The following is a 141532-nucleotide window of genomic DNA, read 5'->3' on the forward strand; positions in this document are numbered from 1 at the left end:
TTTCTTCTGCATGTCTCATCGGTGTGGGTTGTGCTTCTGTGATAGCTGCACCATTTTGGCCCTTATTTTTGGTGACAAGCTTTTGCCATATGGCCACGGTTTCCACATCCATAGCAGATCACCGTTGACATGTCCACTTTCATTACATTGTCTGATTTGGTTTTGCTGTCAAACTTTTCAGTCTCTTCATAACTTCTTAGTTTACTCTTGAACTGAATAAACGTCATTTCTTCACTGCTCTGAGTTACGTGAATGACGAAGGGCTTGTACGGTTCTGGAAGCCCTTTCATAACCATAGCGATCATCAGCTCATCACTTATCACCTGTTTTGTGTTTCTCAGAGCGGTGACTGCCTTTTCTGCTCTGATAATGTAATCTGTTATTGTTTCGTCAGGTTCCTTCTTGAGTGAGCATAGTTCGCTGTACAGGGAAATAATTCTGGGTTTACCCTGGCTGGCGTAATGATCCCGTAATATTTTCAAAGCTTTTCGACCGTCATCTGCGGCTTCCCTCATTACCAATGATAGACTTTTATCATCGAGGAACTGGATAAGCTCAGCGTAGCATTCTGCATTTTTATCTGGGTCGGGCTCAACAGTTGAAAGTATTGTCTCTTTCAAACCTTTGAGTCAAATGTGTCCCAGAAACTTTACTTCCCAAAGCTCGTAGTTGTTTTCGTCTCCATCGAAAACCAAACGTTGCCATCTTCCTCCTTTTATTCGTAGCCTGGGCCATAACCTGTTGCGTTTAAGTTTGCAGCTTCTTCGTTTTCCATGTTTCGGAAGGAATTCACAAGTTTGCCTTGTTTGAATCGTCTTTTATTTCCTTCTTCACAGCTCCGGGAATCAACATCGGTTAGCCATGGGACATGTACAGTACAGAGTGAGGGAAAAATTCCCGCCAGCACCGCTATACCAAAAAAAAAAACCCACTGACGTAAAAGTTAACGTCAAATTAGCTGAACAGTCGCGAAAAACTAAAACAAGTCCAAAACCTTGTCATAAAGTGCCATACATTTCCTGAGAGTAGATACAAATACAACATATGTATACTAGAATGTAAACTCAAATAAAACTAATGAGATCACCTATCTCAACACCTGACCTGAACCCCATCGAGAATCTGTGGGAGAATGTGAAGAGGATATTGAGAGACACCAGACCCAACACTGTGGATGAGCTTAAGGCCGCTATCGAAGCATTCTGGCCTCCACAACACCTCAGCAGTGCCATCGGCTGATTGCCTCCATGCCACGCCGCATTGAAGCAGTCATTTCTGCAAAAGGATTCCCGACCAAGTGAGTGCATAACTGGACATAATTATTTGAAGGCTGACTTTTTTTGTATTAAAAACATTTTTTTTTTATTGGTTGGATGACATATGCAAATTTTTTTTAGATAGGGATTTTTGGTTTTTCTTTACTTTTTTGCCAAAATCATCAATATTAAAACAATAAAAGGCTTGAACAACTTCAGTTGACATCACATGTCATGAAGTCGCTGGAGACGCTCATCCTGAGGCAACTTCGTAATGTTGTCGGACCTTTGCTGGACCCCCTGCAGTTTGCGTACCAGCCCCGGATAGGAGTGGAAGACGCCATCATCTTCCTGCTGCACAGAGTATACACCCACCTTGAGGAGGCAGGAAGCATTGTGAGAGTCATGTTCTTTGACTTCTCCAGTGCTTTCAACACCATTCGACCTGCCCTGCTGAACAGGAAGCTTCTGGACATGCAGGTGGATGCTCCACTCGCGGCCTGGATCAACAACTACCTCACAGGTCGGCCGCAGTACGTGAGGCTGGGGAACATCACATCGGACACCATTGTGAGCAGCACGTGGGCGCCACAGGGGACGGTCATGTCTCCCTTCCTGTTTACGCTCTACACCTCAGACCTCAGGTGCTCCTCGCAGTCCTGCCACCTGGAGAAATTCTCAGATGACTCTGCCATCGTGGGCTGCATCAACGGAGGCCAGGAGAAGGAGTACAGGAGCGTGGTGGACAGGTTTGTGGAGTGGTGTGGACTGAACCACCTGCAGCTCAATGTGTCTAAGACAAAGGAGCTATTGGTGGATTTCAGGGAACAATGGACCCACCTGAATCCGGTCACCATCAGGGGTACAGAAGTGGACATTGTGGACACCTACAAATACCTGGGTGTCCACTTGGACAATAAACTGGACTGGACCTTGAACACCAATGCCATCTTCAAGAGGGGTCAGAGCTGTCTGTTCTTCCTCGGGAGGCTCAGCTCTTTCAACATCAGCAGGACCATGCTGCAGATGTTTTACCACTCGGTGGTGTCCAGTGTCATCTTCTACGCTGTTGTATGCTGGGGCAGCAGGCTCAAGACAGCTGACAACAACAGACTCAACAAGGAGAGCTGGATCTGTCCTGGGAGTGGAGCTGGAGTCTGTTGCGCAGGTGTCAGAGAGAAGGATGGTGAGGAGCTTCCTCAGCATCATGGACAACGTCCATCACCCCCTGCATGCCACACTGACATCCTGTCAGAGCTCTTTCAGTCGTGGATTGATACCACCAAGGAGCTCCACTGAATGCCACAGGAGGTCTTTCCTACCTGAGGCTATCAGACTTTTTAATTCCTCTTCCCTCAGCCGCAGGGAATCTTCAAATCTTTGTACTTAAGACCTTAAAACACTTGATAGCCTTAACCTTGACAATTTATATTTTATTGTATTTCTTATTCTCCCTCCTTCCTACTATTATCTATTACTGTTATGTTTTTGCTTGAAACTCTGGCACAACAATTTCCTTCAGGACAAATAAAATTGTTCTCATTTCATCTCATCTCATTTCTTTCTGTGTCTTACCCTCTTGCTTGAGGGTGTCAATGATGGCCTTCTGGACAGCAGTCAGGTCGGCAGTCTTACCCATGCTCGCGTGTTGAGTAATGAAGCAGGCTGGGAGTTTTTAAGAGCCTCAGGAATATTTTGCAGGTTTTAAGAGTTAATTCATTGATTCAGATGATTAGGTTAATAGCTCGTTTAGAGTAACTTTTCATGATATGCTAATTTTTTGAGATAGGAATTTTGGGTTTTCATGAGCTGTATGCCAAAATCATCAGTATTAAAACAATAAAAGACCTGAAATATTTCAGTTGGTGTGCAATGAATCTAAAATATATGAAAGTTTAATTTTTATCATTACATTATGGAAAATAATGAACTTCATCACAATATGCTAATTTTTGGAGAAGGACCTATATGTTGAACGGTGGGTTAAAACATTTAAAACACATAAGAAACTTGAGTCTCCGTATCAGGAGATGAAGAAGAAAGACGTTTTTCTTTTCTTAATGCATATGTTTTGGCGCTTCCTTTTTAAAAGTCTTAGATCTAGAAATATCTTAATAATAACTAAAAAAAGCTGGTCACCGGTACCATTGAAGTCCTCCAGTGTGCTGTTCTCCACTAGCAGTAGCGGACGGTGGCTCTTCTCCTCGAGCAGCCTACGAGCTGCGCTCAGCGATGTGAATATCTCTTTCTCCTGCAGGGTGAAAGTCCTGTATAGTTTCTCAAAGGATACCAGCAGCTGTCTCTCTGATGTGAGAATCATGCTAACTCTGATAGAACTTTCATGAGTAAATCAAACTTCTTTTTTTAATGCTTTTTTAAAAATACATTCATAAAAAAGCAACAATGGAAGTAGAATATTGACATAACCAACATATTTCCTCTAAATTCAAGAAAGATAAAAAATATTTGAGAATTTTTTTTATAACCACTGTTTGACTTCAAACTAATTTGACTTAAAAGTGGTCAGAGTTAAGGAATGAATATATATATTTTATCCCACAAATAATACCATGAGGAGAAAATATGCAATATGCTAATTTTTTGAGAAGGACATGTAAGGAGACAGCAGCAGCAACAACAACAACAACAACAGCAACAACATCAGGAATAACAATGGACAACATAAAGGAACAGTAAGGGTAAAAAATACACAACCAGAAGTAAATGGCAATAGAGTGACAATAGTATTGAATAAAATAAATAAACAATTATAGGCAGGATGTGTGAGGGCTGGGACAAACAAGGATAAGAAAGGCAGCAGAGTTAGGGCATGACGTGAATGGGTGAGGTAGTGAATGGGGTAAATAGTAGTGACACTATGAAAGTGCAAAGGTGCACTCAAGCCAGTCAGAGTTGTGTGCTGTCCGAACTGCTGTTGAACAGTCTGATCGCTGTTTGCACAAAGGAGCGTCTGAAGCGTTCGGTTGTGCACCGGGGTGGGATGAACTATTGGCAGAAGGAGCTGCTCATCAGCCACAGCTCGTCGTGCAGGGGGTGGGAAGGATTGTCCAGGATAGCTCCCAGTTTGTCCTTCACCCTCCCCACTATCACCAATTGAAGATGGTCCAGGTTCAGTCCCACCACTGAGCAGGCATTCCTCACTATCATGTTATAAGCACATCAGTACATTTAAACATGATAAAATTATAAAAATAAATGCTTTGTGTATTTCATCGTTAAGCATAAACGCCCGAAAATGGGATTAAATGTCGAACAAATATTTTAAGCCTGTAACCTGGACTAGTTGGCAATGCAGCCTCAGGGCGGCACTGGCCTATGTCTCTCCAAGCCTGCCTTGGAGGGGAACGGAGCAGTGTCTCCCTGTGCCAGTCCCAAGCCCGGATAAATGCAGAGGGTTGCGCCAGGAGGGGCATCTGGCGTAAAACTTTTGCCAAAACCAAACATGCGAGTCAACCATAACTATATCATACCGGATCGGTCGTTGACCGGGTTAACAACGACCGCCATTGGTACTGATGACCTACAGGGTACTAATGGAAATTGGGCTACTGTGGGTCGAAGAACAAGAACAAGAAGAAGAGGAGGAGTGCTTGTTCAGAAGCAGAGAGAGAGAAGGAAAGGAAAGAGCCTGGGACTGAGAGTAGGGACTTTGAATATCGGGACTATGACAGGAAAAGGTAGAGAGTTGGTCGACATGATGCAGAGAAAGAAGGTGGATATACTGTGTGTCCAGGAGACCAGGTGGAAAGGTAGTAAGGCTAGAAGCTTAGTAACAGGCTTTAAGTTGTATTATTATGGTACTGACAAGAAGAGAAATGGAGTAGGAGTTATCTTGAAGGAGGAGTTATTAGGAACGTCCTAGAGGTGAAAAGAATGTCAGATAGACTTAGGAGTCTGAAACTGGAAATTGAAGGTATGATGCTCAATGTTGTTAGTGGCTATGCCCCGTAGGTGGGATGTGAATCTGAAGAGAAGGAGAAGTTCTGGAATGAGTTAGATGAAGTGATGCAGAATATTCCCAGCAATGGGAGAGTGGTAATTGGTGCAAACTTCAATGGACATCTTGGTGAAGGCAGTAGAGGGGATGAAGAAGTGATGGGCAGATTTGGTATCCAGAATAGGAATGCAGAGGGACAGATGGTGGTAGATTTTGCAAAAAGGATGGAAATGGCTGTGGTGAACGCCTTTTTCCAGAAAAAACAGGAACAAAGGGTAACTTATAAGAGCGGAGGTAGGAGCACACAGGTAGACTACATCTTGTATAGACGAGGTAACCTGAAAGAGATCAGTGACTGCAAAGTAGTTGTAGGTGAGAGTGTAGCCAGACAGCATAGGATGGTGGTTTGTAGGATGACTCTGGTGACAAGGAAGATCAAGAGGACAAAGGCAAAGCAGAGGACGAAGTGGTGGAAACTGAAAAGTGAGGAGTGTTGCATGGTTTTCAGGGAGGAGTTGAGAAAGGGTCTGGGTGGTCAGGGTGAGCTTCCAGATGATTGGACAACTACAGCTAGTGTTATCAGGGAGACAGGTAGGAGAGTACTTGGTGTGTCATCTGGAAGGAAAGTAGATAAGGAGACTTGGTGGTGAGTGAGGAAGTGCAGGAGTATATACAGAGAAAGCGGTTAGCAATGAAGAAGTGGGATACTGAGAGGACTGAAGAGAACAGACAGGAGTTCAGGGAGATGCAGCGAAAGGTAAAGATAGAGGTAGCAAAGGCAATACAAAGGGCGTACGATGACTTTTATGCTCGGTTGGATAGTAAGGATGGTAAGAATGATCTATACAGGTTGGCGAAACAGAGAGATAAAGATGGAAAGGATGTACAACAGGTCCGGATGATTAAGGACAGAGAGGGAAATGTATTGACAGATGCTAGAAGAGTGATGGGAAGATGGAAAGAGTACTTTGAAGAGCTGATGAATGTTGAAAATGAAAGAGAAGCAAGGGTAGAAGAGGGGAATATTGTAGACCACAAAGTAGCACAAATTACTAAAAGTGAAGTGAGGAAGGCATTGAAGATGATGAAGAGTGGAAAAGCAGTTGGTCCTGATGATATACCCGTGGAGGTGTGGAAGTGCCTAGGAGAGGCAGCGGTAGATTTTCTGACTAGATTATTCAACAGGATCTTAGAGAGTGAGAAGATGCCTGAAGAGTGGAGACAAAGTGTGATGGTGCCTATTTTAAGAATAAAGGGGATGTGCAGAATTATGGCAACTATAGAGGGATAAAGTTGATGAGCCATACAATGAAGTTATGGGAAAGAGTAGTGGACACTTGACTGAGAGCAGAAGTCAGCATTTGTGAACAGCAGTATGGCTTCATGCCTAGAAAGAATACTACAGATGCAGTATTTGCGTTGAGAATGCTAATAGAAAAGTACAGAGAAGGCCAGAGGGAGCTGCATTGTGTTTTTGTAGACCTAGAAAAAGCATATGACAGGGTGCCAAGAGAGGAGCTCTGGTATTGTATGAGGAAGTCTGTAGTGGAAGAGAAGTATGTTAGACTGGTGCAGGACATGTATGCTAGCTGTGAGACACTGGTACGGTGTGCTGTAGGGGTAACAGAGAAGTTCAAGGTGGAGGTGGGACTCCATCAGGGATCAGCTCTGAGCCCCTTCTTGTTCGCAATGGTGATGGATAGGCTGACAGATGAGGTTAGACAGGAATCCCCATGGACCATGATGTTTGCGGATGACATTGTGATCTGTAGAGAGAGCAGACAACAGGTATGCTCTGGAAAGGAGAGGAATGAAAGTTAGTCGCAGCAAGACAGAATATATGTGTGTGAATGAGAGGAACTCGGGTGGAATGGTGAGGCTACAGGGAGTGGAGATCAAGAAGCTGGAGGATTTCAGTTATTTAGGGTCAACAGTCCAGAGCAGCGGAGTGTGTGGAAAAGAGTTGAAGAGACGGGTCCAGGCAGGTTGGAATGGGTGGAGAAAAGTGTCAGGGGTACTATGTGATAGAAGACTTTCAGCCAGAATAAAAGGAAAGGTGTACAAGACAGTGGTGGGACCAGCGATGATGTATGGACTAGAAACTGTTAACAATGACCAAAAGACAGCAGGCAGAACTAGAGGTTGCAGAGATGAAGATGTTGAGGTTCTCTTTGGGAGTGACCAGGATGGATAGGATCAGAAATGAGTCTATCAGAGGAACAGCACATGTTTGATGTTTTGGAGAGAAGGTCAGAGAAGCCAGACTGAGATGGTTTGGTCATGTACAGAGGAGAGATAGAGAATATATTGGTAGACGGATGCTGGAATTGGAGCTGCCAGGCAAGAGGTCTCGAGGAAGACCAAAGAGAAGATTTATGGACGTGGTGAGAGAGGATATGAAGGTAGTTGGTGTGAGAGAGGAGGATACAGAGAATAGGGTTAGATGGAGAAAGTTGACTCGCTGTGGCGACACCTGACGGGAAAAGCCGAAAGAAGAAGAACCTGGACTAGTTGGCCGCAGGAACACAATTGCACCAGCAGGGGCCAGTATTGGGCACCTCTTCGAAATTTACCTACTCCTTATCAACGAAGAAGACAAAACCGGAAATGAAGTGAGGAAGTGTCTGATGCTCAAGGTTGGCAAGCCCAGGGGTCGGGAACCCTTAACACCCAAAGAGCCACCCGGACCCGGTTTCCTCGGAAAAGAAAACACTGGGAGCCGCAATTACTTTTTGACGTCTAAAATAAAGGTACCACTGTATATATTGCTTTTCATTACCTTTACACTTTGTATAAACAAGTGTAAAGTGTGTTGCTTCTGAAATTCACAAAGTATTACGGAAAAAAATACATTTTATTTATGTAATGAACTCATTTTGAGCTTTGGGCTTTCAGAGCGTGTAGCGGAGCCTTGACCTGAATTTCAAAAATAAATCGGGAAAAAAATCACAGTGTCAGTAAACAATAGAAAATAAATATTTGCAAAATATCTTCATAAATATTTATTTTACCTGGTTTATGGGACATCTGCTCCTGAACTTCTGCGCACAGCATCTGCAAATCGGGACTTTGACGGCTGGCGGGTATACCGGCTTCCGCGAGTATGACGTTATTTTGAGCGGCGAAAAATAATAAATATAATTTTATGTAATATTTCAATATCACAATAATCTTCCAACTTAGAAATAAAAGTAAAAAAAAAGGAATTAACTCAAATGAAATACACTTCAATTAAATATTTATAATTTATTTTCCCAAGCCACCCGGGGCCGCAGTGTAAAGATGAGAGAGCCGCGGGTTGCCGACCCCTGGGCTAGCCGAATGATTTCCCCTCCCTCATCGAGTCCTTGTTTGTTTGTGTATCTATTGATTTATTCAATTATAAATAAAAAGCTTAATGAAGTGCTAATATTCGTGAACAACGTCGTAGAAATGTCTAAAAAGTTGCTACGAGACGGTTTTTACGGCAATATTTGTTAAATTCTAATTGCAGTTGAAGAAAAGATACTATAGAATGAAGAAATCACTTGTTTTTAACAAGGTAAGGAAATCAAATGGGGAAAATTGTGGAATTAAAATGCATTATTGAAGTTTCATTTATTATCTTTAGATATCCAGATTTCTTGTATATATCTTTGATTAAGGGGCTCTGAACGACAAGCCCTATTTTTTCGCTGTAAACATTTAGAGTTTCAGATTGGAAAACTAGTACTTGCAACTTATTTCTTGAAATAAAATATTTAGTCAATTTGACTTTAATAACCTAACATAGGAGAAATGTTAAATTAAAACACCCCCTGAAAATGGAAAGTAGTCATTTGTTATGAGAAATTTGCAATTTATTGACATTAGATTCCCAAGCAGGTATCCCTGTTGGGAATCTGTCTTCTGCATACTGTCACATGGCGCGGGGGCAGACTCGGGCAGGGAACCACACCTCAGAGCAGGAATCTGGATTGAAGCGCTTTATTGAGTAGAACGGCAGGTAGGGTGTCGCTGGTAAGCCCCTGGCCCCGAGACAGAGTTGCACAGGGCTGGGTCTCACCAAGACGGCCCCCAGGCAGGGTGAAGGTAGGACGGGCCCCCCAGGCAGGGTGAAGGCAAGGCAGAGTCTCAGACAAGGTAGGGGTCCAGTTGTGACACGGTTCCGCAGTGGTCTGGGACATCCACAATCCCCCAGGCAGAGTGTGCCGCTGCCCTTTATAGGGCTCTTGATTAGCGGCAGCTGCTGCAGCTGGCGCCGATTGCGAATTAATCCCAGCTGTGTCTCCTCTCGGATGCCGAGACGAGATCTTGACAGTACCCAATCAAAAAAAGACCCTGAAAAGCCAAAAATTGTAAAAAAAAAAAAAAAAAAAAAAAAAAAAAAAGAAATATCTTTCGGATGGATACAGCACACTGGAAATTGCAAGATACTGGGTTGTGATCAACCATCAAACAGACGCTAGTTCCAAAAAAGTCAAAGGGGTGGAAAGAAATGTGCTGTTCTGTCTCTGCAGGCATCCAGGATGGCAAGGAGGCTGGCTCTGAAGGCTGTGCTCATTGACCTGAGCGGAACGCTGCATGTGGAAGACGCGGCTGTTCCTGGAGCACAGGACGCCCTCAACAGGTAGGACAAAGTGAGGTGGAGGAAAGAATTTCAGCTGGAAGGGATGGCAAAACTCACAAACTGTATCTTGACAAACTTTGTTTGGTTACTGCCAGGTTGCGTCAGGCGTCCGTCGCTGTCAAGTTTGTGACCAACACGACAAAGGAGAGTAAGAGGAACCTACTAGAACGACTCCAGAGTCTCAACTTTGACCTCCAGGTAACAAAGACCAAACATTTAAATGAAAACTGTATTGTGTGCATCCAAATGAGACAGAGCATTGAGTACTTTAATTGGCTTTATTTGCAGAAAAAAACAAGAGTTTATAAACATTAAATGATGGACAGGATGACAAATGAGGTTTAGACGGGAATCTCCATGTTTGCAGATGACATTGTAATCTGTAGTGACACCAGGATGCAGGTGGAGGAAAAACTTGAGAGGTTTGCACACCCTAGAAAATAAGGAGTCACAAAACTGACCTATAGCACCTTGAGTGATATCTATTTTCTCATGCTTTGTTTTGATTCAGACATTTGAGAAAATCCTCAGCAATATCCTAGAAATCTTAACTTAAAAAATAACAACACATTTGCTTTTCTCTTCATGGTATTATTTGTGGGATAAAATATATATATTCATTCCTTAACTCTGACCACTTTTAAGTCAAATTAGTTTGAAGTCAAACAGTGGTTATAAAAAACATTCTCAAATATTTTTTATCTTTCTTGAATTTAGAGGAAATATGTTGGTTATGTCAATATTCTACTTCCATTGTTGCTTTTTTATGAATGTATTTTTAAAAAAGCATTAAAAAAAGAAGTTTGATTTACTCATGAAAGTTCTATCAGAGTTAGCATGATTCTCACATCAGAGAGACAGCTGCTGGTATCCTTTGAGAAATTATACAGGACTTTCACCCTGCAGGAGAAAGAGATATTCACATCGCTGAGCGCAGCTCGTAGGCTGCTCGAGGAGAAGAGCCACCGTCCGCTACTGCTAGTGGAGAACAGCACACTGGAGGACTTCAATGGTACCGGTGACCAGCTTTTTTAGTTATTATTAAGATATTTCTAGATCTAAGACTTTTAAAAAGGAAGCGCCAAAACATATGCATTAAGAAAAGAAAAACGTCTTTCTTCTTCATCTCCTGATACGGAGACTCAAGTTTCTTATGTGTTTTAAATGTTTTAACCCACCGTTCAACATATAGGTCCTTCTCCAAAAATTAGCATATTGTGATGAAGTTCATTATTTTCCATAATGTAATGATAAAAATTAAACTTTCATATATTTTAGATTCATTGCACACCAACTGAAATATTTCAGGTCTTTTATTGTTTTAATACTGATGATTTTGGCATACAGCTCATGAAAACCCAAAATTCCTATCTCAAAAAATTAGCATATCATGAAAAGTTACTCTAAACGAGCTATTAACCTAATCATCTGAATCAACGAATTAAAAACCTGCAAAATATTCCTGAGGCTTTTAAAAATTCCCAGCCTGGTTTATCACTCAACACGCAAACATGGGTAAGACTGCCGGCCTGACTGCTGTCCAGAAGGCCATCATTGACACCCTCAAGCAAGAGGGTAAGACACAGAAAGAAATCTCTGATCGAATAGTCTGTTCCCAGGGTGCTGTATCAAGGCGCCTCAGTGGATTGTCTGTGGGAAGGGAGAAAACGCCGCACAACCAGAAGGGGTGACTAGACCCTGTAGAATATTGTGGAGAAGGACCAATTCCAGACCCTTGGGGGAGCTGTGGAAGCAGTGGACTAAAACATCCAGAGCCACCATGCACAGGCGTGTGCAGAAAATGGGCTACAGGTGCCACATTCCCAAGGTCAAGCAACTTGAAGCCCCTGTCTGGGCTACAGAGAAGCAGCACTGGACTGTTGCTCAGTGGTCCAAAGTACTTTTTTGGATGAAAGCAAATTTTGCATGTCATTCGGAAACCAAGGTGCCAGAGTCTGGAGGAAGATTGGTGAGAAGGAAATGCCAAAATGCCTGTAGTCAAGTGCCAAGTACCCATAGTCAGTGATGCTCTGGGGTGCCGTGTCAGCTGCTGGTGTTGGTCCACTGTGTTTTATCAAGGGCAGGGTCAATGCAGCTAGTTATCAGGAGATTCTGGAGCACTTCATGCTCCCGTCTGCTGAAAAGCTTTATGGAGATGAAGATTTCATTTTCAGCATGACCTGGCACCCGCTCACAGTGCCAAAACCAATGGTAAATGGTTTACTGACCATGGTATAACTGCTCAACTGGCCTGCCATCTCTCCTGCCCTGAGCCCCATCGAGAATCTGTGGGATATTGTGAAGAGGAAGTTGAGAGACACCAGACCCAACACTGTGGATGAGCTTAAGGCCGCTATCGAAGCATTCTGGGCCTCCATAACAGCTCAGCAGTGCCACCGGCTGATTGCCTCCATGCCACGCCGCATTTAAGCAGTCATTTCTGCAAAAGGATTCCCAACCAAGTGAGTGCATAACTGGACATAATTATTTGAAGGTTGACTTTTTTGTATTAAAGACACTTTTTTTTTAATTTGGTCGGATGACATGTGCAATTTTTTTAGATGGGGATTTTCGGTTATCTTAACTTTTTTGCCAAAATCATCAATATTAAAACAATACAAGGCTTGAACTACTTCAGTTGCATGTAATGAATCTAAAATATATGAAGGTTTAATTTTTATCATTACATTATGGAAAATAATTAACTTTATCATGCTTTATATGCTAATTTTTTTAGAAGGAACTGTATGTATTCAATTGAATACTTCCTTAACTGTGTGTGTGTGCAGACTCAGGGTTGCACAAGCCAGTGTCTCTCTGAGCTGGTCCCAAGCCTGGATAATTGCAGAGGGTTGCGTCTGAAAGGGCATCTGACTTAAAACTTGTGCCAAAACCAAATATGCAAATCAAATCAAATCTAAGAATCTTGTACCAGATCGGTGGAGACCCGACGGTGTCGAGAATCTACAGGGTAGACAAAGTGGTGGAAGCTGAACCAATGGAAACTGGGCTACTGTAGGTCAAAGAAGGAGAGGAGGACTGCATGTTAAAAAACAGAGAGAGAAGAAGAAAGGCAAGAGTCTGGGACTGAGAGTAGGGACTTTGAATATTGGGACTATGACAGGAAAAGGTAGAGAGCTGGTTTACATGATGCAGAGAAGAAAGGTGGACATACGGTTGACCAGAAGACCAGGTGGGAAGGTAGTAAGGCAAGAAGATTAGGAGCAGGTTAAAATTTGTACTATCATGTTACCGACAGGAAGAGAAATGGAGTAGGAGTTATCTTGAAGGAGGAGTTCTTTTTTAGGAATGTTCTGGAGGCTAAAAGAATGTCATATAGACATATGAGTCTGAAAGGAGAAATCGAAAGTGTGACGCTCAATGTTGTTATTGGCTGTGCCCTGCAAGTAGGATGAGTTAGAAAAGGAGAAGCTCTTGAATTAGTTAGATCAGGGGTCCCCATACTTTTTCCTACAAGGGCCAAATAACTTTTCCCTTCTCTGACGGGGGCCGGGCCAGTTTGTAACAAAAAGTGTGACGATCGCAGAGGTGTCTAAACGTAAACATTTATTGTTTTCCAGAAAGCCACACATGACCAAAAATTAACCCTTTCTGAGATCTTGACAGGAAAAAAAATCCGACAATATATAATATTATTAATGAAATAAATAACACTATTTATGAACTAAATGATAACCAAATAACCATTTTCAAGTTTTTCACAGAAAAAAAGACCAAGGAACATTAACTCTCTTGTAGACACAACTGTTTGCAGCGCTCTCATATCAAGTTCACAGTGAAAACCAGAAAGCAAGCAGGCTATGAAACTGAGCTGATACCAACGCAACACATTTCCTCACCAGTATGGTTGTAGAACGGATCTTATCACAGTAGATGTCATTATGATTACATTTGTTTGTACTCAGAATGGCCTGTTCAAGTCAGAAAAGTAAGCTTACCAATATACGTTCATCCCGATTAGACTGCGAGACGCGCCCACCATACTAGGAGCTCTGTCAGTCGTGATGCTAACAAGCTTTGACCAGTCCAGGTTCAACTCTTCCATGGTTTTTGCATACTTTGCCAAAAACATTCTCCCCCGTTTTAGTCCCTTTGAGACTTTGGAGGGCTGCCAGATTCTCGCACATTTCAAAGTTTGCGCTAACTCTACGAATAAAAATAAGCTGCGCTGTGTCCTGCACAGCCGTAATCTCATCCGGTGCTGATGAAACAAAATCAAATACTTTCGTCTTCTGCTGTAGGTGGGCATATACATTACCCTCAATTTCTTCAATGCGTCTTGTGATTGTAGTCGCTGACAGACTCACAACATTAAAAAGACATCTTTCTTCTCGGGGCACACCTCCTCAGCTACAGCATTCAAACATTTCTTGACATATTCTCCAGCAGTGAAAGATGTACCTCTGCTTGCTATCAGTTGCGCAACCCAAAAGCTCACTCGAATAGAGGACTGGTTAGTCCACTTTTTGGCTTTGAGTTTGTCTGCTCACATTTGGCCATGGAAGCTATCAAACTTGTCTTTGTGACGGGATTCATAGTGTCAGCGCAGATTGTATTCTATGAACACAGCCACCGTCTCTTGACAGATTTGAACAAAAAAATAATCGTTTGTCTACTGCCGGTTAAATACCCTGCATTCTGAACACCTTTCCCTCTAAGCCGCGCGTTTGCGCAGTCGCGCACTGCTCCGGAATTGTCCGCGCACAACAAATTTATGCTGCGCACAAAATAAAATCCAAGCTGAACTGTAAATCAAATAAATGTGTTCAGCCTTGATGTGTGCGGAGAATGCTGGAGCAGTGTGCGATTGCGCCGCGCGGCTTAGAGAGAACAGTAATTTAATACATTTTTCTCATACCTAATCTTTTCGCCATTATTCCTTTTTATTTCATGGGGGTGTGGCCAGGATTTTTTTTTTTTTTTTTGAGGGAGGGGTTTCAGATAAGGGACAGCCTGCAGAAGGGTGAAATAGAATGTCACGTTCTATGCATGTGCAAATCACGATTACGTGGCCAGAATGAAAGAAAAAAAATTACATCTCTGGTATTGTCCAGGGGCCTGGCAAAATGTGGAGGCGGGCCAGGCCAAATGGGCCGCAGTTTGGGGAACACTGATTTCGAGACATGCAACCACTCACTCATTCACTCAAACTTAGTCTGGGCAATGTAAGGTCTTCAATGATGAACCTCTTATTATATGTTTTTGGACAACTAAAACATGGACCTTCTTGCTGTGGCGCGGAAGCGCAAATCACTGCTACACCATGTGTTGCCCAATTGTTTATTTGAAAAATAATTTTTTTAAAATTTAGAAAACCCTTGCTTTTGTGAATCTGTAGTGGTGTGTCATGATGTCACATCCCCCATCATTCCAAGGCTCAAACCCTAAATCTCCCTCTTGACTTTAAGGCCTCGATATGTCTGATCCCAATGCCGTCGTCATCGGCCTCGCCCCCGATCACTTCAACTATTGCACGATGAACAAGGCATTTAGGTAACAATACCATTTCTCTCGCTCATTCCACAATAAGAAGTAGATTTTACCAGATTCGTTGATTTTTTTTATGCCCAGGATGATTCTGGAAGGCTCTCCACTCATTGCCATCCACAAAGCTCGCTACTACAAAAGGAAGGACGGTCTGGCCCTTGGCCCCGGGCCCTTCGTGATGGGACTGGAGTACGCCACCGACCGCAAAGCCACCGTGGTGGGAAAGCCTGAGAAGGCCTTCTTCATGCAGGTCTGACGTTGATGTTTTTTTCCACAGGTTTCTCGAGTAAGATCCAGAAGTCTACATCTTGCATACATGGTTTATTCACCTCACTTACTTTCCTGTCTCCTTTGCAACAGGCTCTTGCCGATTTAGGGTGCAGCCCCTGTGAAGCTGTCATGATTGGAGATGTATGTGCAAGGCGCTTTACCAATGTTTACTGTTTCACTCAGACTGAGCAGCTTATTGCTAAACCTGCAAAGAGTATTATGTTATTGTATTTAATAGTAGGGAGATTAATGTTTTGTTTTTTTTTACCACAGGATGCGAGGGATGATGTAGGTGGTGCTCAAAATGCAGGAATGTTGGGAATTCTGGTTCGAACTGGTACTCTCTCTCTCTCTCTCTCATATACATATTTATGTATTTATATATTTTTGTTTATTTATATATATAAATATATATTTCAGGTAAATACAGAAAAGGAGATGAAGATAAAATCAGCCCTCCTCCCCACCTCACATGTGACAGCTTCCCGGACGCTGTTGAACACATTCTTAGGAATATCCTATGAGGGAATGTGAGGATCCACTCCTGCTAATATCTCTCAAAGGAAAATGCTACTTAAACCAGCTTCTTCTTAAGATTCTTAATAAAAAAAATAAACACACAACAAAGCGAATCCCCGGGAATCTGTTTGAGTGTTAAACTACTTTTTTTTTATTTTTTTTATAAGGTTCAGTAGATGAATATGATTATTGCATAATGTACAGTTTTATGTGTGAATAAAAAAAAAACTGAAAATAAAACTATGTGGCTTTTAATACTCAAAACAACAGAGATTGTGGAACAAATTTCCAAGTAAATTTTAAGAGGCAAAATTGGATTGTGAGATATGCCCAGGGACATAATAAAAAATATTGAAACAAAACATGTTCTAAGAACGCTTACTTATAAGTGATCCAATCAGACGGATTTGTACTCCTTCTCCCAGGCGGCGTAGCGGTTCATGAGGTTGTGTACGGATGGTTTGGTGTGTGCTATCACTTCCAGGAAGTCCAGTGTGGTCACAGTCTCCAGCTGGATGGCAGGGACGTCGAGATTTCCGACTGGTGAGGCGGAAAAGGGGATCATAGTGAGGCCTTAAGAGGAACGTGTCTGTATTTCTGTAATTTTCTGTTTAACTAAATCTGTAAATAATCTTTTGGCACAAAATTCTACATCAGAGGTGAGCAAACTACTGCCCATGGGGGTTCATATAGACTTCATCCCTTCTCCTGCATTTACATTTGTAAAATTCATTGCACTGTTTCCCTGCTATGGTTAATCAGTGCCACCAGAGGACACACAACAACTAAAGCCCCTCTTTCTCTACCTGATCTCACATGAATGTTGCCCTCCAACATTTAGTGTGCTAACTATGCTAGCAACTTGTCTTCTGAAGAAAGAGCTGCTACTGCTAAGAGGATACAGCTAACTGTTAAATCTTTATATTCGGCAATCTCCTGTTCAAGACATAAGCACATTGTTTACTAAACAATCAACAAATGGCAAATAGGTTGTTTCCCCTACGCCAGCGACGCTGGGGAGTACGCTAAACCTGCTGGACTACCTACATGGGGGATTCAACAAATACTAACGATGTGAGACCCCAACAGGTGTTGTGACCCTCCTCAGTTGAAGAAGCTCTGCAGGAATCACAACTGATCTATATCCAGTCTGAAACACAAAGGGCCCTGCAGCCAATACATCTGCCCTCCCCTGCTCTACATGTTGTGGTAGGAATATGAAAATATTTTATTGGTTGCTGTGAAATTAAATAATCTCATTCATTTTAGCATGGCATCCAAAGCTAATACTTCACACTCCTATGTGTGCTTCTGGATGTGACATATTTTTATCTTGATGGTGGGGGAGGTTGGTCTGATTTTGTCCTACCCTTCTGCTGAGACTCCAGGGCATTAAAGATTTTGCGGACGGGCCTCATGGCAGCCTCCTTACACACCAGCCTGATATCGGAGCCAGAGTAACCCCCCGTCTCCTGAAAATGGGAGTAAACACAGTGGATGAATAGATTCACACCCTGTTCGGTACATCACAACAGTGAAAGGTAGTATATTTCTCCAGGAAAGTTTAAAAAAAATAAAATAAAATAAAAATTGGATACCATCCATCCATCCATCCATCCATCCATCTATCTTCTCCCGCTTATCCTAAGTTAGGTTGCGGAGGCAGCAGCCGGAGCAGTGAGGCCCAGACCTCCCTCTCCCCTGCCACATAGTCCAGCTCCTCTGGGGGGACTGGAGGCCTTCCCAGGCCAGCCTGGAGACATAGTCTCTCCAGCGTGTCCTGGGTCTTCCCCGCGGTCTTCTCCCAGATGGACATACCTGAAATACCTCCCCCGGGTGGCGTCCAGGAGGCATCCTGACCAGATGACCAAGCCCCCTCATATGACTCCTCTCTATGCGGAGGAAACTAATTTGGCCACTTGTAGCCGCAATCTCGTTCTTTCGGTCACTACCCACAGCTCGTACATAGGTGAGGGTGGGAACGTAAATCAACAGGTAAATTGAGAGCTTCGCCTTTTGGATCAGCTCCCTCTTGACCACAACAGACCGGTACAGAGCCTGCATCACTGCAGACGCCGCACCGATCCGCCTGTCGATACTTCTTTTTAAAATATTAGCCACGGAATGGAAAAGAAATAAAACTGAATTTTAACTGAGATGCAAAAACTAGGTAAACTGTTGGAGTCTCATGTCTATCAAAGAGTATTTTATAAAAGGCTGTAAAATGTAGAAATCAATGCCCAGAGAAGGAACGCACTTTTGCCAGGGTGTCATAGTCCAGCTCAGTTTGCAGCTCCACCCCTCCTCCCGTGGAGCTGAGAGGAGGCAGCCAGTGGGATATCATGGCTCGGCGGGCGGGGGAGGAGGGAAGGCCGACCAGAATCCTCTTCTCTAACCTCCTCAGCATGGCACTGTCCAGCTCCCTAAGACCCAGGGCAGGAGCAGGTTCAGGCGAGGAGGAACAAATTTTGTGTGATAATGTTTGGGTGCTAGTGATAATTCATCTGCGAAATAGTTGCCATGGCTCTTGGAACTTCATGTCTCATACTTCTTATCTTTCTTTCGTCTTTCTTTTTCTTTGGGCTTTTCTCTTCAGGGGTCACCACAGAGTCAACCTGCTCCATCCTAACCTTTATCTTTGTATCTCCCTCGCTTACACCAACTAACTTAGTATCCTCTCTCACTACATCCATAATGGTCGGGTTAATTTCCTGAAATATCAAAAATATCTCGTACTTTTGATATTTCAGAAAATTTACCATCCTGTACCATATGAACCCATGAACACAAACATGGACATTGAGTGTGATTATGAAATTCAAAAAGCAAACTGATTGTGTGCATGTGTGTGTTTTACCCACCAGGGCAGATTGGACGCCGCCAATACAAACACCAGGTCATCAGATCTCGCCAGTCCGTCCATTTGAACCAGCAGCTCAGTCTTCATCCGGCGGCTGCCCTCATGTTCTCCACTGAATACACATTAGGCCAGATTACACAAAGGAGTTTACATTGGATTAATGTATTCAAAGTACTTTCCAGTCACTTAAGTACATGGTACCTACAGACATCCAGTTGAAAACATGCAAGGGTTCTAACAGGTTCTACCTGTTGAGTGATTTTTTTTTTGTAAATGATACAATTCAGGTTAAACACTTAAAGATCTTGTCACACATGCTCAGTAGGTTTAACATAGGTTTGTGATGAATAGCTTGAATTCTATTGAATACTCCAAAAAATTCTGAATCTAACTAACTGGAAGTTGCAGGCAAACCTGAGTCCTTGAACGAGGACACTGCTTTTATAGTTCCCTTCACCATATACTTCTTTCTACTTGGCTCTGGCTTTTGTCCTCATTTGTAGACTTAGTGTGCCTGCTAGCAAAAGCAGATGAGAGCATTAACTGACATTGAAAAAAAATCAACAGGAGCTCAGGTCTATCCCAGTCTTAACCTTCCATCTGACCTTATCCTCTGCATCCTCTTCTCTCACACCAAAATAACTTTATGTCTTCCTTCACACCATTCATAAAGGTCCTCTTTGGTCTTCCTCTAGGCCTCCCGCCTGGCATTTCCAGCCTAATCATCCATCTACAAATGTATATTCTACCATTCTTCTGTACATGTCCACACCATCTCTGTCTGACTTTATCTCCAGAACATATCATGAACTCCTTGTCACTCCCAAAGAAAAACTCAACAGCTTCATCTCTGCTGACTGTTTTTTCCTCAGTGCCACTGTCTATAAACAAGATAACGTAGCTGATATCATCACTGTTTTCTACACCTTCCCTTTCTTTCTGGCTGAGCCTTTCCTCACACCTGAAATCCACCCATTCCTACCTGTTTAAATGTGTCTCTTCATCTCTTCTCCGCACTCCATTGTTCTGAACTGTGGACCCGAGGTACCGTATTTTCGGCACTATAAGACGCACGTAAAAGCCTTTAATCTTCTCAAAACCCGACAGTGCGCCTTATAACCCGGTGCGCCTTATATATGGATCAATACTAAGCCGCAAGAGGTGGTCTCGCAACTACGGGTAGCAGCCGCCGACTCTACTTTCTCCCGTAGAAGTAGCGCGCGGTGCATGCTGGGATATATGACTGCGCGAAGCGTGCATTTTCATTTCCATTTGTGTGTGTGTATAAAGACCCCAAAATGCCTCCTTTCAAGAGACAAGCTTACGACGCAGAGTTTAAACTCAAGGCTATCAGTCACGCAGTAGAACACTGGAATAGAGTACTAGCCAGAGAATTCAACATTAACGAATCAATGGTGCGGAAGTGGAGGAAGCAAAAGGATGACCTGTGCCAAGTAAAGAAGACCAAACAGAGTTTCCGAGGGAACAAAGTGAGATGGCTACAGTTACAGGACAAACTTGAACAGTGGGTTGTTGAACAGAGAGCAGCAAGCAGAAGTGTCACCACTGTCACTATTCGAATGAAGGCAACAGTGCTAGCAGGCGAACTTAACATCAATGAATTTAGAGGCAGTCCTTCTTGGTGCTTTTGTTTTATGAAATGCTTTGAACTGTGACAAATTGCGTTGGAAATACATTGTTTTCAACAAGGGCAGCGCAAATACTGGTAAGTGCTACCGCTACGTACGGTACCGTATTGTGAATGCACTAACTTGTTTTAGGAGTGAACGGAGTTGTCAGAACGTTGGCTTGTATTCTCTTAATAAAGTTTGACTGACTTATCTGACTGTTTTGTTGACATTCCTTTTAGCGCAGCTCCATTTAGTGGATGCAAAACGCAACCCCAGCCGATACTGTAGCTTCTATTCCATGTGCCTTATAATCCGGTGTGCCTTATATATGAGAAAAGTTTCAAAATAGGCCATTCATTGAAGGTGCGCCTTATAATCCGGTGTGCCTAATAGTGCAGAAAATAAGGTACGTAAAATCCTCCAACTTTTTTATTTCCACTCCCTGCAGACTCACAATTCCACCTGGGTTCCTCTCTCACACACCAATTCTGTCTAGCTGCAGCTAGCCTTCATTCCTCTCCTTCCCAGAGAATACCTCTACCTCTAGAGATTTTCCCTCCAACATCTCCCTGCTCTCACAATGTCATCTGCAAACATCATGGTCCATGGAGATTCCTGTCTAACATCACCTGTCAAGCTGACTGTCACCAGACCAAACAAAGAAAATGCCAGGCTATACTGCACATGCCATCTCTTTGTTTTCAGAAGCTTAAAATAGCATTTCCCAAGGACAGTGTATTTTAATCCAAAATTTCTACATGGCTCTTCATAGAAAAGAGCTGATATGACTTTCACTCAGAGGATTAGGAGCTTCAGACTATCAGCTCACCCCAGGCTGTTTCCTCTCTGGCTCATCACCGACTCCAGTTCATCCAGGAAGATGGTGGATGGAGCGTGGTACCTGGCCAGCTCGAACAGGACCTGCCCGTACACATGCCGCATCAGACATTAAGTTATCATTTATTGATTATTTACTGGTATAATAAATGAAAGTAAAATGAATTACTTTACCCACAAATGTCAGTATAATAAGGTACACTTCATAACTTCGTTCAGTCTGTTTTTTTCTTACCCTGTGGCAGTTCTTTTAAACTTTTTTTTTTCACAGCAGATATGAGGGCATACGTGATGGCTGAGAATTAAAAAAAGGCACAGATAATAGGTGTCAAAGGTATAACGTACCCTGACCAGTTTCTCAGAGTCTCCTCTCCATTTGCTCACTATGCTGGAGGCCGAGATGTTGAAAAACGTTGTTTTACACTCAGTTGCCATGGCCTTAGCCAGTAGCGTCTTTCCTGTCCCTGTGCACGAAACCCGAGTAGTCAACAAGCTTCGTGGGAAAAATTTCAGGACTGCCAAAAAAAGAAGAAAAAAAAACACCTGACCAAAGTTTCCAGCAAAGGCAGTTTTACCTGGTGGTCCATAGAGCAAAAGGCCTTTCCATGGAGACAGAATCCCTGTAAACAGCTGAGGATACTGTGTAGACAAAAAAGGAAAAAAGATGAGTAAAAGGAAAAGACAAAGAATTAAAATGAGTGATATCGAAAACAAGCGTTCAGTGTGACATTTCAAACAAACCTTGAAGCCTGATGGTTGGCTGCTCACTACTACCACCTACCATGATCTGATGAGCAGTCTTCGCTCAGTCAAATCCAAAAAGTGATTTATTATCAATGTAGAGGATAGATGTCACTTCATAAGAGCAGCCTGAACAACAGACTCACTGAAGCCCAATATCTAAGGGAGCTGTAGTGGAAGTGCTTCCTGCCCAGTGCCACTGTACATCTGTAACTGCACTGAGGTGGCTCCAACATCCCCTGCACTGGATGACAGTAATGTGCAATTACAATTACTGTCATGCATACGCATCATAACAGCTTCTTCTTCTTCTTAACTTCTGTATTTGCATTCTCAACTCAAATACTGCATCTGTAGCACTTTCTAGCCATAAAGCCATACTACTCCTCACCACTGCCTTTCCACTCTTCATCCCTTCCTCTTTCCATCTTCCCATCACTCTTCTAGCATCTGTCAATACATTTCCCTCTCTATCCTTAATCTCCTGGCCTGGTTGTACATCCCTTCCATTTTTATCTCTCTGTTTCGCCAACCTGTATAGATCATTTTCTCCCTCCTTACTGTCCAACCGGGCATACAAGTCATCTTACGCCCTTTGTTTTGCCTTTGCTACCTCTATCTTTACCTTACCATGTATTTCCCTGTACCCCTGTCAGTTCTCTTCAGTCTTCTCAGTGTCCCACTTCTTTTTTGCTAACCGCTTTCTCTGTATATACTCCTGCACTTCCCACCACCAAGTCTCCTTATCTACTTTCTTTCCGGATGACACACCAAGTACTCTCCTACCTGTCTCCCTGATAACACTAGCTGTAGTTGTCCAATCATCTGGAAGCCAGGCCTGACCACCCGGACCCTTTCTCAACTCCTCCCTGAAAACCATGCAACACTCCTCCCTTTTCAGCTTCCACCACTTTGTCCTCTGCTCTGCCTTTGTCCTCTTGATCTTCCTTGTCACCAGAGTCATCCTACAAACCACCATCCTATGCTGTTGTGCTACACTCTCACCTACAACTACTTTGCAGTCACTGATCTCTTTCAGGTTACCTCGTATATACAAGATGTAGTCTACCTGCGTGCTCCTACCTCCGCTCTTATAAGTTACCCTATGTTCCTTTTTTTTCCAAGTAATAGGTGTTCACTACAGCCATTTCCATCCTTTTTGCAAAATCTACCACCATCTGTCTCTCTGCATTCCTATCCTGGATACCAAATCTGCCCATCACTTCTTCAACCCTCTCTATTGCCTTCACCAACATGTCCATTGAAGTCTGCACCAATTACCCCTCTCTCATTTCTGGGAATATTCTGCATCACTTCATCTAACTCATTCCAGAACTTCTCCTTCTCTTCAGATTCACATCCCACCTGCGGGGCATAGCCACTAACAACATTGAGCATCACACCATCAATTTCCAATTTCAGACTCATAAGTCTATCTGACATTCATCAAACCTCTAGGACGTTCCTAACAAACTCCTCCTTCAAGATAACTCCTACTCCATTTCTCTTCTTGTCAGCACCATAATAGTACAACTTAAAGCCTGCTCCTAAGCTTCCAGCCTTACTACCTTTCCACCTGATCTCCTGGACACAGAGTATATCCACCTTCCTTCTCTGCATCATGTCGACCAAATCTCTACCTTTTCCTGTCATAGTCCCAATATTCAAAGTCCCTACTCTCAGTCCCAGGGGCTTTCCTTTCCTTCTCTCTCTCTGCTTCCGAACACGTGCTCCTCATCTTCTTCTTGATCTTGTTCTTCGACCCACAGTAGCCCAATTTCCATTAGTACCCTGTATGTCATCAGTACTAATGGCTGTCGTTGTTAACCCGGTCAACGACCGATCCGGTATGGTATAGTTATGGTTGACTTGGAGAGACACGGGCCGGTGCCGCCCTTAGGCTGCATTATATATATACCTACATACATACACACACACACACACACATATATATATATATATATATTTATATATATATATATATATATATATATATATATATATATATACACACATATAGTTCATTCTTATGCTGGTACAACTCCAACTTCTTTAGGTTATGATACTTCATATATTATCTGAATGTACTTGGCTGCTATGATAATAATAATTTATCCTTTACTAATCCCCATGGGGAAATTCGTTCTCTGCAATTAACCCAACATGGATGAACCATGAACAGTAGGCTGCCGCTGCGCCTGGGGTGCAGTTATGGATTCAGTGTCTTGCTCAGCAACACTTCGACACACTAGGAGGAGCCAGGAATCGAACTAGGAATGTTCAGTTCCAAAGACAATTGCTCTACCTCCTACGCTGCACCGCCCCCAAACTTATGAGTAAGTGAGTTAGTGAGTTAGCGAGAGAGTCATTATCTATTGTATCTACTTGTGTACTCATGTGCACCAACCTTTTATTTGTGTCTATCTTGCATTTGCATCTTGCTATTGAATATTAAATGACTAAAAATGGCTGCTACTGAAACATGGGCATACTCTAACCTTTATGGGGTAGACAACGGCCTCTTTAACGAGTCGCTTTGCATCCTCCAAACCAATGATGTCCTCCCAGCGCACATTAGGGCTGTGCAGATAAATGTCCTTGAGAGGGGAAAAACAAAAAACACACATATACAGAGAGAGATGAGTCTTCACAGTGGATGATCAGCAGGTGAGCCTTAACAATGCAAAAATGTGTTTTGCCACCCCCTGGGGGGAGGTACTTTATGGTATGGCAAATCTCAGGTGAAATTTAGAACAGAGGGAGCCTCCTGAATGTATGGCAAAATAACTTAGAGAAATAAAGCCTGTCCTGTAGCCAAATCAGATTAATCAGTGAATAAACTGACCGAGAATCTTTACAGACACAAGTTAATTAGTCACACATATTTTTGTAACCACATTGTATTTGTGCTGCTGTCTGTGCGTTGTGTGTTTGTGTTGTTTGCCTCGCACCATGCTGATGATTTTTGCCAGTTCTTGCATCTCCTCACTCAATCCAGAAAATCCACTGAGGGGCTTCAGCAGCCGTTCCTGACACACATCCCATGCACTCATTATGACAGGTAGTAAAATGCAATTAATATAGAGTCCAACAGAATTGAGGCCACACTGAAAAATGTTTTGACTTAATACTAGGAGGTTGAAGTCATAGTAATGACTGTTTAATGAACTTCTCTCACTGAAAGTCTTGACCTATCTCTGAGGCTCGGCTTAAATTTACCATGCAGTCGGAGTGATTCAGCCCCCTGCTATCAGCCATCTGGAGCTAAAACAGACCGTAAAAGATTTTTCAGCAAACATAGAGGCTGATGACAGCATAACGGGGCTTTGATAGGTATATGAGATGATGTAAAACCTGAAACAACCATAACTAATTATCAGGACAATTAATGACATATGAGATGTAAGCAAATTTAAAGTCTGGCCAAAAAAATACCTTTTTGTTGGTGGATGTCTCCCCAACTGGTCTGTTTCTGAGGGACAAAACATTAAGGCCAAATTCGAAAGAGTCCTGAGGAGCTGAGGGGCTTTCCTCCTTGGAAATGGCAGACATTGAGCAAAGAAATGAACATTCCAACAACAGGACAACCAACTTTAGTACTTTGCACATCTTTCTTGCACTTAATTTTTTATTTTTTTTGTTGTAAAGTGGTGAGATGTTTTTTACATGAAGCAGTTGTCTGTTTTTGTCTGTCTATGGCCAAAATAGACAACAAAGCATAAGCATGCCTCTAAATAATACAAATAACACTGTATTCTTTTTAACCCGAATTAATGAATTTGCACCGTTTAGTATTAAATACTGTACATTTGCGTGTGCGACAACCGCAGTTCTTTTGGCTCCGGAGTTCATCCTCTGATGAGGGCTGATTTTGGGGAGAGTCTTCACAGCTGAACACGGGCTCCTGGGAAATAACGGGACACACACGAGAATGTTTCTTCACTCCCTAGCATATCGTTGTTTTAGTTCCCTAAAACCCCACCCAACCCACCCTACCTCCCTAAAACTTATCATTTAAGTGTAACCTAAAAGTTAAAAAGAAAACAACCCAAAAAGTACGGCAGTCAAACAACAGGTAGGGAAAGAAAATTAGCCATGAACCACAAAAACTCAGTGACATCACAAAAATTTGTTTGAAAATGAGCCAGAAATTAACAGAATATGGGCAATCAGGAAATTAACAGGAAAACATATTGTTCTTAATAGTAGTTGATTTTCATGTACTTTATAAGTGTTTTTTTTAACTTTTCTCTTTTAGTTGAGGAACAATTGGATTTTTACATTTTTATTTTTTGCAAAACCAAATCCGTAAAAACTCCTGTGTTTGGGGGCAGTTTATTTATCACATAGTATCATATAATAACTCGATGATAGTCACAACATTAATGAAAGGAAAGAACGATGCCCACCTCTTAACTCCGGCACTTTTTGCACATCTCCCTTCACCTTGAAACGGAAAAGACAAAACACAGCATAGAGCACTGGCTTAAATCAAGGTTTGTATGAACAGGTGCAGAAAACAAAGTATCTGACAGCTTTAGAAGCTCACACCTGGCTCTGGTGTCCTCTTGGTGAGCTTAGGGTACTTCTGAAACTTTACAAAGTGATAGCTCTCAAACTCCATCAGAATCATCTCTAGATCGATGTTGTCACAGACGTCGAATTTCTTCACGCCTCCGTTAGTCTCCTGCTCCAAGGCCACTGCTGCTGCCATGTAACTGTAGAACACAGACACACACAACAGATTTGAAACAGGCACTCTGGCACACACTGGAAAGAGTTGTATGATCTCATAACCGAGGTCAACTGTTGGTCATCTGTGCAGAGACCTGAGGGACTCAACATAACTTACTTTTAATGTATTTAAATCTTATTAGCTAAGAGCATCAATCCTGATGCAGACTGACCAAATTACCACCGCTATATTCATTTTACTGTAACTCAGGTACACCTATAATAGTTATGCATGTATACAAATATGAGCTGCCACCTTATCGTGGTGGAGGGGTTTGTTCATCTCAGTGATCCTAGGAGCTATGTTGTTGTTGGGGGCTTTATGCCCCTGGAAGGATCACCCAAGGCAAATACGCCCCAGGTGAGGGATGAGACAAAAATACGGCACAGAAGGCCACCCATGATGAGTAAAGACTTTGGACCCAGTTTCCCTTGCCTGGACGCAGGTCACCGGGTGTCCGGAGCCAGGCTCGGGAGTGGGGCTCAATGGTGAGTGCCTGGTGGCCAGGCCGGCACCCATGGGGCTTAGCTGGGCATTGTCCGAAGGGACAACATGGCTCCCTCTTCCCCTGGGCACACCACCCATAGCAAGGGCCAAGGGGAATCAGATGCAGCGTGAGCCGAGCAGTGGCAGGGGCAGGGAACCTTGGTGGTTTGACCCTCGGCTGCAGAAGCTGGCTCTTAGTACATGGAATATCACCTCTTTGGTGGGGAAGGAGCCAGAATTGGTGTATGTGGCTGAGAGATTCTGACTAGATATAGTTGAACTCACATCGACATGCAGCATGGGGTCTGGAACTAGGCCTCTCGAGAGGGGCTGGACTCTATTTTACTGTGGAGCCCCCCAACTCAGCACCTGTAGTTGGGGTTCAACCCGGTGGACAAGAGGGTAACATCCCTCCGCCTTCAGGTGGGGGGACAGGGTCTGACTGTTATTTACTGCTATGCACCCAACAGCAGTTCAGTTTACCCACCCTTCTTGGGGTTGCTAGAGGGGCAGCTAGAGAGCGCATCTACTAGGGACTTCCTCGTTCTACTGGGAGACTTCAACTCTCACATGGGTAATGACAGTGTGACCCAAAAGGGTGTGATTGGGAGGAACAGTCCCCCAGACCTGAACCTGGGTGGTATTTTGATACAGGATTTCTGTGCTTGTTACGGATTGTTTATAAAAAAACACCACATTCAGGCATAAAGGTCTACATATGTGCATTTGGCACCAAAGCACCTGAGGCCGCAGTTCTTTGATCAACCTTGTGGTCCTGTTGCCAGACTTGCGGCTGCATGTCCTGGACACTCAGGTGAAGAGAGGGGCGGAGGATGCCAGTCAAACCTGGCGGACCCAAATGTAACATGAGTGGCTGCTGGGAAGAGTCCCTTGTCAGAAGGAGTTTTAACCCTCATCTCTGGCAGAACTACAACCACGTCCCAAGGGAGGACTGCAGGGAGGCTGAGGCTGCAGAATGGAACTGCGGCTGTAAGGCACTCGGCGCCTGTCGGGCCAGCTACCCCCAAACCCGCTGGTGGAGGTCAGCAGTGACAACTAACTGTTGGTAGTGACTGAAAGAACGAGATCGTGGATACAAGCGGCCGAAATTAGCTTTTTCTGTAGGGTGACCGGACTCTCCCTTAAAGATAGGGCGAGAAGCTCAGAGCTCAGAGTATAGCCACTGCTCCTCCACATAGAGAGATTTCTACAATATTTTGCAGTATACAGTATGCATGAGAACAGTCTGCTTCGTACTGACCCCTGGCCCAGTAGATGGTGGTATATTAGGATGAGTAGGTTCTTCCTCCTCGTTTCTGTCCTCAGCTCGTCCTGTTTAACGACATATCATCAGCATTTATTGTGTTTTGATAGTCTGGAAAAAACAAATCGGTAAAGCGATTGGAGGCATTAATGGTTTTCTTTGTTTTGTTTTAAAAAGGAAAACACATCTGCAGTGGATTTCGATTGTATTCGTTCATCCTTGGCCAGTGGGAGGGGACAAGCGACGTAAATGACAATCACATGACCTGTATCTAAGCAACAAGCAGACGCCGATATCCACGCACATCTTAGCACAATTAGCTGAAGTGCACATATATTAATTTAACTTATTTGTTGGCGAATGCATATTGTTTCTGAAAAAATGGTTCATACTTCTGTCTGTGTGTGTGTGTGTGTAGATCATAAAAGTCAGTCGTTATGGCGTCGGGTCGTTTTTCGGTAATGCTGCACTTGACTACGACAAGCTAAAAAAAAACTCACCGCCTCCCGAGCTTGATGCGCGACTTTCATGGACTGATAAGAAAGTTCCATCATGACTGAAGCGGTAATGAGAGAGTTAAAAGCACCGAATGTGTTGTCATGCTAAGTTATACTTGTCTACTCCTCCTTACGAAACCAGAGAGCCTCACGCTTTTTTATATTGTTAATTTGTGACGCATCACCAGTTGTTCCCCGACCCGCGGCAGGAAGTCCAAGCTCGGGACGTTAGGGACCGTTTCATAGGTGCTTTGGAGTGACGTCACAGTGACGTAAAGGAGTCACGTACCACGCCACCCGCAACGATAATTTAAATTGTCTCTTTTCTTTTGGGCTTTTCTCCACAGCGAACCAACCTTCTCCATCCAACCATATTCTCTGTATCCTCCTCTCTCACACCAACTAACTTCATATACTCTCTCACTCCATAAATCTTCTCTTTGGTCTTCCTCTAGAACTCCTGCCTGGCAGCTCCGATTACAGCATCCGACTGCAAATTTATTCACTATCCCTCCTCTGTACATGACCTAATCATCTCAGTCTGGCTTCTCTGACCTTCTCTCCAAAACATCTAATATGTGCTGTCCCTTTGATGGACTCATTCCTGATCCTATCCATCATCGTCACTCCCAAAGAGAACCTCAACATCTTCATCTCTTAGATTTCTAGCTCTGCCTCCTGTCTTTTCATCATTGGAACAGTTGCTTGGCCATACAGCATCGCTGGTCTCACCACTGTCTTGTACACCTTTCCTTTCATTCTGACTGATAGTCTTCTATCACATAGTGCCCCTGACACTTTTGTCCACCCATTCCAACCTGCTCAAACGCGTCTCTTCACCTCTTTTCCACACTCTCCGTTGCTCTGGACTGTTGACCCCAGGTACCTGAAATCCCCTAACTTCTTGATCTCCACTACCTGTAGCCTCACCGTTCCACCCGGGTTCCCCTTATTCACTCACATATACTCTGCCTTGCTGCAACTAACCTTCATTCCTCTCCCTTCCAGCGCATACCTCCACCTCTCAAGAATTTTCCTCTACCTGTTTCCTGCTCTCACTACAGATCACGACGTCATCTGCAAACATCATGGTCCATGTCTATTCCTGTATAACCTCATCTATCAGCCTGTCCATCATCATTGCAAACAAGAAGGGGCTCAGAGCTGATCCCTGATGGAGTCCCACCTCCACCTTAAACTTTTCTGTTACCCTACAGCACACTGCACCACCGTCTCACAGCTAGCATACATGTCCTACAACCGTCTAACATACTTCTCTGCCACTCCAGATTTCCTCATAAAATGCCAGAGTTCGTCTCTTGGCACCCTGTCATATGCTTATTCTAGGTCTACAAAAACACAATGCAGCTCCCTCTTGCCTTCTCTGTACTTCTCTATTAGCAGTCTCGAAGCAAATACTGCATCTGTAGTACTCTTTGTAGCCATGAAGCCATACTGCTGTTCAAAAATGCTGACTTCTGCCCTCAGTCTAGTTTCCACTGCTCTTTTCCATAACTTCATTGTCTCGGTCATCAATGTTGTCCCTCTATATATTTGCCGCAATTCTGCACATCCCCTTTATTCTTAAAAAATGGGACCATTATACTCTGTCTCCATTCTTCAGGCATTTTCTCACTCTCTAAGATCCTGTTGAAACTTCCACACCTCCACGGGTATATCATCAGGACCACCTGCCTTTCCATTCTCCATCCTTTTCAACGCCTTCCTCACATCACTTTTACTAATCACTGCTACTTTGTGGTCTACAACAGTCACCTCCTCTACCCTTCCCTCTTTCATTTTCCACATTCATCAACACTTCAAAGTACTATTTCCATTTTCCCGTCACTCTTCTAGCATCATCAATGTATCATCAATACATTTCTCTCTATCCTGTGCTTCTTGCCCAGTGCAACTGTACATCTGTAACTCCACAGAGGTGGCTCAAGCATCCCCTGCACTGGATGACAGTAATGTCTGAATACAATTACTGTCATGTATACACATCATAACAGCTTTTTCTTCTTCCTCACTTCTGTATTAACATTCTCAATACAAATACTACATCTGTAGTGCTCTGTCCAGCGATGAAGCCATACTACTCCTCACAAGTGCCTTTCCACTCTTCATCCCTTTCTCTTTCCATCTTCCCATCACTCTTCTAACATCTGTCAATGCATTTCCCTTTCTATCCTTAATCTCCGGGCTTTGTTGTGCATCCTTTTCCATTTTTATCTCTCTGTTTCGCCAACCTGTATAGGTCATATTCTCCCTTATTGTCCAACCGGGCATACAAGTCATCGTACGCCCTTTGTTTTGCCTTTGCTACCTCTATCTTTACCTTACCATGTATTTCCTTGTACTCCTGTCAGTTCTCTTCAGTCCTCTCAGTGTCCCACTTCTTTTTTGCTAACCGCTTTCTCTGTATATACTCCTGCACTTCCTCATTCCCCCACCAGGGCTCCTTATCTACTCTCTTTCCAGATGACACACAAAGTACTCTCCTACCTGTCTCCCTGATAACAGTGGCTGTAGTTGTCCAATCATCTGGAAGCTCGGCCTGACCACTTAGACCCTTTCTCAACTCCTCCCTGAAAACCACACACCACTCCTTTTTCAGCATCCACCACTTCGTCCTCTGCTCTGCCTCTGTCCTCTTGATCTTCCATGTCACCAGTCATCCTACAAACCACCATCCTGTGCTGTTGGGCTACGCTCTCACCTACAACCTCTTTGCAGTCACTGATCTCTTTCAGGTTACCTCATCAACATAAGATGTAGTGTACCTGCGTGCTCCTACCTCTGCCCTTATAAGTTGCCCTATGTTTCTGTCCTTTCTGGAAAAAAATGTTCACTACAGCCATTTCCACCCTTTTTGCAAAATCTACCACCATCTGTCCCTCTGCGTTCCTATCCCGTATAGCGAATCTGCCCATCACTTCTTCATCCCCTCCATTGCCTGCACCATCATACCCATTGAAGTCTGCACCAATTACCTCTCTCATCACTTGGGATATTCTGCATCACTCAATTTAGCTAATTCCAGAATGTCTCCTTCTCCTCAAACTCACATCCCACCTGCAGGGCATACACACTAACAACATTGAGCATCACACCTTCAATTTCCAGTTCAGACTCATAAGTCTATCTGACATTCTTTTAACCTCTAGGACGTTCCTAACAAACTCCTCCTTCAAGATAACTCCTACTCCATTTCTCTTCTTGTCAGCACCATAATAGTACAACTTAAAGCCTGCTCCTAAGCTTCTAGCCTTACTACCTTTCCACCTGGTTCCCTGGATGCACAGTATATCCACCTTCCTTCTCTACATCATGTAAACCAGCTCTCTACCTTTTTCCTGTCATAGTCCCAATATTCAAAGTCCCTACTCTTAGTCCCAGACTCTTGTCTTTCTTCTTCTCTCTCTGCTTCTGAACATGCCGTCCTCCTCTCCTTCTTTGGTCTACAGTAGCCCAGTTTCCATTGGTTCAGCTTCCACCACTTTGTCTTCTTGATCATCCTTGTAAACAGAGTCATCTTACAAACCACCATCCTATACTGTCTGGCTCCAGTCTCACTTACCACCACTTTGCAGTCACTGATCTTTTGCAGAACTTTATACAAGATGTAGTCTACCTCTGTGTCCTACCTCTGCTCTCACAAATTAGATACAAGATTGAATCATCTCATTTAGTAATATTCAGTTTGGAATATCAATAAGAAAGAGTATGAATAACTACTTTCAAACAATATAAAATAGAACATTTTTCAATTGTTTCCATTTTTGACTGAAGATGTAATTAATGTGAACATGGGTCAGTTTTGAAAAACTGTACAAATTACCCTGATGTATGAATAAGAGTGAATTGTTGTTTGTCTCTAAATGTGGCTGTGACCAGTCCAGGGTGTACCTTGCCTCTCGCCAGATGACAGCTCAAGGATGGGTCAAGCATCTCCGACAACCCTAAATGTAAGATAAGCGGGAGATAATAGATATGCGGCCAATTCCAGTCATTCATTTCTTGTACACAGGGTTAGAAGGGAGTGGGTTTGGGGCTTTTACCCAGAAAGGTCACAGAGGCTCAACCTTTCACACCTACAGGCAATTAAGAATATATGTATGCAGCACTTCAACCAATTATCTATTTTGAAAAAACTGGAAGAAAAGTGTTTTTCTTCTGTCTCTTTCTGTGGCTTACATGAATCCACTGCAACCCCAACCCTTATCAATCCTTTCATCTTGGCTTTTTTCTTCGTCATTCTTTATTTCAAATGTTATATTTTATCCATTTATTTTCTTTTATCTTTGAGGTTTGAATATAAAATATGCGTTTAAAACGAGATATATTTTTCTCAATCATGAGAAAAACATTTACCAGTACGCAGGTACTTTATTTACATAATCGTGCATTTCGCACGAGATGCGATTGTGAAATAATATAGTGGTTATTTTGCGATTTTGTAACAGAAAAAGGAATTTACCAGTTAGAAACGTCGGTTTGTGTATGAAAACATAACATTAAAAAGAAAATGCACAAAAAGAGAATTCAGTGGGTCTTTACTTGTGGAACCCGAGTGGGCGTCACTGCCGAGCTGTATTTTACGGCTTGTTTATGTACGTGCTGGGGCCGGAAGTAACGTCACGCTTTTTAGTGTACACCAGCTGATCGTAACGATATCGGACCGTTTTTCGCGGGTGCGCCGATGTTTTAAAATACCGGGGAACCCATGAGCGCGACCCGGGTCGGTCCCCCCTTGAACATCATGAGGACGACGGGGGCGCGCAGTTGACGCGCGATCTCGCCGCGGTCAGTGTCAGTCGGTTCGGGACGCGACGTCAGCCGAGGCCTAACGTTACCTGCCATGCTAAGCTAATCGGCTAGCTGTCATAGCGGGCAAGATTCCTGCGGTTTCCCCCCAAACCCCGAAGTCGAACAAGAAATGACAGTGTGACGGTAGTGTCGTTGGGTTACAAAAAACAAATCAAAAACGAAACAACCGAAAGCTTATGTCCGTACGTCCAGCCCACAGCTGACGGGGAAACGCTAGCCATCCGCACTCTCGTCCGGCCGGAAGATGTGGTTGAGGTTGTTTTTCCTGCTGCTGTATTTCATCGTGCTCTTCACGCTAGCGCGAATCTTCGAAGCCGTGGTTTGGTACGAGACCGGCGTGTTCGCAACGCAGCTCGTGGATCCGGTCACGCTCAGCTACACGAAGCTGAAGACCATACTGGAGTGCCGTGGGCTCGGATACTCCAGGCTGCCGGAGAAGAAGGACGTCAGCAAGCTCGTTGAGAAGTCAGGTGCGATTCGATCCTGGTCGTGACGACGTGATCTATGGGATCGGCTGTTTAATTTGAAAATTAATTCAAATTCATTTTAGCTCTATCAAGAGAGATGACAGGTTATTTTCTCATTTTACAGTTCCCTTCAGGAGTAGTTACAGCCAATCTCCCTCCTTTGAACCCGCTCTGCAGCATCATCTCTAACACCAACTAACTTCATGTCCTCTTTCACTCCATCCATCCTTTTATTTGATTTAATTTTATTTTTCTCCAACTCTCAACTCAAAGTGCATTGGTTTAAAGTGGCCTGTTCCATCTGACACTAACTACTCTGTTTTTATCTTTATTGTTTCTTTAAATCTGGATTTTGTGTATGTTTATGTCTCTGATGTCCAAGTGTCAAGTAAGGTGCCTTAGATTTAATGTGTTATTGTCATTGAAAACACCTGAAATGTTGCCAAAACAACTAAGAATGTATCTAATAATTTGTAAAAATTTCCATGAAAGATGGCAAATAAGTATCTGGCCATTTGGGGGGCTGAAAAAAGTCAAATTACTCAAATCTACCTCTTTGTTCGCTAGAAAGCAATGAAAACACCCCAAGTTTTCCAGAAAGAACTGTAACATAATTAAGAATCAGACTGGTGATAAGCAAGAAAGTGTCTTGCCATTTGGGCGCTAAAAAAAGCTCAAATTGCCTCAAATTTACCTTTACATTAACTACAAAGTATTAGAAAAATTACCAAGAAAATACCCAATGAATGACAATAAGACTACTTAAATTAAGTAATAAAATATATTAATTTGCTGCTATTGGAAGAAAATTTGTAAGAAGTTATTTGGAAACAGTGTGAAAATCAGATTGAAGAAAGGCAAAAGAGTAGAAAAGACTTGCAAAGAAGGGGACCCAAAAAATTTGTTTTAGTTCAGAGACCAAACATTTAAAACCCAGTTGAATTTTTCCAAGTTTTTCAATTCAGCAAGTTCACTTGATTTCTGAAGAGACAGCAAAAAGGCAATGACTAAATTATCAAGAGTGTAATGACCATAATGTAATCAATTGAACAATGGAAAGCTTATTTGTTAGCGAGCATAATAGTTTAACATGTCTTGGAAATTAGCAAGACCTTCCAAGTAGTTGGGAGGGAGCAGTGAGTCCATTACCTGCCATTTTCTATCAGACACAAAGAAAAGGAATATCTTTGGGTGAATTTGTGTATGCTTGAATTATCTGCATCCAAAGGGGAACTTTGGCTAAGAAAGTTGCTGCTGCTCTCCACACACAGGAGACCTGACGCAGGGGGAGTTGTACTCGGCCATCAAGAAGGAGAAGGAGAAGACTGAGGCGGGGGATGCTAGCACCACACACTTCAGTGGCGAGATGCACTTCTATGAGCTTGTGGAGGACACTAAAGATGGCATATGGCTGGTTCAGGTAAAACCTCTTGCACGGTCGCCGGAAAGTCCGCATGTGGCTATTAAAGTTGTGGGGGGAGGGGAGGGTTCCTGTGCCGTGACAGACTGGCGTTGTTCTCTACAGGTCATCGCTCAGGACCGGGAGGCTCTGCTCAGTCAGTCCAACTGGGGCAAGATGGTCCAGAAAGTCTCTCAGTTTGGAATAAGAACCGGGACCTTTAACTGCTCCAATGACTACAGGTAGGCCTCGCTGTCGGGATGTTTCATATCACAATGTCACACACACAGATTTTTGCTTCCTGTTAGTTCAGCCCATATGGAAGGGAGCCACAACACAATGTTCCAAGAACTTAGGGTTTTGTAGGAGGCCATCAAGACTTGACGGATAGAGACAAGCTTCCAAAAACTCAGGTTGGGGGAGGTAGTTTGACAGTCAGGTGTGTGTCAAGGTGTGTCATTAAGCTGTCCAGGAACATTCAGTCTCCCTTGATGTGTGATCATCACAGAGCCAACCCCTACACAATGTGGCACCCTTGGTGAGATTTTTAATGGTGTTCCACTTCATCTGCGATTCACCTATGTTTACAAAAGAAATCAAATCTTTTATTTTATAAGCTAACATAATAACAATTGACATGCTTACCAAATTAGAAATGAATACCCAAAAATCTGAAATATAATATTAATAACCTTACCACAAAATAAACATTTTGTAAATGAGGAAATAAATAATAATAGTTATAAATTAGAAATACAGCAAGGGGGCACAGCAATCAATATTTGCCCCCCTCCTCACACATACACACACACACACACACACACACACACACTAAGAACTTGCATGTTACCAATCAGCTGAGGGGCAGGGGGGTGTTATTTGATATTATCCTTGGAGTAAAATTTGTTGTATTTTTTTAAATTTGGGTCAATTTGAGCTTTTTCATTAGAAAAGTTAATTGTAATAACTAGCTTTAATAAAGTTTTATTGAAGGTGATTTTTTTTTTTTTTTTGCACCCCCTGGAGACCCCGGCACCCGCAGCTTTTGACTAAATATCCCAACGGGCCAGCTGGTTCTGGTGATCTTTCATTTCCACTCTTGAGAAAAGAACAGAAGCCTAAACAAGTTAGGGTAAACAAGACTTTGTTTACATGAAGCCAAATCGCAACACAGTTGTCTCATGACACTTTCCACTTAGACCAGGTCTGGACCTTGCGATTGACAAAGCACATGGGGATGGTGGCGCGGGCAGACAACTCCCTTTGACTGTGCCAGTTACACGTTTCTGGGGATGTGATTCAATAATTATACATGCAGGCAACCAGTGTTCCGAATATCAAACTGTAAAAGTTCATCCAGATTGATTTTTTTTGTTTTTGGTCTTCAACCAATTGACCGAAACCTTTTGCAAGCTTTTAAATGTCTCCTTTTTTCATACAATAATAAGACTGGAATACCCAGTAATTAGGAGTCGGCTGCTAAGAAAAGGGTGAGGTTGATTCAGTTTGATTAAAAACTAAAAATTAACTTTGATGCTGCACTGAGATAGATCGGTAGACTGCATTGACTTCTGTCTGAGGTTGAACTTGTTTTGCTGCCAGTTGTACTATGTTTAGCACAATGAGCTTCAACAAATGTTGTAGTAGTTCAACAGTTATCATGTGACTTGTAGCTCTAATTGTGTAACCAGTAGCACTTTTTTGTCACAAAAGGTCACGATTTAAATACATATTTCTAAATAAATACACCACGAAGTGATAATAGTTTGCCTCGATACAACAGAGGAGTAATTATGACCTATTTTGCAAAGCTAATCCTTCTTAATGTAGTTTTAGACACATCTGTTCCTATCATATTCGATTAAGAGAACCATGTCAGAATACTTAAATTATGACTATATTAAATTACCCTTAATAACCGGTCCTCAGTTTACAGAATTGATTGATTCTTAATCTGCAAAAAAGACCATGACTTCATAGTATATTGACTATTTCCTCTTTATGTGGCTTTTTCTTACTAATTTTTCCAATCTGAAAGACAGGTGATAAATGTTTTTTTTTTTTGATTCGTGAGTAATTTCTCACTAGTTTTTATTAAATATATTGGGCATTTCTGGCAGATATTTAGATAATTTCTTTCTTATATTTGGATGTTTTTTGTGTTAATTTTGATATGCTTTTCAGATTATTTGAGCTATTATATGTCTGGTGTTATTTAGAGGCAACTTAGTGAGATGCTTTTTAAACTGTATTTTCCATGATTCACAAATCACGCGTTAATATTTTCTTTTTATTGAAACATTTAAGCTTCACTGAAGATTCAAGATGCTTTATTGTCATGTACACAGTTTAATACAACAGTCCAATGACACTGTTTATCCTTTTTGCACACTCCCCTACCTCAAGTCAAGAAACTGTATAAACACACTTTACATCTACACACCATCTACACTTTAAAATACATACTGTATGCAAACAAAAAAATAAGGAATACAAAAAAAAGAGATAATGTGGTGATTGATGTTAGGACAGTTTCCGCATGCATTGTAACCTTTCTTTAAAGTAAGTGAAAATCAGATTTGAAAGCAATATAAGTAAAAGTAGGATAATGACACCATTAGTATTTTGATTCAAAATCAATGCCATGTCAGGTGAGCTGTCATGTCTGTTATTGGTATGTGTCAGTGAACCCGAGCCGGCATCCGCCAGTCACAGCCTAGCTCAGACAGGTCATCTGAGGCACCAGAGGGTCCTCAGGATAAGACCCCTCATGCTTCAGCTTGTCGGTGACGTTTGTGCTTATTCTACCTCCTGGCAGGTCGTGCATCAAGCGTGGCTGGCAACGCTCCACCCTCATCATGTCTGTGCCGCAGACATCCGCGTCAAAGGGCAAAGTCATGCTGAAGGAATACAACGGCCGCCACATCCAGACTGAGCACATCTTCCGCTGGATGACGTCCCATGTCGCCCATCGCGTCAAAACCCTGTACCAGTCCGAGCAACTTCGGGCTGAGTGGCGCCTAGATCCCTCCCATCCTTTGAAGATGTTCCTTTTTGCGCGCCTGTCACAGCCGCCAGCCTTCTTCTCCTCGCTGTCAGTTAAGTTCACCGGGAGGATCGAGTTTGTCTTCGTGGACATTCGCAACTGGGACAACCACAGTAGCCTGGCGGAGATCGGTGTGACACAGTGCCCTGCCTACATCCTCAAGATGCCCGAAGGGATCTATCGCTATGGCAACAGGTAATAGGATGGCAAAAAAAAATGTATTTCCACCTTCTGTCCGTGGGAATTATTTATTTAATTACTTATTTTATTTTGGATCAACTCTTGTCTCGTGTAGCCAGGGGGAGTTCCTGTCCCTGGCTGCCATGGACACCTTCCTGCGCTCGGTTCAGCCAGAGGTCAACGACCTCTTCGTCCTCAGTTTGGTCCTAATCAACTTGCTTGCATGGATGGATCTCTTCATCACACAGGTCACTCTCCTTGTCACTCTTAATAGTTCTCTCGCCCTTTTTTATGTCTTTTTAACGCAGTTTTACATGCAGTATCACGTGCAGTATCACGTGCAGTATCACGTACAGTATCACATGCAGCATCATAAGATTTTTACTCCCGTTTTACAAATATTTTAAGATGACTTGTTTACCATAAAGCTTTTTTCAGTGATAATGAATGTACTAACTTTACAGAGTTGTATGGTGGGTATACGTATTTGAAAACTTGAACACAAGAGGGATAGTAATATTGACAAGTCAATGCTGGTCCAGTGTTCAAAACCACACAAAAGATTTGGAAAGATAAACATGCAGCATGGATTTTCTGGCGACATAGGAGAAACCTCGTGTCCAACTGCTAACTTAATGAACCTTTTGCGGTTAATCTCTGAATAATATCCCGTGTTTTTCTTTTTTTTGGCATCCTTGACGTCCTGTGTACAGGAGAGCTGCTTTCCCTCTTAGCATTGTTTTTTTTTACCCTGAATAGGGAGCAACAGTGAAGCGGTTCGTCGTGCTTATTCGAACGCTTGGAACGTACAATTCCATCCTGCTAGTATCGTGGCTCCCTGTTCTGGTGAGATATATTCACACCTACACTTGCCATTTTCCACACTACTGCTAGTGCAAGAAATAGTTAACTGATTAACAATCCTCCCTCCTGTCCCCATAGGCTCTCCTCCAGCTGCCATATCTAGACAGTCTGTACGGCTACAGTCTGAAGCTGCTCCGCTATGCCGACACAACCACTCTGGCCAGCTTGGTGAGGGCAGACTGGACCTTCTACTCATCACACCCCGCCCTTTTCCTGTCCACCTACCTGGCCCATGGCCTGCTGGTGGACTACTTTGAGAAAAAGCGACGCTGCAGCAACAGAAGCCAGGAAGATAGCTCCACCAACCTGGAGTGGCTGGCCAGTCTGTGGGACTGGTACACCTCTTACCTGCTGCACCCGATTGCATCCCTGCAGCATGTGCCATCCGATAATTCCGACTGGGAGGATGATCCAAGTTTCTTTTTTGAGCGTCTGGCCTTCCCTGACCTCTGGCTCCGCCCCCTGGTGAGCATGGACTACATCAAAGCACTGCCCACCTGGCGGTTCAGAGGGACAGAGCCACGTGGGCTGGAGGAAGAGTCCCATAGCTCACGCTCAGACATAGAGAGCAGAGAGCCCGGCACGCCACGGCAGGGGAGATGCAGCCAGGACGCCCAGCAGCTTTCTGCCTGCAGCTTCGGGGATGGCGACGGGGCACCGCCGGAGGGCCGCCATCAGCCTTGCGACTGGTCGGCATGGCCCGACGACATGTTGCGCTGCTCCGAGTGTGTGGTGTGCCTGGAGAACTTCGCAAGCGACGAGCTGATGATGGGCCTGCCCTGCAGCCACACGTTCCACCAGCAGTGCATCGTGATGTGGCTGGCAGCGGGTCGACACTGCTGCCCCGTATGCCGCTGGCCGAGCTACAAGCAGAAGCAGAAGCAGCAGCAGCAGCAGCAGCAGCAGAGTCGTACACTGCACCTCGAATGAGGACACACTACAGGACTGACAGAACCCTCACTCTCCCCACAAATCCACAGGGACCTTCCCATAAATCGTTAACCTTCACAGGGCGACAACGAGGTCAACATGACCCGTCGATCGTTAACCATTCCTGTTGAAGGCTACTTATTGGACATCGCTGTAAAAAAAAACAAAAAAAAAGAAAGAAAAGAAAAAGCAAATTAAGGGTCCAGTGCGTAGAATGTACGAGAGACATTAAATACTCTTTACTGTTTCAGCTTCATAGAAGCAGCTGAGGCTGATAATCATTTTGCTTTTTAACCTTAGAACTAGCACTTTATAACGATGTCTGGAGTCTCTACAGTACCACCTACTGGCTGTTTTTAGAAATGCATGCTAAGGCTGAACAAATGGTTTTTTGAAATCACTTTGATTTATGTCAATTAAACAAAATAATCTCAATTAATCTGAACATTAGGCTAGCAAGATGTCTGAAAATCAAATTAAAAAAATACCTGAAAAAGGATTCAAGAAAAGACAAAGAATTGAGTAATACAAATGAAAAACGATAAAATTGCAAAATTCAAGGGTCATAACTTTATTGAAATAAATATTAAGGAAGCAAAATCATATCAAAGATACCTGAAAATTGCCTGGACATTGGACAATAAATAAAGAAGAAAAACGCTTTAATTTATATATTTAAAGGTCACATTTCTGGTATTTAAATGTGTGAAAAGGGTAGTTTTTTTACATATATATCAAAACAAAAAAAAGCTGTCTGTCATTTTGAAGTGGGGAAAAAGATGAAATTTGTATTTTTTTCCCTCAACTTTTTTCCTTTTTTTTGTGAAACCTTAATTTAAATGTTCAAACTGCTTTGTTGCAGAAACCCAGAATGGACAGCTTTGATTTTTTTTTTTTTAACTGTTTATTTTTTCATTGTTTTTTTTTTTTTTTGCTCCAATATTTTTCTGTCAAAATAAAAAGCTTAAATGTTACGGAAATAAAAAGAATTCCAACACCAAATCTTTAAGTTGATGGTATATATCTCTCCGTTGCTCTAACTATTTTGAAAAGTATTTAATATTTATAAGAGACAACTCACAATTGGAATTAACTTAAATGAGCCTTCAACACTGATATTATTTTCTGTTTTCTGTTAACATGCTTTTCATTTCATTAAGATTTTAAATTAAACATTTTTATATCCCTATCTGATGACAAATATAAAACTTGTCAAATTAATGAGGAAGAAAGCTTTGTGTTTGTTTAACAAAGGGGAGGGGGCATTATTTAAACTAAACTAATTTAAGATATTCTGTTGATCTGATCAATATAATATTCTGTTAACCACCAGATTAACTTTTAATTTATTAGTTAAAAAGGCAAAAATTGCTGTTTGTGATTCAGCCTGAGGGATCCCTAAGATAGTTGCTACCTCGCCTCTAGATGGCACAAAATCCCACACACTGGTTCTCTAATTTGTCAACTCGTCATGTCTTTTTTTTTTGAGATACAGCTTTTTGGGTCAAAAAATAACCTGACATCTGCTCTCTTGAGGACTAAGTGAAAAAAAATTCTTTCATCCCCAAAAAAGATGTGAAAAATTTGTTCCACTGTGACAATATTATGGCTAGGGCTAATGTTAACCGCTACTGTTTATGTGTCAGAGTCTGACACCCTCTCCAGCTGGTTAAAACCAATCAAATAAGTTGCAAGTTTGATTATTGATCATTATTGATCATGTAATCAATGCAGCCTCAGGGCAGCACAGTCCAATGTCTCCCTGAGCCAGCCTCAGGGGGTTACAGGCCAGAGTCTTCCTGAGCCGGTCCCAAGCTTGGATAAACGCAGAGGGCTGCGTCAGGAAGGGCATCCAGCATAAAACTTTTGCCAAAACTAAACTTGCAAACCTAATAATTTCATACTTATTTCATACAATGCCCACCATTGGTACCAATGACCTACAGAGTACCAATGGAAACTGGGCTACTGCAGGTCACAGAAGGAGGGGAGGAAGGTGTGTTTGGAAGCAGAGAGAGTAGAGGAAAAACAGGAGTCTGGGACTGAGAGTAGGGACTTTGAATAGGGCTATGACAGGAAAAGGTAGTTGACATGATCCAGAGACGGAAGAAGGATATACTGTGTGTCCAGAAGCCCAGGTGGAAATGTTGTAAGGCTAGAAGCTTAGGAGCAGGTTACAAGTTGTACTATCATGTTACTGACAGGAAGAGAAATGGAATAGGAGTTGCCTTGAAGGAGGAGTATTTTAGGAATGTTCTGGAGGTGAAAAGAATGTCAGATAGATTTGTTTGTCTGAAACTGGAAATTGAAGGTCCCCCTTCTCATGTCCCTTCACTGGCTCCTGGTAGCCGCCCGCATTAAGTTCAAGACCCTGGTGCTTGCCTACTGGGCGATCATATCTTTAGGATATGGTCAAGCCACATGTCCCTACCCGTCCCCTCCAATCTGCCACCTCTCTGCGACTGTCCACCCCATCACTCAGAGCCCCTGGCTGCCAATCGGCTCTTCTCTGTCTTGGCTCCTCAGTGGTGGAATGAACTCCCAGTAAAGGTCAGAACAGCAGGGTCGCTGCTCATCTTCCGCCGTGAGCTGAAAACGTATCTCTCCAAGCACTACCCCACTAATCCCTTAGCCCCCCCCCCAAAAAAAAACAAAACGAAGAAATGAATGTATGTATTTACATGGTTTTGATATGGCTATTTGGTAGCGTGGTGACTTCTGAATAACGACTACTGGTACTTTGGATCTTCGGTTATTGAATTGCAATTTTTGTAAGTCGCTTTGGATAAAAGCGTCTGCTAAATGACTGTAATGTAATGTAAAAGGTGTGAAGCTCAAAGTTGTTAGTGGTAATGCCCCACAGGTGGGATGTGAGTTAGAGGAGAAGGAGAAATTCTGGAATGAGTTAGATGAAGCAATGCAGAATATCCCCAGTGATCAGACATCTGTAATTGGTGCAGACTTCAATGGGCATGTTAGTGGTGGATTTCTACAAAAAGGATGGAAATGGCTGTAGCGAACACTTTTTTCCAGGAAAAACGGGAACATAAGGCAACTTATAAGAGCAGAGGTAGGAGCACGCAGGTACACTACATCTTGTGTTGATGACGTAACCCGAAAGAGATCAGTGACTGCAAAATAGTTGTAGGTGAGAGCGTAGCCCGACAGCAGCGTAGCCCGACAGGAAGATCAAGAGAACAAAGGCAGAGCAGAGGACAAAGTGGTGGAAGCTGAAAAAGGAGGAGTGGTGTATGGTTTACAGGGAGGAGTTGAGAAAGAGTCTGGGTGGTCAGGGTGAGATTCCAGATGATTGGACAACTACAGCTAGTGTTATCAGGGAGACAGGTAGAAGAGTACTTGGTGTGTCATCTGGAAGGAAAGTAGATAAGGAGACTTGGTGGTGGAATGAGGAAGTGCAGGAGTATATACAGAGAAAGCGGTTAGCAAAAAAAAAGAAGTGGGACACTGAGAGTACTGACAAGAACTGACAGGAGTACAGGGAAATACATGGTAAGGTAAAGATAGAGGTAGCAAAGTCAAAACAAAGGGCGTATGATGACTTGTATGCCTGGTTGGACAACAAGGAGGGAGAAATTGATCTATACAGGTTGGGGAAACAGAGAGATAAAAATGGAAAGGATGTACAACAAGTCCAGGAGATTAGGATAGAGAAGGAAATGTATTGACAGATGCTAGAAGAGTGATGGGAAGATGGAAAGAGAAGGAGGGGGATGTGCAGAATTGCAGCAACTTCTTCTCCCTCTCCTTTGGGCTTTTCCCTTCATGGGTCACCACAGCAAATAAACCTTTTCCATCTAATCTTTTCCATCTAGGTTAGGGTTAGGGTCTTGCTGCGTCTAACCTTCATTCTCTTTTCCAGCGCATACCCTACCCTCTCTAGATTTTCCTCAACCTGTTCCCTGCTCTCACGTCAGATCACAATGTTATCTGATAAACATCATGGTCCATGGCGATTCCTGTCTAACCTCATCTGTCAGCCTGTCCATCACTACTGCAAACAAGAAGGGGCTCAAGGCTGATCCCTGATGGAGTCCCACTTCCACTTTGGACTTCTATGTTACCCCTGCAGCACCACTGCCACTCCATATTTCCTCATACAATACCAGAGCTCCTCTCTTGGCTCCCTTTCATATGCTTTTTCTAGGTCTACAAAAACACAATGCAGCTCCCTCTGGCCTTCTCTTCACTTCTTTATTAGCATTCTGAAAGCAAATACTGAATCTGCAATACTCTTTTTAGGCATGAAGCTATACTGCTGTTCAAATGCTGACTTTTACTCTCAGTCTAGTTTCCACTGGTCACTTCTGCTCTCAGTCTAGTCTCCAGTGCTCAGATGCAGTATTTGAGTAGAGCTATCGGGTGAGGTCAATATATGTTGACCTCACCAAACACCAGGTTGTATCTTTTTTGATACAGAAAATCACGAGTTTTTTCTTCCTCTTCTTTTTTCGCCTTTCCTCATCAGGGGTCGCCACAGCAAATCAACTTTCTCCATCTAACCCTATTCTCTGTATCCTCCGCTCTCACACTAACTAACATCACTTCCTCTCTCACTACGTCCATAAATCTTCTCTTTGGTCTTCCTCCAGACCTCTTGCCTGGCAGCTCCAATTCCAGCATCCGTCTACAAATATATTCTCTATCCCTCCTCTGTACATGACCAAACCATCTCAGTCTGGCCTCTCGACTTTCTCTCCAAAACATGTGCAATGTGCTCTGATAGACACATTCCTGATCCTATCCATCCTGGTCACTCCCAAAGAGAACCTCAACATCTTCATCTCTGCGACCTCGAGCTTTGCCTCCTGTCTTCTCATTATTCGAACTGTTCCTAGTCCATTGATGCATCGCTGGTTTCACCGCTGTCTTGTACACCTTTGCTTTTATTCTGGCCGATACTCTTCTGTCACATAGTACTCCTGACACTTTTCCCACCCATTCCAACAAGCTTGATCTAGTCTCTTCACCTCTTTTCCACACTCTCAGTTGCTCTGGACTGTTGACCCCAAGTACCTGAAATCCTCCAACTTCTCGATCTCCACTCCCTGTAGCCTCACCGTTTCACCTTAGTTCCTCTCATATATTCTGTCTTGCTGTGACTAACTTTCATTCCTCTCCTTTCCAGAGCATACCTCCACCTTTCCAGATTTTCCTCTACCTGTTGTCTGCTCTCACTCCAGGTCACGACGTAATCTACAAACATCATGGTCCAAACATCATGGTTATTCCTGTCTAACCTTATCTGTCAGCCTGTCCATCACCACTGCGAACAAGAAGGGCCTCAGAGCTGATCCCTGATGGAATCCCACCTCCACCTTGAACCTCTCTGTTACCCTGACAGCACACCGCACTACTGTCTCACAGCTTGGATACATGTCCTGCACCAGTCTAACATACTTCTCTGCCACTCCAGATGTCCCCATACAATACCAGAGCTCCTCTCTTGGCACCCTGTCATATGCTTTTTCTAGGTCTACAAAAACACTGTGCAGTTCCCTCTTGTCTTCTCTGTATTATTCTATTAAAATTCTCAAAGCAAATACTGCATCTGTAGTACTCTTTCTAGGCATGAAGCCATACTGTTGTTCACAAATACTGACTTCTGCTATCAGTCTAGTTTTCTTGCCTTTCCACTCTTCATCCTCTTCAATGCCTTCCTCACTTCACTTTTACTAATTTGTGCTACTTTGTGGTCTACAATCGTCACCTCTTCTACTCTTGCCTCTCTTTCATTTTCCACATTCATCAGCTCTTCAAAGTACTCTTTCCATCTTCCCGTCACTCTTCCAGCATCTGTTAATACATTTCCCTCTCTATCCTTAATCACCCGGACCTGCTGAACATCCGTCCCCTCTATATCTCTCTGTTACTGCCCTCCTTACTGTCCAACCAAGCATACAAGTCATTGTACGCCCTTTGTTTAGCATTTGCTACCTCTATATTTACCTTAAGTTGTATCTCCCTGTTCTCCTCAGTCCTCTCAGTGTCCAATTTCTTTGCTATCCGCTTTCTCTGTATATACACTCCTACACTTCCTCATTCCACCACCACAAGCTGTAGTTGTCCACTCATCTGAAAGGTCTCCCTGACCGCCCAGACCCTTTCTCAACTCCTCCCTGAAAACCATACACCACTCCTCCCTTTTCAGCTTCCATCACATTGTCCTCTGTTCTGCCTTTGTTCTCTTGATCTTTTGTCACCAGTCATCCTACAAACCACCATCCTATGCTGTTGGGCTACACTCTCACCTACAACTCCTTTGCAGTCACTGATCTCTTTCAGGTTACCTCGTCTACACAAGATGTAGTCTACCTGCGTGCTCCTACCTCTGCCCTTATAAGTTACCCTATGTTCCTGTCTTTTCTGGAAAAGTGTTCACTACAGCCATTTCCATCCTTTTTGCAAAATCCACCACCATCTGTCCCTCTGCATTCCTATCCCGTATAGCAAATCTGCCCATCACTTCTACATCCCCTCCATTGCCTGCACCAACATGCCCATTGAAGTCTGCACCAATTACCACTCTCTAAATCACTGGGGATATTCTGCATCACTTCATCTAGCTCATTCCAGAATGTCCCCTTCTCCTCAAACTCACATCCCACCTGCGGGGCATAGCCACTAACAACATTGATCATCACACTGTCCGTTTTTGTGGCTCCTGCCACGGGACTGGACTTTGTTGTCCCGGTGTGTTCAGATTATCATTCAGGGAAAAACGTCACAACGGCCAGGAACTAATCTAGCAAGAATGGTTTATTCAAAGTCAGGAAAATACACTTACGAGATATCCCGGGCCAGAATGAATGTCACCCCGCGAGGATCGTTCGGCTCCTCTAGACACCCACTGAGACGCGTCCAGTCGAATGTGTAGATGAAGTTCTGGCCCCGATCCAAAGTATCAGGCTCATTTTATACCTTTTGGCCAAAAGGGTCGGAGGAAGTCCTGACAATGACTTTCCCAACCCCCCCCCGGTTTTACGCTCTCTAGGAGTGCGGGCATCTGGGGTGCGGGGCCTCGTAAAACTGCACTTCGATCAAAGCTGTTGGTCGGAGGAAGTCCTGACAAACTTCTCCTGACCCCTGGTTTACGCCCTCTTGGAATGTGAGCACCTGGGTTGTGTAAAACCGTGCTTTGATCGAAGTCGCGGTTCGAAAGACGTCCTGATAAACTTCTCCCGACCCCCTGGCTCTGGTCGATTATCCACAGGGGTTGTCACTGGAAAAGCAGGGTACTGCATTCCTTCCCATTATATGATGGGGTCTCGCAGTTACATTTTAACAGTCTTTGCAATTGATAGTGAAATAATGATGTGAGGTTGGAGATTCTATAATTTGACGTAGGAGATTTTGCAAGTCCCTCTCTTGATGTGAGCGTCCCCACGTCACACAAGGACTACAATCAAAATAAGTAAATACAATGAATGTATGTAAACACAATGTATCATAATCATAACAGAATATTCTGACAACACCTTCAATTGCTAGTTTCAGACTCATAAGTCTAGTTGAACTTCTTTTCATCTCCAGAACGTTCCTAACAAACTCCTCCTTCAAGATTACTCCTACTCCATTTCTCTTTTTGTCAGTACAATAGTAGTAGTTCAATAGTACAACTTGTGACCTGCTCCTAAGCTTCTAGCCTTACTACCTTTCCACCTGATCTCCTGGACACACAGTAAATCCACTTTCCTTCTCGGTATCATATCAACCAACGCTCTACCTTTGTCACGGGGGCGGACTCGGGCAGGGAACCACACCTTCAAGGCTGAAGTCAGGGTTGAAGCGCTTTATTTAGGTAGCCAGGGTGTCTCAGGCAGGCAGGTAGGCTGTCGCTGGCAATTCCCTGGCCCCGAGACAGTCACACAAGGCTGGGTCTCACCAGGACTGGCCCCAGAAAGGGTGGCAGGAAGGGCCCCAGGCAGGATCAAGGCCCAGTGGTCCACCAGGGGGTCTCACGGGGTCAGGGTCCGAAGGTCTAGAGGGGGCTCTCCCAGGGTCGGGGTCCGGAGGTCCACCAGGGGGTCCCACGAGGTCAGGGTCCGAAGGTCCAGAGGGGGCTCACGCAGGGTCAGGGTCCGGTGGTCCACCAGGGGGTCAGGGTCCGAAGGTCTAGAGGGGGCTCTTGTAGGGTCGGGGTCCGGTGGTCCACCAGGGGTTCCCGGTCTACACTCGGCGTCCGGTGGTCCACCAGGGGTTCTCACAGGGTCAGGGTCCGAAGGTCCAGATGGGGTTCTCGTAGGGTCGGGGTCCAGTGGTCCACCAGGGGGTCCCGGTCTACACTCAGGGTCCGGTGGTCCACCAGGGGGTCTCACGGGGTCAGGGTCCGAAGGTCCAGAGGGGGTTCTCGTAGGGTCGGGGTCCAGTGGTCCACCAGGGGGTCCCGGTCCACACTCAGGGTCCGGTGGTCCACCAGGGGGTCTCACGGGGTCAGGGTCCGAAGGTCTAGAGGGGGCTCTCGCAGGGTCGGGGTCTGGTGGTCCACCAGGGGGTCCCGGTCTACACCCGGGGTCCGGTGGTCCACCAGGGGCTCTCACGGGGTCAGGGTCCGAAGGTCCAGGGGAGGCCTGGGCCACAAGGGGTCATGGGGATAAACATGGCAAAGGGGAAGTCCAGGAACCACAGCTGGGTCCGGCCGTAACAGGGATCATGGTGCTCCACAGTGGTCAGGGTTGTTGGGCAACCACGATCCCCCGGCACCAGGCAGAGCGTGCCGCTACCCTTTATAGGGATCTTGATTAGCGGCCGCTGCTGCAGCTGGCGCCGATTACGAATTGAACCCAGCTGTGAGACCCTGACAACCTTTTCCTGTAATAGTCCCAAAATTCCAAGTCCCTACTCTCAGTCCCAGGCTCTTTCCCTTGCTCTTCTCTCTCAGCTTTCGAACACGCCTTCCTCCTCGCCTTCTTTGACCTACAGTTGCCCAGTTTCCATTGGTTCCCTGTAGGTCATCAGACCCAATGGCAGTTGTTGTTAACCCAGTCCTCGACTGATCTGGAATGATCTGGTAATAACGCTCGATTCGCATGAGAAAACTGGAAAGCTATGCAGACAAACATACAAACGCCACACAGAAAAGCCTGCAGTCAGAATGGAACCAGGTACCTTCTTGCCCTGTCGTGAAAGTGCTAGCTAATGTGCAATTATGCAACCCTGCTAGAAATGTTGATGTTTAAATACAAACGCCATGTTTGGGTGAAAGTGGAAAGGAAGACATCGGACCGCGCAAAATGCAAAATATAATATCATTATCTTCTTCTTCTTCTTTCGACTTTTCCCGTCAGGGGTCGCCACAGCGAGTCAACTTTCTCCATCTAACCCTATTCTCTGTATCCTCCTCTCTCACACCAACTACCTTCATATCCTTTCTCACTACGTCCATAAATCTTCTCTTTGGTCTTCCTCGAGACCTCTTGCCCGGCAGCTTCAATTCCACCATCCATCTACCAATATATTCTCTATCCCTCCTCTGTACATGACCAAACCATCTCAGTCTGGCTTCTCTGATCCTATCCATCCTGGTCACTCCCAAAGAGAACCTCAACATCTTCATCTCTGCGACCTCTAGCTTTGTCTCCTGTCTTCTCATTATTGGAACTGTTCCTAGTTCATTGATGCATTGCTGGTTTCACCACTGTCTTGTACACCTTTGCTTTTATTCTGGCCGATACTCTTCTGTCACATAGTACTCCTGACACTTTTCCCACCCATTCCAACAAGCTTGATCCAGTCTCTTCACCTCTTTTCCACACTCTCAGTTGCTCTGGACTGTTGACCCCAAGTACCTGAAATCCTCCAGCTTCTTGATCTCCACTTCCTGTAGCCTCACCGTTCCACCGGAGTTCCTCTCATTCACACACATATTCTGTCTTGCTGCAACTAACTTTGATTCCTCTCCTTTCCAGAGCATACCTCCACCTCTCTAGATTTTCCTCTACCTGTTGTCTGCTCTCACTACAGATCACGATGTCATCCGCAAACATCATGGTCCATGGGGATTCCTGTCTAACCTTATCTGTCAGCCTATCCATCACCATTGCGAAGAAGAAGGGGCTCAGAGCTGATCCCTGATGGAGTCCCACCTCCACCTTGAACTTCTCTGTTACCCCTACAGCACACCGTACCAGTGTCTCACAGCAAGCATACATGTCCTGCATCATGTCGACCAACTCTCTACCTTTTCCTGTCATAGTCCCGATATTCAAAGTCCCTACTCTCAGTCCCAGGCTCTTTCCTTTTCTCCTCTCTCTCTGCTTCCGAACACGCACTCCACCTCTTCTTCTTTTTCTTGTTCTTTGACCCACAGTATCCCAATTTCCATTAGTACCCCGTAGGTCATTGGTACCAATGGCGGTCGTTGTTAACCCGGTCCGCGACCGATCCGATTTGGTATAGTTTTGGTTCACTCGCATGTTTGGTTTTGGCAAAAGTTTTACCCTGGATGCCCTTCCTGACGCAACCCCCTGCATTTATCCGGGCTTGCGACCCGCACAGGGAGACACTGCTCCGTGCCCCCCCAAGCAGGCTTGGAGAGACACGGGCCAGTGCCGCCCTGAGGCTGCATTGAAATATAATATTATTATAATAATGTAAAATATTATTACAATAATATCTGCTATTATGATTTCAACAATACATTATTATTGTTGGAAGACCAAAGAGAAGATTTATGGACGTAATGAGAGAGGATATGAGGGTAGTTGGTGTGAGAGAGGAGGATACCGAGAACAGGGTTGGAGAAAGTTGATTCGCTGTGGCGATCCCTGAAGGGAAAAGCTGAAAGAAGACATGAACGAATTAATGAATAATACTAATAACAGAGAAAGAACCAAATACTAAATGGTAAATTAAGATGTAATAAACAGAAAGACAGGCGGACAGAGGAGGTGGGAGAGACACAGAGGTAGATTGAGAGGGAGTGATAGCGAGTGAGAGTGAGAAAGCGAGAGTAGTGTGTGTGTGTGTGTGTGTGTGTGTGTGTGTGTGATAGAGAGAGTGAGAGAGAGAGAGCGCGAGAGAGAGGGGGGGTGAGAGAGAGCGAGAGAGGGGGGGTGAGAAAGAGCGTGTGTGTGTGCGTGTGTGTGTGTGTGTGTGTGTGTGTGTGTGTGTGTGTGTGTGAGAGAGAGAGAGAGAGAGAGAGAGAGAGAGAGAGAGAGAGAGAGAGAGAGAGAGAGAGAGAGAGAGAGAGAGAGAGAGAGAGAGAGAGAGAGAGAGAGAGAGAGAGAGAGAGACGCTCTAGCCAGTCAGACGCCAGCAGTCAAATCAGCGCGAGGCTCCGGTGCTGCATGCAGACGTGCGCTGGCGAGGGCGGGCGTGCTTTATCGTGTCCGTAGTGGTGTCTGAGTGTGCGTGCGTGCGCGTATGTGTGTGCGCTGTGTTTCCATGTGCGCTGTGTTCCAAGACAGGACGATCCGGAAAGTTCGACAGTCTCACACGACCGCGCGTACGTAAGTGCGCTCCAACGCGCGTGTTCATGCTCAGCCTGTTATACCCCCTTTCCGCCGCGTATCTAGCGTGGACGCAGAGGACCCGCGTCACCCGTGCGCGTGCGCAAGCGCCCGTCACAATGTGATGCTTGTGACATCACGTGCGTGCGCGATCCGGCCGGCTGAGGAATCGCGCGCTTGTCCCCTCCTCTTCTCCCCGCTGCGGGCGCACGTACGCGTGCGCGCGCGTGTGTATCAGTGCGGGTTATTCACAGTGCTGCTATGCAGACTGAGTGGAGCCACGTTCAGACAGCTTCACTGTAGCCGCTCACATACACACACACACACACACACACACACACACACACACAGAGGACCTTTACAGAGGAGGGGAAAGCGCGGTGCGATCCAGAGTGGGGGTGGGAGGGGTGGGGGCGACTTGTGCGGAATAGCAGATGTTCCCCGGCTCGCGCGGATTATTCAGGATGCTGCTATGCAGACAGAGCGGAGCCGCAGAAAACCTGCCGGCGGAGTAAAAAACACGGGCTTCTGTCGGCGGCGGCGCTCGGACGGCTTGTGTCTCTACAGTTGGCAGCTGAGCGTCTTTGCAGTAGGAGGAGGATAGAGAGGGAGAGAGAAGGGGAAAAGTGTTGGGGGGACAAACTGGTGAAGCATGTGCACGTTCAAGAAAAAAAACGAGGGGTCGGCTGCTTTTGTGAGACCCCTGGATCGCCATGAGAGAAAAAAGATGACTCGGGGACTTCTTTTTTATTTTTTTGTAAGTGACATGTCATTTTAGGAAGGCATCTTTCTGTCTTTCGGGACTTTTTGGGGGGCGAAAGGAGGGGGTGAAAATGAAGGATCCTCATCCGCTGAGCGACACTTGGATGACATCCAGCGGTAAGGACCCAGTATTGATGTCGGTGCCAAGCGTCCACAAGAAGTTCAAGAGGAAGTCCCGGGAGCCCAAGCGGCTCTTCAGCGGCCCGGAGCCCGACGGGCTGGAGAGCCACCCTGCGGACGCGTCGGACGGGGGCTCGCCGGACCTCGGCAGGTTGCCTCCTCTGCAGCAGAGGCAGCTCATGCTGGGTCAGGAGGTCGCCGCTGCCGGGATTCCGTCGGGAACCAAGGGGGGGCCCGCTCAGAATGGCGCTATAGACATGCGGATAGGGGGCAATTTGCCCGCCGTCTCGTCCAAACTGTCCCAGTTCTCAAACCCGGAGATCGTCCACTGGCCCGCAGCCATCTCCCAACCCCTGTCCAACAGGTTCAAACTGGGCCCTCGCTTCCCCTTGTCTTCCTCTGGCGGCTCGCCGCGCCACCAGGCCTTCTCCCTGGACCCACCTCTCTCCAGCCAGACGCTGCCTGTCCCAAGAGCCCAGCAGAGCCTGGATCACGTGGATTTCCAGGTTCACTCCCCCAAGGTGAAGCTCTCTGACAAGAGAAAAGTGTGAAGTCAGGTTTCTCTTTTTAAGACGGAGCGCTCAGCCAATTGGCGAATGTTTTGGTTTTGGGGATCTTCGGAAGTGTAGCGTGTGGTTGTTAAGAAAAGTGAAACCTTAATCCTTATGAGGGCAAGATGCATCATTATGTTCATTGGTGTGTCAAGTCTTTTGCCATCTGCCACCTGTTCCAGTTCTGGTACTAGTATGCGCTCAGTAATCACTTCATCTAACTTAAAGAAAGAAAGTTGCATGTTGTTTGACTGCTTGTCTACACCTGAGACTGGAGTAACTGGAGTAAATAATACTCCTTTACAACACCAACATTTTAAGTGGTATGCAAGTCACGGCCAAAATACATGGGCTGGGATTTGGGATCCCAAAAATCCCATTGAAATTGGTCATACGCAATGTGGTGCCCAAGGTGAGATTTCATCCAAACAGACGGATTGAAAGAAATCTCATTAATTGTTTGTTGCAATATAAAAAGTGGTCAAGTTGTCTTTTTTTATTTGGTATGCAAAGACATCGAAAGGCTTCCAAGAAAAAGCGAAAAGCTCCTGTGGCAGCAGCTCTGGAAGAGGTTAGCAAAGAACAACACCTGTGCTATTTCTACAGGGACAAGTAGAAAGTACTTTGCCCCTTTCCTGACTGGTTAACATACGTCCAATCATATGCGACATATGTTAGTAAAGTATCCCGCTCCTTTTCCGTACAGCACTGTTCTTTTCTGATCCTGTGTACAAAGCAATCACCAGAACACCAGATGGGTCATTACCCAGAACCATGTGGTTTAGTAGATTGAGCCATGAGTTTAAGATGTTTTCTTTTTAAATTAGGATCTGGTTGACAGTGTGAGGAAAATACAAGATGATCTTAAGAAAGCAAAGGCTAGTGGTTCAGTGCAGGGACTGATATTTTATAGGCTGTTGAATAACGCACCAGAAATGATTGTGTGCTGCATTTTAATTGGCACCTTCTGTGTTAGAGAATAATTGATTCCTGGTTTAGAGTATCATTCATAATGATATATTAAGGAATAGATTTTTCTTGTGTGCTTTTGTTTGTTTTTTTGGATGTGAAATGTCCAGAATATACATTAAATTCTCTCTGGAGAATCAAGTCGGCTCCTCTTTTACGTAGAAACTGATTTCATGAAGGGCCCAGTGGAAGCAAACATGGGAGGGGGGAGTCCCTGAAGTTTTGGAAATTAATTCAAAGCAGACAGCTGCAACGCATTGGTTGAACAAATCCAATTTTTTTCCGAAAATGTCACACCATGTGTCGCGTGCTATGGTTTCAGATTTAATCTGGAAACGCAAATAAGCCAAAAACATGGAAGTAACATCACAATCTTAACTTCTGCATGAGTTATCGGCATGCTGTTTTTGGCATATAGAGATTTAACTCATCTGTTGGATATTAAAAATAGGAAAACTTTGACCTGGAAAAAACACATCTTCAGTCAACTAATTAACTTTTTGAATGGTTAATCATGCAAAACAAGAGTGTGTTAAATGTTGCTTGTGTGGAGTCAATGATGGACAGAAAAAAAAGAAGCGCTGCATTTGATTGGAAAATAATCCTGTGTAAAAACGTGTTTCTCGTCACCGCAAGTTACTGTTTGGTTCCAGTGTCCGTACAGCGACCACATTTGTCTTTGTCATCTGAGCCTCCCCCTTTCCTTCTGCCGTCAGGAATCTTCCAGGAAGCGGGTCGGGGCGAATACCGATGGACCCGGGCGCCTTCCGGAGGTCAAAGCCATCCAGCAGACTAGGAGGCTTTTGGCCAACGCTCGGGAGAGAACTCGCGTCCACACCATCAGTGCTGCATTCGAGGCCCTACGGAAGCAGGTTAGACTGATTGAAGACACTGAAAACACACAAATAAGTAGTCAAGTTGCAAGTCAATTGACCTTTGACTAACTCCTCTCCATCTGGAGATGGGCGAAAAATAGTTGTTTGTCAGGAAAGCCTGATGGGGGGTCTATTTTCTGAGACTCTGGTTCAAGATGTGAATTTCCAATCATCTTCTCCAGAGATGCCGTAGAAAATACCTCTGAAAAGGCATTTTAGCATGCTTATTTTACATGTGAAGGACATGCCACCATAGAATATCCATGCAAATAGCGTAATTGATGCGAGTACTGGAAAGTACTGGTTACTCGGTGGAGGTAGAGGTAACAGGAAACAATGCAGAGGAATATTGATACTTTACGTACTGTAGAAAACTATGCTATGATTTACTGCTGTACCGATTGTATTGCACATGCCTGCTATTCCCAGGTTGCAGTACTTTTCCAATTCCACAGTTAAAATGTGGTCTTACTTAAAAAGGGGTTGATATTTTCCAGGTTCATAGCTTCTACAATCCCACAATCTATCAGAGTAAAGTCTTAGAATAGATTAATTCAGATTAATTTAAAATTACTTTAACTTTGACTTTGAATTGTTTCAACAAATCCAAAGGAAACTATAATAGCCATAATGGCTTAGAAAATATGTGTATTTTGTAGTCACTATACATTTCTTAAGTACTACGGAGTAAATTCAGAATAGTTGGTTAAAGTTGGGACATTTTCAAATTTGAGTTATTGAGGTGAAAATTGAGGGTGTGGGGCCATTTTAACAAACAATGTACTGAAATGTTTGCCTCCATATGCTTTTGATCCATCATGGCATTCACTCAGTTTAGGGTATTTTCTTTTTGTTGTTGCTGTGACTGTAGCACTGTTTACTTTCTATTTACTTTGGTAATCTTCAGGTCCCCCATCTTGCCTTTAGACACTGCAGTATTCCAGCGAGAAATGGGAATAACATCCTTACGTGAACGCCCTCCCTCAGGTGCCGTGCTACTCGTACGGACAGAAGCTGTCCAAACTGGCTATACTGCGCATTGCCTGCAACTACATCCTGTCCCTGGCTCAGCTTGCCGAGCTGGACTATAGCTCGGACCATGGCAGCCTGAACTTCTCACAGTGTGTGGAACAGTGTACCAGGACGCTGCAGGCAGAGGGCAGGAGCAAAAAGAGAAAGGTCTGTCGGCATTCTTATGCACTGCCAGGGTTCCATCTTATTCAGTACAAATGAATGCATGATTTTAAATGGAACAAAAATAAATGCAAATAGACTCCTAGGTACATTTCCACCATCTCCTTTGAAGGAAGCAGACCCAGTACTCAACGTTCTTTTTCCCCATCGTAAAAACCTAGTTTTAACTCGAGGTGTAGGTACGATAAGTAGTCATCAATTTAATATATTAAGTAGATAAAGCTAAAATGTGAACTCCGTCCACGAGATGAAACATTACTTAATGCTTTAGTACATCTGTACATGGGATGGCAAGAAAATAGCCTGAAAAAGGATTGCTTTAATGTAAATGTTGGTCACCTTTTTGTTTGGTGAGATTAATGTTTGCTGTGTTGTCAGCGGCACTTCCGTCATCCATTTTTTTTTTTTCTGTTTTTCCCTCACTTTATTGTTGTGAAACAGTTGAAAAAAGAAGAGAAAGCATAAAATACCTTAATTGGTAAAACAGCTATTTTCAGCATACTTCTGGAGTTTTAGATGAAACGAGAAAACAAAACGAACCAAGCATGAATATCTAATTTCATTATCTTCGTAATTAAGGTTGGTTGTAAATCAGGAGGAAATCTCTGTTTTCTGATCATGTTGTTCTTATGACCTCAACACAGTCTTTGTGTTGTCCAAATCAATGGATAATGTTTAAAACAGTACATTTCACACCGGCGAGGGGACAGAGCCTTGTCCTTCTGCATTTGCCCAATAATTACTACCGATAGCTTTCATCTGCTGTCTCCCTTTATCTGCTGGTAAGCTGTTGTCAGTGAAGGAGAGTGTTCCCAGTTCAAATGTTTGTAGGTAAGAAGGCCTCAACAGATGACGTTGGATACTCTTGCTTCTGGGCTTGTGAGGTGACAGATTTGCTGAATGTGTTGAATGTTGATGACAATGCTTGAACTTACTGCAAATCTCATATACCTGATTGTAGCCCATGGAAAGATGTGACAAATACCTGAAGCTTAAGACAGCAGATATTTAGCTTGCAGAGCGAACAACAAACACACTGAACTTTACTAAAAACACATCAAGGACTATTCCAGCATCACTCTAATGTATTGCACTAATGTACTATATCTCATATCGAGTAACTGTCATAAACAAAACAGGGTCAGCTACTCAGAAAAGTATTGTGCAGTTTTAGTTAGCCTAATTAAAATTCCCATATACTAGTTTTCATTGTGTGGGGAATTTTTTGTGAAAAACAATGGTGTTCCGGCAGTAGAAAGCACTTGCTAGCTCAGGGGTGGGCAAGCTGCGGCCTGTGGGCCATATCTGGCCCGCTGGTCTTTTTAATCTGGCCCGCCAAAGATCTGTACAGAATTCATACTTGATGTGAATGATTGAATGATTGGATCAATGAATGTGGGAGCTCAGTCAGGATATTATTTCATTTTTGGAGCTACTTGAGAATTTTTCCTGAGCTGAATGACACAGATCGGGTTTGTGATTTAGTCCGGTGATTTTCAACCAGTGTGCTGCGGCACACTAGAGTGCCGTGAGAGATTATTGAGTGTCACGTCTGTGACACGATAACGTAGAGGTCAATGTTAGAGTTAGTCCTGCGCGACAGTGGCACTTTGGGATCACAGCAAGACGAGTGAGTGACAGTGATGGAGATGGACAAAAGAAAAGAAAATAGACGGTGAGCTTGAGGCAATACTACGAAAGCTATCTTTCATTTGGACTCACTTTCACTGAGAATGCAATGGCACTGACTCCACTGTGCTTGGTCTGTGGTGAGAAGCTATCCAATAGCGCCATGGTGCCAAGCAAGCTTATGTATTATATGTACTGTGTTAGTGTCATTTTGTGTCATTTTGGCTGGTGGTGTGCCTCAGGATTTTGTAAACGTGAAAAATGTTCTGCGGCTCAAAAAAGGTTGAAAATCACACATGAATGAGCTAGACATGAGGCTACAAGGGAAAAACTGGTTTGTCCATGAAAAGAGAGCAAACGCCAGAGTCTTCAAAACCAAGCTGGTTTTATTTTCAAAGCAAATGTCAGATGAGTCTGATATGCACTGTTTACAAATGCGTTTTTTTTTTATATGTATCATATCTTGTGGTGACCTGGCCTGTCTGTCAAATTTTAAAAGTCAGTGTGACCCCTGAGCCAAAAAGATTTGCAAAACCCTGTGCTAGCTAGTGAACTGAACACATGTTTATTGCTTTTCTCAACATTAATTATATGGTGAAATTAGCATTAGGTCAGGGAACATTTGCACTGAATTAGAACTGTCATTTTTTAACTGATTGACTATACAGTCTCTGCAACCGTCCACAAGCATAAAAAACAAAACAAAATAATCAAACACACACTATTTAGACATTAGGGACCATTCCAACACTGTAGATAATGTTAATGTACTCTACTTGACATCCAGTCTTGATATAAACAGAACAGGGCTAACTGGTAATGTGTCAGGTAAACATATTGGATAGATATAGATATAGCCATAGATATAGATATTCACTTATTTTTGTTGTGTCGGGGCAATATTCTTTAATGGAACAATGGTTTCCCTGCCATAGATTTCCACTTGCTAGTTGTTGAACTAAGCTAACATTAGCAGCTATCATCATCAGTTATATGATGATGTTGGCATCAGCTCACTTCACTGAGGATGAGCAGTGAACTAGCTTTGTAATTTTTTTAAATTACTGAACATATTTGCTGGACAGTCTCTGGAATCCTCCACAATTGAAAAAAAACAAACAAAAAACATCAGGTACCATTACAGTACCCAAGTAATGGAAAGTGCAAATGTATTACATCTGATATCCAGTTACTAACATAAACAGAGCTGATCTAATTGGTATAGTATAACCATTAGCATTAGCTATCAGAAGAGTATCATGTTGGCAAAGTTAGTCTCATAGAAAGTCCCTAGGTTTTTTTGTGATGGGGAAATATTTTTTGACAAAACAATGGTGTTCCTGCAGCAGACATCCACTTGCTGGCCCTCAGTAAACTGAACTAATGGTAGCGACTATTTTCAACATCAATTATGATGAGATAAGCTAGAGTTAGCTTTTTTATTTATTTACTTATTTATTTTAGGTGGCAGTCGATGTTTTATTCTATATAGCATTGTATTCAGTAGCCCTTCTGTTACATGAGTAACTATATAAGAGAGGAAAATAAATCGACAGTGAAATTGACTGGCGGTTTTTCATTGAAAACAAAGTCACAGAAAATTTAATACGCAAAGGTAATGAAGTTGTGCACATACTTTAGGACAAGAGGTACCTAAAAGAACCATTTACAATGGCCGCTTTGAACAAACATCCTAATGTTTCATCTGTATACCTTTGTGTCCGATGAAGGCCACCAGGCTGCCGCTGCCAAAGTCTCCTCAACAAATTTTTCAGTTTGCAGTGAACTGTTTGCTGCTGGTATGCAACTGCACGATCATAGCTGGAGCATCGCGGTTTTGTTGCCATTTGCTACTTCTAATGAGCTGCCTAGCACATAAGGCAATCACAAGTATTTAAATTTGTATTAGGGATATGTGTTGTGCAGTGAAGATTGTTTTCGTTGATGACAAACATGACCAGAACTGCTGCGGAAAAACGCAGAGGGTCTGTTAATATCCAGGAATTCACGATATAGACTCACTGTCTCTCTCTGTGACATATTGGACACATTTTTGAATGTGGACCATATGATATGTGGTCCGGCCAAGATAGGCTTGTTTTTGAGTTTCTTTCAGGAGGAAGTGGTGAGTGACACAGGCAGAGGCTGCTCTGCTACATGGGGGGAGGGGGGCATTGTGTGCGTGTGTGTGTATGTGTGTGTGCGCATATGTGCGCACACACGAGCTTCCTTGTGTGTGTGTAGGCCCATACTGTCAAAAAAGCAAGAGAGATCAGGAAGGTAATCCTGACATGGATGCTAATTCTTTTGAAGAAATAGACCCGTTGTACCATTTCTATCTTAATATGGTCTATAAATATGCAATATATGTAAGTGCTTTGATACGAACAGTGAAATTGAAACAGGGCTGCGAGCCAATGGGACACATGAACACGTTCCCGAGCAGCTGAGATATCTAAATGTTTCTCTGTGATTGCAGATGAAAATGTTATCATTCATGTGAATATCTCACACAAATACATGCTGCTCATTTAGATGAATTCTAGCTGAAGGCTTTTTCTCACTGAGACTTGCAAGCAAGTCTCTGTGTGAATGCCAGCATGTGTGTGTGTGTGTGTGTGTGTGTGTGTGTGTGTGTGTGTGTGTGTGTGTGTGTGTGTGTGTGTGTGTGTGTGTGTGAGTTCTCAGAGTCCCAGACACCAGATGTTTAGAGTGGAGGGGAAGTGGAGCTGGCGCCATGAAGGGCAGAGGGCAGTGAGAAGGCACGCGAACTGAAACCACACACACACACACACACACACACACACACACACACACACACACACACACACACACACACACACACGCACACACACACTCTTGGCACATTCCCCAGCAGCCTCTCCAACACATTCCCCCACTCTGGCTCTCCAGGCCATCTGCTCCAACATACTTTGAAACAAGGAGGGGAAAAAACACAGTCATCATCGGTCTGTCAGACAGCAGCAGCTGGTGGAAATACAGAGGGGGGGCGGTCACTGGTTGGAAGGGTTTTCTGGCAAGAATTAAATACCTTTTTTATTTTCTCAGAGCCACTAAGTCTGTGTGCATAGTTGAAAGGGGGGATTTGTGATTCTGCTGGAGGGAGGTCATATAGGCTGCAGAACAAACACCAGGTTGTATCCTTTTTTGATACAGAAAATCACGACTTTTTTCTTCTTCTTCTTTCGGCTTTTCCCGTCAGGGGTCGCCACAAGTCATCTTTCTCCATCTAACCCTATTCTGTGTATCTTCTTCTCTCACACCAACTACCTTCATATCTTCTCTCACTACGTCCATAAATCTTCTCTTTGGTCTTCCTCGAGACCTCTTGCCGGGCAGCTCCAATTCCAGCATCCGTCTACCAATATATTCACTATCCCTTCTCTGTACATGACCGAACCATCTCAGTCTGGCTTCTCTGACCTTCTCTCCAAAATATCGAACATATGCCGTCCCTCTGATAGACTCATTCCTTATCCTATCCATCCTGGTCACTCCCAAAAAGAACCTCAACATCTTCATCTCTGCAACCTCTAGTTCTGCCTCCTGTCTTTTGGTCATTGTAACAGTTTCTAGTCCATACATTATCGCTGGTCTCACCACTGTCTTGTACACCTTTCCTTTTATTCTGGCTGAAAGTCCTCTATCACATAGTACCCCTGACACTTTTCTCCACCCATTCCAACCTGCTTGGACCCGTCTCTTCACCTCTTTTCCGCACTCTCCGCTGCTCTGGACTGTTGACCCCAAGTACCTGAAATCCTCCAGCTTCTTGATCTCCACTCCCTGTAGCCTCACCGTAGCTCCCCTCATTCACACACATATATTCTGTCTTGCTGCGACTAACTTTCATTCCTCTCCTTTCCAGAGCATACCTACACCTCTCTAGATTTTCCTCTTCCTGTTGTCTGCTCTCACTACAGATCACAATGTCATCCGCAAACATCATAGTCCATGGGGATTCCTGTCTAACCTCATCTGTCAGCCTATCCATCACCATTGCGAGGAATGAAGGGGCTCAGAGCTGATCCCTGATGGAGTCCCACCTCCACCTTGAACCTCTCTGTTACCCCTACAGCACACCGTTCCAGTGTCTCACAGCTAGCATACATGTCCTGCACCAGTCTAACATACTTCTCTTCCACTCCAGACTTCCTCATACAATACCAGAGCTCCTCTCTTGGCACCCTGTCATATGCTTTTTCTAGGTCTACAAAAACACAATGCAGCTCTCTTTGGCCTTCTCTGTAATTTTCTATTAGCATTCTCAACGCAAATACTGCATCTGTAGTACTCTTTCTAGGCATGAAGCCATACTGCTGTTCACAAATGCTAACTTCTGCTCTCAGTCTAGTTTCCACTACTCTTTCCCATAACTTCATTGTATGGCTTATCAACTTTATCCCTGTATAGTTGCCACAATTCTGCACATCCCCTTTATTCTTAAAAAAGGCACCATCACACTTTGTCTCCATTCTTCAGACATCTTCTCATTCTCTAAGATCCTGTTGAATAATCGAGTCAGAAAATCTACCGCTGCCTCTCCTAGACACTTTCACACCTCCACAGGTGTATCATCTGGACCAACTGCTTTTCCACTCTTCATCCTCTTCAATGCCTTCCTCACTTCACTTTTACTAATTTGTGCTACTTTGTGGTCTACAGTAGTCCCCTCTTCTACCCTTGCTTCTCTTTCATTTTCCACATTCATCAGCTCTTCAAAGTACTCTTTCCATCTTCCCATCACTCTTCTAGTATCTGTCAATACATTTCCTTCTCTGTCCTTAATCACCCAGACTTGTTGTGCATCCTTTCCATCTTTATCTCTCTGTTTCGCCAACCTGTATAGATCATTCTCACCCTCCTTACTATCCAACCGAGCATACAAGTCATTGTACGCCCTTTTGTTTTGCCTTTGCTACCTCTATCTTTACCTTTCGCCGCATCTCCCTGAACTCCTGTCTGTTCTCTTCAGTCCTCTCAGTATCCCACTTCTTTTTTGCTAACCTTCTTCTTTCTTCTTCTTCTTCTTTCGGCTTTTCCCGTCAGGGGTCGCCACAAGTCATCTTTCTCCATCTAACCCTATTCTGTGTATCTTCTTCTCTCACACCAACTACCTTCATATCTTCTCTCACTATGTCCATAAATCTTCTCTTTGGTCTTCCTCGAGACCTCTTGCCGGGCAGCTCCAATTCCAGCATCCGTCTACCAATATATTCACTATCCCTTCTCTGTACATGACCGAACCATCTCAGTCTGGCTTCTCTGACCTTCTCTCCAAAATATCGAACATATGCCGTCCCTCTGATAGACTCATTCCTGATCCTATCCATCCTGGTCACTCCCAAAAAGAACCTCAACATCTTCATCTCTGCAACCTCTAGTTCTGCCTCCTGTCTTTTGGTCATTGTAACAGTTTCTAGTCCATACAGCATCACTGGTCTCACCACTGTGTTGTACACCTTTCCTTTTATTCTGGCTGATAGTCTTCTATCACATAGTACCCCTGACACTTTTCTTCATCCATTCCAACCTGCTTGGACCCGTCTCTTCACCTCTTCTCCACACTCTCCGTTGCTCTGGACTGTTGACCCCAAGTACCTGAAATCCTCCAGCTTCTTGATCTCCACTCCCTGTAGCCTCACCGTTCCACCAGAGTTCCTGTCATTCACACACATACAATCTGTCTTGCTGCGACTAACTTTCCTTCCACTCCTTTCCAGAGCATACCTACACCTCTCTAGATTTTCCTCTTCCTGTTGTCTGCTCTCACCACAGATCACAATGTCATCTGCAAACATCATGTTCCATGGGGATTCCTGTCTAACCTCATCTGTCAACCTGTCCATCACCATTGCAAAGAAGAAGGGGCTCAGAGCTGATCCCTGATGGAGTCCCACCTCCACCTTGAACTTCTCTGTTACCCCTACAGCACACCGTACCACTGTCTCACAGCTAGCATACATGTCCTGCACCGGTCTAACATACTTCTCTGCCACTCGAGACTTCCTCATACAACACCGAGCTCCTCTCTTGGCACCCTGTCATATGCTTTTTCTAGGTCTACAAAAACACAATGTAGCTCCCTTTGGCCTTCTCTGTACTTTTCTATTAGCATTTTCAACGCAAATACTGCATCTGTAGTACTCTTTCTAGGCATAAAGCCATACTGTTGTTCACAGATGCTGACTTCTGCTCTCAGTCTAGTTTCCACTACTCTTACCCATAACTTCATTGTATGGCTCATCAACTTTATCCTTCTATAGTTGCCACAATTCTGCACATCCCCTTTATTCTTAAAAATAGGCACCATCACACTTTGTCTCCATTCTTCAGACATCTTCTCACTCTCTAAGATCCTGTTGAATAATCTAGTCAGAAAACCTACCTCTGCCTCTCCTAGACACTTTCACACCTCCACGGGTATATAATACTCCTGCACTTCCTCATTCCTTCACCAAGTCTCCTTATCTACTTTCCTTCCAGATGACACACCAAGTACTCTTCTACCTGTCTCCCTGATAATACTAGCTGTAGTTCCACCACTCTGTCCTCTGCTCTGCCTTTGTCCTCTTGATCTTCCATGTCCCCAGAGTCATCCTACAAACCACCATCCTATGCTGTCTGGCTACTCTCTCACCTACAACTACTTTGCAGTCACTGATCTCTTTCAGGTTACCTCGTCTATACAAGATGTAGTCTACCTGCGTGCTCCTACCTCCGCTCTTATAAGTTACCCTATGTTCCTGTTTTTTCTGGAAAAAGGTAGTCACTACAGCCATTTCCATCCTTTTTGCAAAATCCACCGCCATCTGTCCCTCTGCATTCCTATCCTGGATACCAAATCTGCCCATCACTTCTTCATCCCCTCTATTGCCTTCACCAACATGTCCATTGAAGTCTGCACCAATTACCACTCTCTCATTTCTGGATATATTCTGCATTACTTCACCTAACTCATTCCAGAACTTCTCCTTCTCTTCAGAGTCACATCCCACCAGCGGGGCATAGCCACTAACAACAATGAGCATCACACCTTCAGTTTCCAATTTCAGACTCATAAGTCTATCTGACATTCTTTTCACCTCGAGGACGTTCATAACAAACTCCTCCTTCAAGATAACTCCTACTCCATTTCTCTTCTTGCCTGTACCATAATAGTACAACTTAAAGCCTGCTCCTAAGCTTCTAGTCTTACTACCTTTCCACCTGGTCTCCTGGACACACAGTATATCCATCTTCCTTCTTTGCATCATGTTGACCAACTCTCTACCTTTTCCTGTCATAGTCCCAATATTCAGAGTCCCTACTCTCAGTCCCAGGCTCTTTCCTTCCCTCCTCTCTCTCTGCTTTCGAACACGCACGCCTCCTCTTCTTCTTGTTCTTGTTCTTCGACCCACAGTATCCCAATTTCCATTAGTACCCTGTAGGTCATCAGTGCCAATGGCGGTCGTACTAAACCCGGTCCGCGACCAATCCGGTATGATATAGTTATGGTTGACTCGCATGTTTGGTTTTGGCAAAAGTTTTATGCTGGATGCCCTTCCTGACGCAACCCTCTGCATTTATCCAGGCTTGGGACTGGCACAGGGAGACACTGCTCCGTGCCCCCCCAAGGCAGGCTTGGAGAGATAGGGCCAGTGCCGCCCTGAGGCTGCATTACAGAAAATCACAAGTTTGATAGTGGAATATTTGGTTCAGTCACTCAGGACCATATGATAGAATTGATATGCAGCTTCCAATTTCTCTTCATTATAACATCTGCTATTGCAATTGAACTGGAGACAGCCAGCCTTCTTACTGTTTACTTTTTCTAGTCTGTGTTAAATATTTCAGTAAAATGTTTTCGCGATAAGACGAAGTAAAAATAATTGTCACACATTCATTCATTCATTCATTATCGATATAGCTTATCCAGAGGTGCTGGAACCTATCCCAGCCATCACTGGGTAAGAGTTGGGGTTCAGTCGATCACAGGACCACATATAGAGACAAATAACCACTTACTCACTCATTCACACGTCCTATAGAGTAGAATTCACATATACACAACCATTCACATATAGAGACATACAACCATTCACTTGCTCATACACTCAACATTTATAGACATACAACTCCTCACTGTTTTTTGCTTGTCGTATAGGGACCTACAACCATTAACGCTCTCATTCCCACGTCTGGGCATTTAGTGTCTCCAATGAACATGCTGCATGTTTTTGGACTGTAGGAGTAAATCTTACTGGGGACCTTAATGGTGTGATGCGGAGGCGCTAACCAGTGCGCCACCGCAAAAGCCTTTGAACACAAAATAAGCAAAAACCAAAGTTAATTAACAAATGGAGTTTGTAAAAGTAGTAAAAGTGGTTTGATCTACTGCACAAAAAGTAATGGGAATCGCAAGAGAATCAGTCCGATTTCTTTCTGCTCATTTGGAGCAACTAGAGTCAGTAGCATAAATTGTTGTCAAAAGTTTAACCAGATGTTACAAACATTACATAGAAATCAATTAGTAAGTTAAGATCCTTTGTGTTTAAGGTCACAGCACCAATATGTTCTGCTGATTCTCAGAGAAGGTTTTGCAGATATTCGTGCAGATTTTTCAATACATTTTTTGGTGACTCAAGAACGTTTGTCACAAATTTTTGCAGATTGTTTCCCCACAAATATTTTGTAGTTAATTTTCACTTATTTTGTAGTATTTTATTGTAAAGTCACTCATTCTTCAGGTGTTTTTCCCTGTTTCGGTTTTAAAGATTCGCATTTCATTCTACAGCATCACTGACATTTGAAGTGGGTACTATGTCGATCTGAGTATATAAGCTGATTTCCGACCTGAGGTCTTGGAACCAGCCTGAACCACGATTCCATTTAGCGCAAAAAAGCCGAAACATGATGGTCTTTCTCCTCCATGTTTCCTGCTTCGTGTAAGGCAATTCTTTGGCACGTTCTCTTTTGACGCTTCCGTTGTTGTTTCCACTTAAAAATTGTTTTTCGCGGAAAAAGAGAAAGACGTTGGTCTCCTCATCATGCCAACCATGTCCATTGTTTATGTTTTTAACACTGGAAATCAATCAGGAAACAACCGTCATCATGTTATCCAAGTCAGAATGTGCTTAGCTAAGTGCTTCTGTCTATAAACCCTCAACTATTTTTCTCCTATTTAAAGAAAGTTAATTGTTTCCAAGGTTCTGTAACTTCATGACAACATGGTGATAAAATGAGATGTGCGTGTCCTAAATTTTGGGTTTTTCTCAAGAGTTTGCGAACCACATGGCTAAAATACAAGGCGAGTAAAATTGCCCAAAATAACTGATGTGTGCTCTGGATCTGTACAGTACAGTAGTCACTGCTGTGAAAAGTACTTTATGAGGTAATGATACCTTGTTAATGTCTTTCTCCCGCTGAAAGGGAGTTTTTCTTCCCTACTGTCTGCCAAAAACTGGACTCAGGGGCAGAACTTTGCAGGACTCCATCTTTACAAGCATCTTGACCAAATGTCTACTAAACGGACAACTAAATCACACTTTTGTGTTTCGATATGCTCAGAGAATGGCAGAAAATTCTTTTCATCCCTCTTTAGCTCCTTTAAGTATTGCATTCTCTTGCGGAATACAATACTCCCCTGTGCAGATTGGCCAAATGGGTATTTCAGGTAGAATTCACACTTTGGCGTGCAATGAACAGAATTTTTTCTAACATAGGTGCAACACAACAGACTCGTTTGACATCCATCCATCCATCCATCCATCCATCCATCCATCCTTTGCCACTTATCCGGCTGTGTCGCAGGGCTGCAGCTGGAGCAACGAGGCCCAGACTTCCATCTCAGCAGCCACATGGTCCAGCTCTTCTGGGGGGGCTCCCAAGGTGTTCCCAGGCCAGCTTAGAGACTTAGTCTCTCCAGCATGTCCAAAGTCTTCCTAGTGGCCTCTTCCCAGATCGACATGCCCAGAATACCTCCCACGGGAGCCATCCTGACCAGATGCCCGAACCAACTGATCTAACTCCTCTCTGTGCGGAGGAGCAGTGACTCTACTCTCAGTTCCTCCCGGATGGCCGAACTTCTCACCCTAGGGAGAGTCTAAGAGAAAGTCCGGCCACCCTGTGGAGAAAACTAATTTTGGCTGATCGTATCTGCGATCTTGTTCTTTCGGTCATTATGCACAGCTTGTGACCATAGGTCGTGACATATTTTATATAATTTTATTCAATTCTAAATTAATCATTGATCAATTTTATTTAATTCTAAAGTTAAAATTTAATTCTAAAATAACCATCAACCATGTACAACCATTTGCTGTCCTACCATTCTGTCAGAAGGTGTTGTACATCTGCTGTGTACCGGATCCTATGTCAGTGCTGCATAACCCCTTCCCCACTTCAGAAACACCCACATGCTTCACGGAGGATTCATAGGGATTCACCATCCCTAATCTCAAGTTGTTAACCTACAGCCTATGAAAAGGCCTGAAGTTATCAACTCCACGTCTCGACAATTTACATACAGTGTTCTCGTAGCCGGGCATAATGCATTATTATATTGCTCTAACATATGGCCCACTAGCAAGTACAAAGTAACCGAGACGGAGTACTGTGCTTCGTCGGCTAATAAAGCCATGAGTAATGGTCTACTCTGAACTGGCTGGGCTTGGCGCAGCGGCACCAACTCTGAAGAAGCTCTCCATGGTGTCTGCATTCGCAAGTACCCGCAAGTGCCCTTTTGGAGTGACTAAGGATATTATATTTACTAGCTAACACTTTGTAGGGATTCTTATTTGAAAACATCAATTTTGTCATGGATGTTCACATCCATAGGGCATGTTTTACTTCATTAAGTTTACGTGGGTTTCTCGCAGCTGGTCAGGAAACAGGGGAGCCCAACTTGACGTGGAAGCTCTTTGTGGTGGTAATTAACATGATTTAATATTGCTTTTCTCTCATCATATATCAACAAAACAAATCATGACGATACATTGAAACACATCGTTGCATTGGTGGTGGTATCCAAAAGCACCATTAAGATATGCAATCACAAGTAGTAACATTTGAATGAGTAAAAATAACATTAAGTCCATTGAATTGGAAGGAGTAGGGTAGTTTAAACTGTTTTTTTAGAGCAGTGTTAAATTCAGCTGCGTAAACAATAGGCTGAAGCCATTTGTGTTCAGAGTTAACATGACTGAACATACAGAGCCAGTTGTATGTTAAGAGATTAGCCGTGTTGCTCTAAAGGCTACTAAATGCTGCTACTAGTTTAGTTTATGATGGGGGTCAAAGGGCATCAAGAAGTGAATTTCTGAAGTCTGTGAGCTAGCCGGGAGACGGAATTTACTGTGCATTTAATAGAAGTAATGTTTTTAGTTGATTTGTACTACCCTTGGAGACTTCTGAGTTGAATAATCAGAAGTCTGATAATTTCCACTAGTCTTTGTTAGATAAAATGAACTGAAATAGAGATAAAGAAAGTGAAGGGTTTTAGGTACTTCAGGTCAACAGTTCAGAGCAAATGGAGAATGTGAAAAAGAGGTGAAGTAACAAACCTTCAAACAAGCTGGAATAGATGGAGAGAAGTGTCAGGGGTTAATGTGTGATAGGAGAATATCAGCCAGAATGAAAGGAAAGGTGTACAAGACAGTGGTGAGATGAGTGATGCTGTATGGTTTAGAGACGAAAATGTTGAGGTTCAGGATGGATAGGATCAGGAATTAGTCCATCAGAGGGACAGCGCATGTCAGACGTTTTTTGTGATAAAGTCAGAGAGGCCAACCTGAGATGGTTTGGACATGTACAGAGGAGTGATCTTGAATACTGGTTGATGGATGCTAAGGTTGGAACTGCCAGGCAGCAGGCCTAGAGGAAGACCAAAGAGAAGATTTATGGATGTAGTGAATGGCTTTTGTGAGAGAAGAGGATACAGAGAATAGGGTTAGATGCAGGAAGATGATTTGTTTGGGGGCAGCCAAATGGAAAAGAAGAATAAAACAACTCTGTCATTAACATAACAAGCCAACTCAGTGTGGACCAACCCCCAAGTCTCCCAGTTAAATACCTAAAACTCCTGAGCCTCTCGGATAACAGGTGAAACGTCTACAAGGGTAGAAATCAAGTCCAAATGCCAAAATAAGATTTTAAAAGGATTAATCATGACCTGGATGACAGAGAACCTCCATAGAAAAGAATAAGTCTGGGAACTTAAAACAGGTCATTGTGTTGAGGACCACTGTATGCAAATTATTCTCAATTGTCTTTCAGCTTCCCTTCAGGGGAAGGGTTGCCACCGTGAATCAACCTCCTCCATCTATATCTTGCTATATCCTCCTCTCACGCCAACTAACTTCATGTCCTCTTTCAGTGCATCGATAACTCTTCTCTTTGGTCTTCCAGAGATGCAAAATTGAATGCAAATTCAAAATGGCAACTCAGAAAGGAATGACTACAGGAAAGGATTGCTGTCCAGAATGACTCGAAACATATGGACACATGTGAGCAAATCAGTTCAACCCAGCACTGAGCTAGTGGAGGAGCAGTTGACTTTGACTACCTATGAGTTGAAGGTAGTTGTTAATCATCTACATAGACTACATAGTGAATTCAGTCAGTGTGGATCCTGGAGAGCATAGTACACTTGAACAGTGTGGAAAAAAATGATTGACATAGTTTTGGAATAGGTTACCAAGGGGAAGGGAATACATAATTGATATGAGAGGGCCCCAGTATTGAACTTTGTGCGATGCCAGTACGAAGCTTTCTGTCCAATGATTGTGGATCATGCCTGCTAGTTTGGAGACTCGTGCTGTTAAGTTTACATATGATTTTTCAGCTGCAAGTCTGATGTCAGAGAGGATAATGGATCCAGTGCTAAAAAAACAGCTTACATCAACAGCTTTGGTCAACAGTATCACTGCACTAAATGAAATTGCTTTCAAAAGGAATAACTGAGTCTTTTGTGTCTGAACAAGCCATCCACAATATATAACCAGGAATGGAACCAAACCCTGTAATATTTGACAGCTTGGGAATCGGGGGCCCACAGAACTGAGACACGCTAATCACAGAAAAAATTCAAACTCTGCGATTTTAAAGTTGGAAAGTGGAATCTAAATATATTGGACTCCAAGCCCCCGGGGACACACAGATCACATCTGGATGGATTTCACATCTGATTGTTCTTGTTTTCACGCTTATGTAACCTGAAGTTTGTTATATCACCGTCACTGTCGCCTTCAGTTGGAGTTGCATTACATCAATTATGATGGGCAATATAATGCAACTCCAGCTGTAATTAAGTTCCAGCTTAGGCCACCCGGAAGGACAGCAGGGGATAAAAAAAATCATTCAGCAGTTGTCAGCAGTCTTTCATGGACATGGTGTTTTGCATGACCAGTAAAAATATTCTCATGCAGAGTTGTATTATATTTATTTTTTCTGAAGAAGAGAAAATAAGTGGTGAGCAGTGACAAGTCATTCAGACAGAACAATGTTGCCAGAAATTTCTGTATTATTGAAAGCACTGGGGGGTAAGACCTGCTCTGCGGCTGCTCCGGAAGTCAAAAGCAGTTGGTTTTTTGGATTATTTGAAGAGAAACTTTCAGTCTAAATTTGTTTGAATGTCTGATATCCAGAAATCTAGCCCTGTCGTAGAAGGACGTTTAAACACAAAAGCACCAAACACCAGCTACATGACAGTGTGTCAACCTTACATTTGTTCTATGAATTGTGTTTTTTCTATTATTTTAAAGTGCTGTTATTTTGTTGCCAGGCTGGACGAATGCCCGAAGATGTGTGATGACATCACATGGTGGCCTGATGCTGGGCGATGTGGGCTAAACCGTTACGCGACCTTGATGACGCTGGCGCTTGATATCCGTTTCCGTAGGGATGTCAGATTGTCACTTCAGTAACACATGATTTGGAGAGAGCCACCTTATGTGAATAACCAAAAGCAGAGGCGCTGAAGAGAAAAGTACATTTATTTTTAATATATCACTCTCGCACTATTTGCTTGATGGGCATACAGTATAGCTAGAGAGGATGACGACTAAACATATTGAACTTTTAAAGAATGCAAAAAATTCACTTTTAACATCCATCTTCTGCTGCTTATCCTGCACTCAGGGTTAAGAGGGATGCTGGAGCCTATCCCAGCTGTCATTGGGCGAGAGGCAGGGTACACCCTGGACTGGTCACCAGTCAGTCGCAGGGGTACATATACAGACAAACAACTATTCACTCACTCGGGGCAGTATTCCCAATTTTTTCAAACCCAACTGCTGCATGTTTTTGGATTGTGGGAGGAAACTGGGAAACTCAAGAGGAAACCCACACAGAGTACATGCAAACTCCCCTTGTCAGAATCAAACCAGGGTTCCTTGTGGTGTGAGGCCAAAGTGCTAACCACTGTGTTCCACCACTTTAACACATCCTGGGTTCTAGTGCTCAACTCAGTCTAGGTTTGTATATTATTTCCCAAGAAATAACAAAGTTAGCGTTGACAAATGTTTACAAGATCTCCTCTATGAATTTCTTGTGAATGTAAGAATCGCTAGTTAGCGTTGCAGTTCCTGATGCTAATTCAAAATGAACTGTGAATATTTCTTAACATAGCTTCGTGGCAACTGGCAGAATTATATGAAAATGAAGGATGAATAGCAATGTGTACACCGATTTTATCTCCATGTATCGAAAGTATAAATAAAACTTATTTCATAAGTTGTTTTTTCCTGAATGTTTTTCCATATTAAAAAGTGGGACCCTTGTTTCGTTTTGTTTAATGCTGCCATTTATGTCTCTGTCCACTGTATCAAAATGACATACTGACATTTACCAATATTTATATTGTCGTGCGAAAATATGAAAAAAAGAGTGTTTGTGTGTTACTTATTTCTCCTGTTTTGTTTTGTTTTAATTTTATTTAACATGCCGGTACTGTAGGACCCTTGTTCATTTCTAACACTAGGCCTTGCTCCTAAACTGCCCATCTATGTGAGTGAGACTGAATGGTTGTACATCTCTGTAAGACGTGTGAATGATGACCCTGAGTGCAGGAGAAACTGTATAGATTATGTATAGATAATGGATGTATAAATGAATGAATGATGGTCAAAGTCAGCTTTATTGTCAGTTTCTCCTCAAGTACTAGATATACACAGGAACCGAATAGATGTTTGGCACTTTCTCACAGTGACATGAAATTAACAAAATGATAATAATAATAAAGTGCACATTAACAGTAAAGTGCACAATAAACAAACTATAAACTGCATGCAGATATAATCTACTGGTACTGAGGTTTCATGATGCATCCAGGATTTGTTTTGTGTGTGCTTGTGTGTCAGTTAAATTCACAACTCCATTTGGACTTATCTATTAGCAATTCCTTTCACACTAAAAATTCTGAATAAAATAAGCGGTATAGTGATGAATGAATGAACTCGCTAAATCAAAATTTTGGAAAAATAAAAAGATGAAAAAAATCTTTATCCGTTGGGTTGTGATGCTGTCAATAGGAAATGGAGAAAGGGGTTATATTAGATACGCTGGACTGGGTTTGTGTTTTTAAAATGTGATTCCGCTCTTTGTGAGTGTGTACCTTTAGACTTTTAAAAAAAAAATCACTCGTACTACCTGGACCTAGAATTATAACATGTAAAGATTGGATTGTAATATATCTGAAAATCAGCGTCCTAATAGCAGTAGCCAGGATGTCAGAGTATCTGAAAATGAACGGCTACCATGTAACATAAGAAATATGAATACATTATACAATCAAAGTTGTAGATTGAAAAACTTTTTTTACTTTATGAGTTGGCATGATAAAGGACAGGAACACAGAGGGATTAATGTTGTGGTAGAAATAGTCTTAAATGCGGGTGTTTACGGGGTGTCCCACTTACTGTGGAGACGCACTAGCATCCTCTCTGTCCTTCCTCTGACTTTCTCCACAGGACACCTCGCTTTTCCTTTCTGCTAATTTCTTCCTCACTCAGCATCTTTGCTGGATGCCTTGGAGGCTACTCGAAAGTGTGTGTCTGCAGTGTTGGGGGTACCCAAAGACAAATTTAGATTTTTTTTTATCATTTGCAAAAAAAATTGAAAAAAAAAAAAAATCAAGGGGCTGATTTATCATTTATTTAATAGTTGCATTTTCTTAATTTTAGGTTATTAAATTTGATGGTGACTCAAGTAACTAGATTAAGAATTTTTCCAAAGAAACAAAATTAAAGGGATTTTTTTCTGATTTATCACCGATTCAAAGTAATTTCTTGAGTTGCAATGTTTAAAAGAATTACAGGTTTCACAAACACTATTTTTAGTTGTTTCTTAATGCTTTTATGGGCCAGGGTCATTTTGAGAGTGCTTCTGAATTAGGACATGATAAAAACATAAACACTACCGGGAGTATTATCATATATCTTGAATTAATATAGATCAGAAAATGCACAATGGTGCAGTGGTTAGCACTTCCACCTCAGAAGAAGATCCATGGTTCGAATACAACAGGGTGCCTTCCTGTGTGGAGATTGCATGTTCTCCCTGTGTCTGCGCTGGTTTCCTTCCGGTTTTTCCTCCCACAATCCAAAAATATGCAGCAGGTTCTTGGAAGAACCTAAATTGCCCGGAAGTTTCCACCTTATGTGGAGGGACATTTCTGTAAAGTGTGTGTCATGTGACTTGGAGATCACATGACACACACCAGTAGTCTCTGTATGATGAGTGAATGGCTGTTTCTTAATGACTTTGATTAATGGTTGCATATCTATATTACATTTGAATGACAAGAGTGAATGTTTGTATGTCTCTATGTTGTGTGAATGAATGAGTGAATGTTGCATGTCTCTATATGACATTTGAATGGACTGAATGGTATGTCTATTCTTGTAAGTCAATATGAGGCCCTGTGATAGACCCAGGGTGGTAGTTCAAAGTCATTTTTTTTATTTTGCTGTTACAATATTCATATTATATTTATAAAGTATTTTAAAGTTCTCCTTTGACCATAATAGCTAAGACAGACAGTATCTAAGTGGCTATATTGATAAGTCTGAGGTCCTCTTGATCCTCTGAAGTGTGTCATGTGACCTCCAACATTGGATGCATTTCTATCTCATCTAAATGTAAGATATTTGATACTCTTATCATGCAAAGTTGACTGGTAAACTGCACTTTTTTTTGTAAATGCTCTTGAAACATAACATGATACAATAAACAATCAGGTCACAAATATATGATCGAGAAAACACTCACTGGGCCATTTTTGCATCATAAGCACATCATTATTTATTCTCACATTACATGTGTTTTTCAAACTGCAAAAAAAAAGTTCCAGCAACTGTTTCCCAAATGTATTCACCAGTTTTCTTTTTAAACTACTATTTACACTTTGGACACTGGCCAACATGATCTACTAATAAAAACACCTGTGGAAAGAGATGAACACTTTGGGGTATTTAAGGACGCTTTCCTTTCAGAAAAAGGAGATAACATTTCCTTTTTTGTTCGAGGCTGAGTGAAATTATATCAAATTCAAGAGTAAGTACTTTATTTACTGTCACCAGGTCACCTTCAGATGGACTCATGTGTCAACTAGATGGATCATTTATGATATTTGTACCTTTTTGGCTTTTGTGCCATTTTTTGATAAAATATTATTAAGCAACTCTTTCACCACCTGCAGGTGAGATTCAGTCATTACAGTACATTACATGACAGCCTTGGCAGCGACATCCGTGGAGATGTTGAAAGCAGATGGCATTTTTTTTTTCATTTCACTTCTCGCCTGATTTCGGTCTTTATGTAATGACAGTCTGGGCAGCCGTTGACTTGCGGGGTCATCACTAGGAATGGCGCACCGAGCGAGACGGTTAAAGTATGTGATTGTGTGTGTCAGTGCACCACACACACGTCTAGGATGCAGAACTTGGCCCTGCAGGTGGGGCAGGGCACTTTGCTTGACAGCCAGGTCTCAGGTCTCTGCTGGTCCTGGCGGCTGGCAAACCATCGGCCCAGGCAGGACAAACACCACATGGGCCTGCAGAAACACTGCTGGCACTCGGACTCGTAAGTGCCTGCAACAAACAGTTTCCCAAAAACAAATATTTTATGACAAATTCAACAAGTGGACAAGCATTCTGCCTAGTTGAAACAGTAGTAAATTCATCTTTTTTTTTTATTTCACCCTTGTGTTAAAGCATCCTACCACTGTGATTTTGGTTCTGCGCATCTGTTTTCAACTACTGTCACAACAATGCAGGTTTCACTCACCATATCTTAATAGAAAAAAACATGTCCAAGAGCTACTCACAAATGCAAAACCAAAAAAATGATAAATGTTCAAATTTTTCTATTTGAGTTTTATTTATTTCCTTTTCCCACAGCATCTTGTGCGTCTGTCTAAAACCAGCCCGATTGGAAGATCATTAGAAAGGAAATTAAACTAAGTAACCTGTAGCGCACTCTTGCTGAGTGAGGGCTTGTGGTGATTATTTTGCCATCACTGCTGCTTTGTTGGATATGAGTAACACAGTTAATTCATCCTGTGTGTGACAAAGCTTGTGTCAACAACACCTACACAGACATAAACAAACACACACACACACACACACACACACACACACACACACACACACACACACACACACACACACACACACACACATTCTTACCATCTGGCTGACAGAGGCGTAGCAGCTTGGTATTTGCAGGAACCTGCATACAGCCAATACATGGCTCCATCTCCTGCGTGACATTTGACACACGCTGGTTATCGCATGGGGATAGACAATTTCAAGTGTATTGCCTCACCCACCTGCCCGCTGGGGAGGGTGTAGGGCTGATTGAGTTCCACCTGGGCTCTGAAGGTCTCCAGGAAAAGCTCAGTGATGGTCTGGTGGATCACGACGTTGGCGGCGTTTCGGATGGGAGCATGGAGCTTCTCCCGGAGTTCTGCATACTCGGTGGAGTTCAACCTGAGAGCAGTGGAGGATTCGGGAGTTAGGGGGCTTTGGAACTGTGGACATTTTGTTTCATAAAAAAACAATCCTGTACCTGATGTCAAACGATCTCACAGCTGGGTTGATGCTCTCCACCCTCAAGGTGAGCAGCTGCACGGGAGAGGCGGAGTCTAGATTCAGCAAGTGCTGCCGGGACTCTGTGAGTGTCACGTGGCAGTCACTCTGAGATGCCATGTGCACGTGATACGTGGTCACCTGCGTACAGCAGTGGCATGCCAGCAGAGGCGATTGATAATATTAGCTCGGTAGACATAGACTGTTGTCTCTATGCAAACATACACCCTCGTATAGTCAAGCTAACCCTTTGCTAAAATTAGGTTTTTCTGTTTAACTGCCAAATTTCAATAAAATACTGTTAAGGTTGAACTGAGCAGATGACCTGCAACCCTGCAGTTCAACTACACGAGGCCTTCATTGTGTAATCCATCAGGAAGACTGCAGCAGCTTACAACTCAGCTTAAACAACACAATGCCATGTTATTCATATTATCTATATGTATATTTAAAAAAAAAAAAAGTCTGCACTTCCATTGACCTTTCATTTTCATTGTACTACTAAGAAAGTCTGCACTTTCTTTGTACTAGATGATCATTAAAGACGAGTGGGGAAGTTGGCCCACTCACTCAAGGGAAGTGGACAGAGAATGTGCAGAGATCGGGGTGGAACACAGGAGTGCTCAGACACTGCATATATGCTGCATTGTACTTGTGCATGCACATGTATGGATGCCGTATGAATGCTGTGTACACAATGTGGGAAAGGTTCAATCCCAATACCCGAGTTCACCTTTAACACCCAGCTGTCGGTGATAATGACCCGCGCACCGGGCGCTCCCGTGGCAAACTTGTCAATGCGTCTGAACTCCGTGTTGATGCTGGTGGCCACGGAGCCCCAGCTGGAGTGGGAAGGCCGAGCATGGGCCTGCAGGGCCTTGCTGATGGGGTGGTTGTGCCAACGCCAGCCGGACCAGTAGATGACAAGTGACCAGCTGACCAGCTGGAGGCAAACGGAGAGGGTGAGAAATGCTCGCCAGCTGTCGCTCACCTGGAAGATTGAAGGGAGAAACATCTAAAGTAGGGGTGGACGGGTGTCCTGCATGTCGCTCACAAGTTACTGGTAGCTCCCAGCTCTTTTCCAAATGAAAGGATTAATAATTTGTGCATAGATTTAAAAGCTTGGGAGCAAATCTTCAGCTTATAGCCAATGAAATTCACCAATTTCACCAATCAAATTACTTTCCTACTCAGTTATTATTTGCCAATTAGTTGTCAATCAAATAGCTGCACTGCTGTCAAGCTTAATGAGTCAAGAGATGTGAGATGGGCAGCGGACACAGCCGAACATGCGTTATTTTCACGGACAGCAGGAAACAGAGTTTTGTTTCACGATGGTGGCATTGTTAAAAAAAGAAAAGGATACAATCGCAACGGCTAATACGTTATTCAGTGATCATAGCAGCAGGACTAAAATACTGTCTGCTATTACTGATTTCCAGCTATACAACTTGGAGTCAAGACCACATTAATAGGCCCAAATGGTTTTCAATTCTGTGATACAAAAATTTGCTTGTGGTGTTTTAATAAAAAATGCGACACATGGACACCGAAATTTTGTACAAGTTCAGGCAAAACACAAAACAAAAAGCAAGATCAACGAGTAACAAATGTTACAAAAATGAATGGATAGCTCTTGGCCATCTTCATTTTGTAGGATAAGATAAGATAAACTTTACTGATCCCCATAGGGGAAATTCCTTTGTCACAGCAGTGTAACAGTTTTAATGTCACACCAATGTGAAAATACTAGCAGAAAACAACAACAACAACAACATCATGGATAACAAGAAACAGTGAGGGTGAAAAGTAGCTCTCAAGAGAAAAGAAGCTTGTGGATCCTTTGATCTAGAGTCTAGATCAAAGGATCTAGAAAGGATATCAGATTAGCTTTAGATTCTAGAGCGTGCAATGTGTATGTGCTTTGTGTGTGCATTTTGTGTCTCTGTGTGGTAGATTGTGGTATTTGCTTGATTGCTTGAAGAATGCTGGTAGAGAATAACAAAGATGGTCAAAGGGAGTTGCATTGTGCCTTCGCAGACCTAGAAAAAGCATACGACAGGGTGCCGAGGGAGGTACAATGGTATTGTATGAGGAAGTCTTGAGTGACAGAAGCATGGTAGGCTGGTGCAGGACATGTATATGCCAGCTGTGAGACAGTGGTATGGTGTCCTGTAAGTGTGACAGAGAAATTCAAGGTGGAGGTGGGACTACATCAGGGATCAACTTTGAACAGGCTGGCAAAGGATGTGAGACAAGAACCTCCATGGACCATGATGTTTGCAGATGACGTTGTGATCTCCAGTGAACAGGTGGAGAAAAATCTAGAGAGGTGGAGGTATGCTCTGGAAAGGAGAGGAATGAAAGTTCATCGCAGCAAGACAGAACATGTGTGTGAATGAGAAGAACCTGAGGGAGTGGAGATAAAGAAGGTGGATGATCGTAAATACTTCAGCAGTCTAGGGCAATGGAGAGTGTGGAAAAGAATTAGCCTGAATGAAAGGAAAGGTGTGACAGCTGTGAGACCAGTGATGCTGTTTTTTTGGAGTCAGTGCCATTGAAGAGAAGACCGGAAGCAGACCTGGAGGTAACAGAGATACAGATATTGAGGTTCTCTTCGGGAGTGACGAGGATGGATAGGATAAGGAATAAGTCCGATTGAGGGACAGCACATGTAGGATGTTTTGGAGAGAAGGTCAGATAGGTCAGGCTGAGATGGTTTGGCCATGTACAGAGGACAGATAGTGAACATATTTGTAAAAGGATGCTGGGGTTGGAAATACAAGGCAGGAGATCTAGAGGAAGACCAACGAGAAGATTTATCAATGTAGTGAAAGAGGACATGTAGTTAGTTAGTGTGAGAGAAGAGGATACAGAGAATAGGGTCAGATGGAGGAGGTTGATTCGCTGAGGTGACCCCTGAAGGGAAAAGCCAAAATGAAAAGAAGTGTGTGGTAGAAGGAGCAGTGCTTATTTCTTGCCATCAAATACATTGTAACTTGACTTGGGCTAGCTTCTACACATGACTGACTTATAATGGATAGCATATTTCTGATTAAATTTGTTGTAAAATGAATGGGGCTTATATCCTGATACAACTTCTATTTCATTATCTTCACTTATTCATTTCTGTCCACCTCAATCTTAATTACGGGACCACAGCATCACAAAAATTAGATCACGGCATTTCCTCTGGGATCAAAATACAATTTCTGATGGTGATTCTGAAGATAACAGGCCTGAGTGACATAAATGAAAGCAAGACGGACGGACTCCCCACACCCACACACAAACCTGGTGAATATATGCCAATTGCTTCTCCGGAGCAGCGAGACACATCCCCATGTAGTAACCTGTATTGGTCCACAAAAAAAACAGCACCTTTAGGATACTAAGTATGCATATGTGTTTGTGTGGGTGTGTGTGACAGAGAGGAGGGGGGGGCAAACTCCATCATACATTATGTGAGCATGATAGCTTTTGTGTATTTCTCTGTGTGTCAGTCAGTGTGACTATATCTTGTGTATATGCGTATATCAGTGTGTGGTTGTAGCTTGTGCATGTCTGTCTGTCCTTTTCCTTTTGACTGCTCCCTTCAGGGGTCACCAGAACCAATCATCTTCCCTTCCTAACCATATTCTCTGTATCCCATTTTCCAACAACAACTAACTTCGAGTCCTCTTCAACTCTGTCCATAAATCTCATCTTCCTGCCTCCTACCTGGCAGTTCCAACGTCAGAATCTTTCCACATTTATACACAGGATCCCCCCTCTGTATGTGACCGAACCATCTCAGTCGGCATCTCTTAATTCATCTCTAATCCCTCTGACGGACTCCTTCCTGATCCTATCTATCCTTCTCACTCCCAGAGAGAACCTCAACATCGTCCTCATCTCTGCTACCTCCAGCTTTGCTTCCTATCTCACCCTCAACGCCACTGTCTCTACATCACCGCCTTCTACAACTTTCCTGCCATCATTGCCTGTCGGTATCAGTGTGAGAAATGTAGATTGTGTGCGATTATAATCATTGAAGCCAGGGAATGTTTCACCGTGTGTGCAAATACGACTGAATAAAGCGTGTATGCATGTCTTCATGTGTGTCAATCAACGTGTTGGTGTCTGTCTGATTTGTAGCATCAGTCACTGTAACAAAAGCTGCTGTGCGCATCAGTTACAATAGCTTGTGCTTGTTGGAGTCTGAAAGTGTGTGTGGAGAGAGAGAGAGAGAGAGAGAGAGAGAGAGAGAGAGAGAGAGAGAGAGAGAGAGAGAGAGAGAGAGAGAGAGAGAGAATGCGTACACGTACCTAGTGGCAAAGCTGAGTGCACGAGCAGAGTGACACTGGTCCTCCTGACGTGGTACTGGATAAATCCAAGGTCTTCGCTGCCGAGCCAGGACGAAAACAGATTCTGGACAGTCAATCCCGCCGACCGGAACTCGTTGGGTGTGAAGACGAAGCAGAGAGAGAAGACGGTGTACACCAGAGTGAACGTTACCTCTGGACTCTCCATACTTTCGTGTCTTTTGAGGGTACGGCTGTACCTCTCGTCGGTGTTTACGCAGGTATACTTCCTGATGACTTTCTTCTTCTACACGCCAAATACGGTAACACACCCATAATGGCCCACGTCTCCTGCCATCGAGCGGTAGGTTTATTGCAGTGCAGGAACTATATTCCCTGCTTGTATCGGGGCGTCACGATATAATAAAACGATTTGAGCTTTTTCTAGAAGCTGAATTATAGGCTGATTAACTCAAAACAAATCATTTAGGATACAATAAAACCTGTGTTTTTTCATCACTCTGAAATGATAATCTAATCAGTTCTAGGTGGTCTGGATTTTAAATAGAAAATCTACCTGTGAAAGTAATTCTAAGGCAATGTCTTGCTAATAAAAAAAAAAGTCATCCTGGTAGATGTTCGGTTGTTTATCAGCCCCGGTGGTCTCTTATGTCACTTGAGGTACTTAGGAAAATCTCCTGTGGCACCAGGGGTGGGTGACACCTACCAGGAGATGCTGAAGAGTCCGTTTTTGTGATAACCTTATTTAACACACTGTCCTGTTAAATGGTCATCATAATATTCAGTATAAGCCAGGCCTCAAAGGATCCACCCAAATCTACTAAGTCAGATACCATCACACTTATTGCTGTTTTTCACTGGAGTCTAGTTTTCCCAGACAAACTGATAAAAAGCAATTGAAAAAAATAGACCTCTAGAACCTTCTGGACTGCCCTCACACCCCTGACACTGATTGGCAGTTTGCTGTTATTATAGACAGATCAAGTACACAACATAGCGATGAAAGCATACATGCACGCAAGTTCACTAAATAGGAATAGAAATGTATTTTATCAATGAATATAAAAAAAAACTCTTTAGTTTATACATGATCAGTAGAATGACTTATAAATAAATGCATGTTGTGTATCATTTGGAAATTACCTATAGAGGCTTTATATTATGACTTCTTTGGGAAGAATAAAAAAATGTTTAAAAAAATCTCAAGACATTTGTGCTGTATCACATTGACTAAATACTGTATTGTAAACTTGACGACATTGGTTCAATGCCAAACTCCAACTCTTGGATTTGGAATCAGACAAATATTAATGTCCAAAGACATAGAGCCGCAGTATTACATTTGGAAGACCGGAAGCTTATTGGTCCCTCAAGCCACTGCTCCATATTCTGTTTGCGTCTCCTGGGGGTCTCCAGAAGTCCGTGTTCAGGGCTCAGTGTTGGAGAGACACTGTAAGCCCGGCAGCCTCCAGCGACGGGAACCACCATGGATCCTCAGGTCCAGCCAGTCCTGCTGAGATGCTCCCAGAGCCAGACTGAGGACAGAAAACGTGGACTTCTTACAGTGGAGCACAGCGGCTTATTTTGAAGTGAATGGGAGAAGTTCCCCTTTAAATCCACAAAACCTATTCTGAATTTTGGAAAGGATGGTCTGCAATCAATAAAAAAAATAATTTCGAAGAAAGTATACAGAAATTCACATAAATCATGGCATAAGACCAAAAGTAAATTACATTAAACAAAAGGAAACGGTGATATGCGTTTTTGGATTGGTCTTTGTCGGTGTGTGTGTTCGTGTGTGTGTGCATAAAACACATGTACCTGGGTGCGAGGTAGGGCTCCCTGGGGGAGAATAAAGACATGTCAGAGGTCAATGAGGAGGGAGACGCATCGTCCCCTTCCACACAACCCAGGTTGGTTATGCTGCTTCCCCCCGCTGTGCTGAAGCCGTCCCTGCTGCTCTTTGTGGGGCCTACAGTGTTCCACACATGCACACACACACACACAATGAGATTTTTCATTGGCCACAGTACCAAAACAACAGTTCAGAGTGAGGATTAAGTAGAAATTGTTTAATTTCACCCCCCATTTTTATTCTTTATAAATGTACATATCTGCTGTGTAAAATTGATGTTTTTAAAAGTCAAAACATTGTCACAGAAAAAAGATATCAAAAGGAAATACACAAATAAACTACAAAAAACAAAACAAAATCCTTTTGAGGGACAATAAAGCACTTTAAGCTTTCACAAATAATTACTTTGAAAAAACATTATGTTCTCATGTGAAGCAGATTCTCTGAAAAATGGCCAGGGAATTGTGTCAAGATCACGTGGACGCACTATTTTCCTGAACCACGACCCTATTACAGCATTTACATCTGTGTGGGGTAAAACAGCGGTTGTAGGTCATCTGGCTGTTGCTGTCAGCAGTACTCACAGCAGCGAGTGAGGGGCTCCCAGGCTCTGGGTCTCAGGTAGGGTTTGACCTGAGGCTGCTGCAGGAGACACAACACGGCCGAGTCCACCTGCTGGAAGACCCTGCAGGGACGAAATTACTGGCACTGTGAACCACGGTCTTGAAAAATCTGTCTGGGTTGATAGTGATAGCAAAAAATGATGCATGCAATTCTGCTAATATTCATTCATTATCTATGCTGTTTATCCAATACGCAGGGTCCCAATGGGTGCTGAAGCCTATCCCAGATGTTATTGGGCAAGGAGCTGGGCGCGCCATGGATCAATCACAGGGCCAAATGAAGGGTCAAAAAACCTGTTAGAGTTTTCTCTATATTCATATCTATATTATTTGGTGTACTCACATGAAGACAGCAGGACGTGTGAGCACAAATGGCCTTCGTCCATAAAAAGGAACCTACCCCCGTGATCGTAAATTCAAATAAGCATGAATGTGTTGAAGCTCAGTGGTAGAGCGCATGCACGAGGTCCTGGGTTCAATCCCCAGCACCTCCACTGTAAGTCGCTTTGGATGAAAGAGTGTGCCAAATGACTGCAAAGCAAATGGGAACCTACCCCCTGATAAGGAACCTACCCCCCTGAATGTAAACAGGAATCATCCTCCCGTATATGATCTTGTCAACAACACCAATGCACACAATAAAAAGCCGAGCAAGGAGAAACTTGGCGGAGATTCTCTGGATCTTGCCCCAAAGAGCATGCTTAGTCTCCCCCTCTGCAGAGCTCAAAAGAATAGTCGCTTGTCTATGTTATTTCTTATGATAACTTCAGTCTCCTCTTCTCTGGCTTCAACTTAGACCAGCCTGAATTAGGACTCACTCTCCAACAAAAACATTCAGTCTCTTTCACGCGTCTGGGCAGTTGAGGGGTCTCCAATTAACCTACTACCGTAAATTTCGGACAAGAAGCCACTACTTTTTTCATACGCTTTGAACTTCTTCTTCTTCTCCTTTCGGCTTTTCCCTTCAGGGGTCGCCACAGCAAATCAACTTTCTTCTCTGTATCCTTCTCTCTCACAGCAACAACCAACTTCATATCTTCTCTCACTACGTCCATAAATCTTCTCTTTGGTCTTCCTCGAGACCTCCTGCCTGGCAGCTCCAATTCCAGCATCCGTCTACCAATATATTCACTATACCTCCTCTGTACATGACCGAACCATCTCAGTCTGGCTTCTCTGACCTTCTCACCAGAACATCTAACATGTGCTGTTCCTCTGATAGACTCATTGCTGATCCTATCCATCCTGGTCACTCCTGGACCATGCAGCATCAATGGTCTCACCACTATCTTGTACACCTTTCCTTTAATTCTGGCTGATAGTCTTCTATCATAGTATCCCTGACACTTTTCTCCACCCATTCCAACCTGCTTGAACCCATCTCGTCACCTCGTGTCCGCACTCTCTGCTGCTCTGGACTGTTGACCCCGAGTACCTGAAATCCTCCAACTGAGTTCCTCTCATTCACACACATATACTCTGTCTTGCAGCGCATACCTCCACCTCTCTAGATTTTCCTCAACCTGTTCTCTGCTCTCGCTACAGATTACAAAGACATCTGCAAACACCATGGTCCAAGGAGAATCCTGTCTAACCTCATCTGTCAGCCTGTCCATCACCACTGCAAACAAGAAGGGGCTCAGAGGTTATCCCTGATGGAGTCCCGTCTCCACCTTGAACTTCCCTGTTACCCCTACAGCACACCGCCCCACTGTCCATAGCTAGCATACATGTCCTGCACCAGTCTAACATACTTCTCTGCCACTTCAGATTTCCTCAGTCTATTTTCCACTACTCTTTCCCATAACTTCATTGTATGGCTCATCAAATGTATCCCTCTATAGTTGCTGCAATTCTGCACAGCCCCCTTATTCTTAAAAATAGGCACCATCACACTTCGTCTCCATTGTTCATGCATCTTCTCACTCTCTAAAATTCTGGTGAATAATCGAGTCTGAAACTCTACCGCTGCCTGTCCTCGACACTTCCACAGGTATATAATCAGGACCAATAGACTTCACTTTTACTAACCTCTGCTACTTTGTGGTCTACAATCGTCACATCTTCTACCCTTGCCTCTTTCATTTTCCACATTCATCAGGTCTTCAAAGTACTCTTTCCATCTTCCCGTCACTCAACTAGCATCATCAATGTATCACCAATACATTTCCAAGTCTCCTTATCTGCTTGGCCTTATCTGCTTGGTGGGGATTCTCTGGATCTTGCCTCCAAAGAGCGCGCTTTAGTCTCCCCCTCTGCAGAGCTCAAAAGAATAGTCGATGACACTCCCCCCCCCGAAAACCATACAACACTCCTCCTTTTTCAGCTTCCACCACTTTGTCCTCTGCTCTGACTTTGTCCTCTTGATCTTCCTTGTCACCAGTAATCCTACAAACCACCATCCTATGCTCACCTACAACACCTACAGCTTGTAGTCTACCAGCGTGCTCCTACCTCCGCTCTTATAACTCACCCTATGTTCCTGTTTTTTCCAAGTAACAGGTGTTCACTACAGCCATTTCCATCCTTTTTACAAAATCTACCACAATCTGTCCCTCTGCATTCCTATCCTGTATACCAAATCTGCCCATCACTTCTTCATACCCTCTATTGCCTTCACCAACATGTCCATTGCAGTTTGCACCAATTGCCACTCTCTCATTTCTGGGAATATTCTTCATCACTTCATCTCATTCTCATTCACCTTCATTCTTCAACTCACTCCAGAACTTCTCCTTCTCTTAAAATTCATATCCCACCTGCGGGGCATAGCCACTAACAACATTGAGCATCACACCTTCAATTTCCAATTTCAGACTCACAAGTCTATCTGACATTCTTTTCACCTCTAGGACGTTCCTAACAAACTTCTCCTTCAAGATAACTCCTACTCCATTTCTCTTCCTGCCAGTACCATGATAGTACAACTTAAAGCCTGCTCCTAGGCTTCTAGCCTTACTACCTTTCCACCTGGTCTCCTGGACACAGTATATCCACCTTCCTTCTCTGCATCATGTTGACCAACTCTACCTTTTCCTGTCATAATCCCAATATTCAAAGTCCCTACTCTCAGTCCCAGGCTCTTTCCTTTCCTCCTCTCTCTCTGCTTCCGAACACGCACTCCTCCTCTTCTTCTTGTTCTTGTTCTGCGCTGATGAGATTCATGATTCTAAAATCAGATACTGTAGTTGTATGACATCATCTGAAGCTTGAACTCCACATTCATCAAAATCAGTGTTTTTAGAATGCTGGTGTTGTGGATACAACAAATTGGAGGATGAGATACTAGTGTGTGGGGTGTGAAGTGTCCGAAACCTGCTTCAATATTATCTGCATAGCACAGCGGTACAGTGGTTAGCACTTTAGCAAGGGAAGCGCCTGGTTCCATTCAGACAGGGAATTTTTCAAGTTCTCACAACTCCAGGGACCCCCCACAGTCCAAAAACAAGAACATGCATGTCTTGGGGACCCTAAATTGGGCAGATGACAAACGGTTGTACAGTGAAACCTTGACTTATGAGTTGTCCGAGACACGAGGTGTCTCGATCGTTATACTTGGTGTCTCAAGGTATACGATATTTATACTTAATTGATATTAAGTATAAATATTAAATATAAACATCTGTGAGAGAGGCATTTACAGGGATTTGCTGTAGCAGGTGGTGGGAGTGTCAAAAGGTGAGGCATCGGAAGAGTCATTCAAAGACACTCGCAATGGTTTGATGGACCCGCATTCACTCCTTTGCTGATTAAGTGTGCAATTGCATTGTGTGCAAGTTAAATATAGCAACACATTGTAGCATTAAATGTGTAGTAACTAAGTTAAGTAGAGGGCAAAATGAACCACGCCCAACCTCAAGATGCACTGGCATCTTTGTCCAGTGTTCAAGGTAAAAACACTTAAACCCAGTTTATTTCTTTACATTCTTTTTTATTGTGTAAAATTTCTTTTACATTATTTATTGTTTATTAAGGTTTTTTTTTAATTAAAAAACACACAACAAAACCATTGAGCTGGAACAGACTAGTAGCGTTTCCATTCTCTTTAATGTAATGGAAATTTAATTGATATATGAGCAAATTCAGTAACGAGCTCAGTCAAAGAACAACATTAAACTCACAAGTCAAGGTATTACTGTATTTCTCTATATGTGGCCCTGTGATTGACTAGGGACCAGTCCAGGGTGAACCACGCCTCTCGCCATATGACAGCTGCGATAGCCCCCCCACCACCACCACATGGGAGCGCAGGATAAACGGTATGCTTAAAGAATGAATGAATGAATGAATATTATCCCGTGAGAGGTGAGATGAGAGCAGTACCTCAGGCTGAGCAGCTGCTGGTTGAGCTCCTCTGACAGTCCTGCTCTATCGGACCGGATCAGGTCTCGAATGGAGTCAAAGTCCTGCTTCAGTTGGAGAGCTCCCTGAATGCTGAGGAACAAAAAAAAATACACAAAAAAAAAAAGTGCAATATCACAACACTTGATCGATGGCATACCATTGCAAAGCCAAACTTCTCATCAACATGTTTGCAAAAACTGCTTCTCTAGATTTTAGTTGCTGGGATACATGTTTATTCAGCATTCAGGAGGATACAGTTAGGCCCAAAAGTATTTGGACAGTGACACAATCTTCATTTTGAGCCATACAATGAAGTTATGGGAAAGAGTAGTGGAAAATAGACTGAGGAAATCTGAAGTGGCAGAGAAGTATGTTAGACTGGTGCAGGACATGATTTGGGCTCTGCATGCCAGCACATTGGATTTGAAATGAAACAACTACAATGAAATTGAAGAGCAGACTTTAAGGTTTAATTCAAGGGATTGAACAAAAATATATGATTAAACATGTAGGGATTGTAGCTATTTTCATACAAATGCTCCTCATTTCAGGGGCTCAAAAGTAACTGGCCAAATAAACATAACCCGAAGTAAAATGTTATTTCTCAATATTATGTTGAGGATCCTCTCAGGCAATGACTGTCTGAAGTCTGGAACCCATGGACATCCCCAAACGCTGGGTTTCCTCCTTTGTGATGCTTTGGCGTGCCTTTACTGCGGCTGTCTTAAGTTGCTGCTTGTTTGTGGGTCATTCTGCCTTAAGTTTTGTCTTGAGCAAGTCAAATGCATGCTCGAATGGGGTGGGATCTGGGGATTGACTTGGCCATTGCAGAATATTCTACTTTGCTTGAAAAACTCCTGGGTTGCTTTTACAGTTAGTTTTGGATCACTGTCCATCACTACTGTGAATCGCCGTCCGATCAACATTGATGCATTTAGCTGAATCTGAACAGAAAGTATATCCCTATACACTTCAGAATTCATCTGGCTGCTTTGGTCTTTTGTCACATCATCAATAAACACAAATTCCCCAGTGCCACTGGAAGCCATGCATGCCCATGCTACACTGCTTCTACCATGTTTTATAGAAGATGTGGTGTGCTTTGGACAGGTTGATCTTAGTCTCATCTGTCCAAAGAATGCTGTTCCAGAACTGGGCTGACTTCTTCAGGTGTTTTTGGCAAAGTCAATTCTGACATTTCTCTTTTGCAGGCTGATTAATGGTTTGCACCTTGTGGTGAATTCTTTGTGTTTACTCTCATGAAGCCTTCTGTTTATTGCAGTATTAGATAGTGATACACCGTAATGCAGCCTCAGGGCAGCACTGGCCCTATCTCTCCAAGCCTGCCTTGGGTGGGCACAGAGCAGTGTCTCCCTGTGCCGGTCCCAAGCCCGGGTAAATGCAGAGGGTTGCGTCAGGAAGGGCATCCGGCGTAAAACTTTTGCCAAAACCAAACATGCGAGTCAACCATAACTATATCAAACTGGATCGGTCGTGGACCGGGTTAACAACGACCACCATTGGTACTGATGGCCTACAGGGTACTAATGGAAATTGGGCTACTGTAGGTCAAAGAACAAGAACAAGAACAAGAAGAAGAGGAGGAGTGCGTGTTCGGAAGCAGAGAGAGGAGGAAAGGAAAGAGCCTGGGACTGAGAGTAGGGACTCTGAATATCAGGACTATGACAGGAAAAGGTAGAGAGTTGGTCAACATGATGCAGAGAAGGAAGGTGGATATACTGTGTCCAGGAGACCAGGTGGAAAGGTAGTAAGGCTAGAAGATTAGGAGCAGGCTTTAAGTTGTACTATCATGGTACTGACAAGAAGAGAAATGGAGTAGGAGTTATCTTGAAGGAGGAGTTTGTTATGAACATCCTAGAGGTGAAAAAAATGTCAGATAGACTTATGTGTCTGAAACTAGAAATTGAAGGTGAGATGCTCAATGTTGTTAGTGGCTATGCCCCGCAGGTGGGATGTGAATCTGAAGAGGAAGAGAAGTTCTGGAATGAGTTAGATGAAGTGATGAAGAATATTCCCAGAAATGAGAGAGTGGTAATTGGAGCAGACTTCCTTGGACATGTTGGTGAAGGCAATAGAGGTGATGAAGAAATGATGGGCAGATTTGGTATCCAGGATAGGAATGCAGAGGGACAGATGGTGATTTTGCAAAAAGGATGGAAATGGCTGTAGTGAATACCTTTTTCCAGAAAAAACAGGAACATAGGGTAACTTATAAGAGCGGAGGTAGGAGCACGCAGGTAGACTACATCTTGTATAGACGAGGTAACCTGAAAGAGATCAGTGACTGCAAAGTAGTTGTAGGTGAGCGTGTAGCCAGACAGCATAGGATGGTGGTTTGCAGGATGACAAAACTGAAAAGGGAGGAGTGTTGCATGGTTTTCAGGGAGGAGTTGAGAAAGGGTCTGGGTGGTCAGGGTGAGCTTCCGGATGATTGGACAACTACAGCTAGTGTTATCAGGGAGACAGGTAGAGGAGTACTTGGTGTGTCATCTGGAAGGAAAGTAGATGAGGAGTTTGGTGGTGGAATGAGGAAGTGCAGGAGTATATACAGAGAAGCGGTTAGCAAAGAGGAAGTGGGATACTGAGAGGACTGAAGAGAACAGACAGGAGTTCAGGGAGATGCGGCGAAAGATAAAGATAGAGGTAGCAAAGGTAAAGCGAAGAGCGTACGATGACTTGTATGCTCGATTGGATAGTAAGGAGGGTGAGAATGATCTATACAGGTTGGCGAAACAGAGAAATAAAGATGGAAAGGATGTACAACAGGTCCAGGTGATTAAGGACAGAGAGGGAAATGTATTGACAGATGCTAGAAGAGTGATGGGAGGATGGAAAGCGTACTTTGAAGAGCTGATGAATGTGGAAAATGAAAGAGAGGCAAGTGTAGAAGAGGGGACTATTGTAGACCACAAAGTAGCACAAAGTAGTAAAAGTGAAGTGAGGAAGGCATTGAAGAGGATGAAGAGTGCAGTTAGTCCTGATGATATACCTGTGGAGGTGTGGAAGTGTCTAGGAGAGGCAGCGGTAGATTTTCTGACGAGATTATTCAACAGGACTATTCAACAGGAGTGGAAGAGAAGTATGTTAGACCGGTGCAGGACATGTATGCTAGCTGTGAGACAGTGGTACGGTGGGCTGTAGGGGTAACAGAGAAGTTCAAGGTGGAGCTGGGACTCCATCAGGGATCAGCTCTGAGCCCCTTCTTCTTCGCAATGGTGATGGACAGGTTGACAGATGAGGTTAGACAGGAATCCCCATGGACCATGATGTTTGCAGATGACATTGTGATCTGTGGTGAGAGCAGACAACAGGAAGAGGAAAATCTAGAGAGGTGTAGGTATGCTCTGGAAAGGAGTTGAAGGAAAGTTAGTCGCAGCAAGACAGATTGTATGTGTGTGAATGACAGGAACTCTGGTGGAACGGTGAGGCTGCAGGGAGTGGAGATCAAGAAGCTGGAGGATTTCAGGTACTTAGGGTCAACAGTCCAGAGCAACAGAGAGTGTGGAGAAGAGGTGAAGAGACGGGTCCAAGCAGGTTGGAATGGATGAAGAAAAGTGTCAGGGGTACTATGTGATAGAAGACCATCAGCCAGAATAAAAGGAAAGGTGTACAACACAGTGGTGAGACCAGCGATGCTGTATGGACTAGACTCTGTTACAATGACCAAAAGACAGGAGGCAGAACTAGAGGTTGCAGAGATGAAGATGTTGAGGTTCTTTTTGGGAGTGACCAGGATGGATAGGATCAGAAATGAGTCTATCAGAGGAACAGCACATGTTAGATGTTTTGGAGAGAAGGTCAGAGAAGCCAGACTGAGATGGTTCGGTCATGTTCAGAGGAGGGATAGAGAATATATTGGTAGATGGATGCTGGAATTGGAGCTGCCAGGCAAGAGGTCTCGAGGAAGACCAAAGAGAAGATTTATGGACATAGTGAGAGAGGATATGAAGGTAGTTGGTGTGAGAGAGGAAGATACAGAGAATAGGGTTAGATGGAGAAAGTTGATTTGCTATGGTGACCCCTGAAGGGAAAAGCAGAAAGAAGAAGAAAATAGTGATACACCGACTTCCTAGAAAGTGTTCTTTACTTGTGTGGATGTTGTGAAGGGGTTTTTCTTCACAATGGAAAGGATTCTGCGATCATCCACCACTGTTGTCTTCTGTGGATGTCCAGGCCTTTTTGAGTTCTTTTTCCTCAAAATGTACCAAACTGTTGATTGTTCCACTCCATTTCTGCTATCTCTCTGATGGATTTTGTTAGTTTTCTCGCTATATTCATCGCTATGTTATTTCGACTACTCAGATGAAGACAGCAGGACGTGTGAGCACAAATGGCCTTCGTCCATAAAAAGGAACCTACCCCCGTGATCGTAAATTCAAATAAGCATAAATGTGTTGCAGAGCAGTGGCAGAGCGCATGCACGAGGTCCTGGGTTCAATCCCTGGCACCTCCACTGTAAGTCGCTTTGGATGAAAGAGTGTGCCAAATGACTGCAAAGCAAATGGGAACCTACCCCCCTGAATGTAAACAGGAATTACCCTCTCCCTGTATATGATCTTGTCAACAACACCAATACACTTTCACATTATAAGGCAGAGCAAGGAGGAACTCGGTGGGTTTCTCTGGATCTTGCCTCCAAAGAGTCTCCCGCTCTGCAGAGCTCAAAAGAATAGTCACTTGTCTGTGTTATGTCTTGTGATGATCTCGGTCTCCTCTTTACAGGCTTCAACTTAGACCAGCCTGAATTAGAAAGACTCTCTCACAGGTTTCTTTTTTTTTTTCAACCCTCAGGATCTGGTCTGTTTCATCTCCATTGAGAGCTCCTTTGACCACATGTTGTGTGTTCACAGCAACAGCTTCCAAATGCAAACAAATCAAGTTGAGACCTGTTAACCCTCTCAGGCTCAAATTAAGTTGTAGTTGCAGGAAAAATCTGATATTTGGCCGTCGCAAATCTGCAACATCTGCCTGGAGAAGGTTAACTACTTAATTGATGACAGGCTACCGAGGGAAGATCCAATGCAGCCTTGTTATTTTTTTGCAGCCTTCTGAGTCAATTGTCCAATTACTTTTGGTCCCTTGAAGAAGAGGCAGCTACGTATTTAAGAGCTGTAATTCCTAAACCCTTGCTCCAATTTGGATGTGAATACTCTCAAATTACAGCTGAGAATCTGCACTTTAAGCCCATATTGTATATAATTGTATCCTGAATATGTTTTCGCAAACAGGTAAAATAACACTCGTCTCACTGTCAAAATATTTCTGGACCTATCTGTATATTCCAGGATTGAGAGGATTTTGAGAATACCGCAATTCAGGCAAAAAGCAATTTGTAATTGTGAAGAATCAAATGACAACGTTTGTATTTTTTTCATATGGGGGGAGCACAATCTGGAACCTTTTATTTCAGGGTTAAGACCCAAGAAGCTTGAGAATCCCTGGATTAACCAAGAATTATAGCTAAATTATTCAGCTATTTATTTTACTAAGTAGCAGCATTATTAGCACTGTTAGAACCATCTACATAGATGACTAAAGGCTGTGAAACAGTTCACACCAAAATCACTTTACCCTCTTCCACCTAAAAACATTGTTTTTCATCTATCTAAGTTGCTCTTCAGAACATCTAACCCAGTTAGTCAAGAAGATGGAGATGTTCTGTTGTGTTAATAACAGAGGCAGGAAGCAATTTATCTTATAGGGGAAAACAAACAGGCACCTGAACTTGATCCTTTGCTTCAGGATGTGCTCCATCCACGCCTCCATGAACGCTGTAAGTGTGATACCCAGTGCCTGCGTTCGGGCGCTATCCGTCAGGTGTCCTGCGCCCTCCAAGACCTGGCCCATCACGGCCTGAGCTGCCAACGATGCATACTCGCTGTGACTGCTGGGAAAACCTGTGATTCAGTTGAGACGGATGGAGAACATCACATTCATTCAGGGTGCAGTGATGAGGAGGAGGGGACGGAGTAAAAACCTGAAGAAACTTCCCTGAAACACACACACCCTTGCACACTTGTAATACATAAATGTTACTTTCTTGCCCGATTTCTGCTCGCTAAAGTTCCTCAGGATCATCCTACCGTACCTGTCTTCAGCCTCCAGTGGGAGGCGGACGGCATGCGCTGTTCGAAGATCTCTCCCGACATCCTTTTGCAGTCTGCGGAAAAGTCCTTCAGCATCAGACACGTGAATGTCTGGTGAGTGGAGGAGACCGTGGGAATCAGAAATCTCTGTGGGCTCCCTCTCTTTGTTATTTTGCAGGTAAAGCTAGTTGTTTCTCGAATGATGTTTCATTCACCATGATGGTAAATGAAGTAAGCCAGAGCAGTTTCGATTCCGGCCACTCTGAGACCCTGTTGTGGTATTATTTGATGCCGATTTGCCTGATGTGGAACAAACCATTAATACAAAACCCGCAAGAGTCACCTGCAGCTCAGACGCAGCGTTGCTCAGAGCTTGTGCTTGTTGTCTCAGCAGTGCCTGGTTGTGGTTCTGGGTGCTGGGATGGCGGTCCGGATTCATCACCAGAGGCTTGATCTGTTGCACCACGGCATCTAAGGACTCTCTCAGTGCCTGCAACAACACAGGAACAAGCAAAAGTATACCTTATTCCCAGCTTTGTTGTGCATTGCCACATATGTATGTCTATGTATGTCTTTTAAGGAACCCACTTTCAGATCTCCTTGAGTGATGAGCAGGAATTTGTCGAGGCTCCACGAGGAGAGAAACTGGTGGGCCTTGGATGTGACCCAGACTGTGGACATCTGGGCGGCAGCCAACAGCATGGCGGCAGTCTTTCTCTGGACAGAGAGCCTCGGGGAGCAAATGGCAGAACCTGAGGAGAGACAGAGGAAGCCCAACCCCTGAAGAAAGAGCCTGAGATACCCCGTCGGTTGGTTGGACTGAACCATAATAACTTGAAGCTAACCATCTACCCCCCGGATTGCTGTTTCAACCCTGTCTAAGAGAAGGTTGGTTTGACTTGAACTTGTATGCATGCAGTACATTCCCAGTCACCAACGATTTGGATACTGAAGTAATTTTATTTTGGTTCTCCAGTTTCCTCCCACAGTCCAAAAACATGCAGCACGTTAATTGGAATAAATTTGAAAAATTGCCCAGATGTGTGAATGGGTGTTTGTATGTGGCCCTGCGATCAACTGGCGACCTTTCAAGGGTAAACCCCGCCTTTCATGCGAAGACAACTTGGATAGACACCAGCATCCCTACGACCCTTAGTGCGGGATGAGCGGTAAAAATGTATGGATGGATAGATGGTGTTCATTTTGTAATGTAATTCTTATTTGAAAACCAAAAGTAAAGATATTTGACAGGGTAGGCAGGGGTGCCAACACTTTTGATTTGCAAATAGTAGAAATGGCACACAGGCGCACACATGCCATCACCTCACTTAGTTCCAAATTGTCATCAGTAATGGTGGAACTGGCTGTACTTCAGTGTATTCTATGGCCTGCAATTTACCTGTTTTTACATTGCGCAGTGGCTTCTGGCTAGTTGTCGCAGTGGCTAGCATTTTGGCCTCACGGCAAGACTGAATGAATTGATAAATATCCTCCCATTTCACTCTTTTTGAAAAGATCAAGGGTTTCCTGGATTCTGGCCAAATCATGACTCAGTCATATCTCATGTCCTTATGTCTTCCCAGTTCAAGAAGGCAGCAGGGACAGGCTGATATCTCATGGTTTGTGGGAGGTGCTAAGTCATTTTTGTGTGCACGTCTACCTGTGTCCCTGCCGTCAACCAGAGAGGACATCAATGGGGGAAAAAGTTGCAGCAGGAGCTCTGCAGTCGCTGTTGTCATGACGACTCCATCCCAATTGGACGGGTCCGGGAGACACTTGTCTCTCATAGCTGAGCCCAGACTTCTGCAGGCAACTGGGGACATGGTACATAAGAAAAAAACTTGTTGAAGCTGATCTATGGCTCTACCTATTGTTAGTCTAAGTGGTTTGAGTTTGTGTGTGTGTGTGTGTGTGTGTGTGTGTGTGTGTGTGTGTGTGTGTGTGTGTGTGTGTGTGTGTGTGTGTGTGTGCGTGCGCGTGTGTACTAACTACAGTCCCAGTGGGCATGTGCTGAACTCCCTAATAACTCCAGGCTGAAGTCTTCTAGCATGACTCGGCACTCGCTTGGAAGGAGATCTGAGACAAACAAAACATGGTAGCCACATATGGAGTTTACTGGACTGGTGATGCTCTGGTACATCATCTTTATCTTTACATTTCTTTAGATTCTAAAGACTCTCTAAAGTTTAGAAAGACTACTTTCTGCAGTATCATCCTGACAACTGAAGTGATTGTTGTGAGAACTTTTTGAAGAAAAAGCGAACCGGGTGCAAAAGCAACAACTGCGCATGAATTTCTGTTTATTTGTTAGTCTTGTTCTTCTCCACACCTGTCTTAGAAGCTTGAGCAATGGTGTGCAGGATCTGGAACCTCCTTTGGTCATCATGGAGGTTGATGCTTCCTGTGGCGTCTCTGGCTGGTGGTGTATGCAGCCACAGCCACAGGGCTCTGCTGCAGCGAGTCCACAGCAAGCTGCAGTACCAGGCATGCAGATCGTCCATCACCAGTGATTGTCCCAAGTCCAACCACTGCACAGAGCGAGGCCGCCGGATGTAGTCTTCCTTTGATGAGGACCCCTCTGCTGCTGCCACCTCTTCTTTCACCAGATCTTTGTCCCAACCACACCCCAAGCTAAAGATAGCAAACAGTTGATAGTAATCATAGTATTTGAAAACAACATTGGCACAATGCAGCAGAGGCGTGTCAGCCAAGACAACCCTACAGCATCCAGAGCCTTGAGGAATCCAGGGCAGACCTCATCCATCCCCAAGGCCCCATTACTGAAAAGCTTTTTGACTGCCTCAGCAACTTCAGCCCCAGAAATAGGTCTGATCGCTCCAGAGTCCCCTGGCTCTGCTTCCTCACTGGAAGGTGTTTCAAAGGGGTTGAAGAGGTCTTAGAAGTATTTCTGCCACCAATCTACAACAATTCAAGTTGAGGTCAGCAGCGCCCCAACAGCAGCACCCCACTCCCACACTGCCTCCCCCTCCTGAGCCATACCATACCGAGGCTCAAGCATGCCGTTTGAGTTGCTGGTATCTGTCAGCTGCCTGTCAGCTGATAGGATTCCTTATTCAGTTTGACGGCATCCCTCACTGCTGGAGCCCACCTGCAGGTTCAAGAGTTGCCGGTCCGAAAGGCCTTATGGCCGCAGCTCCAGTCAGCCGCCTAACCAAAGTGACTTACAGTGGAGATGCCAGGGATTGGAAAGTATGCGCTCTACAACTGAGCTACACACTCCATCCAAGGAGCATCCTCCCCCACCATCGAAGCCAGCTCACCAACAGGTGGTGATCAGCTCCGCCCCTCTCTTCACCCGAGTGTCCAGGACACGAGGCCACAAGTCCGACAATACGACCATAAGGTCAATCAAAGAACTGTTGCTTAAAGCGTGATGTTGCCAAGTGCACATATGGACAGCTTTATGCCTGAACATTGGGTGCATAGCCTCCAATGTTGTTGGGTGCATAACCACAAACAACAATCAAAACCCGTCCCCCCCCACCTGAAGGTGGAGGGGAGCTACCGTCTACTTCAGCAGATCGAGCCCCAACGTGCAGGCCCCAAGATGGGGGGCAATCAATATGCCCACAAAAAAGGGTCCAGCCCCTCTCGATAGGCCTGGTTCCAGACCCCACACTATGCATCGAGGTGAGTCTGACTATATCTAGTTGGAATCTCTCAGCCTCATGCACTAGCTCGGGCTCCTAACCCACCAGAGAATTGGCATTCCATGTTCCAAGAGCCAGGTTCTGCAGCTGAGGATTGGACCAGGGTCCCCCGCTCTCCAGTACCCTGTCAACCATCTCAGTCTGGCATCCCTGACTATCTCTGAAATATCTAACGTGCTGCCCTTCTGAGGTTCTGAGGAGTCCTGATCCTGTCCATCCTTGTGACTCCCAAAGATAACAAGGACATCTTCATTTCTGCTAACAGGCTGGTCTCACCACTGTCTTGTATGTTTTTCCTTTCATTCTTGCTGATTTTGTTGCACATTACCTCCAACACCTTTCTCCACCTGGTCCAACTTGCCGGAGCGTGTTTCCTCTCCTCTTTTTCATACTTTCCATCACTCAGCACTGCTGAGCCCAAGTATTTAAAATCCTCCACCTTAACTCTAATCCCCGTAACCTAAACATTCTATCTTGGTCCCTCTCATACATGTATTCTGTCTTATAATTAACCTTCATTCCTCTTCTTTCCAGGTCATACCTCCATCTCTGGATTATTTCTTCACAATCTCCCTGCCCTCATTAATGTACACAATGTCATCTGCAAACATCATTCTTCTTCTCCTTTCGGCTTTTTCCTTCAGGGGTCGCCACAGCGAATCAACCTTCTCCATCTGACCCTATTCTCTGTATCCACCCGAGTTCTTCTCATTCACACACATATATTCTGTCTTGCTGCGGCTAACTTTCATTCCTCTCCTTTCCAGAGCATACCTCCACCTCTCTAGATTTTCCTCCACCTGTTGTCTGCTCTCTACAGATCACAATGTCATCTGCAAACATTATGGATCCTTGGGGATTCCTGTCTAACCTCATCTGTCAACCTGTCCATCACCATTGCGAAGAAGAAGGGGCTCAGAGCTGATCCCTGATGGAGTCCCAGCTCCACCTTGAACTTCTCTGTTACCCCTACAGCACACCGTATCACCGTCTCACAGCTAGCACGCACGTCCTGCACCAGTCTAACATACTTCTCTACCACTCGAGACTTCCTCATACAATACCAGAGCTCCTCTCTTGGCACCCTGTCATATGCTTTTTTAGGTCTACAAAATCACAATGCAGCTCCCTCTGGCCTTCTCTGTACTTACTCTGTACATACTCTATTAGCGTTCTCAACTCAAATACTGGATCTGTAGTACTCTTTCTAGGCATGAAGCCATACTGCTGTTCATAAATACTGACTTCTGCTCTCAGTCTAGTTTCCACTACTCTTTCCCATAACTTCATTGTATGGCTCATCAACTTTATCCCTCTATAGTTGACGCAATTCTGCACATCCCCTTTATTCTTAAAAATAGGTACCATCACACTTCGTCTCCATTCTTCAGGCATCTTCTCACTCTCTAAGATCCTGTTGAATAATCTAGTCAGAAACTCTACCGCTGCCTCTCCTAGACACTTCCATACCTCAACGGGTAGATCATCGGGACCAACAGCCTTTCCATTCTTCATCCACTTCAGTGACTTCCTCACTTCACTTATACAAACCTCTGCTACTTTGTGGTCAACAATCGTCACGTCTTCCATCACTCTGTTCGCATCTGTCAATACAGTTCCCCCTCTATCTTTAATCATCCGGACCTGTTGTACATTCTTTTGTTCATTCTTTGTTTTGCTTTTGCTACCTCTACCTTACGTTGTACCCCCTTGAACTCCTGTCTGTTCTCTTCAGTCCTCTCAGTGTACAAATTCCTCTTTGTCAACCGCTTTCTCTGTATACACTCCTGCACTTCCTCATTCCACCGCCAAGTCTCCTTATCTAGTTTCCTTCCAGATGACACACCAAGTACTCTTCTACCTGTCTCCCTGATAACACTAGCTGTAGTTGTCCAATCATCTGGAAGCTCTCCCTGACCACCTTTCCCAACTCCTCCCTGAAAACCATCCAGCACTCCTCCCTTTTCATCTTCCACCACTTTGTCCTCTGCTCTGCACTTGTTCTCTTCATCTTCCTTGTCACCAGAGTCATCCTACAAACCACCATCCTATGCTGTTTGGCTACACTCTCACCTACCACATAACTGCACTATCTCAATGTGTGATTTGGAAATAATTACCTTATCCCCAGCCCCCTTGTGCACAGCCCACCTTCTGCAAGAGTTGGTTCAGTCCAAACCCCCTGCTGCGGGTTGGACCAAGGACCAGCGACGTTCACAACCCCAAATTAACAACACCATAATTAGTACATAACCAACATGGCCACAGAAAGCTAATGAGCTCTGATAACGCCCCTCAGAGCCCACAAGCCAACGTGACTGTAAATATGCTCAAACTATGTGATGTCTTATTTTGTCAAGTGCCAAAATGAGGCAAACATGAGTACCAGTACCAGCATTACCTGCTGTATGGTGTAGGCTTGATGATTATTTCCATTTCAGCCCTTTCCTGCTGTGTTTCCTCCATGTCGTGCTCCTTGACGCTTTGCCTCACCTCAGTTGTCTTCTCCGAATCCGCTCCATCTGTTAGTGGTGTTTGTGAAATTGCTGGGTCTGTTTTTGCTGTTTGTTTGATTGGCGTTGGCGCAGGGGACACCAGAGGAATCAACGGGTCCTTGGAGGAGAGAAGCACCTCGAAGAGGAGCTCTACTGTAGAATGGTCCTTTTGACAAAACACCACCAGAGGGTGATGGTCGAATGTGAGCGAGTCCACTTGTAACAGTTGACAGTTTTCTAAAATGGCCACTCTTGCTGGATTTGACTTACTGCTAGTCACAGACACGGGGTTGTCTAATCTATGGTGGTGAATTTCCGATATAGTGCTGTCCAAGTATAGGTCTGGGATGTAAACAGAAGAACTTTTATGGCAGGTGTGATGGAGAGGATTCAAGAGCAATGTGTCAGATGAAAGGTATGCATCCTGTAGCTGCTTCCAGGTCTGCTTAGGTGCCGGTGCGCAGGCTCCATGGCTGAGGCCAAATTGACTCCCAGATTTATCAGGACCTCCTCCGTGGTTGGAGTGGAACCTATACGGGGCATCTTTCTGCTGGGAGAACCAGCAATGCAACTCTTTGGCTGCTGTGTTGCCGTGATGCAGTGCAAAAATGTCCAACAGCTGGATGACGGAGAAGGTGGAGGGGCGGAGTCCTCTGAGGTTTGTGGAGCAACACGCACGCTGTAATACAGCAGTCCTAAGCTTGGTGGTGATGTGATGGGTTCTCTGCTCCTCTACTGTCATGTTATAAAGTTTTGTAGAAACTAAGATATCCTCAAGGACTTCTGGTGGTATGTCGTCCAAGTCAGCCTGTGCTATAGAGGATAGAATGGCGTGTACATGGCATTCCATCAAAACCAACACTTGCAAGCCAAGCAGGTCCAGACTATGTCTGATTTCTGGCAGCAGCTTGGAGTGAAGGGCCAGAGCAGATTGGAGGTAATGATCGGACTGGATTTTTGTGAACAGACAAGACTGGTGGTTGAGATGAACCCGGAACTCCTGACACAGGGACCTGAATGATGACCCGGAGCTCTGGAGAAAAGAAGAAGGAAACGCTGCAGGTGTGGATCAGTATCAAGGTTTTCATGATTTGTAATGACTAGGCTTGCTTTAAAATGTCAAAACTGCACACCATATATCAGGATCGACAACCTTCAACGCTCAAAGAGCAATTTGGAAGAGTTTGCCACAGAAAACACCAGGAGCCACAAAACCCTTCTGATATCGAAAATGAAATTAGTACTGCATATAATTTTAGCCCTTTATGCTTTAGTGTGTAGCAGATATGAAATCAATGACCTTCAACAAAATGTTTTTGAATGCCAGAGGCATTTGAAGGTTATATTCAAATAAAATACTCATCCTGATATTTATAAAATAAATGCTTCCATGTTCCACCATCGATTATCTCGTGTATTGGGTTTTGCAGGCAGTTGTCATCACAAATAAGAAAGGACTATTTCCCTGAACCCTGCAAAATATATATTTAAAATCATTAATCATTAATTATGTGACCTGGTTAATGTCATTTTTGTTCCTGACAGTTTGTCGGTCGTTTTGACTCATATTTTGAGAGGCAAGAAATTAAAACAATTATTTTAATGTGACAAGATCACCATATTCCTCAAATATAGAATTACAGTTTTAAAAAAAAATAGAAATAAAATAAAACTAATTATGCTGCAGCAGAGGGATGAATTTGTCTGGAGCCACAGATTGCCAACCCCTGCCATACATGTATACATATTTTATATATGGAAAATTAATATTGAAGATTCTATGGAAAGCATGTGTCTTCTTCTCCTTTCGGCTTTTCCCTTCAGGGGTTGCCACAGCGAATCAACCTTAGCAATCTAACCCTATTCTCCGTATTCTCCTCTCTCACTCCAACTAACTTCATATCCTCTCTCACTACCACCGTGAATCTTCTCTTTGGTCTTCCACGAGATCTCCCGCCTGGCAGCTCCAATTCCAGCATCCATCCATCAATATATTTACTATCCCTCCTCTGTACATGACTGAACCATCTCTTCTCTGACCTTCTCTCCAAAACATCTAACGTGCTGTGCCTCTGATAGACTCATTCCTGATCCTATCCATCCTGGTCGCTCCCAAAGAGAACCTTAGCATCTTCATCTCTGTGACCTCTAGCACTGCTTTCTGTGTTTTTGTCATTGTAATGGTTTCTAGGACATGCAGCATGACTGGTCTCACCACTGTCTTGTACACGTTTCCTTTCATTCCGGCTAACAGTCTTCTATCACATAGTACCTCTCCAACTGCTACAACTTTCCTGAGCGTGTTTCCTCTCCTCTTTTCCACATTTTCCATTGCTCTGGACTGTTGACCTAAAGTATCTGAAATCCTCCAACTTCTTGGTCTCCACTCCCTGTAGCCTCACCGTTCTACCCGAGTTCCTTTTGTTCACACACATATACTCTGTCATGTTGCGACTAACTTTCATTCCTCTCCTTTAAAGCACATAGCTCCACCGCTCTAGATTTCCCTCAACCTGTTCCCTGCTCTCAAGCAAGATCACAATGTCATCTGCCACCATCATGGCGACATCCTTCACGATTCCTGTCTAACCTCATCCGTCAGGCTGTCGATCACCACTGCAAACAAGATGGGGCTCAGAGCTGATTCCTGATGGAGTCCCACATCCACCTTGAACTTCTCTGTTACCCCTACAACACACATTACCACTGTATCACTGCTAGCATACATGTCCTGCACCAGTCTAACGTACTTCTCAGTCTCAGACTCTTAGTCTAGTTTCCACTACTCTTTCCCATACTTCATTGTATGGCTCATAAACTTTATCCCTCTATAGTTGCCGCAATTCTGCATATCCCCTTATTCTTAGAATGGGCACCATCACACTTCGTCATCACACCTTGTCATATGCTTTTTCGAAGACTAGAAAAACACAATGCAGCTCTCTCTGCCTTTCTTTGTATTCTCTATTAGAATTCTCAACGCAAATACTGCATCTGTAGTACTCTTTCTCACCATTAAGCCATACTGCTGTTCACACATGCTCTCAGTCTGGTTACCACTACTTTTTCCACATAACTTCATTTTATGACTCATCAACGGTATACGTCTATAGTTGCCACAATTCTGCAATAGCATGTGTGGAAAATAAGCACCAAGTCATACCTTCATAATCATACTCGTGTAATACCTTATTTTTGCTGTTGATAATCATTTAAGATTATCATATTTAACATATATTCAAGGTTTTTAAACTGTCCATCTAAAGGTCATCGACTTTTTTTTCAAATTATCCAGAGAGAAACATGCTTTTATTAATATTTTGGCTATCATCATATTGCCCATTATTCTCCTTGGGAAACCACTTTATTTTTCAGTGATAGCACAAGAACTATAAGTGTATCCTCACCTGGTCAAAAGTCAGGTCAGACTTGGGATTCTCCAGCAATTCTCTCAATCTAGACATAAATGCAGCTGTTAGGCGAGCCCTCCTGGTGTGCTCGTGTATGAATAGTAATAGAGAGCGCTGCTCCAGAAGCTGCCTCAGTGATCTGTAGTGGTCATGAAGGACGGGAACGGAGGGCAGGATGTGAACGTTGCCCTCTGATGGGAGGCCTTTAAAACAGAACTAATAGGGGTGAAAAAGGAGAGATTGCCATATGATATTTAACTTGATGACTAAAAGAAAATAAAAACAGACAAACACTCACTGCTTTGTCTCCAATAGTTAGCCACATGATTTTACAATGTGTTAAGCGTATGGCATAATGCAAGGCTTAATGCTTGATCCTCTATTCTCATATACACAAACCAGTTTCGACACCAGCTGCTTTGACTGTATATCTTGCCAAAAGCAGCCAATTTTCTCCTCAGTATTGGGTCATTTCTACCTAAATTTTGGCGATCACTTCATGAATTTTGCAGAACATGTATTTATGGCTCTGTTGCTTGTTATTGTTTTAGAATTTTCAGAATCAACTTTAGTCATAAAGCACTTTAAAACGCAAGAGCTAGAAGGAAATGCCATATTATCATACAGCAGGTTAGAATAAAGGACACAAAACAAACAACAACAATACAATACAAATAAGAAATTGAAAATGGCAGTAAAAGGGAAGGAGGGCACAAACAATGACAACAATCAATAAAATATGAAAAAAGTAGAATGGGACTCATGGAATAAAATCACACTGGTTGGAATGCCAGGAGTAGAAGTACGGTAGGTTTTATTGAGTTTTGTTCTCACTTCTTATTACTCAATTTTACATTTTTTAAAGGTGTTTTTCAAGTTTTTCAGTTATTTGTCGCTGATTATTCTGTCATTTCAGGGCATTCTTTTTTTTGATCACTCCTCTTATTCAGTGTCACTCCTCTTGATCTGATTTCTCTAAATTTCTCAAAGATTTAAACAATTTGTCTTGTGCCAAGGATAAGTGATCAGCTTCCTTTGCAATACCTAGAACTCACCTGGGGAACCCCTTTGTGCACTCTGCCAACCTGCCGCCACTTGGGTGCAACTGTCAGAAGAGCTTCTTGCAAACGCAAGAGACGGCTGGAGGACCGTGACACAAAGTTGTGAGCGACTATGAAGCTGCCCTCTTCCTCCTCGTCATCTCGGCTGTATCCCTGAAGCAGCCACTTCAGGCCAGGATGAAATGTGCTCCTGAGTAATGTTTCAGCCCGCTGCAGGGAACGTGAAAGGGACCTCTGGGACCAAGAGCCTGAGGAGGGCATGATGATTTAAAGTGACAGCTACACAGGATATACAAGTCAAAGATGGACTTTTTTAACTGCACTGTTATATAGCAAAAGAAAAGAGAAAGCTGTGTGGAGATTAGTCTTATTTAAAAATTACACAGGAGAAACTCTGTGGTACAATTAATAAGGCATTTTTAACTGACTGTTGATGGATTACTTGTAATTAATTTACAGTTTATTTATTAACAGATAAGGTTCATAGGTATTACATACAGGTGTTGAAAAGCATCACAGATGGCATTATTGTACTTTGATGGCAAACACTGCATTAAATTTACGCCTCAAATCAAAGGTACCCCCGCAGCCCTCCCTTTCAATGTTTAACTCCAAAATTAGCAAAAAAACAACAATTAAAATAAAAGATAAAAGCAAACCTCAATACAATAGAGTATAATCATGTATAAGTTGATAAACTGTTAACATAATATTTCCGAGAATAATTGTTGGATAATAATGTGCCACAGAAAATTTTCCAGGTCTTTGATAAGACCCCCGGGAATTAAAAGACAAGATATTTTTGGTTAAAATGCACCTTAAGGTTCCACAAAAAGTGCTGACTACAAGACGATTTGGAAGTTTGTTCTAGATATTATAAAAACAGCTAGACGGCATGAGTATTTATGTTTAATATTTGAAAAAAAATAAAAGTACCATTCAGATCCTCTGTCATCGAACTGGGGTGGCGTCCTTTCTGTGAAACAATAATTTAGATAAATATTAGATATATAGGGACTAATCTCTACTATAGAATAAAAATCAAATTAGCTATCATATACCTTATAGTTCTTGAATCCATTGTAGGTAACTATCAGAAATTAGCTCAGAATAAAAGCCATTTTGCCAGACAAGACAAATTGTCAGTCAGTCTAATAGTTAAGGCTTTGGGCTAGAAAACTCTTTAACTTGGTCATTTAAATCAATCAAAGAAATTAAGGAAGTTAAGGAAGAAATGAAGAAAACGTTAAGAAACAAAAACAGAAACAAAAACACTAACCTGCTCCTCCTCTGGGTGGATGGATTCAAGACTGTCCCAGTCTGAAAGAGAGACAATGTCCCTTGAATCGACTCTAGACTTGCAGCATTAATAAGACCTGCATACACACTTGCTAGATATGTAACCACACTATTTAACACTGATTCCTCCCTTGGCTCCGAAGCAGGCAGTTGCATTGCCACGAATAAAAAAAGTATAGCAACATTTATTTCATTTATTTTCCTTTTTACTATTTTTCTGCCATTATGGAATTGAAAAAAAAACTCTCCTTTTCCTTTCGCCTGTTTCCCTAAAAGCCTGAATCATCCGCAAGAATAAGATAGTTGGGAGGAAAGAAATGTTTTCATTAGGTTATCACAGGGTTTTATGTTGGATCCAGATGGTGCGTTTTTTTTTCCCCAGTTGCAGAAAGGAATGATGTTTCACCTCATCAGGTGTTTGAAGTGAATTAGATTTAGGAATGAGAAAACATCACTGATTATTGCTAGGAACTACAAGATGATCAGCATCATCTGGACTCGTCGGAGATGTTGATGTTAAGTGGTACAATTCAAAAGATATTACTGATTTAGATTAACCGATTGCTCTCGCGATTGACTTGTGACTGTAGACTGTTAATATATACTTTGACCTTACTATGATGTTAAAATGCAAAATTCTCATTTCTTTCACCCACTTCATACCTGGCTCTGTATGCAAATACTTATCTATAAAATATTGGTAATGGCCTGGCTACAGTGTGATATGTTTATTAGCCAAAATAAAAACTTACACCAATACTTCATTATATTATTTAAAGCAAAATCTAAGCTGTTGCATAGCAAACACTCTAGCATCAAGAGAAAAGCGAGGTCATTCAAAACCTGAAAGTTGATGTTCATTTTTTTTTAATGTGTGTATTGGTGTGTGTACATAAATGTACATGAACATGCATCACCTGATGGCATGCCAGGCCTCCCATCAGGGTCCCTCAGGAACCCAGGGGGCTTGTGATCCATTGCAACTCTGCCAAACATGGAAATATTCATTGTACTACTTGTCATCATTGGAAGTTGAGGCAATATCATTATATCAAAGAAGGGAAATGTATATACAAGTTTATCTATATATTTTAAAAATTATAAAGGGGCATTTTCTCACCAGAATAATTTCCACTTGAAAGACTTACATAAGTATAAAGAGCTGGACAAGTTTAAAAAAGGGATCACAGTATTCCATAGAGGCTTCTGTGTAAATTCACACTTTGCAGCAAAACGACAGTACTGATTTTTACCTTGAAATGCATCAGTGCAACATTCTTGGTGATTTGCTTCTCACTGACCATGAATTCCAAAAATTTCTTACTAATTTTCAAGCTATTTCTTTTCTCTTTTAAGCAGTCTTTTTTGTAATAATTTCCTGCAGATTTTTCTTTTTCTTGGAGGGGCGCTAATGAAGTAATGATTTGCTTACCTTTAAACGTCATAAATTGTCACACAAAGTGCATGACAGCATTTTATAAATTGAAGTGCTTTACAACGACAAATCTAAATGTTTTGGACATATGTGTCTCGTCTCAGAGATTACGTGCTCCAAACACTCACAGGGCACAAGGTTCATCACCAATTTCAGATCTCTCATCACTGTGTGTCCTTGCAATACGTCGGATGGTCTTCATCATCTACGTAGACTAAAGCATTGGTAGATATTTATTTGTAAGGCTATTCTGTCTCTTTCCCTCGCTTACCTTCTAACCTTCATCGGTGAGAGGAGCCTGATCAATGATGTTCTCTGCCTGAAATGACCTACAGATAAATCTGTCCCTTAAAATGCATGGTCTCCCTGGATGTTTTTCTTAGAGAGAAGGCTTGATACCTTGCGAGGCAGACACGTCTGTTTGTAGCTGTTTACTTTGACTTATTAGATTTTTTGGCGTGTGATTGTGACCTAGAAAATCCGGTTATCGGTTTAGTTTGTTTATGACCGTTAATCGTCTTTGATGCACCATTGTTTATGTTCTTCTGCCAGGATAACTTGCCAGGTAAATATCAGATTGTTAAATTCCACGTGGCTTTCCTGAGTATATAGCAGTGAATGGAATTAGGGTAATCACTGTACTGTTACAATGAAGGTGTATTGATAAATGACGATGCCAGGCAGCTCGTACATATGGGGTATTTTAAACCGATACAAATTATTTGTTTAATTGAATGTTTCACGAAGCTCACAACAGTGAAATTCCCTCAGTACTACATATTGAAAGTACGGACACGACAAAACGAACACAGATCCCTTGAACATCATTCTTACGGAACCGTAGAGAGCGCCTCCGGACGTCCAGCCGCTATGCATCCTGGGGAAAAAATAGCAACGTCACACGAGCGAAGGCTACTAGCAAAACATATACTCGCAGCGACGACGTGCCATTTCTTCTTATTCTCGTCAGGTTCCAGTATTGATAAAGAAAGCGAGAGCTACGCGGGTAATTACAAATGAACGCATTTCCCAACACGCTCAGGGTAATCCGCGGCTGACGACTAGGCGGTTTGTTAAAACTAGTTAGCAACTAGTTATGCCTGGAAATACCGGATGTAACTTACGCCTATCACCGGGCAGCATCTTCCGGTTGCTATGGTAAAAGCTTGGAGGGCTTTTCCCTTTATTAATGCTTGACTGATGCTAATGTTGCATGACTACCACCTTCTGGAGGGAGGTTACCTGTCTTCTCCATGATTAGAATAAAAAATCTCTTTGAAGACTACTCTTGTTGGAAATCAAGATTCCGTTCATGGAAATGTCCTCGTAGTAATAAAATGAGGACAGCAGAATGCTCACATTCACATAGTTTTGTTCTCATAATAATATCATTTCAAACAAATTCGAATTTTAAAAGCAACATTCCATCCAATAACGAATATAAGGGTTCATAATTACCATTGGTTGTTGTTTTTAACCTAATAAATCAATACATATTCTGCTAAATGACTAGCTTGCATTTCATTTATTTAGCGCAAATCAAGAAACCATGAAGCCCCGCCCTTTCCGATCACATGACCCGTTGGCTCGTCTGTCCGCGCGTATTTGCTCGTTGGCGGTTGTCTCTTTTAGCGCTAACCTGCCCTGAGCACTCGTCGTCTACTTTCCCAATAATTCAATACGTTTTTTTTATCTTTCGCTTTTCTGCTTTATTTTAACTTATAAGTAAAATGTCGGATTGGGTGAGAAGCAGTCAGCACGGTTCTCACAGCAGCGCCCGTGAAAACAGGTAGGAGACGGAGTTTGCTTCAACTAACAAAACTACAATGTAACATTACAACAGCGAACCTTCGCTGTTACCTTTAATCACTTGTTGCAATTTATTGATGATGTTCTCATCGTAGGGTGCTGTCTTCTTTTTACTACTAGCTAGTTCTACGCCCCTGCTAATAATTTACTACTTATTAGCATTTACTAACATTGTAAGTTCATTCAAGTAATTTTACATGAAAATGCGTTAGCTTGTAGGACTACATACTATTTACTTGGGTGGTAGCTTAACTGCACCGGAGGTGCGTCGGAAACGGTTTCCCCCTTTCTCTGTGGTTCACCTCGGCATCAAAGAGCCTTACAGCATTTTTTCATGATTTGGGTTCGGATTTCGGTTCGTCTTGTTTTTTGACTTTTCTTTGGGAGTTGTGCGCAACGCCTACCCGCGTTATTGTCGATGTACCTAGCACCAGATAGAGAAAGGCGGTAAACAGCGGTTTATTGTTTTAGACCTTACTAGCTTACCGGCTATCAAGTGACTATTATAGCAGCATTTAAACCACACACAGCTCTAAGTTTGTAGAAGGCGTAAGTTTACCCACTTGTTTATATAGGTGAAGGTCATTTTACGAAATTTGCATGATTCTTTGTGATAACTAAAGCTGGTGTGGGGGTAGGGCAACAGACGCTATAGGAGAATCAGAAGTAGGAAGTTAATGGCGGGTAAAGTTTCAATAGAATTATTATTTTTTGGTTCTTCAAACGACGGCCACATCGTAAAAACCCGGTTAAAGTATGCTTACGATTTTCTATACTTTCATGTGATGCGACGTAAATAAGGTATATTCCACAGCGGTAATATGTGCCTGGAAATGCTGCCATTTATATTGATGTTACACAGAGATTTAGGTTATTTGCTTTTATTATACCCAACCCCCTCCTCTGTTAACAATGTAAAACCATGAGTTGCAAATCCAATTTTTTAACGGAATCAAACATTTCAAACAGATCATGATAAAAGTTATCGCCATCACAGCGCTGATATCCTCTTCTGAAAAGAACTGTTGTATTTTATTTTCAGTAGGAGCCACAGCCACTCCCGGTGGTCCCACTGCAGGAAACGGGGCCTAGATGGGAGCTTGCGGTCCAGCACACGCGGGGGAGAGGAACAGAACAGTCACGGTGAAAACAGGAACGCCAGGTGAGAACTGATGTACAGCACACTTGTTCTGGCATGCTTTTTTGGTCTGATACTTCATTAACATGCTGTCAAACAAGCTGGATATTCCCACTTGTTTGGCAAGACTTTTTTAGATGGTGGTCAGAAACGGTATGTGGATAGAAGAATTTACAATGGTACTTTGGTTTACCAGTTTAATTAATTCCTACTTTAGTGAAAACTTTTCCCTTGAAGCAATGAAAAATCAATGTGTCCATTGCCAAGCTATTAGTAGATAGTTTTGAAGACCTTTTAAGCTCAGTGTTCCTGGATGTCCTGGAAAACTTGCAAAATGATTGACCCAATTTTCCAGTCCTGTAAAACATGGAAATGAGGGGAAGGGGTCAGTTCCCTTCGAATAGCTTTAGTTGTCCGGGAACCTCTACCCTCGGCTTTTCTCTGCCTTGTAAGAGAATGCAAAGCGATTAAAAGTGTTTTAGTGTACATGTCTCTTCTCACATGGTTGGCACAGCACATCATGTGATGTTATCAGCCTATCAGATTTGCATGTTCCTGTGCCCTGTAAGCTGAAAAATGCCTTGATTCCAGCTGGGCGACGGCAGCTTTGAGGTAACTATGGTAAACAGGAAGGCTTAAATAAGCAGCGTTTGACTCAACATTTCATACTTGTTCCATGCTCTGACAACAGAAAGAGAAAATCAGGGAATGATAACAATTATATTAAGAATTCTGCTGTGTTAAATTATTTCATATATGCACAGAGAGAGAGAATGCATTTTTAAGGTGGCTCCTTTCTTATTGAAGTTCTTTCACATCTGACTCATGCAAACAGACCACAGGGAAAACTAGCATATTTGAAGTGACAACCACTGGTAGTTTTACTACTACTGTTAGCATCAAATGAATCGCATTATTAATGGATAATTTGCATAACAATGACAAACTGGTCATTTTTTAAAATTTTGTAGCTTTTTAATGATGGAAAATGCAATTCAAGATGTTTGACAGGTTGATTAAACAACACAAGAAATAAAGTAAAATGTATTTGGTAACCAATGCATGCTGAGTAATACATTATGTATGATTATTACATAGCCATTGACTGAACAACTTTTAAATCAGACCACTAAAGAGGAAGAGGAAAATAAGCATGGGAGCAATCTAAGATGCAAAGTAAACTGCATGGCCCAACTTTATAAAAAGGACACTACTGCAGTGCATGGTGAAGCAGGAGTATCTGATGCCATCATTCGTCTGTCATACTATAGCACCTGGAAATGTCAACCCCTGTCAGAATAGTCCACATGGCTCCTTTGAAATACTGTGCTTTGTATTCAAGAACATCAGCTCCCTTTATCACTTCTTTGTTTGATAGGATGGCACAGCTTACTTGTCAATCTCTTCATGGCAACAAGATTTGAATTTCCTCCCGTTTTTCAAAGGAGGAGCTTCAAGTCCAGTTGCCACAAAAAGATTTCAACAAGAATTAGCCGACTGGAAGACTGAGAACCTCCATAGACATTGTTAATCAACAAAAATTTTGTTCCTTTATCAAGCCATTTTTTTTTTCTATTTGGAAACTTTGCATGCGATTTTCATTCAGGATTATAATTAGATCCAAAGAGGCTTCTCCTTCATTACTTTTAGTGAATGTAGCCTTGGCCAGGTAGAGGTGATGTCATCAGGCGGTATCAACAGGGAAGAGCCATCCTTTCCATCTTAGTATTTTGCGCCCTTTCTCTCAAATGCCTGCGGAGGGTTGTGAAACCCTCTTCGGACCCTCACAGCTCTTCCCATGGGACTTTAAGTTCAATGAGGACGATCTTCTTTACCTCTTCAGACCACCAGGCCCCTGGGGGAATTGCAGTCTTCCCCCAAGTCTGCCTTCATTTCCCATGATTCAGCTTTTTGCAGCAGATGACTTCTTGTTCTTTCTCTGGTCGGTGGTTTTTGTCCCTCTCTCACAAACCTGATTGATAGTATTGCTCTCCCATTTGGTTGGCGTTTCTTGCGTCTCTCGTGCGCCAGGGTGTTAGTATATGAGCGCCACCTGTATCTTCCTTGGGCAAGTGCTGTTTAACACAGTGTGCCATGGTACACCTCTCTTCACAGAGCTTGCACGATGGGTCCTCCCTCATGCCCCCACTTGTACAAGTTTTTCAGAGTCGGGAGTGTATCATACACTGACCTTAGCTGGAATGAGATGTGGAAAGGCTCCAGTCTCTGTTGATCTCCCCATACGATTATCCTCTTGGGTACCTATTTGGTACATGCTATCGGGGACGCTAGCTCCCTGACTTCTTATTTCATTGTGACTACATTTTTACATCACATTACAGTCATTTGGCAGACGCTTTTAACCAAAGCGACTTACAGAGGAGATACCGGGGATTGAACCCAGGACTTCCTACATGCAAAGCATGTGCCACATAAATGAGATGATGAGATGGGAACAACTTTATTAATCCCGAAGGAAATTGTTGTAATACTTTACTATACTTTTAAATACTTTACTACCTTAAATTCCTCCACCATGGATGAAAGAGGGAGTTGGAGCTGCCCTCATCTTATGTAGAGGCCTACCGAAGTGAAGCTTGGAAGGATCCCAGCCACCTTTGAATGTACTTGTTGATCTCCCTTTCCACCCCTTCAACACTTGTCGAAGGAACTTCATACTCTGTTAACAGCCATATGAGCCTTGGCAGAAATCCATGCCATGCTTTGAACCCTGATTTTTCGATCCTCTTCAGTCACTCCTCTGCCTGCAATTCTGTGCTGCTGATCTTCCTGGTCAGTAAGTGAGTGAACCAGTTCCCAAGGCACTTGATTAGATTTTCCTTTACTGATTGAATCACTTTAAGAGTAAGCCACTCGTAAACCAAGGTACCATTGTATAATACAGGTCAGCATTTTTATTCTATCCCTTGCAATTCTATGACACATGCACATTCCCTTTTGTGGTAGGTTTCATTTTTGTTTCCAATCCCTGTCCTGCTGTATTGCAAGGCCATCAACAATGGCAACAAGTTTGGGTGTCAAAAAACATTCTTAAATCACTCAATTTGGGTGATTAAGTCTGTACTGTGTTCAAATAAATGGCCACAAAAGTGGTTGATCAAATGAGGTCTATTACACATAAACCAGGGAAGGGAAATATTACATATATTTTGTCAGGTCTGTGTTGTGAAGCCATTGACATACTGCTTGAATTGACTGACTTAATTTATAGCAATACATTTATGAATTGATCACTCATGAGACAGATCACTGACTACAACAAAACTAAAATTAAAACCATACCTGGCAAATTAGATTAAACACTAAGGTTAACTAAATGTGATCATAACTAATTGGTAAACTTGACATGGGAGATTGAATTCAGAAAAAAAAGTTTCAGCATCCTGTAAATGCCTTGGATGTCTGTGCATGCAGTTCAGTGACCGTGATAGCAACAGACGGTGAGCTACCTGAGGGAAGTCCGAGCATGACAATCTTCATCCGATACGACAACATTTCCCAAGTTATCACAGGCTGTATTTGTTTGTTTATCCATGTGGATAACATAGTGAACTGTTTCCTTTCTCTCTAGCTTCACCACCCCTGAGAGCAATGGGCCAGTGTCGCGCTGTGGGCGGCAGGCTGACTGGGGCAGCCAGGTGGAGGAGGATGAGATGAGGAGGGATGTCCACAGAGACATGCAGCGGTAACACAACCCTGATTTTGTCTGATTCTGAAATGGAAAATATAAGCTTCAGCTGAACAAAATACTGTTTAATCAAAAAAAGGGCCTTGTGTATTAAACACAAAATTATTAGTAAATGTCACAATGTCTTAGATTTTGAATTTCATGTTGCCAGTTTGTCACTGTATTAATTGTATAACACAATAGCAATTGTTGTATTAATGTGTTTCATTGAGTTTCGAGCAATGTAGGAGCCATGGCCATCCTTGTGAGTTGTGCAAATCTAACTGTGTTATTATTATACTTGTGAAATATTTCCGAATTGAATCAAAGTAATACAGCAGACTTCGTGATATTGGCCATTACTGTCCTGATCATTTGTATAGTAATGAAACCTTTGATTTACAGAACATCTAAACAGCACGTGACGCATTTTTTCTAAGTTCTCTCTCAGTTGAAGCTTTGGAGTCCCAGTTGTTATCACCCAAGGCCTTGGCCAAGTCAGAAGTCTAAAACTCTGTTATGAGTCCTAACATGTTTATATCGCATTATGGCAATATCACCGCAATGTCTTAAAACCAAAGATTTCAGTTGAGCTTCTTTTTATATTACTGACTATTGCTTTTTGTCAGCAGTAGTTTCAGCTACCGCCAGTTGTGTGATTTTCCAGATTTAAGGCCCAGATATTACTATTGTCATGACTGAAGCAGTTTTTGTAACTTCTTTTTGAAATGTGTATTTAATACAAAATATAAAGTATATAATGGTGATCGGGGAATTGAGAATACGACTAACGACTAGTCGACAAACAGTTGACCATTAAATCCATTAAATTAGTCTACAACTAACAGCAGTGTTCATGACCAGTTGTTTGTAACGTCATTGGGTTTATCCCTCAGCATTGGCCATACTTAATGATGTTTCACTGTTGCCAAATAAAGCAAGTCAGAGTGAGACATCCCACTCCTCCTGAATCTTCGAAAGCTGGCAACACATACAAACTGGTAACCTGGAAACAGAAGGAAGCTGCAGTCTGTGGAGGCGGAAGGAGGGATCAGAATACAAAAACAAATGCTCCAAAGTTTGGGATCGAGCAAGACATATTACCCCAGATTCCAGCTCTCTAGTATTTAGTCATTTGTATAAGAAACCTTATTAGGCACTGTAGGTCCATGCTCTAACTGAACATTTTTTTAAGGGTAAGAAAAGCAATTTATTGTCACTTGCACTATTTGAAATTTTGTAACTATTGAAACAAACTTTTCTGAAAAGTCAGGGAAAGAAAAGTATTTTATTGCTGAAATTGTTATAAATAAGGAACATGTTCTCTTTTTTGTACAGTTCATAATCCTACTAGTCGACTATTAAATAGTCATTAGTTGCAGCCCAAGTGTTATGTCAGAGCTAACTATTAATGTTTTGATTGCCTGCTTTTTCCAAATATTGCCCTGACCTGCTGCGTTTCTGTTTAGTTACAGGAGGAGGATACTGGGGTCAGAGGTCGCGCAGCGAGAGAGGAGAGCTTCATCCGGCTCTTCCAGCAGGTATCTTGTGTTGAGTTCCCCTATGCTGCGTCTCTGAACATCACCCTATCCCATCATGGTCAAGCGTTAACTGGCCTGTCTGCCATAGCTGCGACTCCAGGGAGGGTGACAACATAGAGACCGATGAAGCTGTGTTGCTACGGCGACAGAAGCAGATCAACTATGGCAAGAACACGCTGGCATACGACCGATACATCAAGGAAGTTCCAAAGTAGGTGTTGTTCTTCTGCTTTCAGCTACTTGTTGGACAGATTTAAGGACAGTTGCTGTCATGCCGCCAAATATCACTCTGTATCTGTGTGAACTTTATACTTCATACCTCGTAGTTCAATGTTAACTGTATAATGTAACTGCACTTTAGTGCCGATTTGCACGCTATTATTATTATCATTATTCTTTCTTAACATCATGTCACCATTGGATTGTGAGAATCCTTTTCCCGATTCCTCTGTATGTCTAGTACATGTGGAATAATTGACTTTGATATGTCGTCTTTTTTTTCCCCAGACACATGCGTCAGCCTGGTGTTCACCCAAAGACCCCCAACAAGTTCAGAAAATACAGTCGTCGCTCGTGGGACCAGCAGATCAAATTGTGGAAGGTGAAGCTGCACGCCTGGGATCCACCGACGGAGGGCAGCACGGAAAACGCTGTCGATGATGTGTAAGGGAATATCGTGTCTTCAACAAATTAGAGTGGTTTTAAGCCCACGGTGGGGGTGGGGTTCGAATCAAGTTCATGAATTCCATAAATGGCCTGAAATTATGAACCATCTGTATACAAACACATCCCTGTGCAATCATCAGTCGAAAACACTGGCATTCCTCTACTCCTGCAGCGAGGAGCTGGGTCTGGACGATGTGATGGACATCGAGCTGGACTTCCCCACCCTCACGGGCAGCCAGAGCGCCATAGCCCCGCACTTCCCATCGCCGGAGGTGAGTTCTTTTACACATCCTGCTTTCATACCTTGCAAGTGCTGGGAAAAACAACAAATAACATTAAGACTAATATTTTATAGGTTCAGTGTTACTGTCATAGCGTCAAATACTACCTGCAACCCACAGGAGAAGTATAACCAGCCAATGACTTAATGAAAGATTGTTTGTCATCAGCCGATGGGCCAAACTTTAAATCTTTCATCCTGTGGATCATGTTAATGAATGATAACAGTAATTGTGAATTCACTCATTTGGCAGAAACTCCTGTTATGTTTTGGAAGATAATGTAAACGGGGAAAATGTAAATTTTAAATGTTTTAGGTTGGGGAGATAAATTACTTCTTTTTTTTTTATCAATTTCATTCATATAACCATGCATCTTAAATACCTAAATGACTGAAATATATGTTGTTGCGGAAAAGGCTTAATTTCAGTATGGTGTGTTTGATACTTTTCCATGTCATCCAATACAAATTTCACATTCTTTACCAAAAAATAGTCGTGCATTAAAAAAGAAAAGGAATGTCATTTTAACAGAAATTACTAAAATATATCATGATACTATATAAGAATAAGAATAAAAACAACTTTATTAATCCCGAAGGAAATTGCAGTGCCAGAGTTACAGAAAATATAACAGTAATAAATAATAAAAGAAAGGCAGAATTAGAAATAAAAATAAACTATAAACTATAAAGTGTCTCAGTGAAACTATAAAGTGTCTTAGTAAGCAGTGATAAAACTAGAAGTGTCTTAGTAACAAGTGAGGTAAGGAGTGCACAATAGTATGATAGAAGGGAACATTGTAGTGTAGCTGTTATGAGATGAGATGAAATATTGCACAGTTTCTGAATATTGCACAGAAATGAGATATAATGGAAGTTAAATGGTAGATGTTGCTATTCAGCTATTGGAGTATTGCAGGCGATGTGTATACTGTATAGGTCAGAAAATAGTGCATATAAAACTATCAGGGTTAAGCTTCACAATCTGTTCTCTTCTGCTCAGAACGAAGAATGTATGGGGACTCCAGTCAAAGTCCAGAAGACAGAATCCACAGTGGGGCCTGACATGGCATAGGGTTCCTCTTCCAAGAAAACACACACACAAACACAGAAATTCAAAAACAATCTGCATGTCAGAAGGCTGTTCCAGGGGCCAGACCCACTAGAAACATGTTATTTCAACATTTGAATATATTCTTCCCATCTCAGTGCTCCTGTTACCCATCTGCTCAGGGAGCTTCTTCATGACTCGGTATATCGAAAAAACAATTTTAGGTGTCAGTAAAAGCACTTGAAGCCCAGGTTCAGAGAACACCTGGGGTGGGCAGTGCAATGGGTAACCCTTCGAATCAGAACCCCAGAGCATCTCCTCGCGAAGTAGAAAAGCAAGCCAAAGTGGATTCTGTATCACGAATACATCTTAAGAAAAGGCTTGGCTGACATTTGTTTTTTACATGACTTGGATTTCTTTTTGTTTGTTTAAAATGATTCCATTGCTCTTTTCCTAATGTTGTTTGCTTTGTGGTGAACAGTTTGAAATAAAAAAAATACAAAACAATAAGAAACCTGCTCTCCTATGTCAGGATCTTCCGCCCCAGCTTCCTCACTGACTGATCACGTTAGCTCAACCTACATGGTTTTCGCCTTGTATCTTTTATCCTGTCATCGTGATGAAGTCAGCTAACATTGAAGCATGGAGACATTAACGGCTCAAATCGCTGGCAGCGCATGATCAAATATGTAAAGTATCACCAGAATCAGAAAAATTGTTGTCAACATTTGGTCTGTGACACATGGTCTGGCAATATACAGGTCCTTCGCAAAAAATAGCATATGGTGATAAAGTTCATTCTTTTCCATAATGTAATGATAAAAATTAAACTTTCATATATTTTAGATTCATTGCACACCAACTGAAATATTTCAGGTCTTTTATTATTTTGGTACTGATGATTTTGGCATACAGCTCGTGAAAAACCCAAATTCCTATCTCAAAAAAATTAGCATATCATGAAAAGGTATTCCAAACGAGCTATTTACCTAATCATCTGAATCAATGAATTAACTCTCAACACCTGCGAAAGATTTCTGAGGCTTTTAAAAACTCCCAGCCTGGTTCATTACTCAAAACCGCAATCATGGGTAAGACTGGCGACCTGACTGCTGTCCAGAAGGCCATCATTGACACCCTCAAGCAAGAGGATAAGACAGAAAGAAATCTCTGATTGAATAGGCTGTTCCCAGAGAGCTGTTTCAAGGCACCTCAGTGGGAGGTCTGTGGGAAGGTAAAAGTGTGGCAGAAAACGCTGTACAACCAGAAGAGGTGACCGGACCCTGAGGAAGACTGGAGAAGGGCCGACTCCAGACCCTGGGGGAACTGTGGAAGCAGTGGACTGAATCAAGTAGAAACATCCAGCGCCACTGTGCACAGGCGTGTGCAGGAAATGGGCTACGGGTGCCACATTCCCCAGGTCAAGCCACTTTATAACCAGAAACAGTGGCAGAAGTGCCTGACCTGGGCGACAGAGAACTGGACTGGACTGATTGTCAGTGGTCCAAAGTACTTTTTCGGATGAAAGCAAATTTTGCATGTCATTCGGAAATTAAGGTGCCAGAGTCTAGAGGAAGATTGGTGAGAAGGAAATGCCAAAATGCCTGAAGTCCAGTGCCAGGTACCCACAGTCAGTGATGCTTATATGAAAGTTTAATTTTCATCATTACATTATGGAAAATAATGACCTTTACCACATTATGCTATTTTTTTGAGAATGACCTGTATATATATTGTTTGCAGGATATCCTTGTGTGTGTGTGTGTGTGTGTGTGTGTGTGTGTGTGTGTGTGTGTGTGTGTGTGTGTGTATATATATACATATATGTATATATATATACATACATATATGTATATATGCCCATATACACACATCTTCTTGTGGCTCTTCCCTTCAGGGGTTGCCACAGCAAATCCACTTTCTCCATCTAATCTTATTTTCTGTATTCTCCTCTCTCACACCAACTGCCTTCATATCCTCTCTCACTCCAATTCCAGCATCCCTCTACCGATATATTCACTATCCCTCTTTGTACATGACCGAAACACCTCAGTCTGGCTTCTCTGACCTTCTCTCCAAAACATCTAACATGTGCTCTTCCTCTGATAGACTCATTCCTGATCCTATCCATCCTGGTCACTCCCAAAGAGAACCTTAGCATCTTCATCTCTGTGACCTTTAGGTCTGCTTCCTGTGTTTTTGTCATTGTAACAGTTTGTAGGCCATACAGCATGACTGCTGTCACCACTGTTTTGTACAAGTTTCCTTTCATTCTGGCTAATTGTCTTCTATTGCATAGCACCTCTCCAACTGCTCCAACTTTCCTGAGCGAGTTTCCTCTCCTCTTTTCCACACTCTCCATTGCTCTAGACTGTTGACCCCAAGTACCTGAAATGCTCCAACTTCTTGATCTCCACTCCCTACAGCCTCACCGTTCCACCCGAGTTCCTCTCATGCACACACATATATTCTGTCTTGCTGTAGCACATACCTCTACCTCTCTAGAATTTCCTCTACCTGTTTTCTGCTCTCACTACAGATAACAATGTCACCTGCAAACATCATGGTCCAGATCCCTCATGGAGTTCCACCTCCACCTTGAACTTCACGGTTACTCCTACAGCACACTGTACCGCTGTCTCACAGCTAGGGTACATGTCCTGCACCAGTGTAACATACATCCTGCCAGTCCAGACTTCCTCATACAATACCAGAACTCCAAGGAAATACTGCATCTGCAGTACTCCAGGCTACATACCTAATATGTAGTACTTCATTCGAGGCATGAAGCCATACTGCTGTTCACAAATGCTGACTTCTGCTCTCAGTCTAGTTTCCACTACTCTTTCCCATAACTTCATTGTATGGCTCATCAACTTTATCTCTCTATAGTTGCCACAATTCTGCACATCCCCTTTATTCTTAAAAATAGGCACCATCACACTTTGTCTCCATTCTTCAGGCATCTTCTCACTCTCCAAGATCCTGTTGAATAACTGAGTCAGAAAATCTACCGCTGCCTCTCCTAGACACTTCCACACCTCCACTGGTATATCATCAGGACCAGCTGCTTTTCCACTCTTCATCCTCTTCAATGCCTTTCTCACTTCACTTTTAGTAATTTGTGCTACTTTGTGGTCTATAATAGTCATGTCTTCTACCCTTGCCTCTCTTTCATTTTCCACATTCATCAGCTCTTCAAAGTACTCTTTCCATCTTCCCATCAAATGTCAATACATTTCCCTCTCTATTCTTAATCACCCGGACCTGTTGTACATCCTTTCATCATTATCTCTCTGTATTGTCAACCTGTATAGTTCATTCTCACCCTCTTTACTATCCAACCGAGCATACAAGTCATCGTACGCCCTTTGTTTTGCCTTTGCTACCTTTAGCTTTACCTTTCGCCGCATCTCCCTGAACTCCTGTCTGTTCTCTTCAGTCCTCTCAGTATCCCACTTCTTCTTTGCTAATTGCTTTCTCTGTATATACTCCTGCACTTCCTCATTCCACCGCCAAGTCTCCTTATCTAGTTTCCTTCCAGATGACACACCAAGTACTCTTTTACCTGTCTCCCTGATAGCACTAGCTGTTGTTGTCCAATCATCTGGAAGCTCTCCCTGACCACCCAGAGCCGTTCTCAAGTCCTCCCTGAAAACTATACAACACTCCTCCCTTTTCAGGTTCAACAACTTTGTCCTCTGCTCTACCTTTGTCCTCTTGATCTTCCTTGTCACCAGAGTCATCCTACAAACTACCATCCTATGCTGTCTGGCAACACTCTCACCTACAACTACTTTGCAGTCACTGATCTCTTTCAGGTTACCTCGTCTATACAAGATGTAGTTGTTGGAGAGTAATTCTAATTCATGCTGGTCTGAGTTAAAGCCTGTAAAGAGGAGACTGAGGTTATCATAAGAAATAACACAGACAAGCGACTATTCTTTTGTGCTCTGCAGAGGGGGAGACTCAGCGCGCTCTTTTGAGGCAAGATCCAGAGAATCCCACCGTGTTCCTCCTTGCTCGGCTTTTTATTGTGTGAAAGTGTTTATTTACATAACAACATTCATTGGATAGTATAGTTCATGCATATGTTAAGTTGTCCAGGATGATATACAGGGGTGGACAGGTTTCTGTCCAGAAGTGTTTATCCTCGTTAGATTTACGTTTACGGGGGGTAGGTTCTTATCTAAAGATGTTTACGACCATTGGCAGCTTAAGGACAAAAGTCATTTGTGCTCTAGCATGTCTGGCTAACTTCAAGTGAGTAGTCGAAATAACATAGTTGTAGAAATAGAGAGAAAACTCTAACAGTAGTCTACCTATGTGCTCCTACCTCCGCTCTTATAAGTTACCCCATGTTCCTGTTTTTTCTGGAAAAAATGTTTCCTACAGCCACTTCCATCCTTTTTGCAAAATCTACCACCATCTGTCCCTCTGCATTCCTTTCCTGTATACCAAATCTGCCTATCACTTCTTCATTCCCTTTATTGCCTTCACCAGCATGTCCACTGAAGTCTGCACCAATTACCAATCTCTCATTTCTGAGGATATTCTGCATCACTTCATCCAACTCATTCCAGAACGTCTCCTTCTCTTCAAATTCACATCCCACCTGTGGGGAATAGCCACTAATAACATTGAGCATCACAACTTCAATTTCCAGTTTCAGACTCATAAGTCTATCTGACATTCTTTTCACCTCTAGGACGTTCCTTACAAACTCCTCCTTCAAGATAACTCCTACTCCATTTCTCTTCTTGTCAGTACCATAATAGTACAACTTAAAGCCTGCTTCTAGCCTTACTACCTTTCCACCTGGTCTCCTGGACACACAGTATATCCACCTTCCTTCTCTGCATCGTGTCGGCCAACTCTCTACCTTTTCCTGTCATAGTCCTGATATTCAAAGTCCCTACTCTCAGTCCCAGGCTCTTTCATTTCCGCCTTTCTCTTTGCTTCCGAAAACGTCCTCCTCCTCTTCTTCTTCTTCGACCCAATGTCGCCCAATTTCCACTGGTACCCTGTAGGTCATCGGTACCAATGGCGGTCATTGTTAACCCGGTCCTCAACCAATCCGGTATGGTTATTATGGTTGAATTGCATGTTTGGGTTTGGCAAAAGTTTTACACAGGATGCCCTTCCTGACAGAGCCCTCTGCATTTATGCGGGCTTGTGACTGGCTCAGGGAGACACTGCTCTGCGTCCCTCCAAGGCTGGTTGTGGGAGGCATGGGCCAGTGCCGCCCTGAGGCTGCATTATGTGTGTGCGTGTGCGTATGTGTGTGTGTGTGTGGTGAGATGATTCCCACAGATAAGAACAGCAGCACTTCACACCAGAAACAAAGTTGAAGATTAACAAGTCTCGCCTGCTTGTGGACTCTTCTGTATTCTCATCATGTACTGTATGTGGTGGCCCTTGTCAGGTGTAGAAGGAATGGAGAGGAATTTCAATAAGCCCCTTTGTAGATGGTTGGTAATTACACCCTTGAGGCTCTACATGAAGTCAGGCCAGCTCCAGATTCTCCTTTCATCAGTGTTGGAGGATTTCAAAGTCACCAAATGCAGACTCCCTGACATATGGACTCAAGACCAGTGCCAGGGAAGCAGGAGTCAGAACAGGATCTTGCCATAAGTAGGCCACCGGCAAGGCGGAGTGATCTCTCAGGACTAAGGACATCATTGGAAACCCTTGCATTGGAAGACTGGCTGGGAACAACACATTTCCAGCAGGTGGTCAAAGTCCATCCCTAAGGAGAGGAGAACCTTGGCAATTGAAGAAGTCTAAAACCTTGAACAAGAAGGGAGAAAAGCAAAATCCATCAAGCTCGTGGCTCAAGGAACCTGGACACGGTTCCTTGCATATCCATCACATGGAGTGAACTGTGGAGGCCGGAGCCCTTTGAAATAGCCTTTCTACTTTAAGCGGTGTATGACACTTTTTTGACCCCAGTCTGCTTGGGCAGGTTGGGAATGAGGGAGGACCCTCTCTACAGATTGTATGGCAGTAAAGGAAAATTGACGCATGTTCTGTCAGGGTGCAAGACCGCTTTGACACAGGGAGAGTCAAGTGGCACCATGACAAAGTGCTTGCAGACATCCTTGAGCAAGAGAGGAGGAAAAAGCAACCAGCCAAAACAAGACCACTGCTGAGCACTACTATCACTTTTGTGAAAAAAGGGCCAAACATCTGCTGTTCACATCGAAGCTAGGTAGAATCTCCTGCAGTCAGCCCAGAGATGGGAAATGGAGGTTGCCCTTGGGAGGAAACTCCAATTTCCAGAGGTGGCACTGTCCTCTATGCTAAGACATCACCTCACATTATGTGACCTCCAACAGGAAGAAGATCATCCTAGTTGAGGTGATGGTGCCACGGGAGGTGGCTGTGAGGAAGCTGCAGAGAGGAAAGTAGCCAAATACCAGCAGCTTGTTCAAGACTGTCTGGATGAGGGTCGGACAACATGGTTGATGACTGTTGAAAGTGCGATGTTGAGGATTCCCAGGATGTGTCTAGAATCTAGTGACAGAGGCCAAGAGGCCACTTGAGGAAATCAGCAGTTTGTTGGCTTGGAGAGGGTCTGAGAGAGCCTCCTGTGTGCTCTGGCATAAGAGAGAGTAGCTGGAAGTCTGAAGGAGAGCAGCAGTGACCTGGGTGGGCTACTGACCTGCCAACTGGAAGGTGTTATGGATGTGGGTCGAAACACCCAGAGAAGGTTGGGAACCAAATGATGACCTCTCTTCCAGATCAAGGCTTTGCCCATTAGAAATTGAGGTATGTTTGCATTCCAGATTTATTGTATGTATTAGAACTTGGCTTATGAACGCACCTAATCACTGCCAAATCGACCTCTGAACGTTTCAATCAAATTTTGAATCGAGCTGCGGACAAGCCTCGGTGCTAGACACACAAACAAATAAACTCACGGGCTCTCCACATTTTAGTGTAGAGGCAGTGGTGTGTGGTACTGTGTATTGTTCACACTTTCACTGTTGTGTTTTCAAGACAAATGGAATTGCCACGAAATTCAGGCCACATTTGATTTTGACCAAAAGTAGCCCTTGCTCAGATGTCACTAATCAAAAGATAAACATTCGGGATGAAATCCTATTGAAATATCCATAAAGTCAAGTTGACATGATACGTGTTTAAAAGTAAGAGTGATAATTTATTAATCTCCATGGGGAAATTCATTCTCTGCAATTAACCCATCATTGATGAACCACGAGCAGTAGGCTGCCATCCACTAGCACCAGGGGAGCAGTGTCTCAACAACACTTTGACACACTTATAAGAGCAGGGAATTGAACCAGGAATGTTCAGTTCCAAAGATGGTTGCTCTACCTCCTGCACCACACCACCTCTAAAATGTAAAAGGAAATGAACAAAACAGCACAAAGCACCTTGTTTTTGTTTATTACTGAAATAATATAGTATGAAAACGCCTTGGTAAATTAATTCCTGCTTTCTGCTTTTTTATTACAGATTGTCCACATGCATTGATATTACAATAATGTCAAAGTTTTATTAAATGAAGAGGAAAGACATAAAAAACATCAAAACCTAAGAAAAGTTTTGAAATCTCATAGTTTTACCTTGATTAGAACAAAGAAACTCAAAATGCATTAAAATCCAGATTTTAAGAGCAATTTTTGTTTATGGGGGCTCTAATATTTTGTGTAATTGTAAAAGTCTGGCAGGAAACACTGGACACGTAGTGCTCTTATCGGATCGCTAGATGGCGGGGACGTGCAATGTGGTCTCTAACAGCCCTCCACATCAGGGCGAAGAAGAAGGTGGAGCAGTGGCGCAAAGGAGTCACTGCTATTGTGCGGGGTTAAACGGAATCGGATTTGGGCTAAAAGGGGAATTCGGGGGGGACTCAGGACCATGTTAAGGGCTTGTCTGAGAGGAGCGAATTCCACGCTTCGGGTAAGAACCGGGGGTTAAGACACCATTCGTCATTTCACCCACGTTGTTAGCTAGCACGGTGTCATTAGCATGGCAGTGTCATTCAGTGACCCACAGTCTATTGAGAGCGGCCGTGGGCCGTAGGCGGGTTTCACACCACATCTCGTGGCGTAAAACCCCGAAAACGAAACAACATGACGTTACTTTAGCGTTGAAAGCGATTGAATTCAAAGACAAAAGTTCACCGACACATCGCGAAGATGTTCCCCAGGTTCTACGCTGCCCGCCCAGTGGGTAATTCCATTTTAATTGTACAGGGAAACACGTTTCGACACTGTACATGTGACAATAAACGCTTTGAATCTTTAATGAAGGGGATTTAAATGAAGCCAGTTCTACACGTTTGGTCACAATGGACCAGTGACAACAGCTGTCAGTCTTCTCATTAAACCATATTCCACGTCTTCAGGGCGAGAAAACGATTGAAAACATCTAGTGCCATCTATCGGTGTATTTTCAAACAACTACGTGATCGAATAGAAGTGCCGTCTTAGAAACTCAATTGTTTTTTTTACTCGTAGGCAGCCCTCATGTCTGGCACATGTGTTTCCACTTTTGAGAATTCATGATTTCATGATGAGCCAGACTTACAGTAAACTTGTCTTCGCCATTGAACTGAATCAAGTCACTGTAAAGTAAAAAAACGTTTATTTTTTTAATGAACAGTTTCATCAAACAGCGCTTGATGTAGGTAACAGACATATAAAGGTGTAATGTCATTGCATCCCTGGCGGATCACTTAGTCACAAAGTCACTATTAATGAGATGTTTTCTCCTTCTGTCTGTCTCTGCAGAAGAGCTATAGGAGAAATCCTCTAAATAATGTGCAGCACTGTCGGCACTACACAGCAGGGGGCAATGGGTAAGGCATGAACGCGCGCGCACACACACACACACACACACACACTCTATAATGTGTACTCTACACTCGCACTTCAGAGTTGAGATAAGTAGTGTGTTCATCTGTGTCACAGCGGGGCGGGGAAAGTGGTGGCAGCTGGTCTGCTGACGGTGGGCGGTAGTGTTGGAGGCACGATCCTTTATGCACACTGGGACCCCAAGTTCCGAGCGGCCGTGGAGAAAAATGTCCCATACACAGAGCAGCTCCTGGGTCTTGCTCTGGGACCTGCTCCTCAGGATGTTGGACCCCCTGCAAAGAAGGTCTGTCCTCACATTTGGTTCTGCATGCGAACATGTGGGGAAGCGGTACATGTAATCCCTATGAGTGGGACACTCATAAGGAAAGAGCAGGACACCAGAAACACATTAAAGAGATATCAGTTAAATTTGCATAAAAGTAGCAGAAATTATAATTATTCCTTAAATACATTTTATTAATCGCTTGTGTAAAATTTTTCCCTGCATTTAACACATAGGTGAACCATAAGTGGGAGCTCAGGAATAGTCTGTTGGTTTTCTTTTTGTTTTTTTCTTTTCAATGTAACACTTAAAAATAATTTCAAGGGATACAAAATTCATAGAATATCAGTGAATAACCCTGAAATTGTCAGAAATCCACAAAACTAATCAAGAAAGTAAGTTAATATTTGACTGAAAAAATGTAAAAACTGGCCACACTAAATTCAGCATGCAAAAAAATCACTGAAAATCATCACAAATAGCATGGAATCAAGAAGAAAGTCCTAAATGATAAAGAGATCAAAATTTAAGAATTTTTTTGCAACTACGTTTTCCTCGTTTTTCAGATTGAGTTGGCCCAGCCCCCCTCCATGATGGAAAAACAGGTGAAGAAGACATCCAAAGCCAAGATAGAAATGGAAGCTGAGGAGCAGGCGGCAGAGAGTCTGGCCCCTGAGACCAGCCCCCCCCCAGTGACACCTGCACAGACCTTAGAGGGCAAGTCGAGCATGACCCACTCGCATGCTGCATGCAGTTGTGATGCTGAGAGGATGTTTTTAAAGTGGTATTAAAATGCAAGCGTTTATGTTGTTTGCATGCCCGACAGAGAGCCCCGAGGGTAAGAATTTCACCTATGCCTCACTCTGGATTAGAATTCCCATCACTCCTATTTCTCCGTTGACACATTCTGCATCTTACTAGTGCTCACATTCCTACTGCTGGTGCTGCTTCCTTCCACATAGTCCCCAATCTAATGCTTGACATCTAGCCACTGATTGAGTGACAGGACATGTTAATGTGTATTATATCATGCCTGCAATGAAACCACAGTGAAACCACTGCTCAATAGGCCAGGGACGCTGCGGTGCATGTTCACTTCGACTTGTAGACGTCGTTGATGTCTGTTTACCTGTTCGAAAACGTTTTGATCATGATGACAATCAGTGGATCACACTTAAAGCCAAACACTCGGGATACATCTTTGACATTGTCACATTAAGCAACTTCGGGGTAATGCCATCACAATGTGGGATATATGTTTATAAGTGGCTTGTTATTCATCACTTGTTGATAAGTTACTCTTTATTGTGACAAACACAACCTCCCAAAAATTCAAAGGTTCAGAACATAGTGCTAGCCATGTTTTTCAGCCGTGGGTTATGTGTTTAGTGTAGTTATAGTAGATGTATTACTACTACTAGTTTAGTAGTAGTAATTGTAGTGGTTGGAGTTTCTAGTGTTAAAATTCAGATCCATTTACACTATTACCCATAAGTTTTCTGTAGATACTCTTCTCTGGTGTGCAATATGAAAGAGTGTTGGCGGAATAATAAAGGAAAGTTGAATGCCACTTTAAGTGATTTTTTTTTTTTAAATGAATATTTATATATATAATATATATTCTGTATGGACTTTTCCCCCTACTTATATTATGCTTCCGAACCACTCTATTTTTTGGAGTATATTGCTTCCTGTTATTCCAAAATTGAATTTCTGATCAACCTGTCACTGCATTTCAATGTTTTTCACTACAAATACCATTATTATAGATAGTTATGAAGACAAATAACACCTCCCTGTGGAAAATGAAGTCACTTTACACTTGTAAACATGTCTCGTCTGCTTGTGCTCCTGCAGAGGCCTCAGCCGAGGCAACGCACATCATTGCAGCCATCGGCGAAGTCCCATCTGTCCCTGCTCCATGTGACACTGAGGCCGCCGTTGTCAAAGGTCAGTTAATCACGATAAGCGACCTGATGGTTCTCTCCAACTTTTTACCGTTCCGAACAAATCCGTGGAATTCCACTATTTCTGGCCCTGATTCCATGTCATCTAACTGGTGACTCATCATCTCACAAACTAAATATTTCCTGCAGTTTGGATTATAAGAAAATAAATTAGATAGTTGGCTGTCATTGATTTCACTGTTTGAGCATTAAGGATATATAAACCAACACAAGTTATCTCATTTCTTCATTAAAAATTAAATTACATAAGAGAAACAGCTTTGATGGTAAAGTCCTATTTGGGGCTAATTAGTACAGGTTAATGCTGTCTGGCTAACAAGGACTTGCAATGGATTTGCAGTCGTTGGCAGAAGTCCTTTGGATGAATCACCAGGGACAAGAGGCGGTTGGCAATCTGGAAACTGGATCTTTGGGTGCTGTCTGTAGGTCTGGTAGTTAGGCCAGGACGTTGAGCTTGCAGCCACAGTCCGGATAGATGGTGAAAAATTGGGTTTTGCATCTACACTATATGGCCAAAAGTATCACCTGCTTTGACTTGGATATGAACTTCAGTGACATCCCATTCCTAATCCATAGGGTTCAACGTGACGTTGGTCCACCCTTTGCAGCTACAACAGCTTTAACTCTTCTGGGAAGGCTGTTCACAAGGTTCAGGGGTGTGTTTCTGGGAATTTTTGACCATTCTTCCAGAAGCGCATTTGTGAGGTCACATACTTATATTGGACGAGAAGGCCTGGCTCTCAGTCTCCACCCCAATTCATCCCAAAAGTGTTCTATCGGGTTGAAGTCAGGACTCAGAGAACAAATTTCCACACAGGGATTAATAAAGGATACATTATTATAATTATTATAGTCAGTTATTATATAGGGTTATGGTATGACGTAGGAAAGATTTCCTGTATCCTGTTCTGTTCAACAGTAGAGCAGAAACAGTTTGCTGGAGAATCTGCTCCGATGTCAATCCAGTGTGAGGTGGAGGGGGTGGTCTGGGCTGTCCATGATGGATGACAGTTTCTTAAGCATCCTCCTTTCCACCACGGTCTCAAAGTTCTCCATTCTGAGATCAATCACAGAACCAGCTCTTTTAATGACCCTGTCTAGTCCGTGGAAGTCTGTGGTTCTGATGCTGTTCCCCCAACACAGCTGCCAGCATAACTTCTCCTGTGGCCTCAGATGGGCTAAGACCAGTCTCTCTAGAACCTTCATCACATGAGATGTTAGGGCAACTGGTCGGTACCATTTGAGGTCTGATGGTGACTTCTTCTAACATAACCAGGTTGTGATCTGATCTGCTAAAGGGGGGGTAGGGCAGTGGCGCTGAATGCATCTTTGGCGTTGGCATACAGTAGATCCAGTGTTTTATTTTCTCTCGTGTGACAATCCACATACTGGTAGAATCTTGGCAGTAAAGTGTCCAAGGAAGCATGATTAAAATCCCCAGTAATGATCTTGAATGTTCTTGGTGCTCGGCCATTAGTCGCGGTTGTGGAGCTAATGACGTCATGCGCAACCGCGGTATCTGCCAATGAAGAAGTATAAATGACGACCACTATAGTAAACATGAATTCCCGTGGCAGATAGTATGGCTGCATTCCCACAGCCAGAAGTTCAATTACCTGCATGCAGAGAGATGTTCCTTGATGTGCACGTGTTTGGGACTACACCACCTCTCATTGAGATATAGTATTAACCCCAGGTCCTTTCTTCTTGCTATTGCCAATAACGTCACTGTCCACCTGAACACTCTTAAAGCCTGGTACCGTGATGTTGTCGTCCGGGATGTGCGAGTGCAGCCAGGATTCTGTGAAACACAGAATACTATACTTATGGTATTTCCTCTGGACGCTGTGAGTTTGTCCGTCTTTCCCAAGTACCTCACATTCCCCGTGATGATCGGCAGGAACTGCGTCTTGCACCTTCCTCTCGCCTTCACTTGAAGACCGGCTCTGCACCCCTGCCATCTCCTCCTCATCTCCTCTGGGATCGTGGGCCTCTTTGCGGGCTGCAGGGCTGGCTTGTTCAATGCGATCAGATGGTTGCGTGTGTAGACTATGAAGGTGCTGCCGTTTGTGCTGTTCTCTGTTTCAAAGAGTAAAAAAAGTAACAGAAGAACTGGGAGAAAAATGGAAATGGAAAGTTTTAAGTTTATGTAATTTATTGCTAAGTTTTCAGTGATTTGTTGCTCCTTTTCTGCAGATTTCGCACTGATTTGTTTTATACGATAAATTGTTGAATTTCAGTTATTGTTCTGAAGATTGTGATCTAATATTTTCTCCCGATTTTGAATTCAGTCAAGTAGGTATACTGCAGAAAAGTATGATCATTGAAAAATGATCAATGTTAATTGAAAAAGCATGTCTTACCCATCACATGAAATGTAATTTTAAGCTGATATTTGGTAACGTATCAACATATTGTAGAGGAGTGTGAACACTGCCAAGATCATCAGGAGAGCCCACAGACAGCAGTTGCTGAGTCTCCTCTGGCTGCCGAAGCCCTGCAAGAGCGTCCGATAGAGGTTGTGTCAGCCAGACTCGCTCAGCAGGACCAGGAGGAGCAGGATGCCCTGGCAGGTAGGCCTGCCGTGACCCGTGCACTATCTTAACTCAGTTCTGTCTTCTATACTCCATCCATCTTCTCCCTCCCATCCCCTGTGTCCCCTGCTGCTTCCAGTCATGTCGTCCACCTTGGATGAGTCACTGGCGAGCTCAGCGAAAGCCACCCTGCTGGCCATCGGAGCGCAGGAGGCGGCGCTGAAGGCCATTACCCGCCACATCCTCAAACTGAAGGAAGCCATGGAGGCTGAGGTACGTTCTGCCACTGCTGTATTATACATGAGTTCTTTCCCTACCAAGGTTCTGTATGGAATGCATTGGAATAAAAAAAGGAATTCTGTATTCTGATGGTTTCCAGTGAGCCAATAACTCAATATAACTCAGATAATATGCAAACTGTTGTTCCGCAACACCAAACTTTCTTTAAATTGGATCCAAAAGACATCAAAAGCTGTGGATGATGCATTTTTATCATTTGGTTTTGTGAACATGCTTTCTCCATTAAAGACAACTACAACAGCAATTAGAGGAAATCTTCTGGTTTTTCTTTTTAATATCTTGTAAAGTTAGCTTTTTTTTAAGATAGGTTAATAAAAGGCTATGAAACTTGTATTTGAGGGGAAAAGGGACTTCCTCATGATGAGCAGACCGTGTGCTCCCAGGGCTATGTGGAAACCAAGTGTCTTCTTCTTTCGGCTTTTCCCGTCAGGGGTCGCCACAGCGAGTCAACCTTCTCCATCTAACCCTGTATCCCAAATTATTTGGTTCTCTCCACATTTTTTTGTTTCACAAGCTCCTGGAGATCAGTCACATTCTTAAAAAAATGGAGCTTTCAAATAAGGAGCTGTATAACTTCTTTTTTTTTTTTCAACAGCCGCATTTTGACAATTTTTCACACAGATATTGGTATCACATTTTTACCGGCTATATCTGTGGTCGCTTCATCCATAGAAATATTTGATTATGATGACGCTTAAAGTGCCACTGTGATGTGTCAGAAAGTCCACGGACAGAACCCAAATGTAACCCACTAGTTATGGGTGCCTGCAGGCTTCACCTGAGGAGAAGTCCACCCAGTGGAAGGATCTGGAAGGTTCTCTTGCGGACCGAAACAGCGCAGTGAATGATGCTGGAGCGGCTCTGGGGAAAGCCAAGTAAGACGAATTTAAATGTGCACATATCCCTATATCTATGTGTGTGTGTATTTGTGAATTTGCAGTGTGTGTGTGTTTTCATGTAATGGCAACAGTGATTATGTTATCCTTTTAAAATGTATTATCAATATTGTGATCATTTGACCCTTTTCCCTCCTCTCCGAGTACAGTGAAGCCCTAGATGCTCTCAAGTCAGTGATCACCAAGTCCAAGGGGCTGAATGTGGCCGCTGCTCGCCCCCTCATCCTGGCTGCTGAGGAGAACCTGCACAAGATGGTGGTGGACTTAGACAAAGTCATCTCAAAGGTAATGAGCTCAGTTACAGCTTTAGCCTCTGTACTTCAGCTACCTCTTATTCTCCAAGTGCCCCCGACTGCACTGACACTCGCGCGCGTGTGCGTGTGCGCGCGTGTGCGCGTGTGCGCGTGTGCGCGTGTGCGTGTGTGCGCGTGTGCGCGCGTGTGTGCATGTGTGTGTGTGTGTGTGTGTGTGTGTGTGTGTGTGTTCGTGTGTGTGTATGCACGCGTGTAGGTGCAGTCCGCTGAGTCTGAGGCCAAAATCGTCACTCAGTACAGCGACCTAGTAAATGAAGCCAAACTCCAGTTCCAGAAAGAAGTCAGCAGCCTGACTCCTGAGATCCATGCCAACTGGAAAGGGCTCAGTAAGGACGCACACATAAAACACACTCACACATATACTCAGGATAGAATGCTCAGTGAGGGGTATGAGTGTTGGGCGAGACAGGCGCTTATCATCTCCTAATTCAATGTTTCCATGGGTTATTAAAAAGCATTTAATAGATTTTGCAAAAATGACTAGCATTAAACAGCATCAAATTCAATGTCTAGCGGCATTCAGAATTTAAATACACTTGATGAGGAAAAAACATTGTTAAATGTTAAATCCATGTGATTCTTTAGTTCCATTGTCACTCATGTCATATGTATCTATCTGCTACAGTGCGAAATCTATTTCCAATGTAAGTAATTGACATTATCATAAATACGCATCTACAGTTGGACATGGGGATTAAAGTGGCATAAAAAAGCAGTTAATTCGACTACCTGATACCTGCAGAGACCCTGAAATAATAACAATAATGCTAACTGCTATATAATGATGGCTAAAAACATACCATAATAGCTTTAACATTAATAAAAGAAATAACTGTGGTGGACGCCCTGCAAGATTCGAGAGACACGAGGTCTCATGTTGCGATCACGAAGAGATGGAGCGTCAGAGGAACAAGAGATGAGCCAGACCTTCTTTTGACATCCCAAAATATCCAAATATGGATAGTAGCCTCTGCTACAAGAGGTACAGTTGCGGCTGAGCTTATTTTGTGTGTTATTTGAAAGGACATCTCTGCCATGATGCCTTTTCCCCCCTACTTTTTCCTCAAGTGAGGGATATTGGCGCCTATAGGGACTCAGAACTCTGACTCAATTTTTTCAAAAGTCCTGAAAAGGCACAGAATAATTTGCCTCAAAATATAAAGCCCCATCTTACCATAAGTGTCTTAAAAGTGATTAAATAAGTAAGTAATGAAATGTGTTGAAAGGTTTGAGAAGATCTTAACCCTTAATAAGCCTCTCATTTATTCGACACAGCAAATCATCTGCCTCAATCCAACCCTCTCCTCATCCTTCTATTTCACGTCAACTGATGTCATGTCCTCTTTCACCCCATTTATAAATGTCCTATTTTTGCTCTTCATAAGCTCAATTGTTAAAAAACCTCAGGGTCAAATACAGTTAATATAGATCTTTAAAGGCAAAGAAAAATATTTATCTGAAATAAAATGTTTGTGTTCGCGTCAAGCTGGCAAACTATCCACAGACGACCTCAATGCCCTGATTGCCCATGCCCACCGTCGCATCGACCAGCTCAACCGGGAGCTTGCGGAGCAAAGGGTGCGGGAGCAGATCCACATTGACGCAGCACTGGAGCAGCAGAAACTGGAGCACCAGAAAGAAGTTGAGGTGACGGTCAACACCTCTCTGCAACACATCAAGGAGGAGGCCCGTCTGGAGCAAGAGAAAAAGGTAGTGCCTCACCTCAAGGGGCTGCAATCCTTGCTGCTGCCGGGGCTCTGACCACATGTGTGTGTTCGTACAGCTGTCTCAACTGCGGGAGGTGATGGAGGCTGAGATGAGGACGCAGCTCCGGCGCCAGGCAGCTGCTCACACAGACCACGTCCGAGATGTTCTCAAAGTCCAAGAACAGGAGTTGAAAGCTGAGGCTGAGCAGGTGCCCCTGTAAAATATCACACACACACACACTGAGCATTTAGTTGTCACCAGGAGACTGAGCCACGCTCTGAAACAATTTCAGCCCTCATCTTCCTTAATATGATGATGCGTTTACTGTCTCTTTCATGTATCCATTATTTCAAAGCAGGAAACATTTTAACTCTGTTAGGAATACGTTTAGATTGTGATTTCAACTCTAAAGTATAAAGTGATTGTTTTTTCAAAATAAGTAACATTTTTCATATTTTTTGGTCATTTTTTTCTAATTGTATGCATTTTTAAATATTAATAATCATTTAAAAATTAATTGTTGCTGATCTTTTAATTATATTGCATTGTGTTTGGAAGACCGCAGTGGGGCACAGCCTGTTTCTGTTGTAAAGTTAGATCGTGTTCTTTCACTTTGTGTGTTTGTTTTCTCAGGTATTAAGCAGCAAAATCCTGGAGCAAGAAATCCGCTATCGGCAGCTAAGTCAAGAGCAACTTGATAACTTCACTCTGGACATGAACAGCGCCTACGCCCGGCTGAAAGGGGTGGAGGAGGCCATTGACAGTGAGCCACGTCCACACAGACACACACAAGTGCATGCACGCACACACACAAACACGCATGCACAAACACACAAACATAGTGCACAGAACACACCCTTTTCACTTTTCAAACATTTTCACTACTGAAAATCCAGGTCGGTTTTATCTGCATATGATCCAATTAGTCTTGGTTTCCCTCACTTTTCAAAGCCCTTGAACCCCACACTTTGCGTCGGTGCAACTCATCCTCCATGGGCGGCCATTGAAGTAAAGTTATTTTCCATCGCAGGATGTGAAATGTGAATTTATCAACAATAACTCACATTAACTCACACAATTTAAGGGGAACAGAACTTGATTAATTGAATTAATTATTTATTAGTCAAGCCACTTTGGATTATGTCAGATTTCAACCCACAAACGATATTGATATTTGGAACCAAATGAATTCATAAGACGCACAGTATAATGGTGTCTTGGATGCATTTACTGCACTGTATGAATATTTCCCATCCCATGAACACAGGTCATGTGATCGCAGAGGAGGAGGCCCGTAAGGCTCACCATCTCTGGCTGTCAGTTGAGGCCCTCAACTACAGCTTGAAGAATGCTGATGCCAAGAGCCCCACAAAGCCTCTGGAGCCCGCTGCTCTGGCTGTACGAGAGAGCTGCCACAACAACGAATTTGCCTTGGCCCTAGCGTCCGCCCTCCCCGAAGAATCCCTGCAGCGCGGTGTGTACAGCGAGGCATTCCTCCGTGCCCGCTTCTACGCCCTGCGCTCGCTGGTGCGCCGCGTTGCCCTCGTCGATGAATCCCACAACTCACTGTACCAGTATTTCCTGTCATATCTGCAAGCTGCGCTGCTGTTTGAGGACAAACAAGTGGCGCCGCCGGCCCAGCTGACCAGTGAGGATCTAGACCCATTCAAGCTGCTGTCGTATGCCAGCTACTGCCTAGAGCATGGTGATCTGGAGCTGGCGGCTAAACTGGTCAACCAGCTGACTGGGGAGTCCAGGCGGGTGGTGGAGGACTGGCTGACTGAAGCCAGACTCACATTGGAAACCAGACAGGTGGTCAGTCTGTTATCTGCTTACGCTAACGCCGTGGGGTTAGGAACCACCCAGACGCTGTAGCCTACCCACCTACCTTTTCCCAACCCAACAAACCTGGCCTACTAAGATACTTTCAGCGGTGTTAACTGAAATTAGCCAAGTGATGGATGTTAAAAATATTGCTGTTGTTTTGAAGCACTAGGTCACTGTCGACTATTTCCTGTAAGGTAACAAGCGAGGCACCCTTCTCTATCTGGTTTGTGTTAGTTAAGATCCTCTGTGTTGCCAGATGGGAAAATTTAATGCCCCCCCCCTGTCTCTCCGGAGGCCAACAGTCATGTTTTGAGGGAAATAATCATATATGCATGTCAAGAAGTCACAAGATCGGCGCCAATAACTGCAAATAACATATTTTGTGATGTGTTACTTTGCAAAAGTCTTTTTTTTTCCATTCCAACTGAGTTTAACACAGTGATCTTACAATTGTTATGGGATGACAAAAAAAGGATCTTCAGAGACAAAATGAGAAAAGATACATTTTCATGTCACTCAATAGCTAATCATTGTACATAATGGGACTTACTGATTGTATATTGTAAAGACAGCAAAATCATCTATGTAAAATCCATTATTTTGCATCTGGCAACACCGGGCCCACTTATATCAAGTATTTATTTTTTTTCTTTTGCCTTAGTGTAATGGACAACTGTAATTAATCATATTGTTGATTAAAGACAAACAGAGCTGAGTTTTATTTTGTTAGTTCTGCACATTCAAATAAACCACAAAAAGGAAACCTGTGACAGTATCCGCGTAGTCAAACTTGCTCCTTAATAGGTTTTTACTCTTGGGAAAAAAAGTATTTCCAATGCTGGAGACACAAACACACATACACACATGGCATTTGCCACAAGTGAGAAAGTGCAAAAAAAAAAAAAACAACTGACAATATCAAATTAATATTAAAATTACCAGGTAACAACGTAAAGAGGTAATAAACACCAGTTTATTTTGTTGGCTGCTTTTAATAACAATGAACAAGTTTAATGAAATATCTTTGCACCAAAGATTGAACAGGAGGAATATCGGCCTGTAGACACGTAATTAAAATAAAGGCCAGAAAAAAAGGGGGAGCCCTCAAAGGGCTCTCCGTTTAACTACAGCCCCATAAGCTGTCTTATCCCGCCCCCTTGTGGCCCTGTGAAAGCATAACATTTATTTATGGAAAAATCTACAATATTTCTTTGTACAAGAACCAATTTCATAAGATAGTTAGAACTTCACTATTTCCTTTCAATGGTAGTGGAATTAATAGATCTTGAAGATTTTATCTAATGTCCCACTATAGTAATGTTGTAAAAGATTATAACATTTGAATTCATATAAAACCGGAGATGCAATTAGATAAATGGTGATTCTGATGTACTATGAGTGTAAAAACATAGCGATATAAGATACAAATAGTAATAATAATTATAAATCAATATAAATGTTTAAACTTCTCTATCACATCAAATTTTTGCCCCAATTAGAAAAAAATAGATAGAACGTGAGTGCTCCATTACCTTGTTCTTTTGCAGTCATGGTCACACCAGTTTTATGATCCTCTCATGGTGTGTGGGTCAAAATGAAATAGTCTTAATTCAATGGAAAATACCACAAGAAATTATTCTGCGTTCATCTTCAACTGAGAACAATGAAGGTTAGCTGGGCGATCGGGTTTACAAATGATAAGTGCAATATTCAGATGTTTTTTTAGTATTAATAAAATGTCTATCTGTTCTTAGGCCTGAATTAATACATTAGTGAAGTCTGTTACATTTCAGTGTTTGTTTCATTTGGATACTGACCTGATCACTTTTATATATTTATCTTTTTTCAGTTCGTAGCACCCTTTGCCTTACCCTTTTGAAAGTCTTGTATTAAGTAGTTATAATTTTGGTTAATTTTTGGACAGAGGAAAGAATAAAGCAAATTTAATAAACAAATTAAGGTCATAAATAAAGCTGTATCAAAAGATATCTGACAGTTAGTCACCTGCGGCATAAGAATCCATAAGTTTTTCTGTTTTCTTTTTTTTAACGAGACATTTACTTTACTACAAAGTACATCCAACCAAAAAGAAACAGAAAGCCAAAAACAATTGCATAAAAAAATGACTTGGCAGTGATTAATGTCAAACCCAAATTCTCTCAATTGTTAAATGATTAAGACAATATATGCCATTGTTTTGAATCAAAATCTTTATTTCTGAACCACTTTTAAAACGCCCTGAAATATTCCAGGTCAATTTGACCCAAATGAAAGCAAATGGTCCTAAAAAGGAAAGAGGGGAAAAGCAAACCTTTGCGGAGAAGCTCTGACAGATGCATTTATACAGAAGAACAACAGCTAATTTATAGAATGTAGGTCCTTCCATTTAAATGATCCAGGTAAGGGCTGCAGATCCACATTTAAACTACGAGAGTTAAAAAAAAACACATGGAAAGGGGAATTGTTCCATCCTCCGAGGTGAAAAGCGTTGAATTGCATTTCTGTCCACTAGTTTTCAGTTAGCTAATGGTATTTTAGTTTTACGGCTTGTTCAAACTGTTAACTGACCTCAGCTTTATCTGTTTTTGTTTTTATGGTTTATGACGCTGAGGGTTATGATTTCCCCTCATTATCTGAAATAGCCAAGAAATTCTCTGCTACCTGCATCAATATTACACAGTAGCATTGCGAGTTAGCTAACACAGAGTAGCTTTTCGAAGATGTATTGTGACTTTGCTAGCCAGGCTAGCTGATATTTATCCAGCTAGCTAGCTAGCTAGCTTGGCTGACATACATACTGACATTGATTGAAGACATTTTGACTTGTCAGAGTGATAAACCACAGGTTTTAAACATTAAAAATGACAGACGGCTTCAGGTTGTCACCCTTTTTAATCTCACAATTCAGATCCTGGGAAGGAAATGTGTCATGGTCATGGTGGGAGTCACCCTGTTGCCTCTCTTTGCTTTACCGGTCTTGCCAAGCCCGATGTACATGCTGGGGTGGGCTGCGGATTCATAGGCGTTGTAGTTGTTAGCCAGGAGAGTCTCTTTGAATTTGCAGTCATCATTGTAGTTGCCCTGCGGAATGTCACCAAAACAAATTCTACATTTCTTTAAATGTTGTGGCTGTGAAACATAACATTTGCTAAATTCCCTCAGAACAAGCCAACTAGTAGACTGATTTTTTAACGCTTTTCTTCGCTACCAGGTGGCTATTTGGCATTATTATTGTTATTATTAAAAAAAAAAGATTCAAGGTCTTTTTTCACTTGTACAGTAAAATAAAACATGCTTTTATTACAGACTCCACTATGTAATCTATGCAGAAACCTCTTTTGCTATTTTTCCCTTTAGGAAATGTTCAAATAGCTGCTGTGCACTTAATTGTATACTTATTGTTTACTCAGTTTTGTAAGGGAAAGTCTTGTCTCTGTGCTGTGTCTTTCTGATTCCTCTGTATGTCTGGCACATGGTGAAAGTGACAATAAAGCTGAATTTCACTTTGACTTTATTATGTCACTTATGTCAATAATAATAATGATAATAATAAGTAATAACTAATAGTGGTGATAAAATATCAATAATAAAAATAATTATGATAAGAAAAACAGATATATTAAAAATAAACCACACAAATGAGAAGAGATTAAAATAGAAGAAAAATTAAATAGAAATCACACGCTCATTCTTCTAATTTTCCTTTCGACAGGAGCTCCAGTGAATCATCTGCCTCTTTCTAATGCTCTGTACCCGCTTCTCTCACACCAGCCAACACCATGTCCTCTTTCACTCCATCTGTAGATCTCTTCAGTTTTCCCCTCGGCCTCTGGCCTGGCAGTTCCAACCTCAGCGTCCTTCTACCACAAATTCACACACATTCATCCATTCCTTCATTTGTTTGTCCGTCTACTCCACCTATCCTGCAGTGGGGGGAAGTCCATGGAGCCAGAGGCTTCCAATTAATCTCCTACATGTTTTTGGATGACCCATGCAGAAACAGGGAGAACATTCCAGCTCCTACACAGGAAGCCCCCCCCCCCCCCCCTCCCAGTTGGGAATGAGCCAAGAACCTTCTTGCTGTGAGGCGGAAGCGCGGATTGTTGTGCAAGCCCCACAATAAAACAACAATGAAAAAATCACAACATAATGAAAAACTAACAATACAAATCAGGACATATTACATGATGCACAACGGATAAAAAAGGCAGTCCGTCTGACTTCTGGAGAGCAGCTATCTGTGTTGGTGTCAGCTGGGCATGTCGAAGTGGCTTGGCGAGGGTGTGTAGAGGTGTGTAGATATACGGGCCGTGTGGAAAAATGGATCAATGGTTGTCTCCATGGTTGTCTACCACAGATAATTAATCCCTCCTATTGTCCTTTCTGGAAATGTGAAGGAAACACCTCAGCAGTGGGTCAGCTCCCACCTAGAGGTCCGACAGAAGGTCTCCCCAATCAAACCACCCACCTCTGCTCACTCTGGACTGCAACTGGATGAGTAACTGGATGACTAACCGGTATTTAGCCGGTGGCTCACTTGGTCAGTCAACGTTCAG

At 43.0% G+C, this 141532-nt stretch overlaps 9 protein-coding genes and 1 long non-coding RNA gene across 16 annotated transcripts in view; 5 read left to right on the forward strand and 5 right to left on the reverse strand.

Moving 5' to 3' along the window:
* Positions 1-7810: 7810 nt before the first annotated feature.
* Positions 7811-16224, forward strand: hdhd2 (haloacid dehalogenase-like hydrolase domain containing 2). 2 transcript variants are annotated; one of them, XM_086139254.1, is made up of 9 exons: positions 7811-7964; positions 9714-9823; positions 9919-10021; positions 10730-10841; positions 15253-15337; positions 15416-15581; positions 15692-15742; positions 15875-15938; positions 16022-16224. In XM_086139254.1, the coding sequence occupies exons 1-9, from the start codon at positions 7842-7844 to the stop codon at positions 16123-16125; spliced, it is 918 nt and encodes a 305-aa protein (XP_085995380.1). In that variant the 5' UTR covers positions 7811-7841; the 3' UTR covers positions 16126-16224. The 2 variants fall into 2 exon arrangements, with proteins under 2 accessions (XP_085995380.1, XP_085995381.1); XM_086139255.1 differs by having other exon boundaries at positions 10730-10835.
* LOC147215575 (uncharacterized) lies at positions 10083-14495 on the reverse strand. The gene is made up of 2 exons (XR_015104178.1): positions 13783-14495; positions 10083-12109 (listed from the first exon to the last, which is right to left on the reverse strand). It is a non-coding gene; the product is annotated as an uncharacterized LOC147215575 (long non-coding RNA).
* A 36-nt stretch (positions 16225-16260) lies between the features above and the next one.
* katnal2 (katanin p60 subunit A-like 2) lies at positions 16261-28890 on the reverse strand. Its single transcript, XM_086139252.1, has 15 exons — positions 28672-28890; positions 26741-26907; positions 26599-26635; positions 25997-26093; positions 25625-25723; positions 25409-25453; positions 25141-25218; positions 24688-24786; positions 22024-22087; positions 21794-21912; positions 21441-21532; positions 18982-19092; positions 18378-18543; positions 17490-17592; positions 16261-16660 (listed from the first exon to the last, which is right to left on the reverse strand). The coding sequence occupies exons 2-15, from the start codon at positions 26901-26903 to the stop codon at positions 16518-16520; spliced, it is 1416 nt and encodes a 471-aa protein (XP_085995378.1). The 5' UTR covers positions 26904-26907; positions 28672-28890; the 3' UTR covers positions 16261-16517.
* A 4924-nt stretch (positions 28891-33814) lies between these two features.
* On the forward strand, positions 33815-41892 carry rnf103 (ring finger protein 103). Of its 2 annotated transcripts, XM_086178747.1 has the most exons (7): positions 33815-34474; positions 35743-35891; positions 35997-36112; positions 38689-39111; positions 39212-39344; positions 39856-39942; positions 40039-41892. In XM_086178747.1, exons 1-7 carry the CDS (start codon positions 34249-34251, stop codon positions 40888-40890), a joined length of 1986 nt encoding a protein of 661 aa, XP_086034873.1. In that variant the 5' UTR covers positions 33815-34248; the 3' UTR covers positions 40891-41892. The 2 variants fall into 2 exon arrangements, with proteins under 2 accessions (XP_086034873.1, XP_086034872.1); XM_086178746.1 differs by having other exon boundaries at positions 34114-34474; positions 35743-36112.
* Positions 41893-52786: 10894 nt separating this feature from the next.
* On the forward strand, positions 52787-73238 carry atoh8 (atonal bHLH transcription factor 8). 2 transcript variants are annotated; one of them, XM_086178573.1, is made up of 4 exons: positions 52787-53761; positions 55477-55632; positions 56623-56814; positions 72242-73238. In XM_086178573.1, the coding sequence occupies exons 1-4, from the start codon at positions 53192-53194 to the stop codon at positions 72266-72268; spliced, it is 945 nt and encodes a 314-aa protein (XP_086034699.1). In that variant the 5' UTR covers positions 52787-53191; the 3' UTR covers positions 72269-73238. The 2 variants fall into 2 exon arrangements, with proteins under 2 accessions (XP_086034699.1, XP_086034700.1); XM_086178574.1 differs by lacking the exon at positions 72242-73238 and having other exon boundaries at positions 56563-56699.
* A 2495-nt stretch (positions 73239-75733) lies between these two features.
* On the reverse strand, positions 75734-82271 carry tmem129 (transmembrane protein 129, E3 ubiquitin protein ligase). Of its 2 annotated transcripts, none has more exons than XM_086178572.1 (7): positions 81854-82271; positions 80841-80899; positions 78280-78537; positions 77527-77687; positions 77327-77447; positions 77145-77217; positions 75734-76547 (listed from the first exon to the last, which is right to left on the reverse strand). In XM_086178572.1, exons 1-7 carry the CDS (start codon positions 82056-82058, stop codon positions 76366-76368), a joined length of 1059 nt encoding a protein of 352 aa, XP_086034698.1. In that variant the 5' UTR covers positions 82059-82271; the 3' UTR covers positions 75734-76365. The 2 variants fall into 2 exon arrangements, with proteins under 2 accessions (XP_086034698.1, XP_086034697.1); XM_086178571.1 differs by having other exon boundaries at positions 77288-77447; positions 81854-82267.
* A 610-nt stretch (positions 82272-82881) lies between these two features.
* Positions 82882-109116, reverse strand: ccdc142 (coiled-coil domain containing 142). 3 transcript variants are annotated; one of them, XM_086178577.1, is made up of 18 exons: positions 108985-109116; positions 107633-107700; positions 106696-106736; positions 106353-106392; positions 105411-105664; positions 104353-104571; positions 100852-101978; positions 97109-97410; positions 96769-96855; positions 96440-96592; positions 95368-95531; positions 95123-95269; positions 94782-94890; positions 94413-94590; positions 88652-88762; positions 84290-84390; positions 83672-83822; positions 82882-83385 (listed from the first exon to the last, which is right to left on the reverse strand). In XM_086178577.1, exons 2-18 carry the CDS (start codon positions 107691-107693, stop codon positions 83277-83279), a joined length of 3354 nt encoding a protein of 1117 aa, XP_086034703.1. In that variant the 5' UTR covers positions 107694-107700; positions 108985-109116; the 3' UTR covers positions 82882-83276. The 3 variants fall into 3 exon arrangements, with proteins under 3 accessions (XP_086034703.1, XP_086034704.1, XP_086034702.1); XM_086178578.1 differs by having other exon boundaries at positions 107836-109000; XM_086178576.1 differs by having other exon boundaries at positions 107633-109000.
* Positions 109036-118837, forward strand: slbp (stem-loop histone mRNA binding protein). Its single transcript, XM_086178579.1, has 9 exons — positions 109036-109156; positions 109877-109939; positions 111002-111121; positions 114690-114803; positions 116255-116326; positions 116415-116537; positions 116834-116989; positions 117165-117264; positions 118276-118837. The coding sequence occupies exons 2-9, from the start codon at positions 109881-109883 to the stop codon at positions 118345-118347; spliced, it is 816 nt and encodes a 271-aa protein (XP_086034705.1). The 5' UTR covers positions 109036-109156; positions 109877-109880; the 3' UTR covers positions 118348-118837.
* A 7269-nt stretch (positions 118838-126106) lies between these two features.
* Positions 126107-137739, forward strand: immt (inner membrane protein, mitochondrial (mitofilin)). The gene is made up of 14 exons (XM_086178527.1): positions 126107-126252; positions 127086-127153; positions 127266-127452; positions 127998-128148; positions 129289-129381; positions 131819-131971; positions 132072-132205; positions 133004-133107; positions 133278-133413; positions 133639-133768; positions 134929-135152; positions 135226-135357; positions 135783-135912; positions 136417-137739. The coding sequence occupies exons 1-14, from the start codon at positions 126211-126213 to the stop codon at positions 137022-137024; spliced, it is 2292 nt and encodes a 763-aa protein (XP_086034653.1). The 5' UTR covers positions 126107-126210; the 3' UTR covers positions 137025-137739.
* Positions 137740-139602: 1863 nt separating this feature from the next.
* The window catches only part of LOC147215583 (fibroblast growth factor 4-like), an 8400-nt gene continuing 6470 nt past the window's right edge, over positions 139603-141532 (reverse strand). The window contains exon 3 of the mRNA XM_086178840.1: positions 139603-140057. Within this exon, the coding sequence (XP_086034966.1) occupies positions 139881-140057 (177 nt within the window). The 3' untranslated portion in view covers positions 139603-139880. The remainder of the gene's footprint in view (positions 140058-141532) is intronic.

This window comes from Fistularia commersonii, chromosome 31 (genome assembly GCF_037954325.1).
Source record: "Fistularia commersonii isolate RoL2024-O1a breed Wild chromosome 31, RoL_Fcom_v1.0, whole genome shotgun sequence".
Classification (NCBI taxonomy): Eukaryota; Metazoa; Chordata; class Actinopteri; order Syngnathiformes; family Fistulariidae; genus Fistularia; species Fistularia commersonii.

Coding starts and splice junctions, on each gene's coding strand:
- atoh8 (XM_086178573.1), top strand. CDS start 53,192: ATGAAGGATCCTCATCCGCTGAGCGACACTTGGATGACATCCAGCGGT. Junction 53,762..55,476: donor TCCAGGTTCACTCCCCCAAG/GTGAAGCTCTCT, acceptor TTCTGCCGTCAG/GAATCTTCCAGGAAGCGGGT. Junction 55,633..56,622: donor TCGAGGCCCTACGGAAGCAG/GTTAGACTGATT, acceptor GCCCTCCCTCAG/GTGCCGTGCTACTCGTACGG.
- tmem129 (XM_086178571.1), bottom strand. CDS start 82,058: ATGGAGAGTCCAGAGGTAACGTTCACTCTGGTGTACACCGTCTTCTCT. Junction 78,538..80,840: donor AATTGGCATATATTCACCAG/GTTTGTGTGTGG, acceptor TCAATCTTCCAG/GTGAGCGACAGCTGGCGAGC. Junction 77,448..77,526: donor GTGAGATCGTTTGACATCAG/GTACAGGATTGT, acceptor CACTGCTCTCAG/GTTGAACTCCACCGAGTATG.
- katnal2 (XM_086139252.1), bottom strand. CDS start 26,903: ATGGCAGCAGCAGTGGCCTTGGAGCAGGAGACTAACGGAGGCGTGAAG. Junction 22,088..24,687: donor CCGTTGTCTACCCCATAAAG/GTTAGAGTATGC, acceptor TTGTCTACACAG/TATCCTCAGCTGTTTACAGG. Junction 21,533..21,793: donor ACTCTGAGAAACTGGTCAGG/GTACGTTATACC, acceptor GTGTACGGGCAG/GTCCTGTTCGAGCTGGCCAG.
- hdhd2 (XM_086139254.1), top strand. CDS start 7,842: ATGCTCAAGGTTGGCAAGCCCAGGGGTCGGGAACCCTTAACACCCAAA. Junction 10,842..15,252: donor GGAGGACTTCAATGGTACCG/GTGACCAGCTTT, acceptor CTTGACTTTAAG/GCCTCGATATGTCTGATCCC. Junction 15,939..16,021: donor GGGAATTCTGGTTCGAACTG/GTACTCTCTCTC, acceptor TATATATTTCAG/GTAAATACAGAAAAGGAGAT.
- ccdc142 (XM_086178576.1), bottom strand. CDS start 107,762: ATGATATTGCCTCAACTTCCAATGATGACAAGTAGTACAATGAATATT. Junction 106,737..107,632: donor GAGGCCTGGCATGCCATCAG/GTGATGCATGTT, acceptor TCTCTCTTTCAG/ACTGGGACAGTCTTGAATCC. Junction 106,393..106,695: donor TCCACCCAGAGGAGGAGCAG/GTTAGTGTTTTT, acceptor ATTGTTTCACAG/AAAGGACGCCACCCCAGTTC.
- rnf103 (XM_086178746.1), top strand. CDS start 34,249: ATGTGGTTGAGGTTGTTTTTCCTGCTGCTGTATTTCATCGTGCTCTTC. Junction 34,475..35,742: donor CAAGCTCGTTGAGAAGTCAG/GTGCGATTCGAT, acceptor CTCCACACACAG/GAGACCTGACGCAGGGGGAG. Junction 36,113..38,688: donor AACTGCTCCAATGACTACAG/GTAGGCCTCGCT, acceptor ACCTCCTGGCAG/GTCGTGCATCAAGCGTGGCT.
- immt (XM_086178527.1), top strand. CDS start 126,211: ATGTTAAGGGCTTGTCTGAGAGGAGCGAATTCCACGCTTCGG. Junction 127,453..127,997: donor TTGGACCCCCTGCAAAGAAG/GTCTGTCCTCAC, acceptor CTCGTTTTTCAG/ATTGAGTTGGCCCAGCCCCC. Junction 132,206..133,003: donor AGGAAGCCATGGAGGCTGAG/GTACGTTCTGCC, acceptor GGGTGCCTGCAG/GCTTCACCTGAGGAGAAGTC.
- slbp (XM_086178579.1), top strand. CDS start 109,881: ATGTCGGATTGGGTGAGAAGCAGTCAGCACGGTTCTCACAGCAGCGCC. Junction 114,804..116,254: donor GTCCACAGAGACATGCAGCG/GTAACACAACCC, acceptor GTTTCTGTTTAG/TTACAGGAGGAGGATACTGG. Junction 117,265..118,275: donor CGCACTTCCCATCGCCGGAG/GTGAGTTCTTTT, acceptor TCTTCTGCTCAG/AACGAAGAATGTATGGGGAC.